General features: G+C 42.9%; 1 protein-coding gene and 1 pseudogene across 4 annotated transcripts; both read left to right on the top strand.

Moving 5' to 3' along the window:
* The first annotated feature begins 13631 nt into the window (after window positions 1–13631).
* LOC147442157 (peptidyl-prolyl cis-trans isomerase CYP40-like) lies at window positions 13632–44243 on the top strand. 4 transcript variants are annotated; one of them, XM_086528442.1, is made up of 9 exons: window positions 13632–13786; window positions 14590–14780; window positions 39265–39765; window positions 39853–39940; window positions 40334–40428; window positions 40520–40624; window positions 43579–43654; window positions 43748–43785; window positions 43863–44243. In XM_086528442.1, exons 2-9 carry the CDS (start codon window positions 14610–14612, stop codon window positions 43914–43916), a joined length of 1128 nt encoding a protein of 375 aa, XP_086384568.1. In that variant the 5' UTR covers window positions 13632–13786; window positions 14590–14609; the 3' UTR covers window positions 43917–44243. The 4 variants fall into 4 exon arrangements, with proteins under 4 accessions (XP_086384568.1, XP_086384570.1, XP_086384566.1 ...); XM_086528444.1 differs by having other exon boundaries at window positions 13632–13791; window positions 40346–40428; XM_086528440.1 differs by having other exon boundaries at window positions 13634–13791.
* Window positions 40633–43569, top strand: LOC147442158 (secreted RxLR effector protein 161 pseudogene; annotated as a pseudogene).
* Window positions 44244–121896: the final 77653 nt, after the last annotated feature.

Genomic DNA, 121896 nt, shown 5'->3' with positions numbered 1-121896 from the left:
TATACATGCCGTGTAAGTATTGCCTCGACAACATCTGATAAAATATGCATGCCGTATGTCGATACTCGTGAAGTGAATACCATCAGTCGTATTCAAAGGCAATCATCTAACTAATGCTATTGCATATGGCGTGCAACCATTCAGTTCTAGCAGGTTATGTAGCGAACTGTCGCTCGGCGGCTCAATCGCCGAGGAATTTCAAATTGCCAATGACCTTGAAGGTGTTCAAAAGTCAAGCTTCCCAATAAACTCACTGGCATTGGATGCACTCCCGTAAGTTGCAAGTCACCGTATGCGGAGTTGATAAAGGAGCGTGCAAATGGTGGTTGGCAACTTTTGGTCCACAAGTTCCGGTCTTCACGGCTCGTGGAGTGTCAAAAAATAGCAAGTGAACATGCGTTCAAATGCACTGGATATAAGTGTAAATTCTGCAAGTTCAAAAAATTTGCAGAAAATAGAGGCCGTGCCGTCAACAGAACCCTTGTCGGTATGTCGAGCCGTGCACGGGCTTCACAAGAGGGAGGGGGGTACCCGCTGTGGGTACCATCCCTTGGATGGTGAAAAAAAGACTTTGGCCTCAACCCCAAACGGGTTGGGCGCCCATGGTGTGAAAAATAATGAAAAAAAAAACCTTACACAGGCTATGGCGGTCCGACAGGCAGCGCGAGGGCTCTCGGAGTTGAGGGGGAGCGCTGCGAGGAGAAACAGGCCACGCCACTGTGTCAAAACCTGCACAAAATCCCGGGGCACTCCCGTTGAGCCAGCCCGCGTGCGATATGGAGCACCTTCGTTCGACGGTTCTCCTTGCCAAGGGCGCTTGCCCACGCAGTCCCGCCCTCTTCGTCCCCTTCACAGGAGATGGTCTCCACGCCCTCAGTGACCCCGGCATGCAAAAAACATGCAAGACCACGGCTGTGTCTTCCCAAATTTAGAAACCCTTGCTCTGATACCAGTGTAAGAAACTAGGCAACTAGGCTCTACTGGATCCTCCTCCCAACCTCCCTTTATAGGTGGGCTCCTAGCCCCTTGCCCTAGACGGATCCCCTGTCCACATTGCCTAGCCCGGCCCTTGGCCGTAGTCCTTGCCTAGCCTAGTTCTTAGGGCACAGTACCCGTGTCCTGACAGAAACTAGGCAACTAGGATCTACTGGATCCTCCTCCCAACCTCCCTTTATAGGCGGGCTCCTAGCCCCTTGCCCTAGACGGATCCCCTGTCCACACTGCCTAGCCCGGCCCTTGGCCGTAGTCCTTGCCTAGCCTAGTTCTTAGGGTACAGGACCCGTGTCCTGACATTACTACCCCCTTAAAGAAGAGTTTTCGTCCTCAAAAACAAAAGTGGAAAACTTCTTCTTAAGAATACTGATGTTTTCGTTATTGACGTCCCATAAGTGAGCCAGTTGTCTGTATGACCGATAATTGGTGCAATGAGGAGGTTCAATGAAACCAAGAGGAATATCTTGATTTTCAACATTGTTGTCCATTTGCAACCACTTGGGTCTAAATGGTAACTCCATATATAACTCACTTGAGTGCTGTAAAGGAGTAACCACAACGAAGAGTCACTTGGGTTTAAATGGTAACTCCATTTATAACTCACGTGAGTACTATAAAGGAGTAACCACAACTAAGAGTTGTCCAAAGGCATAACCAGTTTTCAGATCTTCTGAAGGTACTGGAATAATGCAAGGAAACCTTGGCGTAACTTTCCATGCAATTGTGAGCCAGATTTCCTACTCGTCTGAGTATCTTGAAAAGTCCATTACATGTTCGTCCCTAATGAAGGTTACGTGCCAACGTACTTTGTCAGCACACCTGGTAAGTCCTTGATGTATGAAAGTATTGACACAATCTCCGACCCCACCGCAAGAGGTGTTCAAAGTCGAAAATCGTACTTAAGCAAATTCTAGAATAGGGAGAAAATCATCTATCTAGAAATGCGTTGTGCTAACGTATGCTCTTAGCAGATCCTTTAGCACAAGATTACAAAGAAACTAGGCAACTAGGCTCTACTGGATCCTCCTCCCAACCTCCCTTTATAGGTGGGCTCCTAGCCCCTTGCCCTAGACGGATCCCCTGTCCACACTGCCTAGCCCGGCCCTTGGCTGTAGTCCTTGCCTAGCCTAGTTCTTAGGGTACAGGACCCGTGTCCTGACATAAAGCCTCTTTTCCCTACATCTCTTAAACACCATTTTCAAAAATAGGAAGTACATTAGCTCCATTGAAAAGATTGTAAAGTCATCCACAAAGATAGCCAGAAACTTGTGTAGGAACTCACGGAAAATCTCCATCATATAGCATTGAAAGGTCACTAAAGCATAACAAAGTGCAAATGGCACTTCTAGGTATATGAATGCTCCCTATTCAGAGATCAAGGTTGTCTTTGCTCCATCCTCTAGGGTGATTCTTAAATGATTATAGCAATTATATTCATCCACGAAGCTAGACATTTATTGACCCATTATTTTATCCAACATCATATGTGTGAATGGGAGTGGGAATGGGTCCTTGATCGTCTTGGCACAACTTTTGATAGTTGAAACACACCCTCAATTTCCCATTCTTCTTTGGCACAAACACTATCGGGAATGACCAGTCATTGCTCGCTACCTCTATTATGAATCCTGTCTTCAGTAGGTTGTCAATCTCCTTCTTGACCTTCTTAGCATAGTTAGAATTTGTTCTATATTGTTGGACCATACTGGTGTTGCATTGTCATAAAATCTAATATCTAACCAATCCCAATGATTTTCTCATATTAAATTTATAATTTAATGTGGGATAATAAACGAGAACAAGGGTTAGAATATAGACATGTCCTTACGGATCTATCTCAACACGGGGCCAATGGTAAAGGGGTCCAAATGAGAGATGGTATGTCAAAGAGCAAGGCTAGCAAATGGAGCTTAAAAGACATTAGGGTTAGATTCATTAAAGACCTCCAATGGTTAGTGTTAAAAGTCCTTTGACCTTAGGCAAAGCTAGGGATGAGCTTGAGGGGGGAACCCCACCTAAGCTTGAGGTGCTTGCCGTGCTTGCTAACTAAGGTGCTTGAGGTGCTTGTCGTGCTTGTTGCTGACTAAGGTGCTTGTCGTGCTTGCTGACTAAGGTGCTTGAGGTGCTTGTCATGCTTGATGAGGAAGGTGCTTGAGAAGCTTCCCATGTCGTATGGGGGGTAAGGTGCTTGAAGGGCTTGAGTCAAAAAGAGACCCTAAAAAGGAGGGAAAAAGCCCCAAAGTTAGGGGAATCTTTGACTTAAACTCCCACTCACACAAAGGCCACCCCCCTTCTCAAGGGGCACATGGACACATGTTAGACTCTCCCTATGGTTAGCCACATGATGTGCTTGTATCCTATTGGCTGGGCTAAAGAGGGGTCCAATGAGCTTCTAGTTCAAATCAACAAATATCTAGATATTTTCAAGCTCTCTCTCTCAAAGGGGTAAGGAGGACACTTGTCCAAAGACTACCCATGTTGCTTGAAATGCATTGTGCATGTGATTGGGTAGGCTTAGAGGGGCCCAATGAGCTTCAAGCTTGAGCTACAAGGAGGGGTCGACCAAGGCAAGCAAGGGGTGTGCTTGGGGATATACACCCCCTCTCACACTCATTTTTCACACAATATCACTTGGTGAAAGTGGAAGAACTCCATCTCCTTGTCCAAGCTTGTTGAGAAGTTGAGAGCCTACACCAACACTCTTGGCTATGGAATGCAAATCCAACCAAGAGCCATGCTTCAATGCTTAAACTTGCCATCTTCTTCATCTAAACTTCCCATCTTCTTTATCTTCATTACTATGCTATTATGTATGCTAGCAAGAAGAGTGATGATAAGTGAGGAACTACTTATTTCTCCTATGAATGTTTCTTCTTCCTCTTTCCTATCCTCATTCCCCGCTAGCTCTCTCCACCTTTGAAGGTGTTTGAGGCCTTGGGACTGAGGCCGGGGATGGTTAATGCTTTCTACAAAGTCTATTTTATACTCGTGATGCATGAAGCTTTCCATCCTCATTGCATCACCTAGGTCACAAGGAACACAAAGATTGTATTATACCAAGTCTCTCTTGATGGGGAAATCTATAATACAAAAGCCTATTGAAGGGGGAACCGGCTACACATAAATCCGGTCCTCAAATGTTTTCAAGTTCTTTAAACTCTCTCTCTTGCAAAATTATTGTTCATGCCAAGTTAATTAAGTACTATGGTTATGTTGCTACCGCTAATTAAGTTCACCCTCTATGTTCTCAAAGTAGTCCCACAAAAATGCTCTCTTTAATTCTCCTAATTCTGTTATTCTCAAAGTTCATAGGCCATTTCCATTACATTTGGCTTAAGTGGTATCATGTGCTTGCAGACCTCTGGATTGATGCCTTTCGTGTGTGTGCGCTCCCAAGCAAGCATCTCTTTGTATTTCTAAAATAGTTGCTTTGATTTTTTCTTAATCTTTGGTTTCACATGCTTGTTAATTTTGATCATTTTGGGACTCTCCTCTGAACGGAGATTCCACTCTTTAATTTCTTCGTCAATTGGCAACAACCAGTTCCGTCCACCTTCTTTTCTTTTTGCTAGTGATACAACTTTCTTGTCAGTCTGAATGCTTGCTGCATATTCATTGAATGGAGTTCTTCACTCAACAAACCTTGCTTCCATCTCTACCCATTCAGTACCTCGGCGAGGGTTCTCTATGTATCTGATCTAAAATCCTGCTTGCTTAATCATGGACTGATTGAGCTAGAGTTATGCCATCCGATGTTACAAACCTTTCACCTGGATTGGACTCATTGAAATTAATAAGATATTGTTGTCTCTGTCTCTCAACTTGATCCTTGTCCATTCTGGTAAATCTTTGTTATGGAAAATATGTTCATAGATGCAAGCGTGTGCTCGATCTTCTTTGTCCCATACTTTCTGCAGAGTTCCTCTAGTCTCATGGACTTCTTCCAGCTCCTAGTGTTATTAGTCTGTACTTGGATACATTGATTGGGCCCTTAAATGGTCATCGTCTGACCCGCATAGTCGTGAGTAGCTTTTGTACTTCTGATGCCTAGTAGCATACCATACTCAGCTTATACGTCCATCGCTAGAAAGCTGATTTTAAACTTTTCCTTTCCCACTCTCATCTACAAATTTTCTACCAAAACTAGTGGCCTAGACAACTCATTGATCTGCCATTTGTACCCTAAATGGTGTTGTTTCCATGTCCTAGATACCAAATTTCCGTCGAATATTCTCTCCTAGGATATTCGCTCATGCCCCGCCATCCAGTATTATCCCTGATAAAGGCTCCCATTGTTTTTTATCTTATAGTCAACTTGGATGACTAGCACCTCATCGTCTTTGATGGTAGATAGGGCCGTGTCCATTACTTTTGCTAATTTCTTCCTCTCCTATTTGATAAACTTTGTAGCCTCTGGTAAAGTCTGCCCGATATTGTCTAACTTGAGTGTTAACTTCTGAATCCGCTTGACATGAATGTCATCTTGCTCATTACTAGAATTTATTTCTAAACTAGAACACCTTAATTGCAATTGAATATCCTCATACCGCCACTCAGCTGGCCTCCTCCGTCTTGTGGCTGATTGACTCTTGGGTGAGGATTTGAATTGCCCCTGAGCATTTTTCCTCCTCAAGTTTGTGTTCTTAGGCTTGGCCACGCCTGTTTAGACTTGCCATACTTTCTCAGGTAGGCTCTCCATTGAGGCCATTATCGATTCATCTAATCCCTTATCAGCCGCATCCTTACCAGACCCTCCTATGGGCTTGTTCTCTTCAGCTACCAAAGATTGTGGTGGCAACCTCTGGATGGTTGTAGCCTCAGAGCACATAGGTTGCTCCGAAATCTTCTTAGCTAGATCCTCTACGATCTTGGCTACAAGAGTCCTTTGCTCTTTCCATTCATCGACCACCATTGTGTTTAGTCAATTTTAATATTGTCCATAACAATAATCCTATCACGTGCCAACAATGCCACTTAGCCAATTATGGGTGTCGAAAAAATTGTTACAAGTTGCATTTGTTTCACCCTTGTTGATGCTCTATAAGTAACTAGAAATTGTCATCATGTTAGGGTAGTGATATGTGTGAACACACCTATGACCATCATGGCACCTTATTCCCTTGCTAGGGGGTTTTCTCTCCTCGGCTTGTAGATACGCCTAGGACTATGGGGAAAACTTTTATCTTTTTGCATATGCACACTCATCACTACTTCTTCTTTTGTTGTGTGCTCTGAGATTCTTCTCCATCTTTCCATGTAATTGTATTTCCAACAAGTGGTATTAGAGTAGGCTTCAACATCCTAGGAAACGTCACTAGCACCCTCCTAGCTCACTTTCTCAGAGTGTGAAAGCTTAGAGGGAGCTAGGGCATGATCATCTCCTCCCACCTGTATCCTTCTATAGGCATGTAAACCACTTTTAGGAACCCATGAACTCGCATGTCTAGCAAGCCTTGCCTAGGGTCAGTGGCCCCACGGGTTTTACCTTTGTCCTGACATTACTCCCCCCTTGGAGAAGCATTTTTGTCCTTAAAAACAAAAGTGAAATATGTCTTTGTAAAAACACTATGTTTCGCCAGTTAAACTATACCATGATAGTAAAGAATATGTTGTGGTTGAGTGGAAGGTTCATGTAATTGTATTTCCAACAAGTGGTATTAGAGTAGGCTTCAACGTCCTAGGAAATGTCACTAGCACCCTCCTAACTCACTTTCTCAGAGTGTGAAAGCTCAGAGGGAGCTAGGGCATGATCATCTCCTCCCAACCATATCCTTTTATAGGCATGTAAACCACTTTTAGGAACCCTTGAACTCGCATGTCTAGCAAGCCTTGCCTAGGGTCAATGGCCCCCATGGGTTTTACCCTTGTCATGACATTACTCCTCCCTTGAAGAAGCATTTTTGTCCTTAAAAAAACAAAAGTGAAATATGTATTTTTAAAAATACCAATGTTTCGCCAGTTGAACTATACCACGATAGTAAAGAATATGTTTAGGTTCATGTGGTTGAGTGGAAGGTTCAGTGAAATCAACCAAAACATCTTGATTGATGACATTGTTGTTCCTATGTAAGTGTTTTATGTAAATGGCTTACATAAAAAATCTAGATGAATACGAATATCTCCAAGTCACTTGAGTATTTTGAATGGGCCGTAATACCTAAGAGGTAACATAGATGGATGACCAATTTGCATACTTTCTAAAGGTTGTGGACCACATAAGAATACCTCTTCTTGACCTTTCGTGAAAGTGACTTGCTGACATTTCTCATCAATATATTTCTTGTATGTGTTATGTGCTTGTACCTGATGATGAATAGTCTTGAGCATATCCATGTGATCTTAGATAAAAGTCCTTGATTTGTTGAATTATTGTCGTAGCCAACCTCACCCTTACTGATAAATTAGGTTGAAACCGTACAGAAGCCTCATCAAATATTGCACTTGTTGTAACTAAAAGCTTCATAAGCATTGAAATGAGTGATTTCGCATGATGTTGCAGGTATGCCTTTGCTAGACACTAGGGCCCTTAACCCTAGTGCTTTGTGCTTGCCGATGGTCATGGCTTAGAATGACATCTCAATAACTTTGCTGAGCTTCTGTGATTGGAGCCTTTTAAAAATTTATCAAACATTCACATGCCATGCATGATAAAACTATCAAGGGACAACTTATGATATCCATATTGTATGCAAACATGTCTTGCTTTCTTTTCTTACCTAATGCCAAGCTTCAAAAATTTTGAGACATGTTAATTCTTTAATGTGTCGGGAAAACATAAAATCTCAAAAACAAGCAAAAAATGGAATGTACTTGCTTGACTAAGGCCTCCTTCAACTTGTCCTTGCGATTGATAGTAGGGTTTGGTGGTACAAAAAAAGGACCAATTGTTTTTGCACCTTATTGGTACTAATAAAAAAAGGTGGGGGATCGGTAAATTTTTTGTAGTTTGTGTCAAAACTTTTCAGAATTTGTTTTTTTATGTTCTTCTTTACAAGATGTATCCAATGATATACAATATGATAAGTGATTTCTTTTAAGACTTCGATAAATTGCATTGCAAATATTTGTCAAAGGTACTATCAAAAAACAACCAATTTTGTACCACCATCCCTTGCTTTCAGCTTCTGCACAATGATATTAGAGCATGCGTACATTAAAAAAAGAAGGCCTGATGGCAACAAGCCACCTTTGAGAAACCTCTCATCCAATCAAAGAATATATGATGCCTTGCAAGCTTGTTTCTAAGCCTACAACCAAGGTGGTCACTAAGGTACACCATTGGCACTCAAAGACACCAATGGAATTGGCATCGTGCACATAAGATTCCTCTCCAACATAGGGGGCTTCAACTCATTATATCAAGATAAAGAGCCAAGAGTTGTACGTATTGACTCCTTAAAAGCTCTTACCCGTTGTCTTGTGAACACTACAATATGGCTGCTTCAAGTAACAACCCTTTGGGTGATATCCATCCAAATTGTTTGGGAGAAGTACCAACCTCATTGATTTTGGATCCACTAACATTAAATAGCCAATGAGTCTATTGAAGGAGTAATTAATGGCCAAGCGAAAAAAAAAAGCAATGAAAAGGAGGATGGGTCTCAAAGGAGGAGTTAAGAGGCAACCGCTTTCTTAGGGAAAAAATAAATGCTTCAACTCCTGACATCAAGGTAAAGAGACGAGAGTTTTTCTTTAAAACTCAAACTCCCTAGACAAAGCCATTACTTTTACATTGTCTACATAGTTTTGCACCACAACTCTTTTTTACCATAAACCCTAACCCTCATCTTTAACACTACATTACATACTAGATGCTTCCAATAACAACTCTTTGGGTGATATCCATATTCTTTGGGAGAAGTACCAAACTCACCACTTTCAAATCTTAAGCACCAAATTTTCTTTTAATTCTTTTGATGTAGCAATTGACACCTTCTCGCACTAAAAAAAAGGATAGGTCTTAAAGAAATTACAAGACAAATCTTTAAACTATTGCCAAGGACAAGATCCATCCCCCCCCCCCCCGCCCCTGTGACCTTTGAAGTCGCCTCCCCGCCAAAGCCTTGCTAGCATTTTGGAATTTGATCTATGTGCACCACTTGATAAGGTTTTCTAGATTATTTAAACTAGACTTATCCATGTCAGGGTTCAAGGAATGTCTACGAGCCAAAATAAATTTAAAGATGTAGATTGACACCGCCATCCTTCTAGATGGAGCTCAAAGCCTAACAAAGAAAGTCACATTACTTATCATTTAATAAATGAGCGATTGCACAATATAACACATTGTTTGAAAGTGGTGTTCACCTTCTTAGCATATAGCTCATGGCATACGTGCAAAATGAAACACTCAACATCGGAGGCACAAATAGCTATTGAGTTCTTTGACTCTCCCAACCAATCACGTAAACAAACACTATGCCGTCCTATAGGACCAACCCCTCAAAAAAAGAACACACATACACACGTATGGTTGAGATGAGGAGTTGCAAACTTGAGAGGAGATTGATATGTTGGACCAATGGATGCATTGATGAGTGCACGGTGGTAGTGCCAATGCGGGCATGCACAGACACCGAATGTTCGGCCCCGAGTAAAGGCACATTGCCTTTACCCCAACAAACTCCCAGTTAAAGGCGAATGTGCCAATAATCGGATCCTACTAGGTAAACTACTAATATGGATAAGAAAATAGGAGAGAGACTCCCTCAACCTATGCCTATCGACTCGCTCACTTGATCCATGTAGCCGAATTGACTCTAGTGATAGGCGAGTGTATCCACACTATAGCCTGCATGCAAATCCCACATACATCTCTATATGGCCTGCATAGCTCCACAATGCATCATGCGAGTGTCAGTCATTGCACGACTAAAAATCCATATTGCAAATGCTCCCACTACAGCTGCTAGGTTGGGCCTCGGCACTAGTAGGTTGTACATGAGATACTCGAATGCTGACAAAATTTAAGTAAATTTGGCTGTACTAGCCTCCTTGGGGCTATCGGCATGCACTGCATCATCATGACTTCTTATCATGTATGGATGTGTCATCGTCGACATTGAGATGACAACATCCCTCTCATCCATAGGTAAAACTATGTGTCCTAGCATCAACTCATTAGTCTCTAGCATGACCATATCAAAGAACTCCATGTCCATCATCTCTGCCTGTGACTCTAGGGAGCATACCTGCTCTACCTCTCTGTGCATAGACTTCCATTACACGTGTTGTGTCTCACTAGAGCACTGCCGCTCTACCTCTGTTGCTACAGAGTCTACTGTTATGTCTTGCATATCTACATGCTCTGTCTCTTGCGCATACTGGAGCTCACTATTGAAGGAGACGTGTCTTGTATCCCGCTCATCACATGCCAACAACAAAAAAGAGATTATGTCATCTCGTACCTCCGATAAATGCATAAGATATACCGAGCCAATTCGAGCTCCCCTAGAAATCACTAGTGATCTGCAATGCATATGGAAAGACGGCTCTCTAAATAGTATGTGACACCCATAATATGCTAATTGTCAAAATGAGATCAAACTATGTCTCAATTGAGGAATATAGTGCATGTCATATCATATAGGATGCACCACTAGGTAATGTCGAGAAAACATCTCGTGCACTTGCAATGTCACCAAACCATCGGCCAAGAGCACACAACCAAAGCTCCCACTAGAGAAAGTGCTAAACCACTCACGATGTGGTGTGACGTGGAAAATTGCATCTTCATCTAGCAACCAATGGGGAGAAGTACCACCTCTCGAAGAGATATAAGCATGAGGAATGCTGAAGGTGAACGTGACATCAATATCATTGGCATATGAAGCCACCACCCTAGCATGTGTTAAATCCTCATTGCATCATGCATACATATTCACCACTGCCTCATACGTTTGAAATAGTGGCACCGAACGTAGCTTGTGTGACCACAATGCCAACATCGCATATATCGGTAACTATGAGACCGCTGTCTCTCACGAGTCATCACTCTCGACTCTGCATTGTCACACATGAGGCTATATGGATGCCAATAAATCAAAGCCATGGTGACAAATCTGCCCAAGTCTCCCGTGTAAACTGAGGCAAAACTCAAGCAAAATCTCAACCATAAACCATGCCAAAATGGCAACAAAGTGAGAAATCACTCGACCACTACATCAATCATAACTACGATCAAGCACATCAAAATCGATGGTCACATATGCGTAGAACAGCTCCATAATTGACAGGCAAAACAACATCACTAAACCAAGTGAGCCCAATCTAAGACAAATAACTCAATCAAGAGTAAAGAGCATAACCATATATGCAAGTAGTGAGCAAACACAGTGCTCAAAATGCATCCCACGCATGCAAAGATCTGACAATGGTCCAAAAACCTTTAGAACCTATAAAGCATGTGATTGCCTGTAATATGTAGCCACACATGCATATTCGAGTATTCCTACAAGAGTGGATACAAGAACACTAAATTCGTGTCCAAATTGACAAAACTTGTCAAAGTGAGTGTAAAAAACTCAATCATTTGTCAACGTGGGAGTAAATCTCGACCATTAAACCAACAGAAAGTGAACTGCAGATATGCACAAAGCATGGTGAGAATTTGGGAAAAATCTGACAGAGTTTCCCCTAAAACTTGAGTAAAGTCTCAAAAGTCTCACCAAAAACACATCATAAACATGAATAGACACTGAGTGTCTCAATAGAAAAACCACATACAGTCTTCAAAAACTGCCAAAAGCTTAACAATCTAGTTTACTCCTGAACAAGTGGCTTTATGGATGACTGTACCTGACCAAAATCCTTGTAAACATGTGAGTAAAATGCTGAAATCTAGCACATACTACCTCGTCGGTCATAAAACTCGTCGACCAAAAATCAGACGCATAGAACAACCAACCACTTGTGGTTGTAAACATCGTTCAAGAGTCGAACTCGCTCGTGGAAAATCCATTTGGGAATGGTTCATTGGAGCCACTATGTGTCAATGTGTGTGGCCAAAGGAGGAAAAGCATAACAGTCGAAGCTGAAACCGCCCTTAAGGGGGGTTGTCGAGGAGACTACTATGGAGCCAAGCCACTCAGGATGCGGGCTAGAGGAGAGTGGACGCCGCTCTCTCTTGGTAAGTGGAAGCTGGGATATCGGGGAGAAACCGTCGAAGCAAAATCACTCTAAGTAAGCATGGGAGGAGAGCCGATGTCGATGTCGTCGAAGCCGAGAAGTACATGTTGATGCTGTCTTTTATCGCCGAAAGAAAGTCGGTAGCCAAATCTCCAATGTCAGAGCCCGGAAAAATTTTCCTAGAAGAATGCCAAGAAACCAAAAGTCGATGCCATAGAGAGTGTGCTTGGCAATGCGAGATGATCTACTCTCTCACTCTACTTGTATGCCGAGGCTGCCGAGACCGCCGAGGCCTGTTGATGCTGAGAAGATGTCGTCTAGAAGAAGCTCTCTCAACCGGGATGTGAGAGCCGAGCCGTGAAGATACGATGTCGATGCGATAACTTGAGAAATGGAGAGAGTTGCTGAAGCTATCCTAACACCTATGATGCCGAATGCACATCGAAGGAGAGCCGATGCGCTGTCTCTGCCTTCCCGCTCTCTCTTCTCCTATGTACGCATATTTGAGACTATACTCTCTCTCTATCTCCTCCTTTTCGTAATCGATCGGAACGGGTGTGTGTGTGTATGCGTGGATACACAATCCCTCTCTCTACTCGGTTTGTCGACGATCAAAAACCGTGTGTGTGTATGCGCGTACACACACACACACACTCTTTCTTGCTTCTTACCTTGTTGCTTCTCTCTCTTTAGTCTGCAGTTCTAGAAACCCAAAGCTCATTGGATTGTCTACTCAAGACTTCAACGTTGATTTTTTTGCCAGATCGAGCATTAATTTCTTTTTGCTATTAACACTACTAAGCTCCAACGTTTGTGCTTCTCAGCTAATGTTCAACACTACCTTGAGGCCTTTTGCACAACATTGTTAGTGCCAACACTGCCTTCGATTTCTATTGCTGTGCAAGCTCTGCTGTGCTCGCTTTCCTATAGAGATCCAATCCTCCTCAAGATTCCATGCCACTCAAGAGGAGTCGCACACGCCATATGGGAATGGGGGACGCTCACAATCTCTCAGACTTGTTGCGTGTTCTCTCTCCGTGCTCCCAAGGCTTGAGCCTTAGCTTACCGAGAAGCCGTCGCATGCGCGTCGAGAAGGGGGTCAAAAGAGATACGCTCTGATACAGTGCATGATGGCGGTGCAAATGTGTGCATACGAAGAAGAGGAGAAGAAGAAGAGAGCGTTGTGTGGGTGGAGCCGACCTCAAGTGAAGAGCTTTTTATTAGTTTGTATATATACACTTAATAAGGAAAGCGTGTCAGTGCGAATTGTCAACTTGAACTAGGATTGGTCAAGTTCACGCTCAGTGTAGTCCTAATGGACCAATTGACCGGAGATGAATTAGAATTGGTCACCTATTGACCAGACTGGTGTAACTTCCAATGCAACCATAGATCACCTTTGATGACCTTGTGCCATAGCCTATATTATAACAAAAACAGACCTCGTGATTGATCATTTGTACCGCATGAAAGGTTTGTAAGGCTTGGAAGAATAAAGCAACAGGAGCACAAGTTTTTGTGAGATTTGTAATGATGATGAGCATGGAGCATAGTTGCGAACTCCGAAGCCCTTGCAAGTAAATATTTTTATGGTGGCCCTTCGTAGTAGTATCGCTGCACTGAGCTTCTCAACGTCTTCATTGTCGTCTTGCTGTGCCTCTGTAAGGCAAGGTACCCTACTACTCACGCGCTCCTTTACCTTCACAAAATCGCACACACGCACACGTGCACACGCGCTGCTCACCCACATGATCAAGCGAATGGCGTTCGATATAGAGACATCAGGGCGACACACACACACACACACACACACACACACACACACAAAATCAGAAATAAACACTTCAACGCGACACAGATATGCACCAAAGCACAAAAACACCTGAACACCGTGTGCAAAATGCAGCTCTTCAAGCTCTCTAGTATATACAGAAGTTAACCACACGCTTGAGCACATACACATACACCCACACATTCTCTCTCTCTCTCTCTCTCTCTCTCTCTCTCCCCCCCCCCCCCCCCCCCCCCCCCCCCCCCCCCTCTTCCCGGGGCCAAATCCTTTATTTGGATCGTGTTTTTGCGCACACAACCTACGCTAGCATGCATACAAGTTAGAATGCTCACTGTGTTGCTTTAGAACATGTCCATAGTATGTTTAGCTTAAAGGAGTTGCAAATGTGCAAGTTTTGACTGAAACAGTGGATCATGAGTCAGCTTATCTGCTCATAAGGACTTTAAATACCTTGTAATTGTGTATTGAACCGAAGGCTGCGCCCAGCCTGCCACAAAGTGGAAGTCAGACAATTGATCACGGCAGTGATGAAATGTGGGGACTTTTGGAGCTAAGTAGAAGTACTTATCCTTCTAGGTCATATGCATTTGGAGCGGCCATATACAAGGGTTTTTGGTGCACTATTGAGTTCATAATTATTAATATTTATTGTGCTCTGGTTTGTTCTTTCTTATCAGGCTCATCACATTTTTAAGCCATGGTGAACCCTCGGTGCTTTCTCGACATCAGTATTGGTGGTGAGATGGAAGGAAGGATTGTGATTGAACTCTATTCAGATGTGGTTCCACGAACTGCGGAAAACTTTAGAGCTCTTTGCACAGGAGAAAAGGGTATTGGGAAGGAGACTGGATGTCCACTGCATTACAAGGTATACTGATAGAAACACAAGAAATGCCCGCGCGCCGCGTGCGTGTGTGTGTGTGTGTGGGTGTGAGAGAGAGAGAGAGAGAGAGAGAGAGAGAGAGAGAGAGAGAGAGAGAGAGAGAGAGGCCTTGGGGAAGTTGGTTTGGTTAGAGAATTGCCGATAATTTTGGAGGCACAGACCAGGGGTTTGACAGTCCCTTGACTTTTGTGAGCTGTTGCAGGAGGCTTTTGCAGCGGATACTTTATATTAGTCAGATAGCTAGCAATGGACATTGTGGTTTTCACTATCGCCCAAGGTCACAAATTAGTTTACTGACTCTTTGCATTAAAAAAAGTGGACCAAAGGTCCATCTACAAGAAATATGAGAAAAACCTTGAAAGATATACAATGAGATCATACGGAAAAATACCCATAGAACCATATTATACATCAAAGGATAAAATCCTCAATCATGAAGTGGTGAAGAGCCTCTAACAAGATGCAAAAAGCGTACATAAAATCTGCCTATATAAGTGGGGCTTGTGACCGCTTGCCTTCAATGACCCTCTATGGTGTTGTGTCACAGTTGCATCAAGGATGTTTGTCCTTTTGCGGTTTTTATTTTATGTTTTTGCTTTTGATTGTTTGTTTTTTCTACAACTGCGTGGGTGAGTGAAGCTTGGAAATTGTGTGTTTTTTGTATCCGTTTCTTTAAGGCTTGCTTTGGGATGCATGAGGGATGAGCATGCTTGCACACGCGCGTGTGTGAAGCAGCTTGTCTTGTTAGGTATGGTTTGTTTGTTTTTAATTTTTGCTTCATTTTTCATTTCGATTTTATCTTTTGTGTGATGGGATGTTTCGGTGTGTTTTGGTTATTGCTCTCTTCCTTCTACTAGGTTTTTGTTGATGGATTTGCAATGGTGAGGGAGTTTCCTTTACTAGCCTCTTGGAGTTTCCCTCCTTGGCTTTGGATTACAAGAGCCACCTTCAGCAAGTGGACTTTCTTCTTCAATGGTTGACATCTCATTTATAGCTCTAGTTTTAGAACTCTTGTTGGCTCTCTCTTATGGTTTCCGTCAATAGAGCTCTTGGTGATGCTAATTGTTTCTTCTCTATCATCTTCATCATTGACTGGTCCCTCCTTTCTATCTTTCCTCAGCCCTATGGTTTCATATGGTACCAATTGGTGAGCTTCGCATGATATTGAGAAGCTCCGTTTTTGGTGAAAGTTTCTGTATTTTAGAGGAAGTAATCCTCTCTCCTCCCTAGCTAGTCAAGGTACTTTTTACTCTCGTGGAAAGAGGCTTTTTGCCCTTGCCTTTCAATTTTCAGTTTTTCCCATGTGGCTAGTTGTAAATGGTTACCTCAGATGTTGCCTTCGAGCATGATTTGTAATGAGAGAGAGAGAGAGAGAGAGAGAGAGAGAGAGAGAGAGAGAGAGAGAGAGAGAGAGAGTGAGTTTTGCAGTTCCCTTTAGTCCATAGATTTGACACACTCAGCTAGTGCCCTCTTGTAAGTTTTTGCTCTATGGCGGCCATTGTACAAGCACTAGGTGCCAAGAGCAAACAGAGTAAACAGAGCAAACCAGTGCTTCGATATTTTTTTCTCAAGAATACCGCTTTGTCTTACGGGGCAAAAGCCATAAAGAACGTAAGACCACATGGCGTCCATGGATTTGGCAGAGTACCTATAGTCTCTCTTCGACGAGCTTCGCGACATTCTTTTGCTGCATCCTCAACAGAATCTTCCAATGTTGCAAAGTTTTCAATAGTTTTTGAATTACATCACTTTCTCTAATGCCCCAAGTGGTATCTCCTCCTCCGACACTAGAAAGTACGAGAGCTTTCAACCGGCATCTTCCCTACCGTTTGTTTCGATCGAGAGAGTCTTTAGGAATATGGTGCATCCGTCTAACCTTGATCCAGTGCAACCATCTTTGCCATAGCCGTTGCCCCCACCTCCCCCACCACCACCGCCATCAGGCTACAATGGTTGGAGCCCGTATGGATACCCTTATTATCCATACCTTGGATACGTGCCTAACCAGCCGAAAGATTTCTAGGATAGCGGCACGACAGTCAAATTTTTCACTTTTTCCGGGATGAAAGATCGGAAGAAAGGATCGCAGCTTGTGTAGCAATTCGAAAACATCTATGCTTTGGGGAACTATACGGAAGAATCCAAGATTTCTCGAGCAACGGGATTTCTTAAAGATAATGCTATGCAGTGGTGGAGTTCAATCGCAACACAACCGCATGCTCCAAGGACCTGGCAAGCTTTCAAGACAATATTTATATGACTTCTCTCTTTGAAGTCCGGATCTTGTCAGAATGGGGCAACTTGAAAATGCTTGCCACAGAGACCATGGACGACTATAACCAAAGGTTTATCGACCTCTACCTTCCGGTGTCCTTTAAGTTTATTCCCTTGGAGGACCATTGCGAGCGAGACACCATTGGACTATTATCACCATTGCAGGAATATTGTCTGTCCAAGCAAGTCTCAACCATGCAAGAGCTTATGGACCATGCCACGGTCAGCTACAAATTGATGAAAGGAAAGCTAGAGTTTACTATAGAAGCAACTCCGGTCAATAACTAGAACTCTCGACAACAACGAACAAATTCTCGAGATTCTCATGAAATTTAACCGCAAAGGCCTTGTTTGACGCCTCAACAACGAGATACCTTATTACAAGAAGGCCGATGCTTTGGATGCTTCAAACATGGCCTACCTATTTTGGTTGTCCCCATCGCACTAATAGACCAGCGGAGCCGATGCCTGCGTCGACAATCGACAGAACCCCGGACCATTTCCAACCAAATGAGCTAAATCGGCCACTGGACTTGCACTTGACATCTATGGCATACGCCTTGAAAGTACAAATGAATTGTATCGAGCATATGGCAAAGTCAACAGCTTCAAAGCCCTAATTTTCTTTGATATAGGAGCTACCGAAAACTTCATCCATCTAGAATTCTTGAACCGACGGACTCTGATTATGATCCACAGGGTGGCGAAATTGAAGCCAAGTTAGCCACCGGTGAGACCGAGAAGGTGGTACCTCTCGTTAGTGCTCTTCCGAGTGACCATCCAAGGATATCACGGAAAAGCCGATTTTCACATTATGAAGTTGGGGAATCGAAACTGCGCTGATCTGTAATGGGTGTCTTGATGCACTAATAATTACATACCGAGGCAATCTCACCCAATTAGGAATATCTTTAGTGGTTGGCACATCCTAATGCAACACAAATGCTCACATATGCATGTTACAAGACATAGAAACATACAGCCGCCAAGGAACATTGAACACTCCCCCTGCAAATAACCATCCAGGTTCGGGCAATGAATAACAACAACAATACTCCCTCGGTAAATAACCATCCAAGCCCGGGCCATGAGTATGTGCAAGCATTCTCAAGCATCAATTTTATTCAGTGCTCCTCCTGGGAGTAAATTACCAATCATTGGGAGTTAAACAATTCAAATCGGCACCAAGACATGTTTAAAACAGATCGTCCATTTCAAACAAATTTCAAATAGTATTAAAGCTCAAAAGGATCTAAATACAAAAGAAAAATCATTTAGGTTTTTGTTCAAATAGCTGAACTTTGGGGACGACTGGCTTGCCCTTCTGTATCAAGGTAATTGTACGGTTTCAGATATGGAGTGTCACGTCAGTCTTGTCATGCCAAGAATTGATTGTTCCTCGGAATGACCCACGGGAATTTTTGAACTAATTTGAGTTGTTTTGCAGATCTACGGTGTGGACGATTACTCTTCTTTCAAGAAGGGAGGATGTCACAAACTGATGACATGTCATGCCACTAAAGAACGGAGCCAACCTGTAGAGGGGCTTAAACCCCAAGGAGCAGTAAAAGAAGTTCCCACCAACTTATGGGACCCCGTTTGATGGGGCCTAATTTTGTAAGCCTAATAATAAAGTAAAGCAGGAACCACAGACACACAAACTATTGTGCAACCAACTGATGACGTGGTAGGGTTGTACAAACGTTTCGTAAAACACGTTGACAGGTTGTATGGATGCCGCGTTTTGCCCTGAGCATTGACGTGTGGCAGCTGTACGGATTTTTGCATTTTTCACTGGTTGATTTCAACGCCAGCATTTGGGCTAGATGCTTTTGGCGTTTGTAGTTTTTCATGTGACTGCTTTTGAGAGGCCAAGGGCCTTTAAATAACACATGAGGGCCTCTTCTTTGGCATTCTCGTAGGAGCGGAAGCAAAGCAAGAGCCTCAGGCTGTTGTACTGAATTCAAGCAATATAAAGAAATATCGAAAGGGGTGCTAGGGTTTGGGGCTAGTGCTCTCTTGGGGTGGAACTCCGCCAATCCCAGTCTCGTGTGTCGTGTATCTCTTTCAGCTCAGCGTTATTTGAAGTGCTTAAAGTTGTTAATCTGTTCTTTTCCATTGGCACGTGGCGCCCGTCTCGTTACAGGTACCCATCCACACTCATCACTCCCTAGACATGTCGTCCCTACATCCTCGCCTCCACTTTTGTGCGCTCCATCACCTCCCCATGTTCTGCGTTCTTTCATGGATAGTGCTCCACTAGCTTGGCAGTTTTCACGAGCGTTGAGCATAGTGGCGGTTACTGAGGTCTTTTGTTGACTCATTTGTACATTGTGGGGCATTGGTTGAAAGGTCGCTCTTTCCTAGGTCGCATGCCATCTTTCTCTTTACCTTTTATTGGTATAGAGACTTGGACATAGGCCTCCTTTATGGATTTTGTTGTCCACTATACTTTGGAGGCCATTCAAACTTGAGCAGGTTGCATTCTTTTGTGCCTTGCAATGGATAGAGGCCTTCTTTATGGATTTTGTTGCGCACTATACTTTGGAACCATTCATACTTGAGTAGGTTGCATACTTTTGTGCCTTGCCATGGAGAGAGAGGATAGGAGCTATTTAGTGATATAGAGTGTTGTTATTGTTTGCTGATGGTTATTTTTTGGAGCACACAACATGAATTCCTTGCACCATGCGAGTATGGTCAGAGTTCGTAGTTGGCACATTGCGTTGCTCTCTAGAGTACTATGGTTCTTGGTATGCTGTGGCTCACTCTTTTATTCGAGGACAGCTACTCTAGTCTTTGACCCTTGCTGCATGATGTTGATGCTCTTCCTTTTTGTTCCTCGCCAACACCAAGCAGTCAAGAGAGCTTGGTGCTAGTTTTCAATCTTGTTGCTGCCATGGTTGATGTATATCTTCGAGGTTTTAGATGCATCTTTATTTGTTATGTGGATTTGCACATTGTTACTTGGAATGTCAATGGATTGCATCACACCTGTAGCAATGGCTTGAGAGAGAATTCGCTTCGCAGAGACTTGTGCTCTCATGTAGATCGTCATGTGGATTTACTTCTTATGCAAGAGCACAAGCTATGCTTGGACAACGATTGATTTCTCCATGCATTGGGGCTCCTTGACATATGGTATGGACGAGCCAATGTCCAAGGCATCAGAGAAAGACTCTTTTAAGGAAAAGAAGAAAGGCAAGAAAAGAGGAAGAAATCCATAGGACTTAAATTGACAGTTGAGCAATATGCAAAATACTATAATTAGGGAAGTGCTATGGTTGTGGAGAAGTTGGGCATATTTTAGCTAGGTGTCCAAGGAAGGAAAAGGAGGAGAAGCCAAAGGATAAACTAGAGAGTTCTAAGGGGGCCGAAGAGCGAGTGAGGAAAGGAAAGCCAAAGATAGGACTTGTTTGTGGGGATGACCTTTGAGCGTGGGGATGAGAGTATTGAGCTTTGCAGAGTGTGGGCAAAGTACGAGATCTGGTGGCCTTAATATTTTTTGATGGTGGAGCCAAGGCCAACTTCATTTCACTGGAATTGGCTACTCGCTTTAGGATTACGCTTTAAGAAATAGGACCACTGTAAGGATTCTAGGTACTAATCCTTAATTAAGTACTTAAACTCATGATTAAGACTTAAGAAATTTGAACTTGACTCTGAGATAAGACTTAGAAGACTTTGTATTTGATTCATTGATTGAAATGTGTTACAAGGGCATTCTTACATAGAAATTGAAGAGACACGATGAAGAGACATGACCATAGGTCAAAAGACATGAATCAATAAATCTTCAACTTTACCACCATCAGACAAGAAATTAAATGTAGGGCATGGCTTCCGAAGGGGAACTTGTCCAGCATCGTGGCATTCACGACCGAGTACTCGACTAGGGTCGGATCTATGTGCCCCTAAGTAAGCCCATCTTGATATCGCTGATGATCCTTTGAAGCTTCATGTTGCTGCTTCTGGTGCTGACGATTCCAATAAGAAGTAGGTTGCTTAGAAATGTAACATTTCCAAGAATATTCATGCTGAGACTTTTATTGCTCGCACAAAGGTACTTTGTGTCTAGTTGTCTCTGAGAAACCATGCTTTGGGAGAAAATTTGAGTTGGAAAACCTCTGGTTTAAGCGGTCTTCCTGGTTGGCCAGTCGCCACTAAAGCCGTTGAGGAGGAAATTGACTGTGTAGGCCTTGTGGAGCGTGAAGAAGTATAACCCTGAAGCACGTCCAAACGTGATGCCATCGATGTAGCAACAAAGATAGCTTGTTGGATCTGCTCTTTTAGAATTGTTATCGGATCTTTGGGCATATTATGGTTGTCGCCACCTTGTGATCCAGCCATGCTGATTACTCAACGCAAGTAACTGTTTCTGATACTTCGAGAAGGGATAAATCTGGCACACGTACCACCTCTGGAACGGGTTCCAACTCTGGGGTAGGAGAATCTTGCGTGCAATTTGCTGGCAAAATCTTTGCCGGAACTTTGCCTATATACAAGAGGAAAGGGGTGGGTACATTGAACTCCTTGTCAGCCATGGTGTACACAGGAGGTGGCTGCCACAAGATCGAGCGTTGTAGGAGAGGAAGCGTAGCCAGCATAGAGCGCTACCATTTGACATTCTTCTTACGATATTTTTCTTTTTATGATATCAGCCCATGAGTGCCCACACTTAGGTGACAATTTTGGGGTAGGCCCACACTTAGGTGATAATTTTGGGGTAGGCCGGCCACTTGGGGCATAGAAAATTTGGGTTTATTTTATAACTTTAATAAGTAACGCTGCTGTTGCTGTTGCTGCTGCTGGCCTGATGCGTAAAATAATCCAGCGAATAATATTGCTAGCGCAAAGGTCAAATTCAGCCAGCGATTCAGCAAATCAGAGAGGGGGTTTCAGCCGTGTGAAGAGGCAGCCCGCTGGAGACTCCATCGCTTGGTGAGTAGCACCTCTTGGGGGGAAGGGGTGCTGCATGAGTGGAAGGGACGCCCTTTCATGGTGCCCTTTCACGAAGAGGCGTGCTCGTTGATGTGCAACAACCAGCAAAGGTATTCAGCTGCCAGCCGAGGGAGCACCACACCTACAAATAAGTATTCCAATATGCGAAAGGGTGCCAACAAGGTGAAGAGGTGCTGCCCTTTCACGTGAATAGGTGTGAGCGCAATCCCGAATGGACACCACCCGATGAAGAGGCACACGAAATGTCACCAGCAGAAGTGTGCCCGAAATTCACCTGTAAGGTGCAGCGGAATGAATGTTTGAACTTTGCTCAAGATGAGTGCTCTGAACTATGCTCAAGGTTCCTCTTGTTCATATGGAAGGGAGAGCCTTCCATTCTTAATGAGAGAGTGCAATGGACACAAACAAAGTGAATGGACACTGTGCATGAAAGTGTATGAGACTGAGAGACAGAGAAGAGAATACGACACCAGAGACGTAACACCCTCATCGGAAGTCCCCACTCTCTATGGCGAGAGCGATCTACTTATGATTGCACAAATCTCTACAATGCTTGGACTTGCCGACGATGTCGACGACGATGAGGACGACGACGAGACAGGCTGAAATCTGAAAACGCTAAGGGCTGAAATCTGCAAATCTTTATCTGCTGAATTCTGACTCTATGTCGGTGACGATGTCGATGGCGACGATGCGACGACGACGCGCTGAAAAAATAGATGCTGAAATCTGCGTTTTCCGGGCTGAAACTGCAAACTTCGATAGATCCCACCGTGCGGTGAGGAACTGCTGCGGAAAGGTGAGATCTGCGAGGTTCGGGACTTGATCTGCGGTGTCTAAGGGCTGAAAACTGAAAACGGTGGTGGTTCTTGATGTTCTATCGCGGTGAATCTGCAAAACGCCAGGGCTGATCTGCAAACCAAAAACGCTAGGGCTGAAAACTGACCTTGCAGGGAAATCTGCTAGCGCTAGGGCTGATCTGCTATCTATTGTCGCCGGGAATCTGCAAGTGCAAAAACGCCTGGCCGTCTTGTGAGAGAGAACGCCAAAGTTGTCGCGGGGGTTGGTCTTGCTGAGAAGTTGCCTGTTGAGCAAGGTGCTCCTGCTGCCTCTTCTGCCAGAAAGTGCTAGCTCTGGTTTGCTTTTATATTAACTTAGCAAAATTGCCCTACCTACTTTCCAACAAAAGTCACTTAAAAATAATAAGTGAAAAATGTCAAAAATAGAAAAATAGGTCTATGCACTGTAAAAATGCTACTGATGGTCAGAGGCTGTGTTCAACCAGAGGATATGCATCTAATCTAAGTATCTGGACATGCACGGTTTGCGAACAGACTCACGAAAGTGCCAGATCACTTCCTATTCTAGACTGACTTGACTGAACCGAACCCTGATCATGCTGTAGCTTGTCCACGGACACATAGGGTTGGATGTGTCACGTGACATCCCCTCCTTTTCAAAGTGAGGTACTGGTACCGAACTGTGTGGCGTCGAGGAAGATCGCCAATAATCCGGAATCCTGGAAGGGACTCGTCGCCGGTGCACTCTGATGTGTGGGTTGTGCGGTACTTGAACTTCATAAAGGTCTACAATGCTTGATTCTTTGGGCCGTGCCGAAAGCGACACAAAGTCTTCTGAGTCTGCTTCCACTTCTTCTATGGACGTAGGTCCACCTTCTTCAAGAATCTCCGAGGCTAAAAATTCCTGAAATCACTTTCAACACAAAAACATGAACATACCTATTCCATGTAAGGTGACTGGAAAAAATCTCGTTTTCCTAAAAGACTGTGCATGCAATGTAGATGAACAAATAGACGGAGTGCCAAACGGTTCACCACACACACGCAAACAATGAGATCGAGTCTTTCTCTTCTGATCTAAATCAATCAACTGTGGCAATTCACAACGGAAATGCCCGTGCTTGGTGCTCATTCTTTCTTGTGCTCCTACTACAACTGTGTCGTGCCAAGGAAGAGACATGGAATGTGACTTCTTTGAATGCATACTTTTCAGCTTTTCATGAAAAATCCGCATACATTTGTGATCATTCATGAGTGAAACATGCTCAACGTACAATATGTCATGCCTAGGAAAAGGGATCACATATAGACGCTGACTAAGATACAGGAAACGATCACGAATAAAACACTCAATCAATGCGTTCTGACTAATCATGCGAACACATAATACTTCCTGTGAGGGTTCTTGAGACCTAGGCTCGAGAACCAAGATCGGTTCGTCGTGTTTGATCGAATCTGCCTGGGGGGGGGGTGCTGTCGACCTCGACTCGAAAGCCAAGATCGATTCTTCGTGATTGATCAAATCTGCAACGAGGTTAGCTTCGCTAGAAAAAACATCGACTAAACCATCATCCTTGTGAACAATCACATCATCGTCATGTAAATCATCATGCTTGTGAGAAATCACATCTTGATCATCATGCAAATCATCATGCTTGTCATTGTCATCCAAATCATCATGGTCATCATTATCATTCAAAACGTCATGCTTATCATCATGCAAATCCTGTGTGTCATGCTTGGGAGAAGAAGAGACTAAGAGAGTCTCCTTTTCTTGATTCTGTGGGGCGCACCCCTTTGGCGGCCTTGCGCTCACACCAAGGTTGCTTTTTCCTACCTCACGTTGATTGGCCGGCTGCTAAGTGCACGGTCCGCTCTCAATGAGTGAAAAGAGGCACAAGGGGAGGTTGGACAAGCCCTTCTTTCTTGGGTTTCTTGTCACTCTTCAAAAACACGATTAGGAATCGACACGCCCAAGTGAACTTGGGTTCGTGCGACCTTAACAAGCAAATTTTTTTTTTGTGTTTCTTGTGGTTCTTTCCTTGAGTGATACAGAACACTGCCAAAGCTTTGATGTAAGGTGCAGCGGAATGAATGTTTGAACTTTGCTCAGGATGAGTGCTCTGAACTGTGCTCAAGGTTCCTTTTGTTCTTATGGAAGGGAGAGCCTTCCGTTCTTAATGAGAGAGTGCAATGAACACAAACAAAGTGAATGGAACGACGACATAAAAGTGTCTGGACATGCACGGACTGCGAACAGACTCATATAAGTGCCAGATTATTTCCTATTCTAGACTGACTTGATTGAACTGAACCCTGATCATGCTGTAGCTTGTTCGTTGACACATAGGGTTGGATGTGTCATGTGACATCACGGGGTACGTGGCACACCGCACACACACACACATATCTGCGTCTCTGTCCTTTATGTACATTGTATATAATTGGAGCATAAAAATTCATGTTACCTCATGCTCGCATACGTGCTTTTGCTTCCATGCAACTCTAGGAGAGGGTTAGCGAGTAGCGGCGAGGGTGAGAGGCTCGCAACCTTAGGGTCCTGGGAAAAAATTTGCTTTGATACCATTGTAAGGATTCTAGGTACTAATCCTTAATTAAGTACTTAAACTCATGATTAAGACTTAAGAAACTTGAACTTGACTTTGAGATGAGACTTAGAAGACTCTGTATTTGATTCATTGATTGAAATATGTTACAAGGGCATTCTTATATAGAAACTGAAGAGACATGAACATAGGTCAAAAGACATTACTCTAGGCCAATAGTCATGTCTCTCTGCTGTAGAGTCTTTTCGACGTAAAAGTGCAGCCAGGCATGGCTATTCGCGAAACAGGTGCGACTCTTGGGCGAAAAGACGCATCCTTTGGAGAATTTGGGGTCTTGGATCTGGTGCGTCTTTGTATCTGTAAAAAAAAATCAAGTCAGAAGGAAGACAAAGAATACGTCACAATCGTGACAACCACGATTGGATGCAGTTCTAGCAACACTAGGGTATGACATCACCATTACACTTGTCATTGTTGGCCAACTTTGGTTGTAGTGTCAAGGGCATTTAGGGCACGAGGACTTCCATATCATGTCTCTTGAGGGGTGTGGTGTGCTTTTAGGGATACCTTGGTACTACAAGAACAATATCATGGTCGATTATCGGGCAAGAAAATGCACAATGAAGAATCAAAAGGGTGGAGAAACTGTCCTTGATGTAAAGTTAAAAGGCCAAATCTATCCCTTGTATCCGCTTCCACTATTTCAAAATTAATGAAATCCGATCTTTGAGAGAGATTTGGAGGAACATAATGTTGGAATTAGGGTTGCAGGGAAACACACACAACTTGGAGAAGACGAAGGAAGCTCAAGGCACACAATAGAGAGTGTATTACTTAGTGTGCAATGGAAAGATAAGATTGCCTTAGAGTGATGGGCGTGTATACAATGCACGGGGGAAAAAACCTCCTAGTGAGGGAAAAAATGCCCCGACGGTCCTAAGTGTGTTCACACACATCTCTACCACATGAATATGGTAACAAGTCTCCCTTGGGAGTCATGTGGTGAACGAGAGTTGACACATAAGAGTATAGGGAAGTGCCATGCCCTGAGGACGTGATCAGCCCACAAAAGGCAGTAAGCTCAATGCTTTGCAGAAAGCTTTGAACTTCTCACGAGACAATGCCTTTGTGAAAAGATTTGCAAGGTTGTCTTGTGTTGGCACATAAGCCAAGCTGATCTTTCCTGTTGAACGTCTCTCCTTAACATAGTGGTAATGCACCTCAATGTGCTTTGTGCGAGCACAAAAAACTGGGTCTCGCAACTGCCAATGCGCTCTGACTTTCAGTGTAGATAGTGTTGGCAGTGTCCTGTCCAACACCCAAATCAGCCTTAAGGGGTTTGAGCCATACACACTCAACCGTAGCTGTGAAGATTGCCTATACTCAGCCTCACAACTAGAAGTGGCCACTGTAGGTTGCTTCTTGCACAACCATGATATGCATGAGCTACAAAGGACACTTGCGTGTCAAAATAACTAGCCCAATCTAAGTCCGAAAAGTATGTAAATCTGGCGGCAATAATCCCCCCTTGGGATAAAACAAGCCAAGATGTAAAGTGCCACTCAAGTAGCGAAAGATCTGCTTGACAGCCTGCCCAATGCTTTGACCTTGGGCTATGCATAAATCTGCTGACTTGTGAGTCTGTAAACTGAATATCCGGCCTCGTATAGCATACATAAATAAGGCATCCAACAACAATTTGGTAAAGAGTGACATCGGCAGGATTACCAACATCATGAAGACTCAATTTCAAACCTGTTTCCATGGGAGTGACAATAGGTTTGCAATCCTCAAGTCCAAACTTACATAGCAATGTTTCTATGTAACTTGTCTGACACAAGGCAATACCACCATCATACTGCTTAAACTGTATACCCAAGTCATGATGCAATAGCCCCAAATCCTTCATCGTAAAGTAGCATTCAAATCAGCCTTAAATTCAGCAATATGTGCTTCATTTGGACCAGTGATCAACCAATCATTCACATATAGAACAACGATGAGAAGTAATCACTCTCACACTTTACATACAAAGTGCTTCCTGTTGGATTGTTACGAAAGCCTCGTTTGACCCAATGAGTGTTAGCTTTCTCATACCAAGCACGAGGAGACTGCTTCAACCCATACAAAGCTCTCTTACATTTGCACGCTTCATCCTCTTGTCCTGGCTACGTTACATAAACTATCAGAGAGAGAGAGAGAGAGAGAGAGAGAGAGAGAGAGAGAGAGAGAGAGAGAGAGAATGGCGATGGACACACCAAGAGACAGATGGAAAGGCTGGCAAGCCGTAATAACTCCAGATGGCAAAACTGCTGTGTACAAGACAAGGTATGAATGGGAGAGTGCATCCCCCCTCCTATATATAGGAGAATAGGGAGTAGGTAGGGCAGACCAGAAGCCACACGACCATGCACAAAATAACCCATGAATGTGGAAAAATGGAAAAGAACTAGAATAGGTTCGGTCGGGCAAAGTGCTGAGCAAAACACTAAATGTGCGAAGATCTCTGTCCAGCAGGTGTACGGGTGGCCAACCCACAACCAAGGGCTAGTGCACGTGATGTGTGTGAAGCCTGTAGGCAGGGTGTGAAGCATCTGGAGATGAAGAATCTAACACCTCCCTCAACGATAGATGCGGAGTCGCTGAGGAAGAAGTTGCAACACGCTTGACAAATCTGGAGTGTGGAAAAAAGAAGCGCCAGCCAAACCTGGAGATGAAGAATCTAACACCTCCCTCAATGATAGATGCGGAGTCGCTGAGGAAGAAGTTGCAACACGCCTGACAAATCTGGAGTGTGGAAAAAAGAAGCGCCAGCCAAACAAAAAACGACGAACCGTCTAGCACCAATGTGATGATGACCGAAGCTAGGTCAGGCTGATCAAGTCGCACAAGAAAGCTGATGGAGAGGCTAATCAACAGAACAAGTCGCTGAAGAGGAGGTATGAGGGAAAGATGGAAGTCGAGCAGGAAGCTCATTGGTGGAGGTCAACAAAAGAGAGAGATGGAAGAAGTGGTAGCTGATGATGTCGATGTAGGAGCGCCAAATGCAAGAGCAAGGCCGGGACACACAGCATTGGCAGGATCGGTAAGCCAGTCCCAAAGGTCAAACTGTATAAGCATCACCATGATCTTCATCTTCCAGACGACAAAGTTGGAGCTGTCAAGCTTTTCGTCGGGAGGAAAGATGGGCATGGCTGGGAGTGTCGCCATAGGTACAGACAAAAAATCAGCAGAGAAGTCTGTGTGTAAAGTCAGAAGCAAAGGTGAGAATAGGATCGGAAAACCACTCTGTGTAGAACGCCAAAAGACCGCGAAGTAGAGGGTACGTGACGGGAGAAGCAAGGGAAAACCGAAGGGATGCTGATGAAGCAAAGTCGAGGTGCTGTCCAAACCTGAAATCGCAGCAAAAGGGAGCTCAAAACATAGCGAGAACACAGGGGTTTGAGCAAAAACGCCAGGTGATGAACACCGGATGCAGAGGTTGGTAGGTGAGGGCTGTAAATGCACCAAAACAGGCTGAAAATCTGCAATGGAGAGGTCGGGAAATCGCCAGCAATTAGTCACAACTGTTCAGCTTCCAAGCGGGAAGACCAAGGGGCAAGGAGCGGGGCTCCGGTTGTCCAAGATCGGCAAGAAGAAAAAGCTATAGGCAGATGGCTGTCCTCCCGCAACAAAAACGCTACAGCAAGCTGGCTGAAAAACGCTGATGCAAGGTCAGAGGCTGAAAAAAAATGTTGAGCAGAGGAAGGGCATTAGGTGGCAATCAAGGTAGAGGGAGGGAGGGTGAGAGCAGAGGATGCAGAAGAAGGTGCCGTCCACCAAACAAGCTAGGGTTGAAGCAGAAAACGCTGGTCCCAAGAAACGCTGATGGTGATGAAGTAGTTCTTCGCGATGAAATCCTCCGCAGAGTCCTCCCAGGTGTAGGCGATGGTAGATCCAAGCCTAGAGCTCTGATACCATGTCAGAGAGAGAGAGAGAGAGAGAGAGAGAGAGAGAGAGAGAGAGAGAGAGAGAGAGAGTGGCGATAGACACACAAGAGAGATGGAAAAGGTTGGCAAGCCCCAATAACTCCAGATGGCAAAACTACTGTGTACAAGACAAGGTATGAATGGGAGAGTGCATCCCCCCTCCTATATATAGGAGAATAGGGAGTAGGTAGGGCAGACCAGAAGCCTCACGACCATGCACAAAATAACCCATGAATGTGGAAAAAATGGAAAAGGACTAGAATAGGTCCGGCCGGGCAAAGTGCTGAGCCAAACCCTAAATGTGCCTGAAGATCCTTGTCCAGAAGGTGTACGGGTGGCCAACCCACAACCAAGGGCCAGTGCATGTGATGTGTGTGAAGCCTGTAGGCGATGCATTTGGAGGAAGGCTCGCTCTTCCATCTGCCTCTACACGAAGATAGCTCTCTTTTTGCACAAGTCATGCAAAGGTGTTGCAATTTGTGCAAAGTAGCGAGGGGGCTAAGCGCAACTCTTCAAGACCTAACAACCTTCTAAAAGTTTGGTTTTTCATTTGCCGAGAGAGCTCGCTGTTGCTTGCGCCCTCCCCCCGCCTTCGCGTATCCCCCACTCCTGCTCCCTGCACTGTCCACCCCAGCCTGCGCCCGCGCTGCCCTTCTCCTGTGTGCGCAGTCCCCTCCTCCCCCGTTGCTCCTGCCCGCAACCCCACCCGTTGCCCCTGCCGCTGCTACCCCCTGCCATTGCCTACACGCTGCTGCCTACCCCCGCTTGACGCCGCCCGCTGCCCCCCCCTTCCTCTCCCCCGCCCCTGCCCGCCCGCCCATAGCTTATCCGCCTTCACCCCCCCTCCCCCCGGCCGCTCGCTCGCCCCTCTTCTCCTGTTTTGCATTGGATCCCTCTCCGCATTCCCCTTTTTTGCTCGCAGGAGGCTGTCCCCACGGCCTGCTGGGAGCCTCGCGTCCTTCCCGCCTTCTTCGACTCAGCAGCAGACACAGATGGAGGCTCCAGCTTCGCCACAGAGGGACTCTACCGAAGCCCCCTCGCCTGACCTCGCTGAGCCCACCATTCGACTTGCTCTTTCATCGACAGAGCAAGCGAGCCTAGCCGCAAAGGTAGAGCGCTTGTAGGCGACTTCTGTCATCTGCAAGATTCTCGGTACCGGACCCAGCAGAGGAGAGCTGCGTGACCTTCTCCAAGCCCGCCTACTTGCAGAGGTGGGCAAGATCTTGGACGTATAGATACTCGGACGAGGCTACTATCAGATCGAGTTTGAGACCTCTGAGATGGCGTCCAAGGTCATCGCCATGAGTCCGTTGACCATACGAGCAGCTTGAGCTCACTTTCGACAATGGAGACATGGTTTTGACCCTGCTTCGGATGTTCTGGTAGAGGAGGTAGACATCCCCATCTCCGTCTGCTTTCCTGGTTTGCGGAGGGAGTACTTACCACTTTTTGTCCAGGATAGGCTCAGCGATTGGGACTGTCTTGGAGACACCTCACATGGCAGCCTCAGTAGCTGCCAAGGCGGCCGACATTCTCTCAGTTCGCGTTCTGATTAGGGACACTCACGCTCCCGAAGGTCATTCTTTTGCCTCGGGTGAGTGGGGGTTGGTTCAGACAGAGCGTGAAGTATTCGGGTCTCCCGAACCAATGCTTCATTTGTCGACAAATGGGCCGTCTTGCGAAGGCCTATCAACGGAGGAGGCCTCGACCTACATTACAGACTCAGCCCCAGCCTGCAAGTGTTGGCCAGCAGCTACAGGCCGAGACACAGCGCACACATGCAAAGCCTCCCTCCGAGCCTGGGGCTCCAGCGGAGGAGGGATGGCAGCAGGTCCGTGGTCGACAACAGTAGGGACCACAGAGACAGCGTGGCACTCAAGAGTGGTCCTCAGGCGCCTGCCCAGCAGCAGTGGGTTTCCACGGGAAACCGTTTTGGTCCTCTTGAGCAGGATGAGGTCCCTTCTCCAGCCCCCACCTCAGCTTCACCCTCGACAGCCCCTCCCCCCCCAGAGTTCCTCCCCTCCTCATCATCCTCCCCCCCGCCTCCTGCTCCCGCCGCCTCCTCCCTCCGCCCCTCTTCCTCTGCCGCTCCCTCCTGCCCCTCCTCTCCACCTCTTACCCCTGCTCCTACTCCCTCCCCCCCCTCCCGCTCCAGTTTTACAGCCGACCCAGGGGGCAGGGTCATCTTCGGCTGCTAGGAGATCTCTTGGTAGCGCCTTTGCCACGAGTCGCTTGGTGAGAGAGAGACAGCCTTTCTTGCGACTCCCTCTACAGGTACAGACGTCTCCTTTTGCAGCTATCCCTCGTGGTCTGACGAGCATCGACTTGCGGCGTCGATGGGACTTCTTCGACTACGACTTCACTCGTTTTCTTGGCGACCCATCAGCAGACCATGAGGCAGCCTGCTTTAGGGTCCATGTTCTGTTCCTTGCAGCTAGGGGGATAGAGGCCTGGGACTCAGCGGTTGGCTTCTCGTTTCCCCTTTGCGGCAGGGACCAGATTGAGTGGACTCTCGACTCAGTGTTGGGGTGGTTACATACACAGGTCCTAGAGTTCTCTCACCACATGGGAGAACTAGGAGTTACAAACATACTTCAGACTTTGTGGCCATTGGCCAAGTTTGCGGTGACACCTCCAGATACAGCAGGATGTAGACACATCGTGGTCTACTTCTTTGCCGATACGCAGTGCTTGCCATGCTATGTACACATTCATGAGGACTCCTGGATAGAGGAGGTTGCTTTACGGACGGCTCGATCTACTTGGGCTTGGGCCAGACACTCGTTACAGTCACGCCTATGTAGAGGACGCTTGGATGCGGATTACTCCCCATCCAAGCCAGCCTCGAAGATAGCACGTTTAGCTGCTGCGGCAACATTTGTTCTCTCTCGCTCCCCATGAGGATCATCTTATGGAATATGCACGGATTTGGTGGGCCCCAGTTTCAGCGTCAGCGGGGCCGATTGCGTCAGGAGCTTCAGCACTGCCTTGTGGGAGGAGAGATTGATCTCCTTATGCTTCAGGAGAACCATCTGTGTGAGAGCCGCATGAGGTTGTGGTCAGCTCTTGCATGGACGATATGATACTTTTTGGTCAGCTGCTTTTGGACTTGGAGGCATCCAGGGTGGTGTATGTATGACTATTGCGGATTCTTTGCAGCAGGCCATTGTGGGCAGAGGGATTATTGTGCCAGGTAGGGCTCAGTGGATTACTATGCAGGTTCAGGGTTTCCTTGTGGGCTCCCTTAACATCTATGGGTCCAATGTGGCGAGTGCTCGAGCAGAGTTTTGGTCACATATAATTGAGTCTCTACCGTAGACAGAACATTGGTGCATAGAAGGGGACTTCAACATGTTGGAGGACCCTTCTGATAGGATTGGTGGTAGCCATGCTACTGTGCATGGAGTTGAGTTGGTAGCTTGAGAGAGGTTTTGTACGACTCTGAGGGTCTCGGATGTATGGCAACCTTCTAGTTTTGTGAGGCCCCCAGACAGCCTTGCCTTCTCTCATCGGACCGCAGAGTGGGAGGAGTGAATCTATCGCGGATAGATCGCTTCTACACTAGTGACCATTTCGGTGACTTGGGAGGGAAAGTTGGCATTCTGGCACGGACTTCCTTCTCGGACCATGCACCAATGATCCTCACAGTGGCAGACAGGCAGAGGAGAGAGAGCACGATGCTTCTCATCCCAGAGAGGGTCTTGCTGGACTGTGCACTCAGAGAACGAGTAGAAGCTCTTTGGACAGAGAGCTTGGACAGGCAAGATTCTCTTGCTGACAGAGTGGCCTCAGGACTTGCTCAGATTAGTCGTTTCTTTCTCCAGGAGTCTCTGGCTCGCCGGGCTGCAGCGAGAAAGGAGGAGCAGCGTCTCAGATGGGGCATTGCTTTGTTGCAGAGGATGCAGGAGCAGCATCAAGACAGTCCTTGGTTGGACGAGCAGCTACAGCAGGCTCTCCAGGAGCTTGTTAGCACAGAGGAGCGGCGACATGAGTTTGCTTTCCATCGATAGGCATCTCAGTGGACACAAGTGGGCGACAGAGTGACTGAAGCTTTCTTCGAGGTATTGGGACCTTGGCATTTGCATGCCCAGGTCAGTCAGTTGAGGAGGCCCGACGGGTTAGTTGCTTTTGAGCCCGAGGATATGCGTGCAATTGCTACTTACTTTTTCCATGAGTTACTGTCTGCAGAGCCTCAATCAGAGCGTCAGGATGCATGCAAGGAGCAGGTGTGGGCACAGATGCCTTGCCTTGTGACTGAGGAGATGCGTCAGAGGCTTGAGCTACCACTTCAGCTTGAGGAGCTGCACACGGCTCTTAGTGCTCTCCCCTGTGGTAGCTGTCCAGGTGAGGATGGGTTGACTCCCAGTTTTTTCTTGGAGTACTGGGACTTGCTTGGCCCAGATCTCTGTAGTGCTTTTGTGTACATATTGCACACAGGAGTGATGCCTGACAGCATGAGTGAGGGCTTGATCTACCTCATTTCCAAGGAGGGTGGCTCCTTGGATGAGATTCGACAGTGGCGCCCCATCACCATCCTCAACTCAACCTACAAAATTCTTGCCAAGGATCTGAGTTTGAGGATCCAGCCACTTCTAGAGAGCCTTATACATGGGACTCAGACAGGTTTTGTCAAGGAACGCAGTATCCTTGACAACATCTTTACTCTTTGGGAGGCTTCTGTCCTAGCGCGGCTCCGTGGTGAGGACCTGGTGATTCTTCTTCTTGATTTTGAGAAGGCATACGACAGAGTTGATTGGGACTTTCTAGAGGGCACTCTACGCAGGATGGGGCTTCTCAGATGTTTGGACAGACAGGCTCACAGTCAGGTACTTTTGGCAGGAGGTAGAGGTGATCGCTTCATGCTCACACGTTCGGTCAGATAGGGCTGTCCTCTTGCCCCCTTCCTCTTTCTGTTCTATGCGGAGGCGATGAGCAGGTTTTTGGTGTCGTAGCAGGTTGGTCTACGGGGCTTAGCACTCCCTATTCGGGGAGATGAGCTTCTGGACGCTGAGCTTGCCGACGACTCAGCCTTGTACTTAGATGGCGAGGAGGCCAACCTTCACAGGTGTGAGCAGGCTCTGGAGACCTTCTGTTGTGCATTTGGCGCACTGATCAACTGGAGAAAGACAGTGGCTTTCTCGGTTGGTAGTGCTTCTGTGCTCGATTGGATGCCAGGAGAGGGTTTTAGGTGGATTCCCCCAGGGACTGCAGTTCGGTACTTGGGCTGTCAGGTTGGTTTGGACTTGTCTCCCGAGCAGCAGATTGCTCCCCTCCTCCTTTCTATTGGGAGGAAGTTGTTACACTGGAGCTAGGTACGACTTTCTTTGGCTGGCAGAGTAGTAGTGGCCAAGTAGGTGTTGTTGGCGACTATGTGGTACATCACTTCTTGCTGGATCTTCTCAAGTTCTTGTATCAGCCAGGTAGAGAGGCTGATCAGGAACTTCCTTTGGTCAGGACGTGACACTCCGATAGCCCGAGCCAAAGTGGCTTGGCAGGTCATGACTCTTCCTTGTTCACAAGGAGAACTTGGGATCATTGACCCAGCATAGCAGAGCAGAGCCCTTCTTGGGAAGTTCATAGTCAGAGGACTTCTTCAAGGTGAGGAGCCTTGGAAGGAGTTCTTGCTACAGTGGCTTCGTGCTAGGGTGCCTCAGACTGGAGACCCCCGGCGACCTTCGACCAGATGGATCTTCACAGAGATGCGTAGAGTTGGTTTGAGCAGGAGATTAGAGGACCGCTTCACTGTGAGTTTGCTTCGATCTTGGGAGCACTTGCGGCGAGGCCTGGAGCAGTTCCAGCTGAGTGGCTCACACCTCTCGAGCCAATAGCACCCAAGTGGATGGGAGGCTTCACACGACTAGAGGTTCTCATCTCAGTCCGGGCGTGCTCAGAGACTGTTCCATCCCTTTTCTTCGAGCTACAGGGTGAGGGATGCTTACAGCGAGTTGCAGTAGAGGCCCCGCAGGTGGCAGTGCTGTTTTCAGAGGATCCGAGTGGTGGGCATCTGTGGGAGGACTTGTGTCATCGATCCTAACCCAGCAGCTCTTGAGACTGGACACTGAGACTGTGGGCTTGGGAGTGCTGTCCATTGGCACGAGTACAGTGGGATCCTGGAGAGTGGCTTTGGAGGGACCCTTTCTCTTCCGCAGACCACCCAGGTGTCCCGTTCTTTCAGTACACTGTTCGACTGGGACGTCACATACTAGCAGCACAGAGAGAGGCCCGCCCTGCTGCAGCACCTCATTGGCAGGAGGAGGGTCTCACAGCTGAGTTCTTGGCAGCCTTCTGGGAGAGATTGTGGGACTCCAGACAGCCGAGGCGAGTCACCTTGTTTCAGTGGCTGGTCACACACAGAGCTACAACAGTTGGGAGCTGGCTAGTGCATAGTGGTCTCTCGGCCGCATGTGCAGCTTGTGACCATCTTGTGGAGAGTCAGCGTCACAGTCTTTGGGACTGTCCTTTGGCACAGCAGGTGTGGCTTCGAGTTCTTCGATTGATGCCTGCTCTTTCCACGGCTCGACAGTACACTTGGGGAGCAGCGGCTTGGTCCACCCTCACGGGCCCGACACTTCAGTTTGAGCTATCTTCCACCAGCAGGATGATAGTGATACAGGAGGGGCGACCTACACCACAGAGCTTACTCCACAGGAGTGGTGCAGTGAGAGAGATGAGTGTTGGGAGCTCATCAGTGGCCTGACACTCTGGTTCATCTGGCGGGCCCGTTGCTTCCGCATCTTTGAGGCTCGCCCTGTGCCACCAGTAGAGACTGTTCGCGATCTTTGGCTAGAGCTGATCCACACTCTCAGAGGAAAGCTCGAGAGACTACAGGGCAGCTCCGACCCCATGCGGAAGCGCAGAGAGGCTTTCCTTCGACTATGGCATCCTGGGCCTTTCTACACCATGGTCCAGGGTGTACTCCGATGGCACTACCGACCACCTGTGTGGCTTTTCCCTCCCCCCATTTCTTGATTTAGCCCCATTGTACATATGCTGGTTATTCATTGGGGGAGTCTCCCCATCATGGTTGTTGTAGCCCTCTCTTGAAGAGGTGGTTGTAGCCCTATGGGCAGTTTTATTAACTAATAGAAGGATCCTTTTCTCGGAAAAAAAAAAAATTTGTGCAAAGTAGCGAATGTATTGTGTGTAATAAGAGCAAAGTCCAAGAAAGCTTTTGACTTCATGAACATCCTTCGGAGTTGGCCATTCTACAACGGCTTTTACTTTGGTAGGATCCATCATCCTTACACTTGCTCGAATGATGTGGCCAAGATACTTTATTTCTTGCAAAAAGAATTCACTATTCTTTGGGTTGACATAAAGCTTGCGAGTCCGCAATTCTTGAAACAAAATTGCCAAATGTTTCTCATGCTCTGCTTCATTGGATGAAAAGATGATGATGTCATCAAAGAAAGCTCCACAAAACTTTCTACGAGGACGAAAAATGCAATCCATCAATCGGTTGAAAGTAGCTAGTGCATTGGTTAGACCAAATGGCATAACCAAGAATTTATCCAAACTAAAAGTAGTGTGAAATGCTGTCATCTGATGCAATCCGCACTTGATGGTATCCACTCTTTAAATCGATTTGGCTGAAAATTGAAGCTCCACTAAGTGTATCCAAGAGATATTATCGATTCTTGGAATTGGGGACCGGTTTTTGATGGTGACTTTATTCAAGGCTCAATAATCCACACACATGCGGAAAGAGCTGTCCTCCTTTTGCACAAACAAGACCGGTGAGCAATAAGGAGAATGGCTAGGTTGCACCATGCCTTTCTCCAACAATTCATTTACTTGCTTCATGATTTCTTCGCGTTATGAAACACTCACACGATAGGCAGCTTGGTTGGGAGTTGAGACACTTGGAATAAGATCTATTTTATGATCTTCTAGCCTTTCAAGAGGAAGCTCATCTGGAATAGATTCACTAAAACAATCACTAAAATGTTTCACAAAATTCATATGTTGAACATTTTGATCATTTTTAATCTCTTTTGCAAACACCAAATAACTGCAAATAGAGATTTTCATTGGTTTCTTAATTTGTACACGACCAACAAGAGGAATGGAGTTACCTCGAACCCCACATCAATCAAAAGATCCTTGCCTTTATGTGTGAGTTTAAGTTTGTCTGTATCTTTGTCATAAATAGGAATTGCCTGGACTTTGTGTATCCAAGGCATGCTGAGCATTACATCGCAGCCTTGAGTAGAACCTATAAGAAAATCCACATGATCCAAATATCCCCCAATGTGAATTCTTAATGGAACCTTCACATGTGCAACTTGTGCTTCCTGTCCAAAGAGAGTGTTTGCAATTGTTAGCATACCTTTGTCTTCATTAGTGAGGCCAATAGATCTGTTTGCTTCCTCAGAGATGAAGTTATGAGTTGATCCATAGTTAACATAACTACAATAGGTAGACCTCCGAGCTTTCTAAAAGCTTTCCATGGTTGCCTTACTTTAGCATAAAGACTGCATTCAAAAACTTGGACGTGTGTAATGATAGCACATTCTTTGATGACACTATTGTTTTTTCCAAGTCCAAAGGATATTGAGAGCATTTGAAACAAGTGTTCAGAGCACGATGGGAACATAGATCGGTGGTTAATTGAAAGACAAGTGAGTTTTTTTTGCCAGAGACACACTTCTTGGGACATATTGTTTCGTCCAAGGGTGTTAGCATGCATCCTGCGAAAGCTGAGGCTGTTCGCAATTGGCTAGAACGTGCATGATCCAAAACTCCCTTCTTAATTCACATACAAATCTACTGGATGGTTTTCATTGCTGTCCATGTTCTTCCATACATCCAGTGGACAATATCAATAATCTTCTACCGGTCTATAATCAATAACCAGAAAAAAGTTATGCCTTGGGTGCTTAAATCATTGGCTGCTATTTATGAACCAGCACTCAATTGAGGGACGAATACTAAGTCCCATCAAAGGGATTCGTTGCTCATCTACAAGTGTACCGTGTGATCTCGGCAGCTTAGGATGGTATGTGACCCTAGCTCTTGTGGTGGAGGCTTCTTCTTGCTCCCAGGTTCAAGTTTGAGCTTGTGTTAGCTCTACGGTCAAGATATGAGCTCGATGCCCATATTGTTCTATTTGCTTGTATGGCTTGGTCACTTCATGTGTGTAATATGGATGCTTATGGGCACTAACTGCTGCAATCTTTTACGGGCCGGGGCATAGCGACAGAAAGTCTCACCAACTTCTTGGGCTACCCTTAGAGGAGATGCAAAACACTAACACATGCCATGGTTTTTCTTTTACTGATAGGTTCTTGGGCTTGTTTCAGACTATTTTGATTGTTATTGTAGTCATTGCCGTGTTGAATGTTAGGGTTAATATCAATGCATTTGACTGAAATTGCTGATATTTGTGACCATCCCAATCTTGTGTTTTTTCGCTTTGACTTCGTGATCGTGTGCCTGCACTTGAAAGTTGCTTTATATGCATGTTTAATTACGTAATTCCTATGCTGTGTGTGTTTGGGTTGGAGATTACTTGGTTGCAATTGACAAAGCACAGGTATGAATATTAGCTAATTCATTTGGCTGAGTCTGCCCTGCATCTCTAGCGTTACGACGGAAACTCACTACGTAGATTTTTGTTTGAAGTATGCTCATGTATGTGTTTGTGTGGTTTGTGTGTGGGAGCATATATTGGTACTTAGTCTACACCACCTATCGGGCCTGACTATTTGTCATGATATTGTAGAATTTATTCAATTGAACCCATGATGGAGCTGATGGTTATGTTGTCCTCTGGATGACTACCATGAATCTATACTTTGCATGTTCCTTTTAAAGGTGAATCTGGGCTTATCCAGGATTCATCTAGGTATATATTTGTGTATATCTATTTTAATGAAATTGTGCCATTACATTTTAGGGAGTTCCTTTTCACCGGATCATCAAAGGTTTTATGATCCAAGGAGGCGATTTTTCTGCTCGGAATGGCACAGGAGGAGAATCTATTTATGGGCTAAAGTTTGAAGACGAAAATTTGAATTTTAAGCATGAGCGTAAAGGGATGCTATCCATGGCAAATGCAGGACCAAACACAAATGGTTCTCAATTCTTCATAACAACTACGCGCACTTCCCATTTAGATGGGAAACATGTGGTTTTTGGAAGAGTTTTGAAAGGAATGGGGGTTGTCCGCAACATAGAGCATACCCCTACTGGTGATCAAGACTGCCCAATAGAGGAAGTTTTGATTGCAAATTGTGGTGAACTGCAAGAGGGAGAAGACGATGGTGTTGCTGGTCTATTTAGTGATGGTGATATGTACCCAGATTGGCCAGAGGATCTTGACGATAAACCAGCAGATTGTGCATGGTGGATTGCGGCAGTTGAGGCCATCAAGAGTTTTGGGAATGATTGCTTTAAGGTTCCTTTTCCCTCTCTTTTTTGCTCATCTTCTTTTTGTATGGGAGCATGCAAGATTGTTATCAATTCTAATCCTGCCATTCTGCAGAAAGGTGATTATAAGATGGCTCTGCGGAAATACCGAAAATCGCTAAGATACTTCGATATCTGCCGGGAAAAGGAAAACATAGATGAAGGTTTTGACATATTTCTCATCAAGATGCAGGCATTTTCTGTGTATGTTGTGTTACTTTGTGGCTTGACACTTGTCAGCACGCCTTGAGTTTATCAGTAGTGCACTTGCCCTCTGTAACTCATCATTAAACTCTAGTTCTTTGATCTACTCAACAACCTATTGTGTATGGTCTTGTCTGGGGTCATAAAGGCTAGTTTTCATTTCATGTGCTGTGTCTATTCTGTTTAACTTAACACACATTGATGATTCCTAAGATCAACTGCATGTCTGTGATACTATATGGATGCATACAACCATTCTCTGCCCAATGCCAAAAATCTAAAGTCCGTTACCACTTTCGCGTACTTGCTTGCCATGAGTCTTTGCATGCTATAAATTTTGATGTTTATTCTAGGGTTGTCTGAAGGTTCTTGTGCTGCTGAAGAGATTGCAAGAGAACAGAGCAACAATTTAGACAAAATGAAGACACAAATTTTGACAAATAGTTCAGTAAGAGCTTTTCTCAGAGCATGGCTTATCTTGGCAATACGTCTTTGGGAGAAGAAATTATGTACATCTGTTGGGGATTGTCTCTTTTCAGGCGTGCAAGCTAAAGCTTGGTGATGCCAAAGGTGCACTCTTAGACACTGAGTTTGCTTTGCAAAATGGTGAAGGCAATGTGAAGGCATTGTTTCGTCAGGGCCAGGTTAGTATTTTACAGGAATATGGAGAGATGTAATAGCTTGTATGCCACTATGTTGTGTATAATAAAAAGAACTGTCTTTCGCTTGTACAATGCTTCAATATAATGGAATAACATTCCCATTTAGGTGAAGGGTATGCTCAAATGAAGTTTGTATGGGTTGAAACAAGCTTTTAAACAATGGTGCAAAAGATTTGACATTTTCATGCTTAGGCATGGGTACAAACGTAGGCATGAAGATCACTGTCTATACATCAAAAGAGATACGGACAACAGCCTAGTGATTCTTGTATTGTATGTGGATGACAGCTGCTTGTCGGGAAGAACAAGAGCACTCTTGACACTCAAAAACCAGCTGAATTCAGCTTTTACCATGAATGATTTGAGTTAAGCTGAACATTGTTTGGGCATGCACATAAGGAGAGATAGGCAACGGAAAGTGTTGTTTTTGTCTCAAGAAAAGTACATTGAAAAAGTACTTGACATGTTGAATATGGTTGATGCTAAGCCTTTAAGCATGCCATTACAGTCACATGTAAAGTTGAGTGCAAGTGATTGCCCAAAAATTGATGATGCAACCAATGCTATGAGGGGAGTACCTTATGCTTCAGCTTGCGGCTCTCTCATGTATGCTATGGTTGCCACTAGACCTAACATTGCTTATTCAATGGGAGTAGTGAGTAGGATTATGTCTAATCGTGCCAAAGCACATTGGGATGCTATAAAGTCCATAATGAGGTACTTGAAAGGGACCAAAAGCAAATGCATATGTTATGGAAAAGGCCCATTAAAACTGCAAGGATATTGTGATTTTGACATGGTAGGTGATGTTGATACTCGCAAGTCAACTAGTTGGTACATTTACACCCTAGTAGGTGGTGCTATTTCATGGTGCTCTAGACTTCAAAGGATAGTTGCACTTTCTACTATTGAAGCTGAATACATTTTAGTCATTGAGGCTTCCAAAGAAGCCATATCGTTAGCCCCCCAGTCAGTGAGCTTGGATTGCTTGATGACACGCCTGTCCTTGGTTGTGATAGCCAATGTGTAGTCTATTTGACTAAAAATGCCATGTTCCATGCGTGTACCAAACATATTGATGTATGGTACCATTTTGTCAGACAAATGCTTGATGATGGTTTGGTCTCATTGATCAAAATCAGTACACATGAGAACCTTGCAGATACTCTTATTGAAAGTCTGTCTAAGGCACAACATGAGCATTGCCTGTAGATGGTGGGAGTTACATAGCTTAAAGGTGACCCTTTAGGCCTTGGGAGGTTGTTGGGATAAATGCATAGACGTCACCTCGGGACGTTTCCACCGTGTAGCTCTGATCGAGAGCTTCACAGATATATTTTTTGTATATTTTTAGCCCACCATTGGGCCTGTAAAGGCATTATACTTCATTAATTGGCCTTAGGTTTTACATTGTCCAAGTGGCCAAATGGCCCATTATAATAAAAAGGGTCCCAAAACCTCATCACTTGAGGTTTTTAGGACTTCAAAGAAATCGTAGCTTCTATTGCAGCTAGTGCAAGAACTCCACGCTCCTCTCTTTGTCTCTTTGCACTCGACCAATGTGCACACATCCCGCTGCCAAACTCACCCAACATGGGTTCGTGAACCTCCTCTTTCACGAGGTGCCAATCTTCCAAAGGCCTATGTGGACACCTCCTCCTCTCGGCTCTCCACCTAGTTCGTAGGGCACTTTTATACTCACTAGGAGAGGTTTTCACCTATTTTTTTCACGTAGTTGCTCCACCCCACGGGCGTTATGTTTTAGTTTTTTTCAGTTTCTGATGGGCCTTAGCTCTCTACAGGTTCTATGCCTTCGGGCAGCCTTATACTTTGCCTTTGGGTGTCTGTATCAGATTTTACTTCCCTGTAGGTAGGCATACAGGGGGTCACAGTAATAGAGAATCAGCCATGTGCTTCTCTCTCTCTCTCTCTCTCTCTCTCTCTCTCTCTCTCTCTCTCTCCCCCCAGGGAAAGGGGGGGGGGAGCACACTGTAGAGAGGGAGAGAGTGTGGAGGGACAGAGGGGGGGAGCACACTGTAGAGACGGAGAGAGTGTGGAGGGACAGAGGGAGAGAGAGCTTGTAGAGAGAGCGAGCTGGGGAGAGATGAGAATCTGTTAGAGAATTTGGAATCTGCTTGTAGCAGTCAATATTTAAGTAACACTTTTGTGCCCTTTATGTCAATTTTTATATTTGAAAGGGTTATTTGCAAGTGTCAAGTGCGATTTGTTTTTTCGGTTTTTTTGACAATAGGTTCTTGACATTTGCTCATCGATTCTAACGAGCCCCTCTCATCTATGTATGACCTGGGGGTTGGCACTTACTAGATCTGTCTCCCTTATGCATGACCCATGGGAGCTCCCTGCGTGCGCACACACGGTTAGTCTGGAGTCATCCAGTGCTAGTGAGGGGGATACTATCTATTCGTATAACTGATGCCAACAAAGTTTGAGATGAGTATGGCACTTCTGTTCAGGAACCCCGCGGGTTTCAAGGGCAGTTCACTGGAGTAAGCGATAAGTTACCTTCAATGCTCTGGCATTGTTGGAAGGCTGAAGGAAGTCCCACAGTGCCTTCGTCTACTCAAAGGGATACATGGTCATAATCACACCCTAAATGTGCATAGCATATGGGTCATCAAGGGCAATTCCCTGAAGCACTGGAATAAGCTTGCCCATAAGAGTGACTTCTGTTAAGCAGCAGTTCCTCAGGGGCTCCCCCCTTCCTGCCCAGCCCACATATATTGTCTACTGTACTCTACCTATCAAGTCCGTAAGTTTAATTTCCTTCCTAAATGGCGCCATACCCACCAGTTAATTAAAGCCAGTTTTGCAGACGTTAATAAAAACTTTTATTTTCAATTTGGTGCACTAAGTTTTTCTGTCAGTAGGGATCTTGTTGCCTGTTCATCCACTCACTTTCTTCTCAATTTTTGAAGGCATACATGGCTTTAAGTGACGTGGAGGCTGCATGCACAAGTTTTGCCAAGGCTTTAGAACTGGAGCCAAATGATGGTAAGGAATTTTATCAATTTAGACATCTTTCTGGTAGAATCAGCAATGAATGCAGCTTAGAAAGACCTGCATCTGGGTATGTCTCAACTGCAGGAGGGATAAAGCGAGAGTTTGCAATTGCAAAGAAGAAGGTAATGTGTCCCTCTGGTCTTGACTTGGCATCATTGGACTCCAAGGTGTTTTTTGTCTCACTCTTTTTAAGCTTCAGATATCTGAAAGACGCGAAAAGGAAAGGAAGGCATTTGCAAAAATATTCCAGTGATGCAAGTAATTTTAAATGCGAATCTGGTAGCATTTACTCTCTGATGCTTTGGCGACCTTTATGCTTGAAGCGTGATTCTTGAGCATTTGGGAGGTGCTGGACGGCCATATTTGGCCATAGGAATGGAGTTTTTGTTAGGAATTGGTAGTCTGCGAGTTGTAAAGTCTAAAGCCAAACGCATTACATGACGGCCTGCCGTAAAAGTGAAGTGCTCACAAATTTTCACAAACCATTGCAACTTCATACATTCATCCAATTGTGTTGGATCCAATGTTCAATTTAGAATATGTGCAAAATTTAGCTTTGTGCATGATTGGCTGTTCACAATGAGCATACCACCTATCGGATAGGCTACCATCATGTCGTTGCAAGAGGGCCCTGTTTTGTTATTTCTAAAATTCAGCGAGCACCTAATGTGCAAAGCCCCCAGTGCCCATTTACCTAAGTGAGATGGCGGGCGCCACGGTGTGTTGACACCCTTAGAACCTTGCAAAGTTGATGCTTATGAAATAATGTCTTCATGGGCACAGGATTTATGCATTCCTTTGTCACTGAATTTTGAGGTACAGTAGTGATATGTTCTGTTTTATTATTTGCTTACTTTGGTAATATGTTCTGTGGACAATGTTATTTCGAGAACCTAGCTATGGAGGGTGATAGCGCAGAGGTGCCATTGTTAGTGAAAAGAATGAGATAAAGAGAGAAGAGGATACAGAGATGGGAGAAAGTTGTGCAAACAAGATTATGCAAATAGAAACAATACCCATTTTCAATTATCATAGATAGCATCTATAGGCTCTTACAACTGCTCCCAACTGCTCCTCACCATGGGTGACATTTCTCTACTACATCATGCATGATAGCGTATGTATTTTAGCTTAGAGGAAGTTCACATGGACATGTCAAAGTCGGGCTGTTGATGAGCAAGGAGGCTATGGTGGATGGATGGCTGCTGGTGAGAGTCGGAGAGGAGAAGAAGAAGAGGATTTTAACGTCATAGGAAACTATCCCGAGAGAGAGAGAGAGAGAGAGAGAGAGAGAGAGAGAGAGAGAGAGCACACAAGTAGCTTAGCCGGAAGAGAAAACAAACATACTTTATTTAATCACGAAGTGGCCTCTATAGGCTTGAGATACAGTGCCTCCTGAAGCTTTTTCCTTGTCATCAGGGATTCTTTGTCATCATGCATGAAGCAATGTATCACCACTAAGGGGTGATTCTTATAGACGAGAGTTGAGACAAGTTGGGCTTACTGAACTCTCTTGCAAATATCAAAGGTGATATATATGCTCGTTGTCTATGGACGGGGATTTTACTGGTGGTGATGAAAGATGCGTTTTTCGACAGTTTTGAAAGTATTGATGAATTTGTGCTTCCATAGGGGTGTTTTGTCCTTGTGGCATGGATAGCAGTGGGTCTTATATAAGGGAAAGGAAAATATTTTACAAAAATTAACATAATAGCGTTTACTCTTTGATACTTTGGCGGCCCTTTTGCTTTTAAAAGCTTGATTCTCGAGCATTTGTGAAGTGCCTGATCACCATGTTTGGCCATGGGAAGGGATTTTTGACACGGTTTGGCAGTCCCCTAGTTGTAAGAGGCCACAAGAAAATTTATGATGGCTTGCTTTAGAAGTTAACTGACACCATGTAGCACAAAAGGCTCATGAACCATTGCTACTTGAGACAGTCATTTATTTGTGCTGGATGCAACATTCATTTAAGAACAGTGGCGAAGTTTAGGTTTCCATGCTGTATCCACGGATTGACAATTTTTTCTAAATCGCCAAAAGTGTAGTTAGCCATGCTTACATATATTGGCGAATGCTCTCTTGACAGATTACTAAAATCCCAAGGTCGATACCCAGTAGCGTCTTTATAACTTATTGCCCCTGCTCTTTCTCTCTCTCTCTCTCTCTCTCTCTCTCTATACCAAGGAGGAGACCAATACACCCCCATTTCCTCAAGATCATGACTAATCTTGAGTGCCATAAGAGGAGTCAGGATGCCATAGCATTTCAAACACAGAGACGCATCTTTTGAGGAGGGTGGATCCATATCAAGTCGGGATTTTGGAACATGGATGTATTTGGTAGTGCCTTCTTTATCATTGCCTCCCTTGGGCAACATTGAAGAGTGAATCGATGTCTGCATAATTGTTACTTCTCTATAAAAAAAAAAGTGCTAAGGCTTCTGAATTGATGGGTCATTAGGCTTGATGGCTTTAGCTTTAGGTTTATTTGTTTATTTTTCTAAGAAGAGTTAAATTTATCATTGTATGTTTTGTTTTGGTCTCATAGGCCACAATGGCCTTGAGGGACATCAATATTCTCTCTCTCTCTCTCTCTCTCTCTCTCTCTCTCTCTCTCTCTCTCTCTATATATATATATATATATATATATATATATATAGATATATCTCCAGAATCCAAAGCATCTAACTCACCCTTAGACCCTCTTCTGTAAACAAGAATAATTGGAGCATGATCAAAGAAGGAAGAGCCCGCCAAGATGGGCTTGGAGCCTCCTCAAATCACCTGCAAGGCCACCAACATAGCGTCGCGCGCGCACGCGCGTGCGTGCGTCTGTGTGTGTGTGTGTGTGTGTGTGTGAGAGAGAGAGAGAGAGAGAGAGAGAGAGAGAGAGAGAGAGAGAGAGAGAGAGAGAGAGAGAATGGCTATAAAGTCAGGTTTTTCCAGAACTTTTGACAATTGCCTTGACATTACTTCTTCAAGTGCCCCAAAAAGGAATTGTCCCACGAGTGTTTGAAAAAACAGAGGGTTAGTTAGTGTCTACAAACTTTGAAGTTTACCTCTAAAATTTAATTTTGAAGTAAGAAAACCTAGAAATTTTTGATAAATTTTATGTAAATATAATTAATTTACCTTAATTTCTTTTTTCCATGTGTATGTGTTTCAAGTTCTTGATGTCTTTTTTCGAGCACTTGTTACCACTTCATCACAAGCAAGAGTTATGTCCCCATTCATCCCATAATTTTCAAACTTGGGTTGCAAACCTTAGTCACAATATGGAGAGAGAGAGAGAGAGAGAGAGAGAGAGAGAGGTGGGCGCGCACGCACACACAATATACACACTTATTAAAGATCTAGAAAGAGACTTTGCATGACACTCAAAGATGAGAGAGGAAATTATGATACAATGATGCCACTAATCACCTTGATTAGAAAATAAACAACCATTAGACAATCATAAATAATTAGGCACAAAGTAATTCGATTATTATGATAATTCGTATATTTCCAACGTAGAAAAGGACATTAGTTTACACATTCAAGTGTACAAAGTGAGGTGGAGGAATGAGTCTCGCAAAATATGTATGTATGGGAACAACCATGTACATATGTTTCTGCTTTGCATGGATCCTTATTTAGTAAACTTGAGGGATTTCTTTACAAAACTCTCCCTTAGATGATACTCCCTTTGCCCCACATATAAAATTGCCCTAAGAAAATGGAAAAATATATGTCCACCCTTGGAGGTCTTATAGTTAAAGTGCTTGAGTTCTAGGTTAGAGGCAACTATTGTACGGGGATATTCAAAGATTATCGATTATGTAGAATGGGATTTAGATCACCCTTACATATCCAATAATCACCAACAAAATTGGCATGATAGATGGATCCTTCTTGCTCCTTCACATAGTTGGGCTTCATTGGAATCAAGGTCGCTAAAGCCTACACAAAGTAAGAGACACTCAAGTTGTAAGCATAATCTAGCTCTATAGTTATAGTACCTATAATGTATGAGGCAACACAAAATCTTGAGAGGAAAAGTGTCATGCTCCTACTACATGTGCTTGTTTACATCAAAACAATAAACAAATCTCCCTACATCCATTGTAATGAGCACTAGAGATGCATATGAGAGGGTAAATCCTCTGGATTAAGGTCATTCCACAAAGAGGGATAAGCCCAAGCTTTCTGAAAGCTTCCATCATCTCACAAAAAAATCGCTTTGTGGAAAGAGTAGCCAGGTTGTCTGCCGTTTTTGTGAACACGTGCCACACCACTTTCCAAGCATATGGATGTGACTGTTTGTGAAAATAACACGTTATGATATTTAGGTCATGTGTGTGGAAAAATTAGAAACGGCAAGGCACTTTTTCCCCCTCAGTAGAGGAGGTTTTCCCCCCCTATGCATTGTATATACGTCCATCATTCTAGGGCACGCTTATCTTTGTTCTAACACAATAAGTAACATAACTTTCTATGTTATGGTCCTTGAGCTTCTCTTCTATTCCAAGATTTGTGTGTGCATTTGCATAATCCTAATTACATCGTTAGGTATTAGAGTAGGGTGACGTCTTGGGCAATGTTGTCAGCACCTCTCTAGGCAATTTTTTGCAAGTGTTTGCAGGGAAATATAGCCATCAAGTAATCTCAAAGAAGAATTTGACCTCTATTTTTACCACGAAACCACTGTTCAAGCAATTTAATCCTTGTATACAAAAAATTTTATTGTGAAAATTTTGAAAGTAAACATGTGGTTGTTTTTGAGTTGTGCTATTAAACATGCAATGGTTTGTGAAATATCTTCTATATGTAGGTAACTTTTAGCATTTAATGCTATCACTAACCACGCTTTACAAGAACAATTGGGGTGCATGCATTTTTCACTTGCTTCAAAAGCCTCTCCCCCTTTGTAGGATGGACCCACATCTCTAGGACCCCTTCCACATGGCCTTTGGTCTCTCACATAAGATTCAATAACCTAGATTTTCATCTTGATTTCTCTATTGTGCAATTTCTCAATGGTTATATTCATCATGAATGGGTCTTGCTTAATCCCCCATAGCTCTATTCTCCATCAGTTGGTATCGGAGCCTTACAATCCAACATGTTACTTGGTAATTAGAATCTCTAATATCTTGCTTGATCTTCAAGTGTAATTATGTACATGGGTTGAATTTCCTTGTGCCACAAATCACCTTGTTGATTAAGCATAGGGTTAGGATTACATTAGGATTTTAGTTGTGTGTATTGCAATCCTCTTTTGCACAAGAAAATCCCTATTTGATTCTTCTCTCTATCCAATTGGACACGCTTGAAGCAGAAATTGCATAAGAATACTTGATTAATTATCGGTTGATTTCATCCTTGGTTTGTGTGTGTTTGGAAAATTTTTCTTTGATTTTTATTTAGTAATTACTCACGCTATGAAGTTTCAACCACTTTGAATTTTATGTGTGTGAGAAGAGCACATCAAGCTCTATAATTAGAGCTCCATAGCCACCTCAATTGGATTCATCACGGCTTACTATGTTTAAGTGTGCATAACCTTGCTAAGACATGAGTAAATACCATCTAAAATTGGCTTGTACTTGGCTAGGCCATTGGCTTTAATTGGTGTATTCGGTTTGACTTCCATTGACTTTATTATTTGGTGTATTCGATTGTGACTTCAAAGGGGTTTACACCCTAATTTTAGCCTAAGGCTTATGGGTAGACATAAGCCCAGGTAACTCTGTTGGAAAGCTTTCGGGTGCACCAATGGTGCTTCACCTATAGGGTCGACATCCTTTTTTGAAAGGCGCCAAACGCAACTGCCTACTAAAAACTGACCATAACGGACATTAAAACCGCTAAGGGCCATTCCCCTGTAGGCTTTCCACACCCAAGAGTTCAAAAGCCCGATCAAAGCAAAGAGAAATTTCTCAACTCTCTCTCTCTCTCTCTCTCTCTCTCTCTCTCTCTCTCTCTCATTTAACTTGAGAATCCAAGCACAACTTAACAATGGGAATTTATGTTATTATTCAATTTGGAGGTGCGGGGGGTGTTGGGGGGGTGGGTGTTCTTGTGATAATGCTGTGTAAGGAGTCTAGACACTAGCACCTATTGGAAACATCTATTCCATAGGTTGTTAAGACCGCTCCATTAGCATTATGGGAGAGAAAGATTTCAAAAAGTTAAACAATTAGGAATTCCACACATGGAAAACTAAAATGTGTGGCTACCTCATGAATAAATTTTTTGTTATGTCATCTCGTTGTCCCTAAATAAGCTACCCGAACTTGATCCTACAGAGACTAGGGCCTCATCTTTAGATTATTGGATCAATTCAAGCTAAAGAGGAACAAGCATTAGGCATCATCATCACCTCATTGCATACAATTATGTTCACTTTGTTGATGAATGTAAAAATTCCTTTGATGCTTAGGATATCTTAGAGAACAAAATTTGGGGCAAGGGCAAAGAAATAAGAGACACTTCTATAGGCTCACTAAGGAAAGTGGAGAAGATATTGCAAGTCTATCTTATTGACTCAATAAAGTTACCCAACTCACCTACATAAAATGTGAAGTCAAAGAAGAAGATAAAGTTGTAGTAATGCTAGGAGCACAGTTAAGGTCTAATACTTAGGAGGATTACTTTTTTACATATGTATGAACCTTAGTCTAGTACGGTGACTTTTCATATCTTGAGAAGTTAGAAGGTTGTTTTGGTCTTTCATGTGAAGAGTTTTTGCAGTTATGTAGCGTGATGATGATTGGCGGATTTACTGTGTATCCATGGCGGAATTCTGAATGTTAGATATAGTTTGTCAATTTATTTGTCTTATTTTTTGTCTCATTCTCTCTGTGTATTCCTTGTTCTGAGTTTAAATCAAGTGCAACAATGTTCATTTGGAAGTGTATGAGTAGTTGAAGTAAAGTTGTGCAGTAGGCAAAATTCTTATGTTTGTCAGGGTAGAAGTCACAATGAAATTGCCAAAAATCTTATAGAAAACTGCTTGGCTGAGTAATTATTATACATTGGAAATCACGGGGCTTATGACCGGTATTCATGGTCAAGTTTTCTCTCTCCTATGGGATTGATGAATGTCGAGAAGATTGTGGAGTAGTACTTATGATGATGATTAAGGTGACTAACAAGAAGGCAAGGTGGGAGTAACAAAGATGGAGGAGAAGGAAGCTCAAAAGGAGCTTGGCCAAGAGAGCCTCAAAGAGCCCTTAGCTACTCCTAACCTACCACTTTAGTATGCTCATGCAGTGACTATGGAATTTCTACCAAACATATCCACACAGAAGGATTTGCAATCGGACGATGTTGCAGAATTGATACATGCACCCCATAAATAGATTTTGAAATCAGGAACCCAATGCACTGAACGAACCTCCTGGGAAATTACCTTCCCTTTGTAAGATCCTTAGAGCGAAGACGCTCAACCTGACGATCCCTTGGCTCAATCTTAGAGCAAAACCCAATCATCAAATAAACTAGATTTTCAATCCTTTGGATTCCTTGAGCATAGGCCATAGCCATCGCTTGTTCCTTCCCTCGTAAAGAGAGTGTTCATTCACTTGTGCGAAAAGCACTACCATATCTTCGCTTACCGGGTAGAGGGTGTTGGCTCATACGGTACTCAAGCTTGATAAAAGCTTTTCTTTTCTTGAAAACTCGGAATGGTTCCTTCGTAATGTCCTACCTGCAATAGCATGTAATTTGTTGGGAAACTATTGGATACTAGATCAATCAGTAACCTTCCGGATGGTTGAGCAAACCAATTCATGTTGATTGTGATGGTTTACAGATTCAAGCAAAAAGTCATTTTATTGTCTGATATTGCGGGTTGTTAGGGAAACTTTGAGAAGTCATCTGATAAGTCAGAAGAAGGAGATACAGATTAGAATTCAATTCAAGAGTCTTAAGTTAGTCACATGTCCAAGTTGAAGGAGGATTTGGAATTTTCAGAAGGGGAGGTTACATCAAAGGAGGCAATCACTAGAGTTGAGTTCATGTATGATAAGGTGATGGAGATGATTTCACGAAGAGTAAAAGAGGATAATTTGTAGGATTTGAATCTGGAATCTGAAGTCAACCCAAAAGTAGTCAAATTCAGTGTCAATCTAGATGAAAAATTTAAGAAGGCTCTTAAGCAATTGTTGCAAGAGTTCATTGATGTATTTTCTTCGGATCCGAGAGTGTATAAACATCAAATCAATTTTAAGGAGGTGTTTGACTACACAAAGAGCTTTGGAACCAAGCTACAGGAATGTTTCAAGAGCATTTGGCAATGCCCATTGACAAATACAAAGCATGGTTTGAAGCTGCAGGAGAGCATACAGTCAAGGTGGAGAATGTTAAGTTAAAGGCAAGGATTTCAGAATTGGAAATGCAAGTGGAAGTAGCAAGGAAGGAAGGGATGATGCAGAGGACCAGTCTGTTGTTTGAGGCTCAGGATAAGCAGGTTGAAGATGATGAAGAGCACGGAAAGGAATGTGATGGGAAAACAACAGAGCTGATTGTAGGTGCGGATGTAGAGCTGGAGTCAGTGGAATGTCGAACTCTTATGTGGGAAGTTACAAAAGTCATGAGGGTCAAAAATCTGGTTTTTTGAAGTATCTACATCTTTAATGTTGATGAGGAATGTTCAGTCTAACTGTCAACATGTTTTCATTGTGAAGAATGTTGGTGATCAAATTGACTACTTGGAAAATTTGGGTTCATATTTATTTGACAAAAAATGTTTTGATAGAATTCAACTTGGAGGATGTCAAGTGTAGATCTTTGAAGGACGTGAAGAAGGTTTTCAAGTCCAATTATGTCAAAACAGGTGTGGAGGATCAAATCGATTTCAAGGAGGAAGTATGAGGCGGAATTTTTGAGTGTTCTAGAAGTGTTTTCTGATTTGACAGTAAAGTTTCTTACATTTAGCTTGACAAGGGAGTATGGTCCGATTTTCAAAATGTGGAGGAAGAATTTTTTCAATGACAAGGCAGGAAGTCAGATAAGCAAAAAGTCAGCAGTGCGACAGATCAATCAGAAATCAGTGGAGGATTATGTTGTAGATGGAAAGTCAGAGGATTTGCAAAATTTCAAGAGAAGGATGTTCTGATGGCATTTATGTTGATTTTGTTTTATTTTTTCAAGATTTTTTTTCTATCTAGTTTATGGATCAAGGGATTGTTGGTCTGAGGCCAGCCTTTGGCTGAAGCCACTGGGTTGTGCCAAGTGTTAAGGTCTAATACTTGGGAGGATTACTTTTTGACATATGTATGAACCTTAGTCTGGTATGGTGAATTTTCAGATCTTGAGAAGTTAGAAGGTTGTTTTGGTCTTTCATGTGGAAGTTTTTGTAGTTATGTAGCGTGATGATGATTGGCGGGTTTAGTGTGTTTCCACGGCAAAATTTTGAATGTCAGATGCAGTTTGTAAGATTATTTGTATTATTTTTTGTCTCATTCTCTCTGTGTATTCCTTGTTTTGATTATGAATCAAGTGCAACAATGTTCATTTGGAAGTGTATGAGTAGTTGAAGTAATGTTGTGCACTAGGCAGAATTCTTATGTTTGTCAAGGTAGAAGTCACACTGAAATTGCCAAAAATATGTGTAGTTAATTGCTTGGCTGATTAACCACTATACAAACACTACCACCTCAATATGACAACATAGTTGCCATCTTAGAAGAAAAGGATCCAACACTCGATCTTCCAGCTATAGTCAATTTTCTACAATGAGAGGAAAAAAGCACAAAAACCAATCACAAGGAGGAGTGTACCTAGCCTCCAATTTAAAGACCAAGCATCTTATATGTGGCAAGCTAGGTCACCAGGCAAGGAGTGCAAAGACAATAAGTGCACCATTGTGGCAAGATAGAGCATCCTTTTGCATGAGGCTACTTTAAGGATTAATTGAATAAGAATCAGGTCAACACCAGCAAGAATACAACTATGAATGAGGTTAGGGTTGTAAATGAAGAAGAAGAAGAGAATCATGAATCTACCTATTTTTGTGTAGACTCCAATTTAAACATTCTCTAGAGAGCACATATGATTATCACCCTCTTTTTTTTTAATGTATTGTTTATGAGATAGATTCCACAAGTGCTTGGTCTTGGTTATGAATACTAGTTTGAAGAGAGGGTACATGAGCATGAGTCACATTGGCACCCATGAATACTTATGATCACTAGGCCACCTTTAGACTCTATGATTACGAGCCTTTGATTGGAACATAATGAGGATGAGATGAACCATGGTAGATATATGAGTATGAGATGAACCATTGTAGATATATGAGTGCTTTCACATTTTCTAAACCCCAAGGGGAGATTTTTTATGTATGCGCTTTAGCCTATGAAAAACCTCTTATCTTATGCACATTGACATTACATGGCATGCCACTTCTTTCACATGAAATAAAACCCAATGAGGGTACATGAGCTTTTAAGTTTTCACTAGATTTCAAAACCTCTCCCTCTTTGTAAGATTGACCCACATTTCTAAGACTCTTCCACATGGCCTTTCACCTCTTGCACTAGTTATAGTACCTTTATTAAGTGCACCTAATCTTGTGCAAAGCTCTAGGCTATAAATTGAGCTCTTTTGTATGAGTTTTTTCTTGATTCAATAGTCAACAAATTCAAATTCATTTCTCTATTATACAATTTCTCAATGATTATGTCCATTATGAATGGGTTTTTGCCTAGGCTAATCCCCCACAGCTCTATACTCCACCAATGAGGTTATTCATGCTGATAATTATTTGTGCAAAGAATTATTAATGCATTGGAAAAATTTATAGACTTTTTCTTCCATTAAATACTTGTGACTAAGGGAAGATTCAATGCAAGTTTTTAGTATTACATTCTATCTTGGTTTAAGAGTCTCAATTCAAGAAAAAGAGGGATACGTAGCATGCTGTTGATCAAGCATTTGTGGGTGCTCAAATGAGGAGTGGTAATGTTGTCACTCCCAATGATTCTTGTTCATGTCGAAGACATTATAAAGTACCTTTTTGCAAACAACAATATAAAAATCCAATGACAAAGAAGAAGCTAGAAGGCATTTACGACAAGGAAACTATTTAGATGATAAAGCAAATAACCTCACAAAAAGAGACTCGTAAGAAAGAGCCAAATGTTGCCATTGTATATGTTTCTTTGACTGCTATTTTTTTTGATGTCAAGCAATATACTATCAAAGTTGACAATAGGGTTAGGGAGAGAACGTGTGTGTGTGTGTGTGTGTGTGAGAGAGAGAGAGAGAGAGAGAGAGAGAGGGAGATTGTTGAACCAACCATCCTTGACAATGAATTAATTACAATACAGGGGGGGCTTGGGTGTACTTATATACTAACCCTTAGGATTTGACCTTCTTATAATCATGTCAAGTATGTAAAATAAATACTTTAAATACAAAACATATACTAATTATTAGGAATTTTCCTACTTGGAATCATGTCAAGTAAGTAAAATGAATACCCAAAATATTAAATAATAAGTAGAATCACATTGGGCATAAAATTTAACACCCTCTCTATAGCTCATAGTGGACATATGTAGGAAGAGTAAGTCAATGACGAAGCTACCGTGTACTCCTAAAGATGGCGGTTAAATTTAAGAATGGCTATGCTAAGCAAGAGGTACGTGCTAGCAAGCTTGACATTGGATAACTCTTTGAGCTTGTTCTTTCTTGTGTTTTTTCTAGCAAGTAAAAGAAACCTCGTAGCTTTTCCATTGCCCAAAGGAATTTTGTAAATTTGTGAAGATCATTTTTCCCAAACACTGGTCTAACATTGCTAACATGGTGTCTATAGGCCTATGCATTAATACTCGACCTTGCAGACAACACCCCCCTTGTTACTTTTGCATATATTTGACAACACCTCCCCTGTTACTTTTGCATATATTTGAGTATTTTTCAACTCTTTACTTAAATATAGAAAGCCTTAGTATATTTCAACTCTTTGATCATGGGGCAACCGCTGACTATCAAGAATATTGTAGGGTGCTGCAAATTGAGACCGTCATCTATTTGTTGCTATTTTTTGACCAGTATCAGTATCCTCATTGAGTTTTATTTAACTTTTATGAGGAATCTACCAAGATCCCAAAAGACAAATTGATTGTTGACTGTAGGCAAGAAATTTGTGTTGCGTTGACTACTTCATGCTTGTCTCACCGCCTTTTCTCTCTCTCTCTCTCTCTCTCTCTCTCTCTCTCTCTCTCTCTCTCATTTTACTAGGCAGATAATATCTACACATTGCACTACAAGCATATGAAACTACTAACCAGACTATGACACATGTCTAATTAGGTTGAATGAACTTCCATGATCTTGGATAGAGGGGAAACCCAGGTCGCATGTCTATCATATAAAAGCACAACCACTCTCGTCATACGTAAGAAACTTGTGAAACAATAGTGGACCCTAGGGAGAAAGGGCTACCACAATGCTGATGGGTGGACTGCACCTAGGGCCATCGCATCCATCCATGCACTTTACTTCCTCAATTCACCTCCGACCTTGTTTTCCCTGCAAGCTATTAAAAAAAAGAGACTAATTGGCCTTGGCCCTTTTCCTCTTTCTGTGTCTTTTCACCCTCTTTTAACTTCTTGAGCTTTTGTGACCTTTTCCATGCAGGGTAAGATAACCAATGTCCTCCCCTCTTGTATTCTCTAGGAGAAAAGCCATAGCTTTCGTTGGAAGAGGAGGAAGGTGAAGAAGAAGAAGAAGAGGGTGACCTCTTTCTTGCCATTCTCTTCCTTTGTTTCCTCTCTTCCCTTTCAGAGTGACGAGGAGAAGGACTATGGGTTGACCGTTTCCTCTTGGGAGGAGTTGGCAACCGTCTAGATCGCCTTCTTTGTGGAGCCACATCTTCAGAGGGACTTAGGGATTCATTACTTTTTCGTTCTTTGGATTCCTTCTTTTGTATGGGAGAGAGTCTTTTTTTGGGGTCTCATCAAGAGGCCTCCTAAGCTCACTCTCCTCTTGGAGAGGAAGGGAAATCCCATAAGCACGAAGTTGTTGAGTAACTTCGGCTTGCAAAGCAGGGTTGCCCATAGCTTGCTGCAACCTAGTAACAAGATAATTGACAAACATGGGGGCATCATCATTAGCACCTTCATGTGCAAAATCAAAGTTATCAATGTTCATTCTAATCTCTTCGTTATTGTCAGCCATGCTAATTATACTTATGTATGGAATTACTTTGTGCTTTGGTACCCTCAAAAACCTTAGTCGCTACTCTTCTTTACCTTTGAAAATTAGTTCTCAAGTAGCAACACCCATGGTTTAGAGACTGTTGATTGCAAAGACTAGTGAAGAGGGTCTAACATTACTCGGTTGATTATAGTTCCTATTGAGCTTGCTAGTAGCTCAATAATGGTTAAGCCAAAGGCAATCCCCAAGAGACTCCATGATTAAGACTATGGTTCCCAACGCTCCTTTTCAACCAAGATAATAGATCCCTGTCCCACTTGGCCTATTGCAATGAACACGTCCAACCTTTCATGGACAACTTAAGGACCTCTCTTCTTAAGCAAGAAAAGAGGAACCAATAGGTCTGATACCAATGTAATGGAAATGGCCTATGAATTTGGAGAATAGCGGAATTAAGAGAATTAGAATGATCATTTTTGTGAGACTACTTTGAGAACATAGAGGGTGAACTTAATCAGCGGTAGCAACATAACCGTTAAACTTAATTATCTTGGAATGAATAATACTGTTGCAAGAGAGAGTATTAGAGAACATGACAACAGTTGAGGACCGGATTTACTTGCAACCAGTCCCCCCTCCAATAGGCTTTTGTATTATAGATTCTCCCATCAAGAGAGACTTGGTACAATACAATCTTTGTGTTCCTTGTGACCTAGGTGATGCAATAAAAATGGAAAGCTTCATGTATCACGAGCATAACATAGACTTTATAAAAAGCATTAACCATCCCCAGCCTCAGTCCCAAGTCCTCAAACACCTTCAAAGGTGGAGAGAGATATTGGGGAATGAGGGTAGGGAAGAGGAAGAAGAAACATTCATAGGACAAAGAAATAGTTCCTCAATTTATCATCACTCTTCTTGATTAGCATACATAATAGCATAGTAATGAAGATGGAGAAGATGGCAAGCTTAAGCATTGGAGAATGGCTCTTGGTTGGATTTGCATTCCATTGCCAAGAGTGTTGGTGTAGGCTCTCAACTTCTCTACTAGCTTGGAGAAGGAGATGGAGCTCTTGCACTTTGCACTTCACACAATGAGAGAGAGAGTGTGTGTGTGTGGGAGATTATACCCCCCAAGCTAGCCCCCTCCTTGCTTTGTTCGACCCCCTCTTCTAGCAATATCTTGCACACATGTATTTACACCAAATTGTAAGTCAAGGTAGGAAAGTACACGTGGAACTGCTATTATATTGATATATGAAATTACAAAAGGGGCTCATTACATGAGAGGCACTGAGGCACTGTGCAACTTCCTTGCGTCTTGCTTCAACATTAGGTAAATTGGAAGTTAGGATTGAGACCGCTATGGCTTGTGGGTCTTCCACTCCTAAGGCTTGATTGATAGCTACATGGTCTAAGACCTTGCCACAAATACCGATGCCAAAAGTGGACATTGCAAGGGATTTTTTAACAAGAAAAACTACTTGCATAGTATGAGGTATAGTAGACAAGCACAAGAGCTTGTTTTGACAGCCTTCAAGACCCACAAAGAAAAATGTCCATCAAGGGAGAAATCCTTGTGGATAATGCAGATGTCACCCATGGGTAGTTTGCCGATGTAGTTTGCAAGTGCTGCTTCTAGGCCAAAAACATTGCTCTTTGCCACCTTTCAAACTGCCCACACCTCCATGTTCAAAGGATCCTACAAAAGTTCGTGTTAGGAAAATACATTGGGATGGCCATTTACACAAGGAAGACAATTACCGCATGCTGCCTGTCATCATCGTCCGTAGTTGGTGTGAGGTAAAGGTTGAGGGATGATCTCCTCTCATCAACAATGTTTGGGGCATCAGAGTCAAGTGACTCAACATGAAGAGGTTGTTGATTTTCCATAGGCTTGGCTTGGGTTGCCAAGAACTCCTACTCCATGACATTTGCCTGCTCTGCAACTGCAATATTTGAAGTGACCAAGGCAACTGTGTCAACGACTGTGGTCACTAACTTGCATAGGTTTAGAGACATCATTTGGAATTGTAATATGAATGTCAAATGTCACAAGATTACCTTCAAGGCTTTGTAGAGGTATCCATTTCCCAGTCTTACACATCCACCACTTATAGTGGAAGCGTATATACAAAGTTGTGCAAACTTTTAAGTACCGTATCCAAAGCCCCTAGCTTGTGAGATCACTAACTTGCACAATTTCAAAAACATCATTTTGTATTGTAATATGAATGTCAAATGTCGCAAGATTCCCTTCAAGGCTTTGTAAGGTATCCATTTCCCTGTCTTACACATCCACAGCTCTAGGTGGAAGCGTATAAACAAAGTTGTGCAAACTTTTAAGTACTATATCCCAATACTTGAAGCCCTAGCTTGTATCAATATCTATCTCCCTGATGCATACCCTCTATAAATCCCCAATTCTCTCCTAACAAGGGTTGTAATGCTTCAAAAGGCATATTCTTGCATATAAATATAGTGGCTGTGACATTGAATGACAGGGCCTTAAATAAATGCACAAAAACATGCATGAGACAACATAGCCCTAGACCTACAAACCTAAAAGCCTTCTCAAACTTCAACAAGGAAAGAATGTAAAAAACCATCTTCTCCTTTATGGATAAGATGGATGACAAAGATCAGGTTGCAGCCACTCCATGCTAAGAAGTGATCACATGTCAATTCCGCTAATCTTACCATAACAGTGCTATGAGGTGGGCACTATTGTGTGTGTGTAGAAGAATATTCTGCTTTGCAGTAGCATCGATGGTTGCACACTGAGAAGCATCATGACACCAATGTCAACATAAAAATCTTGAAAGGTTCTAGAGAGACTTCTTGATTGTTGTTGCTCACCAAGTTTGATGGAAATATATCTACATAGACATCAAATGGCCCAAAATAAACATACTAGCATACTTGAACACATAGGTTGATTCAATGAATATGTCTATTGCAACAACAAAGAGAAGTAACTTACAGTTAGGTGGAAAAAGTTGGATTAGTGTGCCCCGAATGCATATTAGGCATTGAATACAAATGTTGAATAGCAACCACCATCCCATTGATCCTATGATCTTTGAACCCAAGCAACCTCCCTTTCCAATGTTGATACAAGTCTTCACAATCTCGAACACAATGATTCCCGATGGCTGTAGGTTGCATGAAGACCCAAGCGCCTATGCAGAACACTTGAGGCATCGACTCCCCATTAGAATCTCTGGTGTTGTACAAGACAACCCTTTCTACCTCATCTTTTGTCTTTCTATGAGTAGTAGAGTTTGACATTTCTACAGAGAGGAAGGGGCTACAATAAGAGGGTTTGATGGTGGTTTTGAATGAGCTAGAGATGAAGGAAGAAGTAAATGTTTTTGGAGAAGGGAGATACAAAGGATTAAACATTCAATAAAGAACCTTCGAGTGCAATACTGCAGCCATAGCAAGGAGACAAGAGGTGGTTGATAGAGTTTTTGTAGTTGCTCCAACCATGGGAAGCTTGGAGATGATGATCTAAGAAGGTGTACCTGAAAGGGTAAAAGAGGGTGAGAGAAGTTTATCCCAATGCTACAGCCATAGCCATAGATAGCTATTAGATGATGGGCTATGAAGCTGTAGAAGAAAGGGTAGAAGAGGTGCTTGGTAAAGTCTCCACAAGTGCTGCAGCCATGGAGATCTTGGGGAGAGAGAACAATGGAGGTGTATATGAAAATTGGAAAGCACGTGGAGAGAGAGAGAGAGAGAGAGAGAGAGAGAGAGAGTTTAGATTGTGAGCAGCTATATGGAAAGCTTTCATATGTGTTACAGCTATGGAAAGCTTCCATATGTGCTGCAACCATAGCCGTGGATAGCTTGTAGATGATGGGCTATGAAGTGGTAGAAGAAAAGGTAAAAGAGGTGCTTGATAAAGTCTCCACAAGTGCTGTAGTCATGGAGATCTTGGGTAGAGAGGAAAGTGGAGGTGTAGATGAAAATGGGAAAGCACGTAGAGAGAGAGTGTGTGTTTAGATCGTGAGCAGCTATGGAAAGCTTTGTATCTGCTATAGCTATGGAAAGCTTGGAGGGGGGGTGGGGGGGGAGAGAGAGAGAGAGAGAGAGAGAGAGAGAGAGAGAGAGAGAGGAGGAGGTAGAATGGAGGGTTAATGGCTGAGAAATGCAGATTTTGGTGAACGAAAATAAATTTTTGACCATGTGTTTGGTTAGGGAGCTTTTGGGGGGTGAAAAATGAGATTTAGAGATTTTTGATTTTTTTTGAAATTTTAGGATTACTTTATGGCCGCCCATGAAAATGGAGGGAACCCCCCCCCCCCCCCCCCCCCCCCCCCCTTCCCATTTTCTCTCTCTTTCTAGGGGACAAAGCTATAATGAGGGGAACAAATAGGCCCCCATTCCCTTTCCTACCCTACTTTTTTGAGGCTATAGTTGTGGCCACCACCCTCTTCCTATTGGTCCATGCTTAATCACCCCTTAAGCTAAAGGGCCCTTTTGGGGTTCATATTTTTCCTAATGGTGAGGATTCTCTCCCCTCCCTTAGCCTTGAATCATTGTACCACTTGTTAATTTTTGAGGGAGAATCATGGAGTTTGCCTATTGTCCCACATTGAGGATCTGGTTAATAGGTTGGTGTTGTACTTTTGTTACTAGTTATTTTTTTATGGTGTTCTGGTATCTATGATTGGTCTACATACGTGCATATTACTTGAATGATGGTCATGGATTTGTTTGATGTAAACATCGTTCTTAATAAGTGATTGTAACAGTGTAGGAGGGTGGAGAGTGACTCCCTTGACCCTAAAACGATGCATGGAGTGGCTATTTTGAGTGTGATTTTTTAGTATTACTAATGGAGGTTTTGACGACTAGATTCTTGAAGGGCTATGACTCTTAATCTATGTGCTTGATCTTGAAGAGTTCCATTCATTGTGTTTCTTGTAGGTTAAGGCTTTAAAATGTAAATGATTGAGTAGAAAGTGTGTTACCTCTCTTCCTTTGTCTTCTCATTGTGTAGCGAAAGACACATTTTTTTACTTTGGTAAAAAATAAAGTTTGCAAAATGACATAGTATCTCTTGCTCTCTCTCCTCTTCATGTCTTAGTTTGTGACCCCAAAAATTAGGTGATTTCCCTCTACCTTTACCAAATTGTGTGTGTGGTGTTTGGGGGTGTTGTTGTTGTTTGGGGCTTGTGTGTTATATTTAGAGGCCAATTCTCTTGTCTCTTGTTCCAAAACACTTCAATTTTTGGTGCCTCCATTGAGGAGAGATTTGAAGTGATTTTGTTTACCACTTGCATATGGTAAAGACCATAATTGTGTTGTGTCATCATATGGATGCCGCTCTTTCATATTGCCTAATGCTTAGTATTCCGCATGATCACTTGGGATTCACGAGTCACAAAAATCTATATTAGAATTTCATTCCCAATGCAAGACAAGGAATCCATGCCATTGTGATCTCCAAGTTGCAATTTCAATGTTTTATTTGTAGAATCGTTGGTCAATGTAGGCTACCATAGACAAACTCATCAATCAATCCTTTCTTTCTACCTCTCATTAGATATGAACTTAGTTTAAATGCATATATCTTTGTTTTAGTTTAGCATTAGGTCATGTGATGTGTGTGATACTCATGTATAATGGATCAAAAATAGAGGTTTACCCATTCCACTTTGCACCTCATATTTTGCACCTCATATTAGGATGGACATTGCAATATTAGGATGGCCATTGCAAATAGTAGAAAATTTCATTTTCAACATTGCATAGTGTCCATGTTTGGTAGCTACCACGTGAGCCTAGGGTACTTCTCTTGAATGGCCAAGCCTGCACCCTTGTAGTTGGAGGCATTGTTGGTCACAATTGCTATGACATTTTCAGGGCTTCCTATGTGGTGAATGACACGCTCATACATCTTTGTTAAAAAAATAATTGTTTGCTCTTTTAGAAAGATATCAATTGTCTCCAAAAACATTAAGCGCTTTGAGAAAATCACCATTATGTTTCAATGGTATTTGTTTGCAACTGGTCCACCCATCTAGTGCTATGATATAGCCAAACATTCACCCGAAATCAAGTGTTGTTCGCTTGAGTATCTCCTCCATGGCACCCTTAACTTTATCAACATATTTTGTATGCATTTTGTTATATTTGGGGTAAGACAAACCCTTTTTTTTTTGCAGTAGACATCAAGGCATCTCTAAAAAGTGCATTTCTAATGACATGAATGAAATTCTACATGCCATGAAATCCTTCGTCCACTTTAGGTGCAACATGTACATGTATTGTTTTTGGAAAGTTGTTTGCATAGTTTGTGGGGTGGTGGGCTACTCCCTGCACTTGAACTGTGACAACACCAAATAACTGCTCCTTGATACATATTTCATTGCCATCAAAGATACGGACATAGGTGTTGCATTTAAGCCTAGATACATTTTTACCATGGTGAAGCTCTTGCACATATCCCCACTCCTTTCCTTGCAATATATTCTTTTAACTTTACTACTTATTTAAGCTTTGCTCCTATTCCCTACAATGTACAATTGTGCATGGCATGTATACCAACGACTCACATGGATGAGACTATCATTGAAGCCACGGGATTTTTTTTTTTGCTATGTATGCATAGCATACTAGTCCGCTAGACGTATGACACTCCATCATTATATACACTTCCGCTATAACACTAAATACTCTGTCAAGGACAAGGTAAGTAATTGATATCTTAAAACATTTTTTATGTTATTCACAGGCAACGTGCCATATTTAAATTTACCCTGATATAGTCACGGCCACATACAAGGTCAGTGGGTCAAGGTGTGACTTATGGTCCCTCTCTCTACGAGGGCGTGGTACAAGTACATAGTTGTACTCTTATAGGATAAGCTAAGACACATACATGGTCTGCACAAGATCATATGCAAGTGGCATAAAACACATTCGAATAAGGTGAAACTAGGCAAAATTTTATTGCCACCTATTTTGGAATGGCTAAGAGCCATCAATTTGTTATTCATCAATGATTGCTTTCAAGCTCGCACAGTTCTATTTGGTTGAGTGCCCCTCAATTCTATAATGGACAAGAAAGAGTCTTGCCATTAGCGATTTTTTGGGTATTATTGAACATCTTAAACTTGTAAGGGCTTATCTCTACCAAGGTGTATAGATGATGCCAGCATTTCAGACATCACGACTGTTCACAAAAAACCAAGCTTATGGATTTTTGGGTCCGAAAAAGATCTAGTCGTGAATACAATTCCAACTTCAATAGAGCTCCTATTAGCACTAAGAGTGCCTATATGAGTACAGTTTTGGTGCTGGTCCAATCTGTTTTCTAGACCGTTTTTAGCACGTCGTATCAGGAACAATTTCAGTGGCAAAAAATTATCGGATAGTCAGACTGACTTGTTGTCACAAACCAATGATGTGGCGTGGCCATTTGGGTAGCAGAAACACACACACACACACACACACACACACACACACACACACACACACACACACACACACACACACACACACACACACACACACACACACTGGTAGGTAGTCCTGGAAAACGTGCTGTAGTGCTGACGTGGTAGTAGCATACATATCTGAGATTTGCGACATGATTCGTGGAAGCAGGCTAACGTGGCATGCTGTACAAAATTCCACGTTTTGCGCTGGGAAAAAGGAGCTGAACATCCTATGCAAGTTTTTTTTGGGAGAGCTTTTAGGCTTTGCTTTATTTCAAGCCTGTTTTAAAAGAGCTGTTGATTTTGGCAGCTTTTGGGGCTCTGCTTTTAGCATCCCACTCTCTTGTACTTTGAACACAGATTAATACAAAAAGAAATACTAAAAGGGGCGCTAGTCTTTGGGGCCAATATCTCTAGGCACGGAACCCCGCCGGCCCGTGTCGAATCAATTGTGAAGTGTTTTTAAGTGAATCTCTGTTGTGTTGTGGTAGAATCTTGACTTGGAGTGTCCAAGTTTGTCACAATGGTATCAGAGCGCAGAAAGATTCTTCTTCTATGAAGGATCCGATCCTTTTTACAACGCACACAGCTTTTGGGAAAGAATCTTCATGTCCTAATCCCAGAATTTTAAGCCACTCCCACCCTTCATACATCGCGCATCGGGCACGCTCCCATCTTCATGGCTTTGTCTTACAGGGCATAAAACCATTAAAAATCCTAGATTACACATGGGTTCTGGTGAAGAATCTGACAGAGAGGACACCTCTCAATGGGAAGGCAAAGAAAAGTTGAAGATTCGGTGTGGGTACTGAAGAAAAGAATGAAGATTTGGACATTTTTTTTTTCGAGCAAGTTTGCCAGAAAAGGAGTACAAACATCAATTGCAGATTGACATATGTGTGAATAGATTGATTAAGTACTCCAAGGACTCGAGATTGGTGATACACCTGAAGAATTACCAAATTGATAAGATTTACTCAAGACGGCGTGTGGCCATTGCTTATCCTCTCAGGTAGGGACTAAAGCCAAAAAGATAGACGAGTGCAGAAAAGCAGAACCTGTACTCGTTGAAAGGCATGGACAAGCGAAGCAAAATAGAAAAGCTTTGGAAAGGGCAAAGAAAAGGAAAAGAAGCCTAGATTTTGTCCAATTTCTGACAGTTCTACCGAGGGCTCATCCTCAAATACTTCGGACTCCGACGATCACATGTTTTATGCAAAGAAGAAACATTTTTATAAAGCCAACCAATATGACTTCCTCAAAGATAAAAGCAAGAAAGTAAAAGAATTTAAAGAAGGTGGACACTCCATTTGAATCCTTTCCGAGATGCTCGAACATGGTGGTTCACTCTTCTACTGAGGAAGGAAGCTCCGATTAAATGGTTGAAAGGCTTTCTATTTCTTCTTGGCTGACTCGAGAGTACGAAAGAGATATACAGACTGCTTGGAATCATCTTCGGATGACCAAGGGAGATTCTTTGGACTCTTATTGCGAGAGATTTTGGAACTCTTTTCTACCAGCCTCTTCATTTACGAAGGTCTTGTTTATGGAACAAATTGAGCGATTTTGCTATGGACTTCCTACAGAGATCCGAGAGTACTGCTTGGAACATAAGTTGCATTCTTTTGAAGAATTGATGGGTCATGTGAAACGGGGTTTTGTGATATAGTCGAGAACTTTGACTTACCCCATGGATGAGATCTTGACTCAGAGAACCCCACAGACCTTTCACAATGAAAGTAGAAAGAGAAAGAGTTCCCAAAACAAAGAAAAGAATGATACACGTCTGTTACCATATACATGTGGTAGTGATGTGTGTGAACACACTAGGACCGCCGTGGCATTTTTTCCCTCTTTAGGAGGTTTTTTCCCCCGTGCATTGTATATACGCCCATCACTCTAGGGCTATCTATCTTTCCATTGCACACTAAGTAACAGACTCTCTATTGTGTGCCTTGAGCTTCCTTCATCTTCTCCAAGCTGTGTGTGTTTATCTGCAACCCTAATTCCAACAATTGGTATCAGAGCAGGTCACGTCCTCCTGGGCTTAGTCGCCAGCTGCTCCAGCACACGCCTGCTCACTTTCTCCGATTTCAGTGAGCTTTGGCAAGCGTTCGCAGGTCGACAAATATTTTGGGTGAGCTCATAGAGCTCGGTCTGCTCAGAATTTTGATTTGGGCTCATTTCGGCCTCCGTTTCCACTACAGGCAGTACTGCACATGCTATTTCGTCCTTTTGTGCAGATTTTCTGTCAGTGCCGTTTTCTGCATAACAGGTGCCTTATAGTCTTCTACGGTTTGTGCTATATAGCACAGGTTGTTCCCACTCCATTTCTCCTATTTTCGGGCAGTTTTCACATCAGGTGCAGTATTTACCATGGCTGACAACAACAACACAGATGTGTTCAAGATGTTTGCTGCTGAGGACAGGTTGGATGTGGACAACTACCCTATGTGGGCTTATATGATGCAACATGTTCTTGTGTCAAAAGGTGTCTGGAACATTGTGCAGGGCATTGATGTACGTCCTGGTCCTGAGGATGTAGGCGATGTTGAGGATGTTGCAGGTCTTGCTGCAAGGATTGCAGCTGTTAGAGTTGTTTTGCCTACGGCAGAACAAGCTCGTTGGGATGTTAAGGATGCGCAGGCTCATGCATTGATTGCGTTGTCTGTGAAGCGCACCATTATTCCTCACATCCGTTCAGCAAAATCTGCAAAACAGGCTTGGGATATTCTAGCAGGTCTTTATGCAAGCCACAATGAGGCTAAAATTGCTTTGCTGCGTAAAGAGCTGGAGTCGAAGATTATGCATGAGGAAGATGATATGGACACTTTCCTTGCTAGTGTCAAGGATATCAATGGGCAGCTTGTTTCTGCAGGTGAGGTCATTTCAGACAGTTCCCTTGTGCAGACTGTTCTTGATGCCTTACCAGATTCCTACCAGACTTTTGCTAGTACTTGGAGACTGATGACCCAAGGAAATCCTGAAGTTGTCAAGTTTGATGCATTATGCACATTGCTGTTGCAAGAGTCACTTTCTAGAAAAAACAGGACTAGGCAGCGTGCAGTTGAACAGGCTTTTATTGCTTCTCAAAGAAAGGGTGGTAACAGTAATGCAGCCACTTCTTATGGTTTTGCTGCGAGTGGCAAAAATTATGTTCCTAATGCTTCTGCTGGTAGCAATTCGTCTGGAAATTATGGTGACAAGGGCAAAAAGAAGATGCGTTGCCATTATTGTAAAGCTAATGATCACTTGATCAAGTCGTGTCCTAAGTTGAAGGTCAAAGAGGCTAAGAAGAAAGAGGGTGGTTCCACTGCAAATGCTGGTTCCACTACAAATGTAGCCATTGTTGAGTCTTCTGTGAAAGGAGACTGTGATGCTGATGTTGATGCAGAATGGGCTTTTAGCGGAGAGTGCACTTACAATCCTGCTGTCCATGATGCATGCTTGTCAGTTGCTGCAGATTCACATGTGTGGTATTTCGACAGTTGTGCTACAAAGCACATTACCTCACATCGTGAATTGTTTACCTCTCTTGAGTCTGTCCCTCATGGGAATTCAGTCACTTGTGCCAACAAAACCTCTTATCCAGTTCAGGGAGTTGGAAAGATTGTGCTCACTGCTGCTAATGGCAGTTCCTTCACACTTGTTGATGCACTTTATGTACCTGGGATCAAGAAGAATCTCTTGTCTGTATCCGCACTTGCTAGACTTGGACTTGTAGTCAAATTTGTGGATGACAGATGTACAGTTCATGATCTCAGTTTTGGTGATGAAATTGTTGCATCTGGGCTTTTGTGCCGTGGGCTGTATAAGCTCACTTTGTATGACAAGTGTGGACAAAATTTTGCAAATGCTGTTGCAGATTCAAGGGCGATTTCATATGCAAAACTTTGGCATGCACGTTTTGGTCATCTGAATTTTGCCAGTTTGCTACGTTTGCAGAAATCTGATATGGTTGCTTCTTTGCCGCCTCTTGAAGCACCTGTCAAACATGTTTGTGAAGGCTGTATTCTGGGTAAAATGCAGCGTTCTAAGTTTCCAAAGGATGGTTCAGCTAGGGCCACATGCAGGTTGCAGCTTGTGCATAGTGATGTTTGTGGGCCCATGCAAACTCCATCCTTGGGCAATTACCTGTACTTCGTGACTTTCATTGATGATTACTCCAGGCATGCATGGGTATTTCCGCTTAAAGCGAAGTCCGAAGTTTTTATGTGCTTCAAACAATTTTTGGCTATGGCTGAAAATGTCTCAAAATGTACTATGGGCACCCTCCGTTCCGATCGAGGGGGGGAGTATATGTCTCATGAATTTAATGCATTTCTGGCTAGTCGTGGGATAAAACACCAATGTACAGTGCCTTATACACCTCAGCAAAATGGTGTTGCTGAGAGGAAAAACAGGTCACTAACGGAAATGGCACGATGTATGGTCAAAAGTCAAGCTTTGCCGCATTCTTTTTGGCTTGAGGCCATCATGTGTGCCACTTATGTACTTAACAGGTGTCCTACGAAAGCTTTGCAGTCTATTACTCCATATGAAGCATGGCATGATAGAAAGCCTTCTATTGAGCACATGCGTGTTTTTGGCTGTTTGGCATATGCTTTGGTGCCACAAGTGCAGCGCAGAAAATTGGATGATAAAGCTGTCAAATGTATTTTTGTTGGTTATAGTGATGAAAGCAAAGGTTACAGGTTGTATCATCCGCAAACAAAACGTATTCTGGTTTCACGGGATGTAGTGTTTGTGGAAGATTCTGTTCAGCCCTTGCTGTCATGTACTAGAGACAGTAATGTAAGCTCACAGGACATTTATGACACTTTGTTGCCTCTTTTCAGTGGTGGAAATACGAATGTAAGTTCCAATGAGGCAAATGTACAGCCTATGGGGGTTTCTGAAAATGTTTTAGAAGAGCCTATTACTGATGCAGATGTACATGATGTACTTGATGAGGAAAGGGCTGAAAATGAGCAGGCTAGAGGTATGCCAAAATGGCTGGTGCACACTTTGCGTGACAGTAAATTGGATGCACCTTTGTCTAGTCGTACTCGTTCAAGCTCTCGCCATACATCTTAGCATCAGATTGTTATGCTTTGGCTATGTCTAGTTTACATGATGTTGAGGAGCCTCTGTCTTTTGATGAAGCACAGAATTTAGAAAATTGGATGGCTGCCATGCAATCAGAATATGATGCACTTATAGAGAATGACACATGGACTTTATGTGATTTGCCTCCTGGAAAAAAGGCCATTGGTACGAAGTGGGTTTACAAGTTGAAACGCAAGCCGGATGGTGAGATCGATCGCCATAAGGCTCGACTTGTTGCAAAGGGTTATGCACAGCAAAAAGGCATAGATTATGAAGAGACTTTTGCTCCCACTTGTCGTATGACTACTATGCGTTTTCTATGTGCATTGGCAGCTCATTTTGGTTGGGATGTACATCAATCAGACATTGTTACTGCTTTCTTGAATGGTGACATATTTGAGGAAGTTTATGTAACGCAGCCTCGCGGTTTTGTCATAAAAGGACAAGAGGACAAAGTGTGCAGATGTAAGAAGGCTTTGTATGGGTTGAAGCAATCTCCTCGTGCTTGGTATGAGAAAGCTGACACTCATTTGGTTAAACAAGGCTTTCGTAATAGTCCAACAGAAAGCACATTGTATGTAAAGCGTGAGGATGATGTATTTCTCATTGTGGTTCTTTATGTTGATGATTTGCTGATCACTGGACCAAATGAGAGACATATTGCTGAATTTAAGGCTGATTTGAATGCTACTTTCAAGATGAAAGATTTGGGGCTGTTGCATCATTACTTGGGTATACAATTTAAGCAGTGTGATGGTGGTATTGCCTTGTGTCAAAAAAGTTACATAGAGACATTGCTATGTAAGTTTGGACTTGAGGATTGCAAACCTATTGCCACTCCCATGGAAACAGGTTTGAAGTTGAGTCTACATGATGCTGGCGATCCTATTGATGTCACTCTTTACCAAACTGCTGTTGGCTGCCTTATTTACGTATGCAACACGAGGCCAGATATTCAGTTTGCAGTCTCGCAGGTCAGCAGATTTATGCATAGCCCATGGTCTAAGCATTGGCAAGCTGTCAAGAGGATTTTCCGCTACCTTAGTGGCACTTTACATCTTGGATTGTTTTATCCCAAGGGGGGATCATTGCCGCCAGACTTACATGCTTTTTCCGACTCAGATTGGGCTGGTTGTTTTGACACGCGAGTGTCCACAAGTGGTTTTTGTTTCATGCTTGGCAGTTCATGTATATCATGGTTGAGCAAGAAGCAACCTACTGTGGCCACTTCGAGTTGTGAGGCTGAGTACAGGGCAGTCTTCACAGCTACGGTTGAGTGTGTATGGCTCAGACGCCTTATGGCTGATTTGGGTGTTGGATAGGGCACTGCCAACACTATCTACACTAACAGTCAGAGCGCATTGGCAGTTTCGAGGAACCCAGTTTTTCATGCTCGCACAAAACACATTGAGGTGCATTACCACTATGTCAGGGAGAGGCTCTTAGCAGGAGAGATCAGCTTGGCTTATGTGCCAACACAGGAAAACCTTGCAGATCTTTTCACAAAGGCATTGTCTCATGAGAAGCTTGAAGCTTTCCGCAAAGCTTTGGGCTTACTCCCCTTTGTGGACTGATCCTGTCCTCAGGGCATGGCACTTCCGTTTACTCATGTGCCAGCTCTCGTTCACCGCATCACTCCAGGGGGGATTTTTTACCATATACATGTGGTAGTGATGTGTGTGAACACACTAGGACCGTTGGGGCATTTTTTCCCTCTTTAGGAGGTTTTTTCCCCCGTGCATTGTATATACGCCCATCACTCTAGGTCTATCTATCTTTCCATTGCACACTAAGTAACAGACTCTCTATTGTGTGCCTTGAGCTTCCTTTGTCTTCTCCAAGCTGTGTGTGTTTCTCTGCAACCCTAATTCCAACAACGTCCTTGATAGACTCTTAGAGAAAGGGTTATCTATCTCAAAGAGGGGAAGTGTTTTGGATGCGGGGAACATGGGCACATCTCCGCAAAGTGCCCCAAAAAGGCACAACAAGAACAGCCTGGAGACAGGCTAGAGAGTTCTAGAGCAGCAAAGGAATGTGGCAGAAAAGGAAAAATTGGTACCACATTGCGTGGGGCCCGAACCAAATCAAATGAACAGAAGTACAAACTTTGCCGCACCTAGGGCAAAGTGAAAGAACAGAAAGCCCTCATTTTCTTTGATGGAGGCTCCAAGGCCAACTTCTTTTCACTTGAATTGGCGGCTCAATTTGGGATTACTCCCGACAGAGGCTGAGGCCACATGCGGAGGTAGTTCTAGCAGCACCTGGATGGGATGATGCCATTACACTGATCATTGGCAAACTTAATTTGCAATGTCAGGATGTTTAGGGCATGAGGACTTCTACGTAATGCCCTTGGGAGGTTGTGACATCCTCTTCAAAATCCCTTGGTACCATACAAACACCGTGGTTGACTCTCGGATTGAGAAAGCGCCTTTGACAAATGAAGGGCACAAAGATTTTACTTGATGAAATTCAACTTCTTTCCTCGATTTTTTGGAGAGAACTAAATGATGATTGAAGGTCGAATATGTTTTGACCTAGAAAAAGAACGCCAAGATTTTCTCCACACTCATGTCGATTGCTTTTTTGAGGGCCTGCCAGGCGAGTTGCCAACTAGCTCGTCCTGAAGATCATTCCATTGATCTGATACCTAGAAGCACACCACCGAACCAGCCACCTTACCATTTGAGCCGAGCCCAGAATGAAGAGATTATGAACCAAGTGAAAGACCTCTTGGAAAAGGGTCTTATCCAGCCAAGTACTTCACCTTACTGCTCTCCGGCATTGTTGGTCTTGAAGAAAGACAGATCTTGGAGAATGTGCCAACTAGCGCGTCCTGAAGATCATACCATTGATCTGATACCTAGAAGCACACCACCGAACCGGCCATCTTACCATTTGAGCCGAGCCCAGAATGAAGAGATTATGAACCAAGTGAAAGACCTCTTGGAAAAGGGTCTTATCCAGCCAAGTACTTCACCTTACTGCTCTCGGGTGTTGTTAGTTTTTAAGAAAGATGGATCTCGTTGGAGAATGTGCATCAATTATAGAGCTCTCAATAAAATCACCATCAAGAACAGATTTCCAATTCCTAGGATCGATGATATTCTTGACCGACTACAGGGATCCTCGTATTCTTGACCGACTACAGGGATCCTCGTATTTCAACAGGATCGATTTGAAGAGCGGATATCATCAAATCCGAATCACGTCGGGAGATGCCTACAAGACATCTTTTCGAAGGATCGTCGATTTATACGAGTTTTTGGTGATGCCTTTTGGGCTTACCAATGCTCTAGTGACCTTTAATCGAATGATGGACAAGATTTTTAGAGAGTATAGATCTTTTGTGGGCACTTTCTTTGATGACATTATTGTCTTCTCCAAGGATGAGGCAGAACATAGAGAACATATGCCACAGGTCTTTCAGACATTACGAGATCACAAGTTGGTGATTAATGCAAAGAAAAGTGAATTTTCTCTACCCAAGATACACTTTTTGGGACACATCGTCTCAGCAGCATGAGTACAGATGGACCTGGCCAAGATAGAGACTATCCGTGATTGGCCCAATTTGAAGAATGTCCATGAAGTTAGAAGCTTCTTGGGCTTATGTTCTTACTACCGGCGGTTCATTAGAAAGTTTGCAGAGGTTGCTTCCCCTTTGCATATCTTGACACAAAAAGGAGTCCCTTTCTCGTGGGGAACCACAGAGGTGACTGCTTTCAGACATTGAAAGAGAAATTGACTACACGATCAGTTTTGACTTTATCGGATTTGCAGAAGTCATTTCAAGTATATTGTGATGCTTGTGGTCGTAGTCTGGGTGCGGTCTTAATGCAAGAAGGCCATGTCATTGCTTATGAGAGCCGATTGTTTTCAAGGACGGAATTGATAACACAGATATATGAGAAAGAGCTTTTGGTGGTTATCCATGCTCTTACTCAATGACAACATTACCTACTCGGAGCCGATTTTACCATCTTCATAGATCATCAGAGTTTACGCTACTTCTTGTCACAGAAGCAGCTATCAAAAAAGCAGATGCGATGGGCAAACATCTTGTCATCGTTTCACTTCCAGATTGTCCATGTGCAGGGACAAAAAAATTTGGTGCATATGCTTTGTCCCGAAAGCCGTTGGTTTTGGCTATTTTCGTGATACATCATAGAAGCTTTAAGGATATGGTCGATCAGTATGCCACAGATACAGATTTTGTGGATATTTTCACTCGGATACGGAATTGGGAGGTAGTAGCGGGATATTCCATCATTCGGGATGGCTACTTGATTGTAACATTTAATGGTCTAGTAACTTGTGTGTAGTGGAAATAACATAGACATATTGAGCATTTCATTAAGAATAGATTCCTAATGAGCATAGCAAGAGTGCTTGGATGGAGAGAGCAACAACTGCATAACACCTAGTTAGATAGGCATGGACAATACTTCAAAAAGATACAAAAATTAAGCTATTGAAAAGAGTTGAGGAACATATTTACATGGAGCCAGTCCCCCCTCCAAAAGGCTTTGCATTATAGGTTTCCCCCATCAACGGAGACATTTTACAATACAATACTTTGTGTTCCTTCAATAACTTGCTAGTGCAATGAAGATGGAAGCTTCAAGCACCAAGCTCACACTTGAAAACATAACATCAATTCCCTCACGGTCTCAGACCCAAGACCTTACACACCTTCAAAGATGGTGAGAGCTAGTAGGGTATGAGAGTAGATCGAGAGGAAGGAGTATTCTTACAAGAAAGAAGTATGTCTCCTCACATAATCACTCTTAATAGCTTAGCACAGCTTAGCAATTAGCATGGTAGAGGAGATGAGCATGCATTGGAGCTTGGCTCTTGGTAAGGAGATAGTCTTCTTTACTTCACACATGAGATTATGTGTGTGTGTGTGTGTGTGTGTGTGATTATGCCTTGCAAAACTCAGCCCCCCCCTCTCTTGGTCAACCCCTCTTGCTGTTTGCACATGCTAGCATCCTATTGGCCCCTGCAAAGCTTAGCCAATGACCATTAAGAAGCATAAGTGATAGCCTTGTGACATGTGTTCCCCTTTTACCTTTTATGAGCGCTTTAGGTATTTAAATAATGCAATTAAACTCTCATTGGACCTCTTAGTCTTCTAGCTAATAGGAATCAGGCAACAAGCCATTGGGCTGCTGAATGCTCATTGCTCATTGAACCCCTTGGGAGACCGTCCGATAGTCTTTTCGAGAGCTTAATTTATATTGGTTCTTTTATCAAGTGTTTTTAAATGAATTAGACTACATTTACTCTAGCCTAATTCTCATTGGTCCACCTCTATGGCCATCCAATAGGATTTGAATGCACCTTGGGGGCAACTGGGCTAGGAAGTTGACATGTGTCCACTATGCCCTTTGTGTAAAGGGAGCTTGAAAGAGTGTGTGTGTGTGTTTCTCTCTCATTCCCTACTAATATGGCTCACCCCCTTGTATCTAGGGATATGTGAAGACTTTTTGGCCTTCACATAAGCATCCAATTCTCCTAGGCTTGACCATTTGGACTTTACCTTTGAATTTTGGAACCTTAGCATTTTGGAAGTCTTAATGGGATAAACCCTAAGGTATTTGAAGCACATTGATGCACATTGCTCTTTTGTAGATGTCCCCCCCCCTTTGGATCCCTATTTTCCCTCCTTTGGATCCCTAATGTGAGACCGGTCTGCCAACCTAACCAATATTCTAGCTTTTTCTCCCCTGGTACTTCCCCATATTAAATGATTAGTTTAACATGATAAAATCATTTAGCAGAATTACATATTAGTTATTATGACATTACCTCTCTCTTGAAATCATAGTCGTCCTTGACTATGAGGTAGAGAAGATAAAGCCTAGTCATTAGTCCTTTTTCTAGCGGGTAGAGGATCCCTATTTTCCCCTACAACATCGTCCGAGAATGGATGACTAGTCCATTTGGTGCTTGAGAGCGTTAGCTGCCGCAAGCATGCCTGCACATTAATCCATATCAATCTTCCATAATAGAGTGACAAGCTCTACTTGGTGTTTGGGAGATGTCGTCTCCGCAAACATGATCCTAAGCATGCATACTCATTAACATGTGCACACTATAAAGAATAGAAAGTCTTATAAGACAAAACCTTTGTTCATTTAAACATATTTACATTTGCTTACTCTAGGGAAGCATTGTAAGTATCCTTTAATTGTATGCCTTGCATCCATCTAGCATCTTAAAAAGGATAGTTCATTAACTTAATAAGATACCGTCGGATAATCTTACCGCCTCTCAATACCTTGTCTTCATGTCGGAGAATGGACTCGAGCTGCAGCAACTCCTCTTGGTTCTCAATCTCCAGTGAGTCTTCAATAGTTGGTTCTTGAGATGGCTCTCCTTTGTAAGGCTTTAGTAGGCTCACATGGAAAGCATTGTGTATGAGCCAATGACTGGGCAACTTGAGTTGATATGCCATCTCATTGATTGGTCTAAGAATTTGGAAGGGACCATAGTACTGATAGCTGTTTTTTGGCTATTCAAAATTTCTATAGTGAGCTACCTCACTCTATCAAATCACTCAAACACTGTGGTTATTCCCACCCTTTCACTGTGTATAGACGTGTGTGAGTTAGGGGACTTTTCCCATATCTCCTTAAAAACCCTCAATTAGCTACCCACTAGGCTAGTTGAGTCAAAAAAATGAATAAAATAAAAAAGAAAAGTATATTATGAACTTTTTTTGTGTGTAAATATTTCATTGTATATATGGCCTAAATATAGGGATTTTTTATAATTATTTTGGTATTTTATTTAAACATTTATAGCTAGGTGTGTGTTTTATTAAACCTATGTATGCCTTCTTTCATCCTCTTGCACCATAAGTATATTTTTTGGCCAATGTGTACATACGCTAACCTCATATTTGTTTTTACACAAATCACCCCCACATTTTCATCCTCACCCTTGTGAAAACAAAAAATCAATTTCTACTCCCTTAGTCATATTTATTATGTTAATTTCATTTACTTGCATAACTTTTCCTCTTTCACCCAAAATAATACAAAAGAGGGACCATATCAATGATTCAAAGATTTTTTTTCATATCCATAATTCTTTCATATTTTTTTAATTATATACTCATTATTCTAACACCATGTACTCATTGAGCTAAAATCCATGAATAGTCCATACACTAGTCCCACCATGTATATATTTCTTTATTCACCAATAATCCTCCTCCATGCATGTGTAAAGATAACTTGGATACATTGTATTATGATATGACAAAGGAGGGGCTCACTCTTGGATGCATTGTGCAAATTCAACAAAGAGGGGGCCACTAAAAGACTTTTGCAGGCTTACAAATTTAGCCTTTTTGGTGAGATTTTTGGAGCCTATCTCTGCTCAATATTTGAAGAAGTGACCAACAGACAAATTTAAAGAAGTGACCATCGGTGAGATATGCATTTTTGAGTGGACCCCAGTCTGTCCACTTTTCTCACAAATAACGCATAGTCTTCTCTCACCTCCTTTCCTACTTCCACACACACACACACACACACACACACACACACACACACACACACACACACTCATTCATTTCTCTCCATCCCTCACTCAAACCTGCAACTTTCATGGCTTCTTTCATCTTCTTCACCATTCCCATCTCTCCTTTACTCCATAGCTAAAAATTATCATCTCTACACAAATATAGCTCAATTTCTCTCTTTAGAATCAAATTCATATTACCTGAACCTCTTCATGCTTTCACAAAAAGAGAAAAATCATCAAATAACCAAGCTCAAGCTCTGCAAAAGGAGGAGTTTGATCATGGAAAATTCAACTTTCTCATGGTTACAAGAACTACACCGACAAAGTTCTACAACCGCTTCATTCACTGGAGGAGATAGGTGGAAAATTCCCTTTCCATCTTGTGGTTTCCATCAAATTGTGTAAATTCTCACCCTTCTCTTACTTTTTATCATTGTATAAATCATGTAATGCACTTTGAGTTCATATGCCATGTAACTTTACTCCATCCTACTAACTACAAACTACTAACACTAACCACTAACATACTAACACAAAATAGCCATTGACCTAACCATAAAAGACACCTCACATCAAGCCTACATGTGCATAGTAACTCTCTCTCTCTCTCCTTACTTAAAACTTTGCTTTCACCTTATCTACCATTAATAATTCTCTCTTTTGAGCCCACATCCATGACTCAAGCAGACAAAGAAGACCCACAATGTTTTGATATTCAGAAAAAATCATAATCTTGATTTGTTAGCTTGTAAATTAGGATTTCCAATAATCTTAATGAAAGGTCTCCAACCTATAAATAGGCCCCTGTCCTTCTTGTAAATCATCCCCAATATCTCACATAGCACCCCAACACTCTATGTGTGAGGAGAGACTTAGGCATAACAACCACTTTGTGAGCTTCACTTTTGGTGTGAGAGAAGCTTTCAAGCTACACATTGCAAGTGAGAGCGTGAGTTCAAAATCTCAAACCCACTATTGTATATGTTCCTCTATCATCAATAAATTGAGGTTTGGTGTATTAAAGACGTGATTTGATGTTCAAATCTTCGTCCTTCGACTTGTGCAATACGGTTTGGTGAATTCAAGGTGACTTGTGTATTTTAAGTTTCTATCATTTGATCTTGTTTGAGAAATGTTTTAGTGTGTTTTCATCGCCAATTTTGTGTCCATTGTAAGAGGGTATTGTGGTGAGAGGTCTCCCACACCCTAAGATAGTGTGTGTGTGTGTTGGTAATGTTTAGCATTCACTAAGCATGAGTTGGTTTTGTACAAGCTCTATGATAGCATCATAACAAACCATCTCCATTTGCAAGTCACAAACAAGGTATTAGGCAAGTTCCATTCCTCTCTCTCTCTCTCTCTCTCTCTCTCTCTCTCTCTCTTATCTTTGCTCTAGCGCTCTTTGCTCCATTTGGTGTGTCTTGGTGTGAGATTGCTTATGTGTATTTTGTGGCACATCTTCTTGGGCGTGAAAAAATCTCTATTGCGTCCTAGTTTGCATACCTTAACTAGGTGGTGCTCCTTCACTTGTTTGGCTGTGGGCTTGTTGTTGTTGTTCCTTGCTTGTGGCTGTCCCAACTTCAGTTGAGCAGCACGGGAGCTTTGAGGGGTGTTTAGATGCCCCTACCGAGGAGGGCTTGTGTATGGTTTTGTGTAGGTTCAACCTTAGAATAGTGAAGTAGTTTGCATGAATCAAGAGAGTTTGTATGATCTTTTCATTCCCATTGCAAGGCAAAATATACACATAATTGTTAGTACTAAGTTGTAGTTTCAACGTGTAATTCGTAGGATTTTAGGTTCTCTTAGGTTAGCCAAGATAAGCGCTTCGATAAATCCTTTTATTTTTCCTCTCATTAGATATGATATTAGCTTAGACATCTATATTTTTGTGTTATTTCAAACATTAGGACATGCATAGGCCATGGATAATGGCCCAAGAATAGAGGTTTTTCCCTTTCATTTCACTCCACTCATTAGAATAAACGTTGCAATTAGTAGAAAGATCCATTTCAGTAGCGTATGGTGTTCATGTTTGGTGCTCAAAGAGTAGGAGAAATTCTAGCGTCACCAAACCCTGTCATCTTGCCTCTTGTTGACTATCATAGATCATTTGATGTGCATGTTTCTATTTTGTTGTAGAGTAGATTGCAATTTAGAAAACATTATTGTGTAAATTTTCTAAGAGAGAAAAAAACATTTTGTCACTTGTAAATTGATTCAATGGGGCCCAACGTTAAATGTTAGGATATCCTCTCTTTTTTGGAGAGCCTGGCGAGGATGCCGAGCTATTTCTAGAAAATTTCAAAATGGCTTACCGCATAAAACGAGTGATAGGAGATGAGGAACACTTAGAAATGTTTGAGATAGTTTCTGAGGAAGGATGCTAGCACTTGGTTTGCTCTCTATCTGAGGAGGTTAAGGGAAACTATAACGAAGTTGTTGATCATTTCAAACAATACTTCTTTGACTTCCAAAACACTCAAAAGCTACAGCAGGACATCATTTCTCACAAGCAAAAAGACTTAGATGACTACTACATGTATAAACAAGAGTTTCTACGTCTTTGGATGTATAGGTGAGAAATGTTGCTAAGCCTAGTGATGGTGCAAAATTCCTAAAGAAGGAGAGGTTCATAGCCGGTCTCTTTCCCACACTCAAGATAAAAGTTGAGATGGCTGCACTTGCTACCTTTGATGCAGCTAAACTTAGGACATTTGAGAAGTATATGAAACTCAAGTGTCTAAGAGGAGAGGTTCTAATAGAGGGTCCTAGACCTAAGGAAAAATTGCAAGCATCAACATACAAAGAGATTATTAAGGTAACAGCTGAGGTGATTGAGAAGCTAAATGAATCCTTAAGCAACTTGTCAATCCACCTTGCACAACCTGTAGGTCCCAAGGGACAAACAAAGAAAGTTGAGGAGTGAGAGCCACGACCTAGGAGAGTCTTGCAATGTTGGAATTACGGAGAGTCTGGACATGGGATGTATAATTGTCCTTGACCCCGTGGGGAGCCAGGGAGACCTAACTTGAATTACTCAGTGATGAATGCAGGTGAAGGAACTAGTCGACAACCAAGGCTTCTGCAAAGACCAAATGGGGTAAGACCACCTCCACGAGGAGTGGAAGTAGTTCCACCTTTGCCAGACCCAAATGTGCATGTGGTAGAGGTGACAAATTCAAAAGAGTTTGACATGGAAGAAAATGGCATTAAGTGTGGCCGAGGAAAAGGTAAGGAGAAAGAAGGAGTTACGTCACAAAGTGACCATGGACGAGAAAAGAAGGCGAAGGAGACCAAGGAAGCTAAGAGGACTCGACGTCATATCAACCTCCAAGACTTCCCTCTTGGACATGGTATGGCTCCATACGACTTGTTGGAAGACATTAGAGGTAAGGGTCCTGATATCTCATGGCCTCAGTTTCTTGCATTATGTCCTCATGTAAGGAGGGATTTAACAAAGGCAGTTAGCATTAGGAGAAAGGTAAAAGAGAGTGTGCCTATTGTAAAAATTGCACAAGCTAAAATGAATGAGGATATTACACCTGTGCTAGATTGTTACATCAAAGGAAGATTGGTTAGGAAAGGTCTAGTGGATGGGGGTGAACAAATTTGCATCATGACAGAGGGACTCATGCAAAGACTAGGCATGCACATCCATGAGACACCTGAAATCAAAGTCAAGATGGAAAACAATAGCAAGGCTAGCTGTGTAGGCATTTGTAAAAATGTCTCTGTGGAGGCCTTTGGCATTAAGAAGGCAGTGGATTTTTATGTTATGTCAACCAAGGGAAGTGGCTATCCTTTTATCCTAGGAAGACCATGGATAATGAAAATGCAAGCTTTGCAGGATTGGAAAAGTGGAAAGTTGATCTGTAGGAATGACAATCATAAGAATGTTGTCTTTGACATGAAGGAGCAATGTCAAGAGGATCTCCATGAAGAATCATCACAAAATGAGATGGAGGAAGACTGAACTGATAGCACTTCAGAAGAAGAAGGTAGCAGTAGCACTACGAAACAGGAATCTTCCATTGAAGTCATGGGGGTAAGGTTTAATCCAAGCAACCAAGAAACCTCGTGCCCAGTCTTGGAGGAGGTAGGTCCTCAAGAGAACCAAAATGTGGAAGTTGAAGGAGTGTTAGGAGGTATGTTGTCTACCACACTTACAAAGGATGAAAGAGAGGAGTTCAAATGTGTGCTAAGAAATTTTCCTAAGATTTTTTCTAAAGACTACACCAACATGCGTGGAGTAGATGATGTTCAACACAAGATCAAGCTAAAGATAGAGGCGACACCTAAGACTCAAAAGCTACGAAGGCGAGGAGTCATCAAGGAGCAGGCTTTACTCAAGGAGGTAAGAAGGATTCTAGCAGCAGGTTTCATTTATCCAGTGGAGAATTCAGAGTGGGTCTCTCCCGTTGTTGTCACTCCTCAGAAAAACGGCAAGTAAAGGGTGTGTGTGGATTACCATCCACTCAATGAGGCGACAAAAAGAGATCACTTTTTCCTCCCATTTCAGGATGAAATGCTAAATGAGGTAGCTAGTCATGAGAAGTAAACTGTGTGTGATGGCTACCTGGGCTACTTTCAAATAGGTATCGCATTAGAGGATCAATTGAAACCAACCTTCATCACTCGGTGGGGTTGTTATGCTTTCAGAGTCATGCCATTTGGCCTGACAAATGCTCCTGCAACTTTCCAACGCTTTATGAACATGGTGTTTCAAGCATTCTTTGGAAAGTCCACTAGGATTTTTATTGATGATTTTTGCATTTAGAGATCAAAATCATTACATCTACAAAGGGTAGAAGAAGGTTTGAAGAAACTCTATGACATGGGAGGTCAACTCAACCCCGACAAATGCCACATAGGTGAGGATGAAGTGATCTTGCTTGCTCACAAGGTTTCCTATAAAGGTATTGAGGTGGATCCTTCAAAAGCAAAGGCCCTTATTGAGTTACCATCACCCAAGTCTCTTAAGGAGGTCATCTCATTTATTCAAAAGGTGAAGTATATGTCACACTTCATTCACTTAGCCTCAGAGTTACTTCACCCCTTGCAAAAATTGACACAACAAGTCGATTTTGTTTGGTATGATGAGCTTGAAGAATATTTTTGTAACATCAACGTCATTCTATCAAAACTACCAACACTTATGCCTCCTTGTTGGGAGTACAAATTCTTTTCTAGCTCTAGTATTGGGAAAGAAACAATTGGTTCTGTTTTGCTACAACAAGATCCCCACAGTACCAAGATACGACCCATCTACTTTGCTCGTAGGGTCATGAATGCTTTGGAGAGAGGCTACACGGAGGCAAAAATCATGATGATTTCTCTCATGTTTGCAGCAAGAAAGTTTAGATCCTACTTGTTACCAAAACCTTTTGTAATCCTCACTGCAGAAAATTAGTTCCCTTGGGTGTCATTTCAAATGAATCTTAGTACTATAATCTCAAAGTGGATTATGGAGTTGCAAGAGTTTCAATACTCTTTCAGGGTAGAAGATAGTGTGCGTGCACATTTGGCAGGGATTCTCACTTATAGGGTACATGAGAAGGAGATTAAGGTGCCTGAAGTAAAGACCCTACCATTGCCACCACCAAAAAGTATTTCTAATTCTTTTACCTTTTTCTTTGATGGAGCTTTTTGACAAGCCACAGGAAAAGAAGGGGGAGGGCTAGTGTTGCTCAACCCAAGTGGAGAGGTGTTCATGAAAGAGAGGTCAATCTACCAGGTTCAACTAGCAACAATGAAGCAGAATATGACACACTACTTCATGGTTTAAAGATGTGCATTGGCCAAGGTATACAACGTCTCATGGTAAAGGGGAATGAACTTCTCATTGTGAAGAAGATTTTAGGCATTTGGGCATGCAAGAATGAAAGCCTAAGGACAAAAGTTCATGCCATTAGTAGGTTGTTTAATCAATTTGAAGAAGTGCAACTATATCATATTCCTAGGAAACAAAATGAAGATGCAGATTTAATTGCACAACAAGCAGTTACGTGTGTTGAGAAAGAGGTGCAGGTCATCATAATAGCAACAACTGTCAAGAAACCGAGATACCAAGGATTGGATTCATTGGTTCCCATTATTGGCTACATTTTGGAGGGTGAGTTTCCACAAAATTTTATATAAGCTCAAAAGAGGAGACTCATGAAGAAGGCAAGTGTCTATCTCTTCCTAGAAGGCTCCCTCTATCAAAGAGGGAAGGATCAAGTGTGCAGAAGAGTACCAACTATCAAGGAGATTCCATCCATTCTAAAAGGTTTGCATAAAGAAGCATGTGGTGGTCATTTTGCCCAAGAGTTAACTATGAAGAAGATTTTGCTTGCGGGGTATGTTTGGCCAAGTATGCATGTACATATCCAACATTGGTGTAAAAACTGTCACAATTGTCAGGTAAATGGGAATAGAAGATTGATTTATGGTCCAAGGCAAATCGTGCTTGCAAATGGACCCTTTGAACAATGGGGCATTGATGCTATGGGTCCTTTGCCTAGGACAAAAAATGGTAAACTCTACATTCTAATGGTTGTAGACTATATGACTAGGTGGGTGGAAGCACAAAATGTGACAAAGATAAATGAGAGGACAATGAGAAAATTTGTCTACACTCATATTTGTTGTAGATTTGACACACTTTTGGAGATTGTTTCTGATAATGGTCCAGGGTTTAGAAAGGGCTTGCTCACAGAAGTCTGTGAAGAGATTCACATTCTACATCATCACAGTACACCCTACTACCCCACAATCAAATGGTTTGGTTGATGGTGTCATTGTAGGCACCATTAAAAAGATGGTGAAAAAAAGACAAAGTTGTGGGATGACTTCTTGGATGGTGCCTTGTGGGCATATCAAACCACATATAGAGAAGTCACGGAGTTCACACCATTTCACTTTGTCTATGGCCAAGAGGTTTTGCAGACTATCGAGCTCAACATCCCAACGATACGACTTCATGGCAGAGGTGCACAAGATGATCAAGAGATATGGATGGATTGACTTCTTACATTAGTGGAGCTTGAGTGGCAAAGAGAAGCAGCTTACGAGTGCTACAAGAGCAAAGCTATACAAATAAAAGAAAAGATCGACAAGAAACTGAAGGACAAAGGCATCAAGGAAGGAGATCTTGTGCTAAGGTAGGACAATCGACTTGATAATACTTTTGATGCCAAGTTTGAAACTAGATGGCAGGGGCCATATATAGTCAAGAAGGCTTTCAATTCAAGTTGCTATCAGCTTATGGACTTGAATGGTAAAGAGCACTCTAAGAAGGTAAACGGGTATCAGCTAAAGCCTTATTTGAGTTTCCTTCTACCTAAGGATCTACCAAAGATATGTCAAAAGGAAACTATCTCATGTAAGTTTTTTTGCATGAAGCATGAGTGTAACTCGAGCCAAAATGCCAAGGGGCCAAACAATGAAAATCTTGTCAAGGACTCCGAAGCACTCTCTTTGGAAAAGATGCTTTATGATGGTATATGAATATACAATCATCCTGGGGGACGGCTAATGATAACTGTTTTTTGGCTATTCAAAATAGCCATAGTGAGCTACCTCACCCTATCAAATCACTCAAACACTCTGTTATCCTCACTCTTTCACTGTACATAGGCGTGTGTGAGCTAGGGGACTTTCCTCATATCTCCTTAAAAACCCTCAATTAGCTAGTCACTAGGCTAGGTGAGTCAAAAAATAAATAAAATAAAAATGAAAAGTATAGTATGGACTTTTTCTATGTATAAATATTTTATTGTATATATGGCCTAGATATAGGGACTTTTTATAATTATTTTGGTATTTTATTTAAATATTTATACCTAGGTGTGTGTTTTATTAAACCTATGTATGCCTTCTTTCATCCTCTTGCACCATAAGTATATTTTTTTACCAATGTGTATATAATCTAATCTCATATCTTTTTACACAAATCACCCCCAAATTTTCACCCTCACCCTTGTGAAAATAAAAAATAAATTTATAATCCCTTAGTAACATTTATTATGTTATTTTCATTTACTTGCATACCTTTTCCTCTTTCACCCAAAATAATACGAAAGAGGGAGCATATCAATGATTCCAAGATCTTTTTCCATATCCATAATTCTTTCATGTTTTTTTAAAATTATATACTCATTATTCTAACACCATGTGCTCATTGAGCTAAAATCCATGAATAGTCCATACATTTGTCCCACCATGTATATATTTCTTTATTCACCAATAATCCTTCTCCATGCATGTGTAAAGATAACTTGGATGCTTTGTATCATTATATGACAAAGGAGGGGCTCACTCTTGGATGCATTGTGCAAATTCAACAAAGGAGGGGGCCACTAAAAGACTTTTGTAGGCATAAAAAATAGACTTTTTGGTGAGATTTTTGGCGCCTATCTCTTCTCGAAATTTGAAGAAGTGACTAATCTACAAAATATAGCCCACAAGATGAATAAACACCTCAAGTTTTTGCATAATTTTTGGAGATACCATCGGTGAGATATGCATTTTTGAGTGGACCCCAGTCTGCCCACTTTTCTCACAAAGTAACCCATAGTCTTCTCTCACCTCCTTTCCTACTTCCACACACACACACACACACACACACACACACACACACACACACACACACACACACACACACACACACTCACTCACTCATTCCTCTCCATCCCTCACTCAAACCTGTAACTTTCATGGATTCCTTAGTCTTCTTCACCATTCCCATCTGTCCCTCACTCCATAGCTGAAAATTATCATCTCTACACACATATAGCTCAATTTCTCTCTTTAGAATCAAATTCATATTACCATAACCTCTTCATGCTTTCAAAAAAAGAGAAAAAATCAGCAAATAAATAAGCTCAAGCTCTGCAAAAGGAGGAGTTTGATCATGGAAAATTCAACTTTCCCATGGTGACAAGAACTACACCGATAGAGTTCTACAATCGCTTCATTCACTGGCGGAGATAGATGGAAAATTCCCTTTCCATCTTGTGGTTTCCATCAAATTGTGTATATTTTCACCTTTCTCTTACTTTTTATCATTGTATAAATCATGTAATGCACTTTGAGTGCATATGCCATGAAGTTTTACTCCATCCTACTAGCTACAATTTACTAACACTAACCACTAACATACTAACACAAAATAGCCATTGACCTAACCATAAAAGACACCTCACCTAAAGTCTACATGTGCATAGTAACCCCCCCCCCCCCCCTCTCTCTCTCTCTCTCTCTCTCTCTCTCTCTCTCTCTCTCTCCTTCCTTAAAACTCTGCTTTCACCTTATCTACCATTAATAATGCTCTCTTTTCAGCCCAGATCCATGACTCAAGCAGACAAAGAAGGTCCACAATGTTTTGATATTAATTTTTTTTTTACATTCCTGATTTGTTAGCTTGTAAATTAGGATTTCCAATAATCTTAATGAGAGGTCTCCAACCTATATATAGGCCCCTCTCCTTCTTGTAAATCATCCCCAATATCTCACATAGCACCCCAACACTTTGTGAGTGAGGAGAGACTTAGGCATAACAACCACTCTGTGAGCTTCACTTTTGGTGTGAGAGAAGCTTTCAAGCTACACATTGCAAGTGAGAGCGTGAGTTCAAAATCTCAAACCCACTATTGTATATGTTCCTCCATCATCAATAAATTGAGGTTTGGTGCATCAAAGACGTGATTCAACGTTCAAATCTTCGTCCTTCCACTTGTGCAATACGGTTTGGTGAATTCAAGTTGACGTGCATTTTAAGTTTCTATCATTTGATCTTGTTTGAGAAATGTTTTAGTGTGTTTTTATTGCCAATTTTGTGTCCATTTTAAGAGGGTATTGTGGTGAGAGGTCTTCCACATCCTAAGACAGTGTGTGTGTGTGTGTTGGCAATGTTTAGCATTCACTAAGCATGAGTTAGTTTTATACAAGCTCTACGATAGCATCATAACAAACCATCTCCATTTGCAAGTCACAAACAAGGTATTAGGAAAGTTCCATTCCTCTCTCTCTGTTCTCTTTGCTCCATTTGGTGTGTCTTGGTGTGAGATTGCTTGTGTGTGTTTTGTGGCAATCTTCTTGGGCGTGACAAAATCTCTCTTGCGTGCTAGTTTGCATACCTTAACTAGGTGGTTCCCCTTCAGTTGTTTGGATGTGGGTTTGTTGTTTTTGTTCCTTGCTTGTGGTTGCCTTAGCCCCAATTGAGCAACACGGGAGCCTTGAGGGGTGTTTAGAGGTCGCCTCTCTTGTTGCCTGCCCGGACTGCCTCAGTACCTTTTTGCTAATTTAACATAGTACTTTTGGTGTCCTGTAGGATTCTTGCCTGTTGTGTGCCTTAGTCGAGCCTTGGAAAATTTAAGTAAGACCCAATCATTTTGTTTAAAGGCTTGAGCTCTTCTGTGCTTATTAGCAGAAGCCTTTTGCCTTTGCTGTGAGATAGAGATATCATCCTTAATCTTTTGGAAAGATTCTTGCAGGTCTCGGCTATACTCATCTGCAGTGAAGATCTTCCCGTGTACCTTAAGTATCACGGGACATTTAGATCTTCCCTCAATTACCTCAAAAGGTGCTTTCTTGGTGGAGGTATGTATAGTGTTATTGTAGGCATACTCCACTAACGGTAAGTACTTCTCCCATTGGGACCCTTGATCTACTTCCATTACATAGGCTTTTAGTAGACCCAAAATTGTTAGGTTAGCTATTTCACTTTGGCCATCCGTTTGCGGGTGATAGGCCAAAGATAAGTTTAGCCTTGTCCCTAAATTCTCAAAGAGACCCTTCCAGAAATTACTGGTCATTCTAGGATCTCTATCCGACACTATGGACATTGACAAGCCATGGTACTTGAAGATTTGTGATATAAAGAGGGTTGCCATTTAATGGGCTTTGATAGTATTTTTGAAAAGTATATAATGAGCTTGTTTGCTGAACCTATCTACTATCGTCCATATTCCCGTATTCCCATGGATAGACTTAGGAAATCCAAAGATAAAATCCATGGATATGCTCTCCCATGGTCAATTAGGGTTTGGCAAAGGTTGAAGCAATCCAGGTTGCTTCCCTCTATCAAACTTTGTCTTTTGGCATACCACACATTTAGAAACATACTCTTGTATGTTTGCTTTCATGGTAGGCCAATAGAAATATCTTTCTATCCCTTTTAGGGTATAGACTGAATCCCTCTATGCCCCGCATAAGGAGGAGCATGATATTCACACATTACTTTCTCACGTAGTGAGTTAGTAACGCATACTCTATTGCCATAGAGAAGATAACCATCTTGTAAGGTAAATGGTTCCTCTTTCTTCCCTAGTGCAAGGGTTGAATCACATCTCTAAAATCAAGATCAATAGCGTACTCATCTATCATAGAAGATATATCATTGTGAGTTGCTATGGAAACCGCATTCACTCTCGGCCGTCTTGAGAGTGCAAAGGCTACTTGATAATGCTTGCCAACAATGTGAGCAATATGAAAATGAAATTGAAAAAGGAAATTTTCCCATCTCATTTGTTTGTCGGAGAGCTTGGTCTGCGTCATGAAGTACTTAAGGCTGTGGTGATCCGTCAGCAGAATGAAAGGAGTCCCCAATAAATAGTGCTTCCACAAGTCTAAGGCATGTAGAACTGCTTGCAAGGAGTTCCATTTCATATATGCCTAGAGCTTGCTCAACAGGGTCAAGCCTTCGACTTTCATAGGCTATGGTGTTCCCTTCTTGGAGCAAAACAGCTCCGAGGCAATCACCACAAGCATCACATTGGACCTCAAATGGCTTTGAGAGATCCGACAGTGTAAGCACATGATGAGAGATAAGCTTTTTGAAAGCATTGGTCTCCTTGGCAGACCAAGTATACCTAAAGTTTTTCTTTGTTAGGTCATGTAATGGTCCCACGATTTGTGAGAACTTTTCTATGAAGCATCTATAGTATGCACACATACCTATAAAGCTTCTTAGTTCATGTAGATTCCTTGGGTTAGGCCATCCTTTTATTACCTCTAGCTTTGATGGATCCATTTGGATGCCATCTTGAGAGATAATGTGACATAAATACTGAATCTCTTGTAAGAAAAACTCACTTATCTTTCGATTAATATAAAGTTTATTCTCTTGTAAGACTTGAAATAGTACCTGGAGGTGTTGCTTGTGTTCATCTAATGAACTAGAGTAGACGATTATATCATCAAACACTCTAGTGAAGGTTCAGTGAGGCCTAAATAGCTTCTCCATCAAGCGGTTAAATGTGGCTGGTGCATTGGTCAAGCCAAAAGGCATGACAATGTATTCGTAAAGACCAACCGTAGTGCGAAATGCGATCTTTACAATATCTTGATCAACTATCCTTATTTGATGGTAGCCACTTTTTAGGTCAATCCTACTAAAGTAGGTGGACCCTTGTGGCTTATCAAATGGGTCTTCTACCCATGGAACGGGAAACCTATTCTTGATAGTGATTCTATTTAGTGTTCTATAGTCAACACACATACGATATGTGCCATCTTTCTTTTGCACTAATAACACGGGTGAACAAAATGGAGATGAGCTAGGCCTAACCATGCCCTTCTCAACTAGCTCATGCACTTGCCACATAATCTCCTCTTGTTGAGCTTGGGAAACTCTATAAGGAGGGATTTTAGGCGGTGAACTTCTTGGAAGAAGTTCAACTGCATGGTTATCATTGCCTCGTTTAGGAGGTAATTCCTTGTCATTGTTTATATCTTCTTTTGCTAAAGCATTAGGTTCATTTTAAGAATCTTTAACCGAAATCATGTACACGGAAATAGCACTCTTTATTGACTTATTGAAAGCTTGTGTATGTACAATGGGTATGGTGTTACCCAACTCCTTAGCATCTATATACATATCTTTTTCCCTGAACCTAAAGTAGATTTGCCTTTCAGGGAATTTAACATTGGCAGCCATGCGATGATCAAACCATGGTGCCCCTAGGATTACATCCTCATGCTTCAGAGGAGAGATAAAGAAGTCCTCCTTGTCCACATAGCTTTGGACATGGAGCCTCAATTTCCCAATTAAGGGAGTGGCTAAGGCTTCTTGCCCGGGTAGGACATCTCCCATCTCATAGGCTTGGATGCCTAGCTTCGTGGCCAACTCTGTGGATATGAAATTGTGAGTAGAATTAAGGTCAAAGAGAATAAAAGCATCATGTTCTCTTACCTTTTCCAAAGCAATCATGGAGGAGATCCTTTGTGGTGAGCATCCTCTTCTTGGATTTCGACCAAGGTAGCTCTAGGAGGCTCATTTTGTGTATTCTCGTTGGGACAAGCATGATAGGCATGCCCTTGCTCCCAGCACCTGAAACAGCGGTCATCTTTACGATAACCCTCAAGCTCTTCAGGAGAGAGTTTTTTTTTGGCTTTATAAACTTCCTTCTCCTTAGCTTTGTTGTTGTTGGCATTGCCTTTAGGCTTTAGGAGACTTTTGGACATTATCCTTCCCCTTGGGCTCGTTATTACGGTCCTTGTTCTCCGTGGGCTTAAGATTTCTCTTAGCCCCTTGTTGGAAATTGATTTGTGAGGCCATGGTATGGTGTATGACTGCAGATATGGTGCGTGGCCTTTGGGAGTTGACATACTCCGCCATATCTTCAATTAAACCCGCACAATTTTTTTGTTCTCCAAAATCCATCTTTTTGAAGACAATGGCTTTGAGATGTAAGTCCCAGAACTTGTCTACATATTTGTGAATAGATTCGTAGGGAGAGAGCTTCAAGCTTTGTCATTCCATAAGTACTTTGTCTTTGGCATTGATAGCCAAAAATTGCTTCATGATGGAAGCTCTTAAAGCTTTCCATGTTCATGGAGCCTCACCATTTGCCCGTAGGCTAGACCACCATTGCTTGGCAGACTTTTGAAAATGCATAGCTACATGGCGTGGCTTAGAGGACTCCGTGAAGCCCTCATCTCCAAACACCGCATTGAATTGTTGGATGAAGGCCAAAACTTTGTCCGTAGCACCAAAGGTGCCATCGTAGGTAAGGAAAGAGATGTTCTTTCCTCCCTCTTTGAACTTTTTGAGCTTGGACGACCTCTTCCATGGGGCATAGGATTTACTATGGCCTCTTCTTTTTGGTGGTTTGAAAGCTTCACCATCACTTTCTTCAGAAGAGGAAGAATTTGAGGAGGATGGAGAAGAGGGTGACCTCTTTCTCACCTTTTTCTTCCCTTGTTCTTCCTTGTCTGTACCATCACTTTCTTTGTAAGAGGAAGAGGATGAAGAAGATGGAGAAGAGGGTGACCTCTTTCTTGCCTTTTTCTTCTCTTGTTTTCTGTCATCCCTCTTTGAATTATGATGTAGAGAAGTGTGATATGGTCTTCTCCGTTTAGGAGATATTGGAGAGCATTTTGCCTGTCGTCTTTGTGGAGCTGTCATAATAATCAATATCTAATTCTCCTAAATGATTTTCTCATATTAAACTGATCATTTAATGTGGGGAAGTGCCAAGGGAGAAAAAGCTAGAATATTGGTTAAGCTAGCAGACCGGCCACAGTAGGGATCCAAAGGAGGGAAAATAGGGATCCAAAGAGGGGGCCATCTGCAAAAGAGCCATGTGAAACAATGGGCCAAAAAGACCCTAAGGTTCAGCCCATTAAGACTTCCAAAATGCTAAGGTTCCAAAATTCAAAGGTTGTGTCCAAAGGTCAACCCTAGGGAAAATTGGATGCTTAGTGTGTGCCCTAAAAAGTCTTTGCACATCCCTACATGGGAGGGGGCGAGCCCCAAAGCTAGGGGATGAGAGAGAAAGCCACACACACACACACAGGCTCCCTTTACACAAAGGGAATGAGGGACACATGTCAGCTCCCTAGGCCAGATGCCCACAAGGTGTGCCCAATTCCTATTGGAAGACCCTTGAAGTGGACCAATGAGAATTAAGCTAGAGTAAATCTAGTTTAATTAATTTAAAAACATTTAATAAAAGAAACCAATGAGAATTAAGTCTCCTAGAAGACTATTGGGCAGTCTCCCAAGGGGTCCAATGAGCATTCAGGAGCCCCATGGCTTGCCTGATTCCTATTGGCCAGGAGGCAAAGGGGTCCAATGAGAGTTTAGTTTAATTATTTAATTACCTAAAGCTCTCACAAAAGGGGAAAGGGGGACACATGTCAGAAGGCTATCACTTATGCTGCTTAATTCCTATTGGCTTGACCTGGGGAGGTCCAATGAGGCAAAAGCCAGACCTAATTAGCAGCTAGGGCTCGCCCAAGAGAGAGGGGGGGCTGATTTTTGCTTGGCATTGACACACACACACTCACACTTGACCATGTGTGAAGGAAGAATACTCTATCTCCTCCCAAGCTTTAATGGAGAGCTCATCACCTACTCCAAGCTTGTGAGATAGAAGCCTACATCAACACTCTCTTGGCATATGGATGCAAATCCAACCAAGATCCAAGCTTCAATGCATGCTCATCTTCTCTACCAAGCTAATTACTAAGCTAAGCTATGCTAATATGAGTGATTATGTGAGGAGATGTACATCTTTCTCGTAAGATACTTCTTTTTCTTCTCAATCTACTCTCATACCCTGCTAGCTCTCACCATCTTCGAAGGTGTGTGAGGTCTTGGGTCTGAGAACGGGGATAATTCAAGTTGTGTTTGATTAAGTGTTTTGCTTGGTGTATGAAGCTTCCATCTTCATTGCACTAGCTAGTCTTGAAGGAACACAAAGAATTGTATTGTACAATGTCTCTCTTGATGGGAGAAACCATAATACAAAGCCTTTTGGAGGGGGGACCGGCTCCATGCAAATCCGGTCCTCAACTGTTGTCAATAGCTTAATTGCTCTCTCTTTTGAAAGTATTGTCGATGCTATCTAACTAGGTGTTATGCTTTTTGTTGCTCTCTCCACCCAAGCACTCTTGTAATTCTCATTAGGAATCTATTCTAATGAAATGCCCACTATATTCATGCTAATTTCCGCTACACATAAGATTTTAGGCCATTAAATGTTACATTGGTATCAGAGCTCAAGGTTTCTCTTTTCTTGCTCAAGAAGGGAGGTCCTCAAGCTAGCTACAAATGGTTGGTATTATTAATTGCCTGTGAGTAAGTAGAATAGGGATTTTTCAGCCTTGCAGTGCGCCTGCCTTTGTGCAGTTAACGGGGCATCACCGTCGAGAGCTATGGTCTTAATAGTGGAGTCCTACGGGGCTTGCCTACGGCTTAACCACTATTGAGCTATTAGAAGCTTGACAGGAGCCGGTGCTGTTTTGGTGTCGAAAGACCCTCTCTTCTATTCCTTGCAATTAATGGTATTCGAGCCGTGGGTACAATAGCTTGAGTGCTTTTTCTAAAGGGGTAAAGAGGAGTAGCAACTAGGGCTTGAAGTGCCAAAGTACACCTAAAAAGTTTACACCTAAAAGTTGTTAGAATGGCTGACAATAGTAAAGAGAGTGAAATTAATGTTGATAACTTTGATTTTGCTCATGAGCAAGCTACTAATGATGCTTCAATGCTTGTTAACTATCTTGTTTCTAGGCTTCAACAAGCCATGGGCAATCCATCTCTCCAAAGTGAAGTGCAACGGCAGCTCCGTGCTCACGGGATTCTCCAAGCTCATCACCATGACGAGAGAACACCTAGGAAGCCTCCTTGTGAGACTACCAAAAGAGGTCTCTCTCCGATTCGGGAAGAAGAAGAGAATCCATATGAAGGGCTCAAGAACTTACTTCTTGATGATGCATCTCCTTCCCAAAGGAGAACTCAAGAGCCTCCACCGAAGGAACGAGAAAGAAGCGAGTCTCCCGCCACCTCGGCGGAGATGGCTCCACGAAGACGGCGGGCTAAACGCTCTCCATCACCACCAAAGCGGAGAAGACCATCACACTCTTCTCCACGCCATAATTCAAAGAGGGATGATAAAAAGCAAGAGAAGAAAAAGGCGAGAAAGAGGACACCCTCTTCTCCATCTTCTTCATCCTCTTCCTCTTATGAAAGCTATCGTGAAGACGACAAAGATCAAGACAAGAAAAAGGCGAGAAAGAGGTCACCCTCTTCTCCACCTTCTTCAAATTCTTCATCTTCTGAAGAAAGTGATGGTGCAACTTTTGAACCATCAAAAAGAAGAGGCCATAGGAAATCCTATGCCGCATGGAAGAGGTTGTCCAAGCTGAAGAAATTCAAAGAGGGAGGGAAGAGCATCTCTTTCCTTACCTATGATGGCACCTTCGGTGCTACAGACAAAGTTTTGGCCTTTATCCAGCAATTCGATGCGGCGTTTGGAGATGAGGGCTTCACGGAGTCCTCTAAGCTACGCCATGTAGCTATGCACTTTCAAAAGTCCGCCAGACAATGGTGGTCTAGCCTACGAGCCAATGGTGAAGCTCCACGAACATGGAAGGCTTTAAGAGCTTCCATTATGAAGCAGTTTTTGGCCACCGATGCCAAAGATACAGTACTCACCGAATGGCGAAGCTTAAAGCTCTCTCCCAATGAATCCATCCACAAATATGTAGACAAGTTTTGGGACCTACAACTCAAAGCCACTGTCTTCAAAAAGTTGGATTTTGGAGAGCAAAAGCAACAATTTTGTGCGGGCTTAACCGAAGAAATGGCGGAGTATGTCAACTCCCAAAGGCCACGTACCATATCGGCGGTAATACACCATACTATGGTGGCCTCGCGAATCAATTTCCAAACGGGGGGTAAAAGAAATAATAAGCCCCCGGAAAACAAGGGTTCCAATGAGCCTAAGGGGAAGGACAATGTCCAAAAGTCTCCTAAGGGCACTTCCAACAAAGCTAAAGAGAAGGGAGTTTACAAAGGAAAGAATAAACTCTCTCCTGAAGAGCTTGAGCGTTATCGTAAAGATAACCGGTGTTTCAAGTGCGGCGAACAAGGGCATGCGTACCGCGCTTGTCCCCAAAAGAACAACCGCCAAGATCCTCCTAGAGCTTCTTTGGTTGAAATCCAAGAGGAGAAGATTCACCAAACTCACCACAAAGGATCTCCTCTATGCCATGCTTGGGGAAAGGTAAGAGAACATGATGCTTTTATTCTCTTTGACCCTGGTTCTACTCACAATTTCATATCTATGGAGTTAGCCACCAAGCTAGGCATACAATCCTACGAGATGGGAGATATCCTACCCGCAGACAGTGCCTTCAAGGGGCAAGAAGCTTCAGTCACTCCCTTAATCGGGAAATTGAGGCTTCATGTCCAAGGCTATGTGGACAAAGAGGACTTCTTTATCTCTCCTCTCAAGCATGAGGATGTAATCCTAGGGGCACCATGGTTTGACCGCCTGGCTGCCCATGTTAAATTTCCTGAAAGGAGAATCTCCTTTAAGTTCAGGGAAAAGGACATGTATATAGATGCTAAGGAGATGGGTAACACCATCCCCATTGTACATACACCAGCTTTCAACAAGTCAATAAAGAGCTCTATTTCCGTGTACATGATTTTTGTTAAAGATTCTCAAAATGAACCTAATGCTTTAGCAAAAGAAAATAAAAGCAACCAAAAGGAATTAGAGTTATCCAATTTTCTCAAGGGGTTTCAAGATGTCTTTATTGACGACATCCCTTGTGAGCTACCTCCTAAACGAGGTAATGACGACCATGCAATTGAACTTCTTCCAGGAAGTTCACCGCCTAACAAACCTCCTTATAGAGTTTCTCAAGCTCAACAAGAGGAGATTATGCGGCAAGTGCATGAGTTAGTTGAGAAGGGCATGGTTAAGCCTAGCTCATCTCCATTTTGCTCACCTGTGCTATTAGTGCAAAAGAAAGACGTCACATATCGTATGTGTGTCGACTATAGAGCACTAAATAGGATCACTATCAAGAATAGGTTTCCCGTTCACGGGTAGAAGACCTATTTGATAAGCTACAAGGATCGACCTACTTCAGTAGGATTGACCTAAAAAGTGGCTATCATCAAATAAGGATAGTTGATCAAGACATTGTAAAGACCGCATTTCGTACTACATTTGGTCTTTACGAATACATTGTCATGCCTTTTGGCTTGACTAATGCACCAGCCACATTTAACCGCTTGATGGAGAAGCTGTTCAGGCCTCATCGAACCTTCACTGGAGTGTTCTTTGATGATATTATCATCTACTCTAATTCATTGGAGGAACACAAGCAACACCTCCAGGTAATATTTCAAGTTTTAAGAGAGAATAAACTTTATGTTAATCGAAAGAAAAGTGAATTTTTCTTGCAAGAGATTCAATATTTAGGTCACATTATCTCTCAAGATGGAATCCAAATGGATCCATCCAAGTTAGAGGTAATAAAAGGATGGCCTAAACCAAGGAATCTTCATGAACTAAGAAGCTTTATAGGTATGTGTGCATACTATAAACGCTTTATAGAAAAGTTCTCACAAATTGCGGGACCATTACATGACCTAACAAAGAAAAATGTTAGGTATACGTGGTCTGCTAAAGAGAACAATGCTTTCGAAAAGCTTAAAGAAAAGCTTATCTCTCAACCTGTGCTTACACTACCGGATCTCTCAAAACCATTTGAGGTCCAATGTGATGCTTGTGGTGATTGCCTTGGGGCTGTTCTGCTCCAAGAAGGGCACGCCATAGGCTATGAGAGTCGAAGGCTCGACCCTGTTGAGCAAGCTCTAGGCATATACGAAAAAGAACTCCTTGCAGTTCTACATGCCTTAGACTCATGGAAGCACTATTTATTGGGGACTCCTTTCATTCTGCGAACGGATCACCAAAGTCTTAAGTACTTCATGACGCAGACCAAGCTTTCCGACAAACAAATGAGGTGGGCAAATTTCCTTTCGCAATTTCATTTTCATATTGCTCACATTGCTGGCAAGCATAATCAAGTAGCCGATGCACTCTCAAGACGACCGAGAGTGAATGCTGTTTCCATAGCAACTCACAATGATCTATCTTCAATGATAGATGAGTATGCTATTGATCTCGATTTTAGAGATGTGATTTCAGCCCTTGCATTAGGGAAGAAAGAAGAACCATTTACTTTACAAGATGGTTATCTTCTCTATGGCAATAGACTATGCGTTACTAACTCACTACGTGAGAAAGTAATGTATGAATCTCATGCTCCCCCATATGCGGGGCATAGAGGGATTCAGTCTACCCTAAAGGGAATTGAAACATATTTCTATTGGCCTACAATGAAAGTGAACATACACGAGTATGTTTCCAAATGTGTGGTATGTCAAAAGACAAAATTTGATAGAGGGAAGCAACTTGGATTGCTTCAACCCTTGCCAATCCCTAATTCACCGTGGGAGAGCATATCCATGGATTTTATCTTTGGATTGCCTAAGTCTATCCATAGGAATACGGGAATATGGACGATAGTAGACAGGTTCAGTAAACAAGCTCATTTTATACCTGTCAAAAAGACTATCAAAGCCCATCAAATGGCAACCCTCTTCATTTCACAAATTTTCAAGTACCATGGCTTGCCAATGTCCATAGTGTCGGATAGAGATCCTAGAATGACCAGTAATTTCTGGAAGGGTCTCTTTGAGAATTTAGGAACAAGGCTAAACTTCTCTTCGGCCTATCATCCACAAACTGATGGCCAAAGTGAAATAGCTAACCTAACCATTCTTGATCTACTAAAAGCCTATGTAACGTAAGTAGATCAAAGATCCCAATGGGAGAAGTACTTACCCTTAGTAGAGTATGCTTACAATAACACTGTACATACTTCCACAGGAAAATCACCTTTCGAGGTAATTGAGGGAAGATCAAAAAGTCCCTTGCTACTTAAGGTACATGGGAAGATCTTCGCTGCAGATGAGTATAGCCGAGACCTACAAGAATCTTTCCAAAAGATTAAGGATGCTATCTCTATCTCACAGCAAAGGCAAAAGGCTGCTGCTGACAAGCACAGAAGAGCCCAAGCCTTTAAAGAAAACGATTGGGTCTTGTTAAAGTTTCCCAAGGCTCGATTAAGGCACACGACGGGCAAGAATCCTACGGGCCACCAAAAGTACTATGCTAAACTAGCAAAAAGGTATTATGGTCCCTTCCAGATTCTTAGGTCAATCAATGAGATGGCCTATCAACTTAAGTTGCCCAATCATTGGCTCATACACAATGCTTTTCATGTGAGCCTATTAAAGCCTTACAAAGGAGAGCCACCTCAAGAACCAACTATTGAAGATCCACCGGAGATCGAGGACCACGAGGAGGTGCTGCAGCCCGAGTCCATTCTTCGACATGAAGACAAGGTATTAAGAGGCGGTAAGACTATCCGACGATATCTTATTAAGTTTAAGAATTATCCTTTTGAAGATGCTAGATGGATGCAAGGCATACAATTAAAGGATAACCTAAACCTTGTCAATGCTTACAATGCTTCCCAAGAGTAAGCAAATGTACAAAATGTTAAAAATGAACAAAAATTTTTGTCTTATAAGACTCTCTTTTTCTTTATTTGTGCACAAAAATGAAGTAGTATGCATGCTTAGATCAAGTTTGCGGAGACGACGTCTCCCGAACACCAAGTAGAGCTTGTCACTCTACTATGGAAGACTGATAGGACTAATGTGCAGACATGCTTGCGGCAGCCTCAGGCTCTCAAGCGCCAAATGGACTAGTCATCCATTATGGAATGATGTCGTAGGGTAACATAGGGATCCTCTACCCGCTAAAGAAAAGGACTCATGCATATGCTTTATCTTCTCTACACCATAGTCGAGGACGACTATGATTTCAAGAGAGAGGTAATGTCATAATAATCAATATCTAATTCTCCTAAATGATTTTCTCATATTAAACTGATCATTTAATGTGGGGAAGTGCCAAGGGAGAAAAAGCTAGAATATTGGTTAAGCTAGCAGACCGGCCACAGTAGGGATCCAAAGGAGGGAAAATAGGGATCCAAAGGGGGGGCCATCTGCAAAAGAGCCATGTGAAACAATGGGCCAAAAAGACCCTAAGGTTCAGCCCATTAAGACTTCCAAAATGCTAAGGTTCCAAAATTCAAAGGTTGTGTCCAAAGGTCAACCCTAGGGAAAATTGGATGCTTAGTGTGTGCCCTAAAAAGTCTTTGCACATCCCTACATGGGAGGGGGCGAGCCCCAAAGCTAGGGGATGAGAGAGAAAGCCACACACACACACACAGGCTCCCTTTACACAAAGGGAATGAGGGACACATGTCAGCTCCCTAGGCCAGATGCCCACAAGGTGTGCCCAATTCCTATTGGAAGACCCTTGAAGTGGACCAATGAGAATTAAGCTAGAGTAAATCTAGTTTAATTAATTTAAAAACATTTAATAAAAGAAACCAATGAGAATTAAGTCTCCTAGAAGACTATTGGGCAGTCTCCCAAGGGGTCCAATGAGCATTCAGGAGCCCCATGGCTTGCCTGATTCCTATTGGCCAGGAGGCAAAGGGGTCCAATGAGAGTTTAGTTTAATTATTTAATTACCTAAAGCTCTCACAAAAGGGGAAAGGGGGACACATGTCAGAAGGCTATCACTTATGCTGCTTAATTCCTATTGGCTTGACCTGGGGAGGTCCAATGAGGCAAAAGCCAGACCTAATTAGCAGCTAGGGCTCGCCCAAGAGAGAGGGGGGGCTGATTTTTGCTTGGCATTGACACACACACACTCACACTTGACCATGTGTGAAGGAAGAATACTCTATCTCCTCCCAAGCTTTAATGGAGAGCTCATCACCTACTCCAAGCTTGTGAGATAGAAGCCTACATCAACACTCTCTTGGCATATGGATGCAAATCCAACCAAGATCCAAGCTTCAATGCATGCTCATCTTCTCTACCAAGCTAATTACTAAGCTAAGCTATGCTAATATGAGTGATTATGTGAGGAGATGTACATCTTTCTCGTAAGATACTTCTTTTTCTTCTCAATCTACTCTCATACCCTGCTAGCTCTCACCATCTTCGAAGGTGTGTGAGGTCTTGGGTCTGAGAACGGGGATAATTCAAGTTGTGTTTGATTAAGTGTTTTGCTTGGTGTATGAAGCTTCCATCTTCATTGCACTAGCTAGTCTTGAAGGAACACAAAGAATTGTATTGTACAATGTCTCTCTTGATGGGAGAAACCATAATACAAAGCCTTTTGGAGGGGGGACCGGCTCCATGCAAATCCGGTCCTCAACTGTTGTCAATAGCTTAATTGCTCTCTCTTTTGAAAGTATTGTCGATGCTATCTAACTAGGTGTTATGCTTTTTGTTGCTCTCTCCACCCAAGCACTCTTGTAATTCTCATTAGGAATCTATTCTAATGAAATGCCCACTATATTCATGCTAATTTCCGCTACAGATAAGATTTTAGGCCATTAAATGTTACAGGAGCCATCTCCATCGAGGTGGCATGAGACTCACTTATTTCTCATTCTTTTGGTGGGGGCTCTACCATTGAAACTCGAGTTCTCCTTTGGGAAGGAGATGCGTCGTCAAGTAGTAGACTTTTGAGCCCTTTGTACGGATCCTCTTCTTCTTCCCTTATCTTAGAGAGGCATCTTTTGGAAGTCTCACAAGGAGGCTTCCTAGGTACTCTCTCTTCTTGGTGGGGAGTTTGAAGAATTCCATGAGCATGTAGCTACCGTTGCACTTCACTTTGGAGGGATGGATTGCCCATGGATTGTTGAAGCCTGGTAACAAGGTAATTAACAAGCATAAGGGCATCATTAGTAGCCTATTCATTAGCAAAACCAAAGCTATCAACATTAATTTCACTCTCTTTACTATTGTTAGCCATTCTAACAATTTTTAGGTATAAAATCTTTAAGTGTACTTTGGCACTTCAAGCCCTAGTTGCTACTCCTCTTAACCCCTTTAGAAAAGCACTCAAGCTCCTGTACCCGTGGCTCGAATATAATTAATTGCAAGGAATATAAGAGAGGGTCTTTCACCACCAAAACAATACCGGCTCCTATCAAGCTTCTAATAGCTCAATAGTGGTTAAGCCGTAGGCAAGCCCCGTAGGACTCCACTATTAAGACCATAGCTCTTGACGGTGATGCCCCGTTATCTGCACGAAGGAGGCGCACTGCAAGGCTGAAAAATCCCTATTCTACTTACTCAATTGCAATTAATAATACCAACCAGAGGACCTCTTTTCTTGAGCAAGAAAAGGGAAACCTTGTGCTCTGATACCAATGTATCATTTAATGGTCTAGCAACTTGTGTGTAGCGGAAAAAAACATAGACATAGTGAGCATTTCATTAAGAATAGATTCCTATATGAGCATAACAAAGTGCTTGGATGGAGAGAGCAACAAAAGCATAACACCTAGTTAGATAGGCATGAACAATACTTCAAAAAGAGAGAGAAATTAAGCTATTGACACCAGTTGAGGAGCGATTCACATGGAGCCCGGTCCCCCCTCCAAAAGGCTTTGTATTAGAGGTTTCCCCCATCAAGGGAGACATTTTACAATACAATACTTTGTGCTCCTTCAATAACTTGCTGGTGCAATGAAGATGGAAGCTTCAAGAACCAAGCTCACACTTGAAAACACAACATTAATTCCCTCACGGTCTCAGACCCAAGACCTCACACACCTTTGAAGATGGTGAGAGCTAGTGGGATATGAGAGTAGATCGATAGGAAGAAGGAGTATTCTTACGAGAAAGAAGTATGTCTCCTCACATAATTACTCTTTATAGCTTAGTATAGCTTAGTAATTAGCATGGTAGAGGAGATGAGCATGCATTGGAGCTTGGTCTTGGTTGGATTTGCATCACAAAGCCAAGAGTTGTTGGTGTAGGCCTCCCTTCTCAAAAGCTTGGAGTAGATGATGAGCTTTCTATTAAAGCTTGAGAAGGAGTTAGTCTTCTTTACTTCACACATGAGATTGTGTGTGTGTGTGTGTGTGTGTGATAATGCCTTGAAAAAATCAGCCCCCTCTCTCTCTTGGTCGACCCCTCTTGCTATTTGCACATGCTAGCATCCTATTGACCCCTGCAAAGCTTAGCCAATGACCATTAAGAAGCATAAGTGATAGCCTTGTGACATGTGTCCCCCTTTCCCCTTTTGTGAGATATTTAGGTATTTAGATAATGCAATTAAACTCTCATTGGACCTCTTAGTCTTCTGGCCAATAGGAATCAGGCAAGCCATTGGGTTGCTGAATGCTCATTGCTCATTGGACCCCTTGGGAGACTGTCCAATAGTCTTCTAGAGAGATTAATTTCTATTGATTCTTTTATCAAGTGTTTTTAAATGAATTAAACTAAATTTACTCTAGCCTAATTCTCATTGGTCCACCTCTATGGCCATCCAATAGGATTTGAATGCACCTTGGGGGCAACTGGGCTAGGAAGCTAACATGTGTCCACTATGCCCTTTGTGTAAAGGGAGCTTGGAAGAGTGTGTGTGTGTTTATCTCTCATCCCATACTAATATGGCTTGCCCCCTCCTATCTAGGGATATGTGAAGACTTTTGGTCTTCACTTAATCCAATTTTGCTAGGCTTGACCATTTGGACTTTACCTTTGAATTTTGGCACCTTAGCATTTTGGAACCTTAGCATTTTGGAAGTCCTAATGGGCTAAACCCTAAGGTCTTTGAAGCACATTGATGCACATTGCTCTTTTGCAGATGCCCCCCCCTCTTTGTATCCGTACTGTGACTGGTCTGCCAGCCTAACCAATATTCTAGCCTTTTCTCCCCTGGTACTTCCCCATATTAAATGATAAGTTTAACATGAGAAAATCATTTAGGAAATTTGATATAGTTATAATGACATGATGAAGAAAACGATGTTGTGTGTTACACATCCATTGAGGGAAAAGGTTTTATTCGAATGCCACTGTCCACCATTTACGGGTCACCGCGGCATTGCTACCACCTTGAAAAGGTGTGGAGAGATACTTCTTTTGGCCGAGACTCAAGAAGGACGTGGATGATTTTATACGCAGTTGCTTGGTATGCCAGAAGGTCAAGCTTGACAGGCATAAAGCACAGGGATTGTTACAGCCTTTATCCATACCCACCCGTCCCTGGGAAAGTATTGCAGTGGATTTCATTTTTGGTCTCCCGAGAACACAGAGTGGGAACGATGGCATCTGGACTGTTATTGACAGATTTAGCAAGCAAGGTCATTTCATTCCAATGAAGAAAACAGTCAAGGCGGATCACCTAGCAAGACTGTTTGTGGCCCAGATCTTCAGATTACATGGCATGCCAAGCCCAGATCTTCAGATCAACATCGTCGCGATTTAAAATTAAAGGAGAACGATTGGGTGCTCTTATGTTTTGAGAAGGCGCACCTGAGAACGAAAAAAGGAAAGGAGCGGATTTTTCCAAAGCTTTGCATGAGATGCTATGGACCTTTCCAGATTTCAAAAAAGATAAATGATGTCTCCTTTAGATTGAAGCTGCCCGATACTTGGAAGATTCACAATGCTTTTCATGTGAGTCTCTTGAAGCCTTTTAAAGGCAATGTGCCCGATATTGGGGAGCCTGATGAGCAACCCAAAGTGGAGGAAAACGAGGAGATACTCGTTCTAGAACAGATTTTGGCACATAAAGATAGAAAGGTAAAAGGTAAAATGATAAGGCGGTTCTTGGTTAAATTCTAGAACTATTCCACATTGGATGCAAAGTGGATGGAGTGGCAGATACTCCTCAGATTGTGAACCCTTAATTTTGAAGCATTTGGTTTAGCATAGTCTATTCCAAATAGAACCCCGAACTCAGCTGGGAGGAATTTAGTGTAGTGGGTGTGCACAAGAGGGGAGTCACTCCACTCCTTTGTCAACGGATTGCCCCGATTTTTGATACTAAAGTCACTGATGTCTCTTTTGAGTTTCAGGGATACTGTGGGCTCATAATATTTTGCTGTATGACTTTATGAATTGGAATTCCTGATACTGATTTTTACTTGACTTGTTTAAGTGCGGGATCTGATAGACAAAATGATTGCATCATTTCAGTCTGAAAGATCTCGATATATGTGATTGCAATAAGGATTAGTTAATCGGGCATCTATGAGGTCCCGCCGGTGGATCTAGATGCGATTGCTAAATACGTTGCCGATTAATCATGGTGAGAGATCCAAATGAATTTTGACTGTGATTTGTCATGTGATGTCCTGTGATGTCCTATGATGTGACTATCAATTGGTACATGTGCTAGATGTGTGTTCCTAGTGCGTGGGTACTAACAGTCAGTGTTTGCTAAGACAATTTATGGCTTCTGTCTGTTTTGCAGGCGTAATTGAGGGGGATCACAATGCTTTCAAGAGGGGGGTATGTCACAAACTGGTAACGTGGGATGGACATTTGGACAGTAGAAACACATACACACTCTCTCTGATAGATAGTCCTAAAAAATGCACTGCAATGCTAACGTGGTAGTAGCGTACGGACCTGATATTTGCGGCGTGATTTGCGAAAGCAGGCCGACGTGGCATGCCGTACATAATTCTGCGTTTTGCGCTGGGAAAAAGCAACTGAACATCCTACGCAAGTTTTCTTTGGGAGAGCTTTTGGGCTTTGCTTTATTTTAAGCCTATTTTAAAAGAGCTTTTGATTTTGGCAGCTTTTGGGGCTCTGCTTTTAGCATCCCTTGTAAACTTATAAATAAGTGGGCAGGGCTCCCACTATACAGAGCATTTGGACACAGAGTCTAAGAGTGAGAACCCTCCCACTCTCTTGTACTTTGAACACAAATTAATACAAAAAGAAATACCAAAAGGGGCGCCAGTCTTTGGGGCCAATATCTCTAGGCATGAAACTCGGCCGGGCCATGTCGAATCAATTATGAACTATGAATTGTTTTGAAGTGAATCTCTGCTGTGTCGCGGTTGAATCTTGACTTGGAGTGTCCAAGTTTGTTACACTTGTTAAGGTACAGGTGTTGCTAAAACAACATTAACGGATTGTTGTTTATGCATATAGCACCGCTATGAGTTGTTAATGCAAAGGTTTCATTGTTTGTACCTAGAAGTGATTAATATTTCACCTTCTATTATGGTTCAAATGTTTTAGCAAGGCTTGCAAATGATTGCAAGAGAAAGTATTTAGTTTCTTTTCAGAACTATTTACATTCCTCTTTGATGTGTGCTAAGAGCATCACATTGCCATCAGTATTGGCAGGGATAGGTGTTATGGGCCCTAGTGTTTAGCAAAGGCCGATTTGGAGCGGCATGCATATTAATCACATTAGTTGCTTTTGAAGCATTGTGCAGTATCTCTAGGAGATTGCTTTTGGGTCTACCAATCACCAATAGAGATCATGGCTCGGTTTGGGTGCTTGTGGATCTTTCAAGTTATCCACAATGGTTATTCGAGACATTTTTGATTCCTCAGCAATGTTGGACGATATTGTGATCCCCGTTTACCAGTCATCTAGGACGACTATCTGTAAACCATGGGGAAAACACCTCAGTACTGTCCGTTATCCAAGGGGATAGGCATATTACAAAGTATAATCTTGTGCTAAAGGATATGCAAATTGCGTACTTTAGCACAAGCAATCCAATTAGTAAGCATTTATTGCTCTACTGTTAAATGCTCTACTTGGAGTTTTCTTACCATAAGTTAAAGCATGTTTTTGTGACTAGGTATAGTCTCTTCATGTATAGGTCAGGTTCTCAACTACTGAAAAAATTTGAGAACAAGTCAAGGACTTAAATTGGCTGATGAATTATGTCAGCAAGTTACTTTCATGGAAAGTGAAAAGCAATACTCTTTCAGGTACATTTTTGTTGTGATAACTCGTTTAGCATGCTCATGTGCATTCTAAATGGAGTATACACATTATGATTGGGTAGGAACCGTAATACAAGATAGTTGCAAATGGACAACCATGTGGAAAATCAAGATGTTCCTCTTGGTTTCATTGAACCTCCTATTAAACCGTGTTTTGGTTAAGCAAACAGTTGGATCCATGAAGGATGCCACTGTAGAAAACATTAGTGTTTGATCACTCTTGTTTTCGAGGACGAAAATGCTTCTCCAAGGGGTATTAATGTCATGCCAAGGGCCGACGGATACACATGCAATACAGGGGCTATATATAGCTAAGAGCCTGAGGGCCAAGGGCGTATATATAGGTATGTTTGGGTGGTTATTGGCACGTCTATCTTCCCTATGACCTTTCATCTTCTTGCCAGAGCCCTGAATAGTAAGTGTGTGAAAAATATGAGCTCAATATTGTATAGCAAGTAAAGATATAACATTTATTCAAGGCATGGCATGTATGGAACTTCTTCTATTGGATGAATTTTCAATGTGAACATCGTAAGATACTAGCATTGAAGTCCAAAAAAATAGAGGATCAACAAGTAGCAATCATAGGACAAGAAGGGCAATTTAATCAATGTATGCCGGCCATGAAGAAGCATGGTTTGGAGAGTAATTGGGTTGAATGATCTAAAAAATTGATCAAGAAGTAGAGGTTTTCAAAAGAATACTTAATCCAGCTAGTTTCCAAGACCAAGAAAGCAATAGGAGCCTTTGGCAAGAAGAGGTGTGAGGTGATTTACAAAGAATTCCAAACCAAACAAGTAAAAACCCATACACATTTGGGTATAGCTATATGAAGCAAGCCACCATTGTCACCACAACTATAGTGCAAAGAGGCTCACACAGACTCCAAGATTTACAAAAGCAACAAATGGTTGGGGATCTAATCACTAACACTACACAACAAATGGATGATGTCCCATCCAATGTACTAGTAGTCAAATATGGGACTGCGAGTCAACACATGGACACCATCACAGACGGTTGAATTGCCACAATTCAGATAGCTTGGAAATGATATTATTAATGTTGTAGGAATTCCACAATGTCATGAAGTAGTCTATCATGGACAAGTATATCTACCAATCTCTAGTTGATATCACAGAATTTGAGGGAAAGTTTTCCATGAATATGAAGCATCTCTAGAATTTGATTTCAAATATGAAGGAAGACCTGGAGGATAAGGCCACCCAATACACAATTGATTTAGCTAATCAAGCACAGATAGAGCACATTCAGGCAACTCATGGGGGAAGACGACAAAAGAGGACCATGACAAGGAAGAGAACACCATAGATATTGATCCAACATCAAAGAAATTTAAACGTGACAATGATGACACCACAGATGCTCTCAATCAGAGCCAGGGAACATGCCAAGATGATCAAACACCTAATCAAGCTCAATAGCCACGTGATTAGACACCACCAGATGGTAGGCCAAGTCAAACACTTGATAGCCGGCCTGACCAAACCCCACACCAATGGACTAATGTTAGTGAGCAACACTTGGTCTTCACAAGCAAGAATAAGGGAAAAGCGGTCCATGTGGAGCTAGACTTTTGATTTTTCTAATCAACATCTCAATCTAAGTAAGAACTTAAGAACAAAGAAGCAACCTCCATGATGATGATTCCTACTCAAATATGGAGAGATATCAAGTGCTTTTTGTCAGTGCCAAGAGGATGGTGAAGCAATGGAAGACTATGAACTTACCATGAGCAACAAATTTGCCAATTGCCTCCTCATCCAAATGTCATCCAAGTGCTCACCCATTTATTTGAGTCTCTCTGACACAAGGTGACACTAATGAAAATCCTCGAACATGGAAGCTCACAAAGATGAATGCACACATGATGGGAATTTAGCTAGAAGTCCTACTAGGCAATAGACCAACTTACATGTGTATGCAAGATATTTGGGCTAAAGTCAACGGGACATTACTGAGATTACAAATTGCCAAAAGAGTCTTGGACCATAGAGTAGCTTCCCTCCTTAAAAACAATGCATTCAGTAGCAGAGGAAAGCTCACCAAAATGAAAACCCAAGAACGGGAACCAGTCCTCAAAGGTTTATTCGATTGAGGAGGACCGCTTTTCAAGTTTGGTCTACCTCTCTCTTGGTATGCACTTGATGGAAAGGCTTCAAGGCTTTGCAGAGGAGGAGGGACCTGATGCATAAAAATCACAATAATATATGTATCTATTTTGTACATAGCTATGGTTTCGACACATTTGGATGTTGAAAATAAGGAGAGGTAGGAACAAACCCTATGAAAGCAAAAGAACAATTCACTGGGGATATTGATTCTACCTCATTGTCACTACAGGTGAAGAATAAGAATCAATAGTGAAAGGGAGGATAATCTTATGCATTATGGAGTTGAATTCAATAAAATATTATCAAATGCAAGCATAATTCACCTGTGGACACAAGGATTGCACATGGAGTCAAGAGGGGCCACTTGAAAGACTTCTGGAAAGGAAAAGACAAACACATATTTTTTCCATTCCCAATTTTAAAAAGGTTTCAACGGCAAAGTTGTAGGCGTTGGAGAGGGGGAAAGGGGAACACACCCAACACACAACACAATGCCTCACTATAGCCCTCGGTATACACAACGCCCCAATCCACTAGAGTTCACCTTCAAAACTCAACACTACCCGCAAGCAAACCACCAGTTTCACACAACCATACGCACATACGCCTTGCAATGCACCAAACAGACTCAATCACTCCGTTTCACTCAATTCACAGCCTTCCATACTCACACAACCTCTCTCTATCTCTCTTTGCACGACAAACCTCGAGGGGCACACACGCCTACACACGCCCGGAAACACACGCACACAAGCAGAAAAGAGAACGGGGAATGATGCCCAGAAATAGTAGAGAATAGTCTTCTAGCATATGCAATACCATATACAACCAACACACTGCCGGCATCAACCTCGGCAACCAAAAACAATGGCTCAAAAGCCTTGGCAAAAAAATCTCATGGCAGAAAAACTAACATTGGTCAAAGACCCCAAAAAATGAACGTTTATCTCCTTTTATAGGAGTGTGTTTCTGAGACTTAAAAAGAAAAAAGGGGTGAGCTTCCATGTCGTGCACTTCACTTGTAGCCCTATTTGGATTTTGTTTGCATTGCCACCACTTGGCATAGTCCATTTTTGGAAACAATTGCATGGTATACACTTCTTCCTAATGTCCGCCCAACCCAGCCGCCCGGCTTGCTCCTCTTGGGCCTTTGAGTTCTCTCTTTGGCTTTGCTTGATCTCCCTTGCTAGACCTTTGAACTGCCTATGCCTTGCCTTTCCTTCAGTGCGGGATCACCCTTTTCCATGAGGGGGGGAGGCAATAGCGAGGTCGCTATTGCCCTCCCTCGTTTCCTTCAAAAATTTGGGACTCCAACGAAGCCGCGGGATCAACCCTTAGCGCGGATGCCATGTCATCATCAACTCCACACGGGCGCGAGAGCCCCAGCACCGCCCAGCTCAGCCAAAATTGCCATCGACCGCCCCAATGTGCCACGTGCAGCGCCCAACAGGGCCTCCCGCTCGCGCGCCATAGCCAACGAGAAGGGAGCTCCCCTCTCTCCACCTTATGCTCTTCTATGGGCTCACGTCCTAGGTCATATAGACTCCGTCAAAGTTGCTGCATCGTGCATGTGGGTTATCACGCCGCCATGTGGCATCCCTTGAGGCAATAGCCCTTGGGGCTCCACAAACTTCCAAAAAACTTCACATTTTAATTAAAAAGCCCTCTTTTTTCCTTGAATTGGGTACCCTGTTTGGTCCTGCCCAGTAGGCCTATGCCCCGGCTTTGAAGCCTAACCTGAAGCCCACCGTTCTCATCATCAAGTCATCTTTCTCTACCCCACTTTGAGATCTCCAAGGCTGTTCTCCGAGGCTACCAAAAAACGGGAAATGCATCTGCATGCACTCAAACGCCAACTGCTCCATTTTTCTCCGCACTGTAACTCAATGCTCGGGGCTCAGAATCACGAACTGTGACTTTGTGCTAACTCCACATGATGTACACTAGCACCGAGAACTTTGGAGAGGCCCAAAAGATGCCAGATGGCACATCCTCCAATGCAGCCAAGTGGGCTTAGACCCGGCCCCTGGAAAAAATTCAGTTGGCCATAAAATGCAAACCATAGGTTTGATCCGCAATCCGAAAAGACGGGTAAGCTCCATGAATTGAGCTCTACACACCTGTACCTCGACTTCCACTTGGACCACCTATCCCCAGCTGCCCTATCCGGCAAGAATATGCAATGCATTGAAACTTCAACCTTCACTAACTTGGGCTCCGTAGCTCGGTTTGATGAGCCATCTGGACCTACTCCTTTAGCACTTCAAGCTCTACATTCCTGGACCCAAAATCTGCACTTTGAATCTCTTTCATTTGCTACCCAAATTAGCCCCTCATGGAGCCTTCCTTGGCCTATAAGCCGCATCAAGCATACAACTCCGCTGCTACGTGTCATCCCATGACTTTCCTAGCTGCTCCAGCCCTTTGCCATGCTTATGCTAGCCTGCATACATCTGCCCATGCCACCTTCTAGAGTCAATACACTTTGGTTGCACCATCATTGCCCACCCCCCAGTTGAGCATTAATGCTCAACCACAAAAGAGCTTATATTCCACTACTAACTGCAAAACCTGGCACACACTATGAGAAAACTAAAACCATATTTACATAGTTTTATTGCATCCTACTGCCAAACCTTCAAGCGGGTTGCCCCACCCCCTGCATAGCATAGCTTCCGCCTAGATCAAACACCTGCCTTTGATATCTTTCAACCATTTTTAACTGCTCACCAGAGTGCCGTACCGAAGCACCTAGACCACCATGTGTGTAGGCTGCCCATAGCCTACCTTTTGCACTCCATGCATTCCTTTGCAACCTGTCTACTCCATACCAAGCAGCACCAAGTATATCATCGTCAAAAAAACATGTACCTGACACCAAGCTCCAACATATGTCTGACCCTCCCTCCCTACCAAATAAAGTGGAGGGCTTCACCATAAAACCCTGCACCTATTGAACCAGCCTCCATAGAGCGATATCTACCACCATATGCATCAACCATAGCTTACAGAACTTCACTGGAAGCAAAGACACTGCTTGAGATTCTCCTTCCTCCACTATTGGACATGTCAACCGCATTGGAATCTCCTCCGTCTTTGGCATCACAACCTCCTCTTTGGCCACACACTCAATTCCAGCGTCATCCAGTCCTTCCTTGTCAACCGGCCCTTCAAGGTCAATCAGCATGACCGCTTTGTCACCTGCACCTTCCTGCTCTTCCACTTCATCCCCGTGCTCTTCAATCAACTCTTCTACCGTTGCATTAGGCTCTTCTCGGGAAGCAAGCAAATCGGTCTCCCTTGCACCATCTTTGTCTTTCTCCATAGACACGGCCGCTTTATCTCTCTTGGCAAAATGGTGCATCTGTTGCACCATCATGGCACCTTCCACCCCTACTTTCATCAGCACAGCCATTAACATGGCATCACACACTACCTTTACCTACATTCCATCATCTGTAGGTCTAGACCGCACCATTTGGTCTTCAGCAAGAATCTTGGCTTGCTCTGTTCCCTGCTCTTCTTGCGCATGGGCTACCACCATATCATCAAACATATAAGAGGGCAGCTTTACCTTTACCAGTTCAGTTTCATCAGATTCCATATCTTCGTCCTCGCCTGTCTCCCAGCTAATCGAGCTTGTATCTTCATCATCACCGACATCATATACCGACTCCGTATCAGCATCTGCATCCACTTGCTGCTCCACAAAAGCTTGGCCATCTTCCTGACTTTGCTCACTTTCTTCACCAGCTCTTGAACCCTCGGTATCTGCATCTCGATTGCATTCTGCTACCTTTTCATGCAAACTCTCCACAAGGACATGCTTTACCTCTTCAATCCGTATCGAAACCTCCACATTTGCTACCGCTTTTGCATCTTGGTTCACCTCAACGTGGAGCTTCTCCTCGTTGACAAGCTCTTCCACCCTCGGCACATGCACTTCACATACTAGAAATCTCCAAGGAACATAGCCAACAATAGGTCTTACCTCAATAGGCTGGGCATTCCGAGCACTTGGAATCGCCCTTGGTGGGACCAAAGAGCACTTCGTTATCTCCCCAATAGGCATATAATCTGCTGCCTTTAACACGCCCAGCTCCAACTTCTGCTTCACCTTTTTGCTCTTTATCTTTGCCAGATAGACCATCTCTTCATAGGTATCTGCACCATCTTCGACCTTTTCTCTAATCCTCGGATGCAAGAACTCTAACAGCTTTGACAACTTCAAAGATTGATTGCTTTTGACCCCAGTAGCAATCTCTAACTGCTTCCAACAGACTTCAAATTGCTCAATGAAAATAGAGAAATCTTTACTTACGTCCTAGTGTACCACCTTCAGCCTTGCACCAGCTTTTTCCGCCGTAATCACCTCTTGAAACCGCTCCAAAAATTGACTCTGCAACCTTTGCCACGATTCTTGATCACTGCTCTTTAAACCATCAAACCACACCTTGGCTCGTCCTCGCATCAAGAGCGGCACCGCCTGTAACCTTTTTGCATCCGTTGACAAACGCATCGACAACAGCCATAACTCAAAATTTGCTAACCAATCCTTGGGATCTTCAATGCCCGTAAATATGGGGTCAAAACTTGGCTCCACCATCTCTGCTAGCTTCAAACTTGACCATCAAACACTTTGACCCTTGGCCAACCACTTTGTCGGCTAAAAACCACCGCTTCCAACCTCAAATTGGAGCATTAGAAATCTCCTCCATGGGGGCACCAGAAGATGGAGAGGGGAAAAGGGGAACACACCTAGCACACAACACAATGCCTCACTATAGCCCAGGGTATACACAACACCCCAATCCACTAGAGTTCACCTTCAAAACTCAACACTACCCGCAAGCAAACCACCACTTTCACACAACCATACGCACATACACCTTGCAATGCACCAGACAGACTCAATCACTCCGCTTCACTCAATTCACAGCCTTCCACACTCACACAACCTCTCTCTATCTCTCTTTGCACGACAAACGTCAGGGGGGCACACACGCCTACACATGTCCCGAAACACATGCACACAAGCAGAAAAGAGAAGGGGGAAGGGGGAATGACGGCCAGAAACAATAGAGAATAGTCTTCTAGCATATGCAATACCATATACAACCAACACACTATCGGCATGAACCTCGGCAACCAAAAACAATGGCTCAAAAGCCTTGGCAAAAAAACCTCATGGCAGAAAAACTAACATTGGTCAAAGACCCCAAAAAATGAACGTTTTTCTCCTTTTATAGGAGTGTGTTTAGGAGACTTAAAAAAGAAAAAAGGGGTGAGCTTCCATGTCGTGCACTTCACTTGTAGCCCTATTTGGAATTTGTTTGCATTGCCACCACTTGGCATAGTCCATTTTTGGAAACAATTGCATGGTATACACTTCTTCCTAATGTCCGCCCAACCCGGCCGCGCGGCTTGCTCCTCTTGGGCCTTTGAGTTCTCTCTTTGGCTTTGCTTGATCTCCCTTGCTAGACCTCTGAACCGCCTATGCCTTGCCTTTCCTTCACTGCGGGATCACCCCTTTCCATGAGGGGGGGAGGCAATAGCGAGGTCGCTATTGCCCTCCCTCGTTTCCTTCAAAAATTTGGGACTCCAATGGAGCTGCGGGATCAACCCTGAGCGCGGATGCCATGTCATCATCAACTCCACATGGGCGCGAGCACCCCTGCACCACCTAGCTCAGCCAAAATCGCCATCGACCGCCCCAATGCGCCACACGCAGCGCCTAGCAGGGCCGCCCGCTCGCGCGCCATAGCCAACGAGAAGGGAGCTCCCCTCTCTCCACCTTATGCTCTTCTATGGGCTCACGTCCTAGGTCATATAGACTCCGTCGAAGTTGCTGCACCCCGCATGTGGGTTATCATGCCGCCACGTGGCATCTCGTGAGGCAATAGCCCTTGGGGCTGCACAAACTTCCAAAAAACTTCACATTTTAATTAAAAAATCCTCTTTTTTCCTTGAATTGGGTACCCTGTTTGGTCCTGCCCAGTAGGCCTATGCCCCGGCTTTGAAGCCTGACCTAAAGCCCACCGTTCTCATGATCAAGTCATCTTTCTCCTGCACCACTTTGACATCTCCAATGCTGTTCTCCAAGGCCACCAAAAAATGGGAAATGCATCTGCATGCACTCAACCGCCAACTGCTCCATTTTTCTCCGCAGTGTAACTCGATGCTCGGGGCTCAGAAGCACGAGCCGTGACTTTGTGCTAACTTCACATGATGTACACTACCACTGAGAACTTTGGCGAGCCCCAAAAGATGCCAGATGGCACATCCTCCAATGCAACCAAGTGGGCTCAGACCCGGTCCTCGAAAAAAATTCAACTGGCCATAAAATGCAAACCATAGGTCTGATCTGCAATCCGAAAAGATAGGTAAGCTCCATGAATTGAGCTCTACACACCCGTACCTCAACTTCCACTTGGACCACCTGTCTCCAACTGCCCTGTCCGGCAAGAATCTGCAATCCATTGAAACTTCAACTTTCAATAACTTGGGTTCTGTAGCTCGGTTTGATGAGCCGTCTGGACCTGCTCCTTCAGCACTTCAAGCTCTACATTCTTGGACCCAAAAGCTGCACTTTGCATCTCCTTCATCTGCTACCCAAATTAGCCCCTCATGGAGCCTTCCTTGGCCTATAAGCCGCATCAGGCATACAACTCCGCTGCTACTTGTTATCCCATGACTTTCCTAGCTGCTCCAGCTGCCATGCTTCTGCTAACCTGCATACATATGCCCATGCCACCTTCTAGAATCGACACACTTTGGCTGCACCAGCGTTGAGCTGACCTTTCTACCTGTATGTGTTTTATGGTTTTTGGAGCTACGGTTTGGGAGATATGGTCAAAATGGTGGATCCTATCTGTCCACATGGGAAAGAAGTCATGATTATCCAACTCCACACACATAATTTCTTATAGGTTTTTCTCTATTATTGCTAGATTTTCTCTTATTTTATCAAGGTTCTCTCAAATATTATAAGGAAGCTCTTGGACTCAAGCTTTAGAGACAAAGCTCGTCATGATGAAGGCAATTTGGAGGAAATTGGTCAATAAATAGGGTACATGGAGCTCTCTCATTGGGGGAATGCCCCTAATTAAGGTTACTTTGTAATAACCGCTCTTGCTCATAATCTCTCTCGTAATCACTCTCTTAGCCTATAAAAGGAGGCTTCCTCTTTTGTCAAGGGACACACACAATCAATCTCTAGCACTCACACTCTCACATGCACATCCTTGTGTATGCAACTCTACGCATGAATAATAATGGCATAGTATTGGCTATGATTGTTTGTTTTGGTGTGTGTGTGCGTGTATTTCTTAATGGACAAGAGGTTTGAGTTACCATGCACACATAGTTTGTGAGATGTTGATTATGTGAAATTCTGTTTGTTTGGTGTTTTTGAAGACTATGTTAATGGAGTTGTAATGATCTCTTCCTCTCCCTCTCTCTCTCCTTCTCTCAAAGTTTCCTTGTGCTATGTGATGACCCCTTACCATGCATCCTAGCCGCATTCCAAGCTAGGTGGTGCCCCTTTTGTGTACCTCCCATGATGAAGCCATCGTGCATAGTCTTGGTGTAGAGGCCAATGGGTCTATTTTGTATCTCCACCTCTCATTTGGTGCCCCCACTGAGGAGGGATTTGCAAAGACCTTCCATTAACAAAGAGTAGTGATGCTTGCCATCAATCATGGATGAGTGGATACACTAGTTTTCAAACTGGAAGACTGAAGAAGAGGAGAATGTAGAAGCACTAAAGACCATTATCGAAGTGCTACTGCCAGGTTGTAGCAATATCGCTATCCAAGAGGTAAACTCCCCATCTCGCATTGCTCGTGCTAATTGCAAATGAAGAGCATTAAGAGGGAGGGCTATGGGGTGGCATCACTGCTGTCAACCAAAAAATTCTATCAATGATTGCCAACAGAGAAGGTAAAGAAAAGACGATGACTTTTCTTTTGAGAACCTCATCAACACGCTCACATCAGTCAGATTTTGTGTAGCACCAAGGGTTTTCTCTCCAACGGTTAAAGAAGAGTCATCAACTACATCAACCATAAAGTCCAAGCTACAAAGCCTAAAGAATTTGGTGGAAGCAAATGGGTGAGAAGTGGGCCTATGCTCTCTCTAGGCCCAGAGAGTTCAAGTGAAGTATGACCACCCAAGCGTCACCGCCGCATACAAAATGAAAAGCCGATTGAAGTAGACTCTTCTTACCTAGTCTATTTTGAACCCAATATGGAGGATTATGTGGGCTTCAACAAGAGGTAGGGGCATGTGGTGAAGGTGTCACCTTGTCAACACTTAAGGTATGAAACTCTAGTGCTCAAAGCCTTGTCCTACACCCAACATGGATAATAACAATAGGCCAGAAGTCTTTCCTTTTCATTTCTTGCAACACATGCATGTAAACGTGTACATATATAGGAAGATATTCTACCAGCAAAAGATTGTTTTCCTATTTGGAGCAGAGATGCTTGATGAAATCCTTAGATCTCCACATCCCATCATCTTGCCCATTCTTGATTACTACCACTCGTTTGATGTAAGCATCTTTATTCTATTCTAGCCTTGTGATCTTCTTAGCTCTAGCTCTAATTTTCCACCCCTGTATGAACCTTTATGAATCACTAATTCATTCCAAAAATAAAAAACTTATTTAAGAAAACATCTATGATTGTCTACTCATTAATTTACTACCATGGCAAATGTCTCTTTTCCCACATTCACTAACTAAAAGGGAAAAGACATCACCACCAATTTTTTGGATAACTTTGACATCGCTTATGTGGTTTCCAACAAGGATGATGACGCCTCATGGCTACAAATCTTTCCTGTACTGATAAAAACTCCATGCAATCCAAGTTTACTGAGTTTTAGGCTAAGACAACAAAGCTTAAGCTTACTTGAAGGAGTAGGGTGACTTTGAGTGGTTACCGATGAGTGAGAAACAAAAGTTTCAGGTTAAGTTAGGTGATAGATTAGCCATGGTAGATAAAGAAATGCGGGCTCTAAACTAAAAAATTAGTGGAAATCAAAAGTTAAGGTGGCAACAAAAACCCCATGTCGAAGGACTTCCTGAAGAAGATAGTAAAAAAGGACTTCCCAAAGCAAAAAGTCCTACCAAAGCCAAAGCAAAAATCTTGTAAAATGGTAGGTGTTGAGTTTCTAGTGGTCATCCATTTTCAGAGTGTATGCGTTGGTGGCGTTCTTCAGCAAAACATGCAATAGCACCAAAGTATTTGGTGGCACTGCTAAGCCCCCGACTAGGAGGAGCTCCAAAAGTCATGTTGTTTCAGAAGCCCATGCTGATTCATAAATGGTGGTGGAGGTTAGAGATGAAGCTGCTCTATGGCATGCCTCCTGGTAAAGCAGCTAGGGAAATGGGAGGAGTGTGCAGATCAAAGTTTGTGCGCGAGTCTCAGGGGGTGGGAACGAGAAGGAGAAAGGGGTTGGGAGCACTGTTTGCAGTGCATCCAAGGTGGGTGGGGGACCCGTGGGGGAGTAGAAATAGGGCATCCAAGGTGGGTGGGGGAGTAGAATCAAGGGATGGTGGGTGATCCCTTCAGCAGAGTGCTCAAGGTAAGCAGGAGAGCAAGGGGTTGAGTATCGGGAGGGGGGAACACGATCATAGATGATTTGGCAAGGTGGAAAGGGTGCATAGCAAAAAGATCAAGGCGTGAGGAGAGGAATGAGAATGAAATGGCTTGATCACAGAGCCATGGCAAGGAGCTCGGATACTGAAGGGTCAATGAAGAGGATGAAAGCCAAAATTTCTGGTGTAAAGCAAGGAAGGAGTTGACTAGAGAGATTTTAGTTTTTTTAAGGTGTATCAAAAAGGAGAAACAGAGTGTTAAATTGAAAGGTGTGTCAAGTCATGTGAGTAAGAAATAAGGACACGAGGAGCAAGGAGGGAGAATATCCAGAAGAAAAAGCGAAGGACCAAGGTTTACTTAAGGATATCCCAAGTATTACGTGTATGGTACCTTAGAGGTGGGGAGAGAGGGAGAGAGAGAGACAATGTGCAGTGTGCATTGCTTAGGTATTCAAGAAACAAAATTGCAACATAAAGACGTAAGTAAGCGTGAAAAACGACTCCAAGTTTAGGGGGACAAAAAACAGGTGGAACGTTGAGACACCGAAACATAGAGGGGTAAAAACGAGGAGATTAAGTGATGATTAAGGTAAAAAGGTGGGGAACAAAAAGCACCAAACACGTTTCGCTCATAATGAGCTCATCAGTGGTGTGAGTTTTCATATACAAGTGGAGGAGGTAAGCGGGGGTTTGTAGGGGGAAAATTTGAGGTGGGATGTTTTTTTGGGGGAAAAAGGAGAGTTAATGGTAGTGTACCGGAGACATAGGGAAAGAGTTAGGGTAGAAGAGTTGGTACTTGATTTATTGGTGAGAGGTAGACATGTTGTATCCAATAGAGTTAAGTTCTTTGAAGATGATGGTGATTTGATGCCAAAGCTAGTGGGGAGAGAAGATAGAGGGTGAAGTGATAGGCCTAGTTTAGGTGGGATGGGGGGGGGGGGGGGGGGGGGGGGGGGGGATTTTTTTAGCCTTTGTTTACATTTTACATTGAGCTAGTAAACACGGGGTGAATTGGTAGGCACCATTGGCTTATGATTTAGCAAGAGGTGTAGAGGGAGGTAGGCAAGGGATTGGTGGAGTTTAATTAATTGAGATAAGCCAAAAATTATGGGAGTATAGAGTGGTGTACCCCTGCGGGGGGGAAACTTTGGTGGGAAAAAGTTAAGGGATAAAGTGGAAGGGAGGGACCAAACCCTTAAGTCCATATGAGCAAGTTTCATGCCTAGGGTAGGACCGGGAAGGGCCAAGGGCCAGGATGGACATGCAGTCAAGGGGGTCTCTATGTTTAGCAGGCCAGGGGCCTATATAGAGCATGGCTGGGTGGAGATTAGCATGTTCCAGTTCCCTTTGCCTTTCATTGGTATCAGAGCTCAGGGGAGAGGAAGGAGAAGGAGGGTTAAGGGCATGGAAGCAAGGTCTCTCTCTCTCTCTCTCTCTCTCTCTCTCTCTCTCTCTCTCTCTCTCTCTCTCTCTCCATTCATGGAAGCTCCAACATATGTTCTCTTGCTCACGCTTCTTCAGTGAGGAAGGCAAGGTTGTGGATGCATGGCCGTGCATGGTCTCTCTTTCTCTCTCTCTCGAAGTCCCATGGTGGGTTTGGCAGAGAATAGGAGATGCGGGAGTGGTCTCTTGCTTGGAGGTGTTGGGTCCGACAACAAGCATGCGACGCAGGCCTGCACCAAACACCTCAAGAGTGGACTTGTTGGCATCACAAAGCCGAGCCAAGTAGACGAAGGTTCTTCAAGCGGTTGAGTAGAGCAGCACACAAGGAGAGAGGAGAAATCGAGGAGGATCCGTGACGGCCGCGTGCAGGTGATCTTGGAGCGAGGAGATACCCGAAGTTCAACTTGGTCAAAATTATATGCAAATGGACTCATCAGGTTTGTAGCACCAAGGGGAGTGAATCCCAAACCATGGTGTGGCCAGGGGAGCAACACAACACAGGCAACCTCAGACTTTTCATCGTGCTACTCTGCAGCAAGGCCTCCATCGCTATTTGCTTCCCTGTTTTCCACTTGGGGGCCACCCAAGGTCAAAGGGTGGCCACTCTTCAAAGGTTCTAAGGGTGCATGCCCACCTTGGGCACACACTCGACAGTCACAGGGTTAGCACCCCTTGGCATGTGCACAACTACGAATGCAGAAGGGCTACAAAGTGCGAATTTTTGAGAGATGGCTCGGCATGCATGATCATGTGGCATGTGAGATGTTAGTAACAAGGATAGAGCCTATTGAGGATAAGCCGGTTCAAGAACCATGGAGGCTCAAACACACAAATCATGCAAGGCGTGCCAAGTGGGGAGCGAAAAAATTGAAAGAAAGAAAAGAGCCTCGAGATATGAATTAAGATCGGCCAAGATAGAGAGAGAGAGAGAGAGAGAGAGAGAGAGAGAGAGAGAGAGAGAGAGAGAGAGAGAGAGATAGATTTTATTATCGTCCTCGGAGGTCAAATATGACCTATGGGACCAAAGTTACATGTGATGTAGTATGTGTATGGCTGATGAGTGACTCTCGATGCTCCAAAATTGTAGTGATGAGAGTCGCAATGGAGAGCCCACACTTTGGCTGGGAGAGGAAAGTGTGTAGGTCTAAGTTATGGCTGAAAATGTGAGAGAAGCAAGTTCGGATGTGATCAAAAGCTGAGCACTCTAGTAGTGTGTGGTACTCAGACTCTCGAACTTGCAGTGAGCATAATGTGCACAATCGATTTGACTCTTCTCCATTGCCCCAACGCCCTATCTCGCATCGAAGGAAATGGGAGCTAAGCCGAATTGCTGCGATAGTGCGTATCGCGGACAAGGGAATAGGCTCAAGCATGTAAGTGTGAGTACGGTTTCCTCTCTCAGCGAAGAACATGGTTTTGTAGTTAAGGGCAATATAGGTGGTGTAATGTATCAAGCGTGACCCACCGGATTCGTCCCAAGCCGTAATACATTGGCGTTGTAGAAAAGCTTCATTCACTTGAGAGTCAATTGAAGCATCATGTAGCAAGTATAATGCATCCCATCTCCCAAACCACTTCTTTATGTCTTGCATCCATCCCGTGCTCAAGATCTTGCTTTTATGCGTCTTTTGAACTTTTTTGCTTGCTTCCCATGCAATTGTAGGAAGTCGATGTGAGGGGTTTTGATGCATCTTTATCATGTACTCCACAACCCTTTCCATGCCCATAACCTCAATTGGAAAAGATCCCGACTCAAGAAGTAGGAGCATATATGGTGTTTGTGTCTTAACTTGGAGAAAGTTTGTAAGAAAACGCTTTTGGACATTCTCAAACTCTTTCCAAGTAGACTTTGAGATGCTCCCGCCCCACACTTCAACTCCATAAAGAAGAACCGATGTCACCAATGCATCAAAAAGATACTTCTTGAGAACCCAACACTTGATGTTTCCCGCATTACACATGTTCTCAAATGCATAATATGCTCTCTTTCCCGCTTCCAAACGACGCATAGCACATTCATGCCACTTGTGATTGGATGGAACCTCAAGGCCAAGGTACTTAAAGCTCTCAACAACTTCAAGTGTCTCGTTGTTGTACACAATGCATGGCTTCTCCTTATGGTTGGTTTTCACAAGCATAACCTTTGTTTTGGATTCATTTACAATCAGCCCACTATGCAAGCAAAAGTTCTCAAGGACAACCATAAGCTTTTGTGCATCTTCTAAAGTGTGTGCTAGAAGCACTACATCATCCGCATACAACAAAAGCATGATTACCACATTGCAAATAGTGACCTCTTCAATGCCTTCTTCTTGCATAAAGTCAAGTACCATTTGTTCCAATTGATCGATGCATAGACCAAAGAGAGTTGGTGACAATGGACATCCTTGTTTAACCCCAATAGTGCTTACAAAAATTTCTGAAATTTCTCTTCCCATGCGCAATTGACAAATCACCTTCTCATAGATTCGAGAAACCGCAAGCATAAACTCACTTGGCACTTGGAGTTCTTCCATCCTTCTCCACAAATTGTTACGTGGAATCATATCAAAGGCTTTCTTAAAGTCCACAAAACAACAATACAATCGCTTGCCTTTCAACCGACTTTCCTCCATGAGAACACGAAGAGTGACAAGATGATCAATGGTGCTATGGCATCGACGAAAACCCGCTTGTCCCTTTGCACGCTTGTCATTCTCTTCAGCCCAATCACTCAATTTCATCTCCATTATGCACCCAAACAACTTTGCCATAAGAGACCCAATCATTATAGTCCGGTAGTTGCTTACATTCTTTACATCCCCTCCTTTATGCAAAGGCTTAACCCAATTAGTACTCCAATCATAAGGCATACCATGTTGAAGTGCAAGGTTGAACATATCACACATCCACTCATGGGTAAAATCTCCCGTCCATTTGATCATCTCCGGCTTGATACCTTGAAGATCTCCCGCTTTGCGAGTGGCCAACTTTTCAAGCCCACCGCATACATCCTCAATAGTAAAAAAATACGGCATACATGGGAGTGAACCATAAAATGTCATTTTTTCAGTATTTTCTTGCTCATATAATTGCCTACAATGTGTGTACATATCCACTAGACTCAAGTTACCAAAATTCTCAACCCGCTTGCCTCTCAAGTTTCTCCAAAATCTTCCA

This window comes from Adiantum capillus-veneris, chromosome 14, assembly GCF_014529385.1.
Source record: "Adiantum capillus-veneris isolate H3 chromosome 14, ASM1452938v2, whole genome shotgun sequence".
NCBI lineage: Eukaryota > Viridiplantae > Streptophyta > Polypodiopsida > Polypodiales > Pteridaceae > Adiantum > Adiantum capillus-veneris.
The sequence above is the reverse complement of the archived record's forward strand: the minus strand, read 5'-3'. Positions and strand labels throughout refer to the sequence as shown.

What these genes read in the sequence shown, in the direction of transcription:
- LOC147442157 (XM_086528442.1), top strand. Translation starts at nt 14,610, where the DNA reads ATGGTGAACCCTCGGTGCTTTCTCGACATCAGTATTGGTGGTGAGATG. An exon ending in TTGGGAATGATTGCTTTAAG is followed by an intron (nt 39,766 to 39,852) that starts GTTCCTTTTCCC and finishes GCCATTCTGCAG; the next exon opens with AAAGGTGATTATAAGATGGC. An exon ending in CATTGTTTCGTCAGGGCCAG is followed by an intron (nt 40,625 to 43,578) that starts GTTAGTATTTTA and finishes CAATTTTTGAAG; the next exon opens with GCATACATGGCTTTAAGTGA.